The 144,179-nt window shown below is 35.8% G+C and overlaps 9 protein-coding genes and 2 long non-coding RNA genes across 33 annotated transcripts; 6 read left to right on the top strand and 5 right to left on the bottom strand.

The window, feature by feature from the left end:
* Window positions 1-83,517: 83,517 nt before the first annotated feature.
* Window positions 83,518-84,744, bottom strand: LOC112279061 (large ribosomal subunit protein uL10c). The gene is made up of 2 exons (XM_024513134.3): window positions 84,341-84,744; window positions 83,518-84,222 (listed from the first exon to the last, which is right to left on the bottom strand). Exons 1-2 carry the CDS (start codon window positions 84,657-84,659, stop codon window positions 83,864-83,866), a joined length of 678 nt encoding a protein of 225 aa, XP_024368902.1. The 5' UTR covers window positions 84,660-84,744; the 3' UTR covers window positions 83,518-83,863.
* A 10,399-nt stretch (window positions 84,745-95,143) lies between these two features.
* Window positions 95,144-99,103, top strand: LOC112278780 (protein SUPPRESSOR OF K(+) TRANSPORT GROWTH DEFECT 1). The gene is made up of 8 exons (XM_024512532.3): window positions 95,144-96,362; window positions 96,729-96,834; window positions 96,988-97,186; window positions 97,433-97,501; window positions 97,655-97,729; window positions 97,924-98,022; window positions 98,310-98,474; window positions 98,706-99,103. The coding sequence occupies exons 1-8, from the start codon at window positions 95,873-95,875 to the stop codon at window positions 98,829-98,831; spliced, it is 1,329 nt and encodes a 442-aa protein (XP_024368300.1). The 5' UTR covers window positions 95,144-95,872; the 3' UTR covers window positions 98,832-99,103.
* An 859-nt stretch (window positions 99,104-99,962) lies between these two features.
* Window positions 99,963-101,324, bottom strand: LOC112278781 (chlorophyll a-b binding protein, chloroplastic). The gene is made up of 2 exons (XM_024512535.3): window positions 101,081-101,324; window positions 99,963-100,850 (listed from the first exon to the last, which is right to left on the bottom strand). Exons 1-2 carry the CDS (start codon window positions 101,227-101,229, stop codon window positions 100,199-100,201), a joined length of 801 nt encoding a protein of 266 aa, XP_024368303.1. The 5' UTR covers window positions 101,230-101,324; the 3' UTR covers window positions 99,963-100,198.
* Window positions 101,325-102,236: 912 nt separating this feature from the next.
* LOC112279146 (uncharacterized) lies at window positions 102,237-104,195 on the bottom strand. Its single transcript, XR_002968893.3, has 2 exons — window positions 103,318-104,195; window positions 102,237-103,068 (listed from the first exon to the last, which is right to left on the bottom strand). It is a non-coding gene; the product is annotated as an uncharacterized LOC112279146 (long non-coding RNA).
* A 179-nt stretch (window positions 104,196-104,374) lies between these two features.
* LOC112279145 (uncharacterized) lies at window positions 104,375-105,958 on the top strand. The gene is made up of 2 exons (XM_024513299.3): window positions 104,375-105,204; window positions 105,398-105,958. Exons 1-2 carry the CDS (start codon window positions 104,714-104,716, stop codon window positions 105,693-105,695), a joined length of 789 nt encoding a protein of 262 aa, XP_024369067.1. The 5' UTR covers window positions 104,375-104,713; the 3' UTR covers window positions 105,696-105,958.
* A 4,203-nt stretch (window positions 105,959-110,161) lies between these two features.
* LOC112278798 (SPX domain-containing membrane protein OsI_21475) lies at window positions 110,162-117,091 on the top strand. Of its 8 annotated transcripts, none has more exons than XM_090248374.1 (13): window positions 110,162-110,302; window positions 112,080-112,226; window positions 112,353-112,482; window positions 112,700-112,869; window positions 113,012-113,186; window positions 113,355-113,504; window positions 113,753-113,926; window positions 114,174-114,436; window positions 114,620-114,776; window positions 114,904-115,377; window positions 115,617-115,705; window positions 115,963-116,102; window positions 116,321-117,091. In XM_090248374.1, exons 2-13 carry the CDS (start codon window positions 112,174-112,176, stop codon window positions 116,557-116,559), a joined length of 2,214 nt encoding a protein of 737 aa, XP_090104500.1. In that variant the 5' UTR covers window positions 110,162-110,302; window positions 112,080-112,173; the 3' UTR covers window positions 116,560-117,091. The 8 variants fall into 8 exon arrangements, with proteins under 8 accessions (XP_090104500.1, XP_024368348.1, XP_024368343.1 ...); XM_024512580.3 differs by lacking the exon at window positions 110,162-110,302 and adding an exon at window positions 110,360-110,547; XM_024512575.3 differs by lacking the exon at window positions 110,162-110,302 and adding an exon at window positions 110,608-111,160.
* A 610-nt stretch (window positions 117,092-117,701) lies between these two features.
* Window positions 117,702-119,385, bottom strand: LOC112272769 (chloroplast envelope quinone oxidoreductase homolog; the record flags this gene model as incomplete). Its single annotated transcript, XM_090248373.1, is given in 5 exon segments — window positions 117,702-118,461; window positions 118,616-118,724; window positions 118,726-118,817; window positions 119,056-119,147; window positions 119,355-119,385. Coding segments are annotated over 5 exon segments (798 nt in total), but the record flags the coding sequence as incomplete, so codon positions are not given.
* Window positions 119,386-120,812: 1,427 nt separating this feature from the next.
* On the bottom strand, window positions 120,813-122,815 carry LOC112272783 (uncharacterized). Of its 4 annotated transcripts, XM_073531257.2 has the most exons (3): window positions 122,695-122,815; window positions 122,494-122,560; window positions 120,813-122,043 (listed from the first exon to the last, which is right to left on the bottom strand). In XM_073531257.2, exon 3 carries the CDS (start codon window positions 122,010-122,012, stop codon window positions 121,416-121,418), a length of 597 nt encoding a protein of 198 aa, XP_073387358.1. In that variant the 5' UTR covers window positions 122,013-122,043; window positions 122,494-122,560; window positions 122,695-122,815; the 3' UTR covers window positions 120,813-121,415. The 4 variants fall into 4 exon arrangements, with proteins under 4 accessions (XP_073387358.1, XP_073387352.1, XP_073387357.1 ...); XM_073531251.2 differs by having other exon boundaries at window positions 120,813-122,560; XM_073531256.2 differs by having other exon boundaries at window positions 122,494-122,744.
* An 86-nt stretch (window positions 122,816-122,901) lies between these two features.
* On the top strand, window positions 122,902-124,731 carry LOC149989805 (uncharacterized). The gene is made up of 2 exons (XR_016501855.1): window positions 122,902-122,990; window positions 124,088-124,731. It is a non-coding gene; the product is annotated as an uncharacterized LOC149989805 (long non-coding RNA).
* A 1,874-nt stretch (window positions 124,732-126,605) lies between these two features.
* Window positions 126,606-129,277, top strand: LOC112293866 (uncharacterized). Of its 5 annotated transcripts, none has more exons than XM_024543797.3 (6): window positions 126,606-126,805; window positions 127,091-127,294; window positions 127,564-127,629; window positions 127,810-128,340; window positions 128,489-128,563; window positions 128,700-129,277. In XM_024543797.3, exons 2-6 carry the CDS (start codon window positions 127,289-127,291, stop codon window positions 128,955-128,957), a joined length of 936 nt encoding a protein of 311 aa, XP_024399565.1. In that variant the 5' UTR covers window positions 126,606-126,805; window positions 127,091-127,288; the 3' UTR covers window positions 128,958-129,277. The 5 variants fall into 5 exon arrangements, with proteins under 5 accessions (XP_024399565.1, XP_024399582.1, XP_024399573.1 ...); XM_024543814.3 differs by having other exon boundaries at window positions 126,609-126,805; window positions 127,091-127,217; XM_024543805.3 differs by lacking the exon at window positions 126,606-126,805 and having other exon boundaries at window positions 126,819-127,217.
* Window positions 129,278-131,372: 2,095 nt separating this feature from the next.
* LOC112277788 (uncharacterized) lies at window positions 131,373-140,720 on the top strand. Of its 9 annotated transcripts, none has more exons than XM_073531239.2 (16): window positions 131,377-132,136; window positions 132,271-132,487; window positions 132,926-132,982; window positions 133,871-133,940; window positions 134,276-134,383; window positions 134,688-135,914; window positions 136,187-136,339; window positions 136,772-136,939; window positions 137,386-137,412; window positions 137,818-137,938; window positions 138,351-138,450; window positions 138,747-138,840; window positions 139,213-139,291; window positions 139,535-139,709; window positions 139,830-139,910; window positions 140,315-140,720. In XM_073531239.2, the coding sequence occupies exons 4-16, from the start codon at window positions 133,914-133,916 to the stop codon at window positions 140,496-140,498; spliced, it is 2,544 nt and encodes an 847-aa protein (XP_073387340.1). In that variant the 5' UTR covers window positions 131,377-132,136; window positions 132,271-132,487; window positions 132,926-132,982; window positions 133,871-133,913; the 3' UTR covers window positions 140,499-140,720. The 9 variants fall into 9 exon arrangements, with proteins under 9 accessions (XP_090104496.1, XP_090104495.1, XP_073387340.1 ...); XM_024510530.3 differs by having other exon boundaries at window positions 132,271-132,652; XM_090248370.1 differs by lacking the exon at window positions 133,871-133,940 and having other exon boundaries at window positions 131,373-132,098.
* Window positions 140,721-144,179: the final 3,459 nt, after the last annotated feature.

The raw sequence follows: 144,179 nt of genomic DNA, 5'->3' as shown, positions 1-144,179 counted from the left end.
GTTAAAGTGTCAATTTCATACCTATTGTCACTCTTTGGAGCATAACATACGTTTATGGAGAGCAACAAAGGATTGACAATTGGAGTTGGAAAGAGCACTTCTTTGACCACATTTTTTACATATTATTTAATGAATTTGGAGTTTGGATGAAGAAATTATAGAGAGTTGACATCAACAATTTCAAATCAAAGGTAGTAAGTAAGTGATTTTGTTCATAGTAATAGTTGGAGCCATATCTTATATTTTTGGAAGATTTTTTGGCTCAAAATTTTTGAAGAAGATAGATAATTGTGTTAAGAAACTATACATATAAACTTTGTGGTATTTGGATGTTTAATTTTTCAGATTTGAAGAAAATTATATATGGGTGTATAAAAACTAGGATTTGAAGCTACTGTTATGATTTTGGTGATATCTTAAGTTTCGCTTTTGAGGTAGAGAGAGTTTGCCTCAAAATGCGTTGGGCTTCTAGTTGCCACTAAATGCTTAATCAATTCTAAGATATAAAAGTACTAAGTTTATATTTATAATATTTTTATTTTTAGGGCATTTACATCAATACACAAGCCAAATATCAAAAAAAAATACCCAAATGTATGATAAAGTATCTTAAAACCTTATATATCCTTATGAGAAATGTTTCTTGAACTTCAATAGCTCATATCTCATGATTGGACCATCCAAACAATCCTAAATTTTACACAAAATAGTAATATACTTTTAAAAACTACCACAAAAAAATTCAATTGTAAATTCATTACAGATCTTGAGGTATCTTTAAATTCCTAACAATAGCTTTAAACCCTAGCTTACATATACCCACGTGCTAATTTCTTCATATCTCACAAAATTTAATACTCAAATACTATGAAACTTTAATTTATAGCTTTTCAACCTAATAACTCACACTTCTAGAAATTTTGAGCTAAAAATTCGTCTAAAAACTCAAGATATGGCTCCAACCATTACTATTAATAAAATGACTCACTTACTGCCTTTGAATTACATGTGCTGTATTCAATGCCGTATAACTCCTTTATCTAGACTTGGAATTTATCAAACAGTATATGTAATATGTAGCCACGGAAGTATTCTCTCCAATTCCAGTTGCCGATCTTTCATTGCTCTCTGTACGCATATGTTATGCTTCAAAGAGTGACAGTAGGTACAAATTTGACACCTTAACTTTGAATACCTTATCTCCTTTATAAAAACTCAAAATCACACAAACTCTTCATCCAAATTATACTTAAAATCTTGAACTTGCTGACTCTAGCCTCTAAAGTTCGAGTGACCTTCAAAGAGAAACCCTAATTTCTAATAAGTCCTTAGGCAACCTCCATGAAGCCTATTAGATATGACATTTGACCAATAGGGATGAAGATCTCTATTCCTTGCCTTCATCCAACTATTTCTTGCCTATATCCAACCATGGCTTGCTTTTATCCCTCCCAATAAGCCTCCTACTAGTTAAGAATTTCTTCTTTAGGCTCTAATCTTCTCTCAAGGCTTCATACTAATATTTAGGTTCTATAATTGTTTTTTGAAATACTATAATTAAAAAGATAAAACTCAAAATAAAGTTTTTTAAATCACCTTTCTTTAAATTAATCTATTAACCATTATAACATAAACTAAGACTTATGAACATATTATATGTTCTAATTAATTTTTACATACTATAAGTATTTATAGTATAACATTGCAATGAATTTGTAATTGAAATTTGTTGTAGAAGTTGATAAGAATACATCTATACTTCATGTAAAATTTGAATAAGTTTAGATAGTCAGATCATGAGGTATGAGATATTGAAGTTTGGAAAAATTTCCAAATAAAGATATACAAGTTTTTAGAAGATTTTATCATATTTTGGATATTGTTGGTTATTTGAGGCTTATGTATTTGGTGTAATTGCTCTAAAAAGAGAAATTTTATATATAAACTTAGGGCATGTCTTATTTTAAAGCTTGATTGAATAATTAGTGATAGCCAGGAGCCCAGTGCTTTCTTGAGGCAAACTCTCTCTATCTTGACATATTGGTGCTTCTATCGAGAAAGTCTTAAGGCACTAATTATCTCAATAAGTTAAAATGAAGAATCAAAATCATGGATTTACATTACAAAGTGAGATAGGTATCCATGATTTATTTTGGGTATTTGCTCAATTTATAGTAGAAAGATAACAAGTGTATGGAAATGATAGGAACACTATTAAGGCCTTACAAGTAGTAGTAGACAAAGTTGAGAGGTTAATGAACAGCAAGATGATCCTAGGAGAGGCGGTGGAATCATATTATAGCCGAGTGGCTGATATATTCTGTAAGTGGTCGAATCACCAAATGTCGAAGGCATTTATCTAATCCATATTAATCAATGGTTTGCAACCACTAGAATTAAAAATGTTTATGAAGGAAGTTCAACCCGTTACGATATTTGCATTCCTTAATAGAGCCAAGGTTTGGGAGGAATGCCATTATGATCAATTTTTAATTACGGGAGCTACAATGATTCCAGTTCAAGGCAGTTATCAAAATCCGACTTAGAACGGATCAATAGATAGTTATCCACGGAGGTTAGAAACAGTGGCCAATTCCAGTGCCAATATCAGGGGCCAGTTAATATCACTCCATTGCAAGCTATACCACTGAACGTGACAACAACATATGCTCTCTATTTTCTGTATCAACAACAAGCATTAAGTGCGGCAGAGTTATCAATAATTCCAACCCCAAAAGATTCCAATGAAGCCTTATTATTGAACTTGATGAAGAAAATAGAAGAAATGGCCATTAATATGGCCAAGGATAAGGAGAAGAGGCAAAAACCTACTAATATTAGGACCAATGTTTGGTGCAGTAATTGTAAGGACCACGGTCATTTGATAAGAGAATGCCTTTCACCCTCACAAATGATGGATCAATGTACATTTTACGGAGGAAAGCACTTAACAGCTAATTATTGGAATTTGTAAAGGTAACAATAATTCAGTAATCAGACCATGATCCCACCAACTCATTGGGATGTGAATCAAGTTCAATCAAGAAATATGTTTGGATGGAATGGAAAGCGATCTAATCTACAAAATCAAGCATTCAATAACTTTCAAAGTTTCAATTTTAATCACGGGTCTGCATCAAACCCCTAACACTACAGGAAGGAGCAAGAAAGATATTAGCAATATGCTCCTCCAACATCATCGAATCAAGTTCCCTCCGTTCCAACGCGACAACCAGGATCATTTTCTAATCCTACATGGAACAAGCCTAGTAGATATATACTGGTGGAGACATTCAATATGCTTGATGGGAGTACAAGAAGACCACTTTGTTGTTTCTGTTGCAGACAGATTGGTCATTATGTGAGTGAATGTTCCAATCCCAGAGCCAATGACAATTATGCGCCAGTTTGTAGGAATTGCAAGCACTCGGGGCATACTTATCAATAATGTAATGCTCCATTCAATTTCAATAATCAGGATTAACAGATCCAAAACCAAGGAAAAATAAAGGAGATAAATCAACGTCCTGAAGATTCTCCATTAAATTGGGTAGAATGTGTCCGAGCCGTTCTTACCAGGAGCGAGCAAAAAAGGAAAGGACCAATTCAGCATTTAGATGAGCCTGATGCGAAGGGCCAATTTGATCCAATTATAGGGACATTCAATTCAGGTTCTATTACGAGCCTCTTATCCAGTATAAGATCTAACTCGATTGGGTAATCCAATGAGGTCTTGATTACGGAGTCTTTTGTTCTATTTCAAGCACTTCTATTTTCTACACAATTTCGAGAAACGTCCTTTCCGTTGAAAGATCTTCTAGGAGGCATGAATTCCAAGGAAGCTCTCTCTGCTGTTCTAATTGTGGATCCAGGGCAGAAGAATATCTTACCTCACGGAGTTAAACTCCAACCAATGAAAAGAAAGAGAGCATTGGGCATTACCCTAAATATGGAATCCTATGATATATTGAAGGATTTGGATGCTATTCGGCCTTCTATTTCTATGAAGTAACTTGTAGCGGTCGCACCAGAGTGTCATTTTACATTGAATTCATCGCTAACATGGCATCGGTAATATAATAAGGAAGTATCTAAAGTTAGTTTGAACCCTGATCAATGTGCACCAACCATCGATGTTTCGATTGACAGTGTCATGATCTTTGGTGTTCAAGTGGATGGTGGTTCTAGCATCAATTTAATGAACGTTGATATAATGGATGCTTTAGATTTGAAACACTTAGTATCTATAATATTGGTATTACGGATGGCAAATCATAGCCGGATTAAATCAATGGATATTTTAGGGAGTGTTCAAACTATAATTATTGGTATTACATATGCAATTGATTATATCATCTTTTGGCTACAATGTTTGACTTTATCGTATCTAATTTTATCGAGACGATCCTGGCTTTATCAAGCAAAGGTCAAGAATGATTGGGATCGAGGTACTTTGAGAATTGGCAAGGACGACGACAAAATGGTATTACAAATGTACCCAGTACGCTATCATGGGGAGTCTCAATTGCCAGCATCTGAATTGACGTCGGACAATGAGCTTAGCTCCGATAATGATGCAACCACATCGATTACGAAGGCGTCTATAGAGGCAGCGCAATACCTTGGAGTGGTGTACCAATGTGGAGGTTCGGGGGAGTACTTGATATATCCAACGGATTTGGAAAGCTCAGATTATGTTAGTATTGATTAAATGACCAAGTATGATGTACACCATATGAGTGCCTTGGACACAAGATAGACCTAAGTATGGTATAAGTGCGTTAGGGTGTAGAGGCGGCTGAAAAGATAGTTAGTAATTATTAATGTGTCAAATAGGACGGAGGTGAGAAACGGATAGTATGGATAACATCTTATCATTATCACTAGGTAGTAAAAAAAAAAGGAGTGGGGCACTAGTTAGAGGTCATTCTGTGTTGTCATTCTTGGTTGTTTTTTTGAGATTGCTATTTCTTGTGTTCCTTGCATTTTTGAGTTCTAATTAAGAGTTTTACAGAGAGAGCGTCATGGCAATTGAAAGTGCAAAGCGAGCTGCAGACAAAAAGGACAGTGGATGAAATATGAAAGCTAGAGGTGCATCAAAACCTTCTTTTGTGATAATCGTTACGAATATGGAGCCGATGAAATTAGAGATTTGTTTGATGCCAAAAAGAATAAAAGACTTTTGGAATGCACATTTGTTCCACTTTTTATACCTGTCATATCACTTACCATCAATTAATATGTCATTAGTAGAGGAATATATTATAAACTACGACCCAAAGGATGGATCGAGTGTAGTACAAGGACGAATTATCGAGATTGATGGAACAATCTTGGAAAGAGTGTTGTTTCTTCCCATTGGAGAGATAGCGATAGGAGTTGATGATTCAAGCGACTTTAGTTCAGGAAGATATTTCAAAGGAGGTATGTTGGTCTTTAAGAGGAGCCAAGGTTGGCGGATTGCTAAGGTAATTTTACCAAAACTCGTGGAATAGTTCCATTTTATTGTGAGGTAGTTAGGATTATACCGACATTCCACATATATATCCAAACGGTTATTGTATGCAGCGGTAGGGGCATTGGAAGAGATGGTGTTCAAGTAAGCAGTGTACGTAGCCACTCGTATTCATGCGAAGATAGGAGCCAAGTAGAAATTGGAGAAATTTACTTATTTGCTTTGTTCCAATTATGTATATGTTGTGATTGCGCACACATTGCGTCAAACATCGCCAATAAAAGAATATCTTGTACCAGTGCCAATACCTCCACAGAGAGAATGAAATTCGTTGGCATAAAATATCAATATAGTGGATATAATACACGAAATTCGGAAGTCAAGTCGTATATTGGCATAAGGGGTCGTTCCAATTATTGAATCAAAATGGGTTCTAATTTGTTTAGCGGTGGAGGAGGAGAATGAAACCCCAATTTTGATGGATATTAATCAGTTAGCATTTTTACAGGGTCGATTTTCCAAAAGAATACCTCATAAGAATGCTTTATTGAAGTACATTTCACAAATACATTGTATGGTGCGAGCATTGGATGTAGAAGGCAGTAGCAAACGGGATTTAGAGGATAGTAAGAATGTGATATCAGAGCAAAACCGAAGAATTGAAGAGCAAGAATGGACGATAAAAGAAATTGGAGAATCCAAGTTCGTATTGGAGCAAAAATTGGTTCACCAATATGAATCTTGGACGAAAGAAAAAGAACACATCTTACGGATTGTGGAAGGACAATGGAACAAATTAATCTAGAATCGCAAGACATAGGATTTGGAATGGAAGAAACTCAAATACTAGTTGTAGGCAGAAAAAGACAAGGCAGAGTTATTAATGAAAGACAAAGAGGCATTGAGTGACTAATCCAAATGCTAAATGGAGAAGTTGAGGTCCGAAATTGAAGTTTTACAAGCTAAGGTGGCAAAATTGATGAAAGAATTAATAGTGAGGAGCCGGTCACAAGTGTCAATTGAAGATGTTCTAAAATAATTGAGTCAGCAGCAGCATCAATTGGAACTTTAGGATGCCCACATGTTGAAACTAAAGGCTCAAGTCCGTATATTGAATGAGTATAATGAAGATCTATCAAACCAGTTGAGGAAGGAGCAGATGGATGGATTGCAGGAGGAAGAAGATTTGAATTTAGAACTAGATTTGGTGGAACTTACATTCGATAATGCAGCAAATGATTAATTAGGTGGACCAGAGGAACTAGTAACTTTGTAGAATTTTGTTAAGTAGTTTTTAGATAAGAATCAATTGTGTATTTACGAGGACGCTGTACAGATAGGAGTAGAGCTATGTAGAATAGATATAAATTCATTTTTGTAAGATATTGGTAAAATAGATTAATAGTCTATAGAATAGTCAGTTCAGGAGGATGGATGGTTGTTTTAGTTATTAAAAGCGATTAATTATAAGATTACAGTTAGGATGTGGAAATCAGTAGCAATTAATTAGGAGTTGTAGAAGTTTGTTGAGGTGCCAGACTGTGATAGTCATGAGCCGGGATTAAGCTTGGTGCTACCTTTTTGTTTTCTTTGTTGTTGAAGAGTAATGGATAGTTTTTGAATACTGAGAAGTAAGTCTGTGGAATAAATCAGAGATTGATTTATAAGTTATCAATTATGTAATTAGAGTATTATGTGATTGAATTATATGAGAAGTTATTGGAAGATTGATTATGATTGGAAGATTATGATTGTTGTTTATTGAGAGTTGTGTATGTTTTAAACAGAGGAAGTTTGTGATTATAGAAATTGTGTAGATCCAGATTAGTTGGAGTGAAGTCTGTTATTCTTGGTGTTGGATGGAATTTATGAATTTTGAGCAGTCTTTTAAGAGAGCAAGGTTGTACACTGTTGTTATCAGTTGATGAAGGAGTATTGTTACTAGGAGGAAGCATTGTAGTGTTTCTTGGTATTTTAGTAGTTTGGAATACAGTTAATCGTGTGATCCTAACAAGTAAAGCTCATGCACTTAGTCTTTCCCTTTGTTTGAATTCTCATATACAAGTTTATTCTGAAAGGAATTTGTAGAATAAGTACGACAATTACAGGGGGTGTCACAAATATGTTGTTGATCATATAGAAGATTGTGAAAAGATTTTAATTCAACTTGAAGAGGTTCATCTTATACTTTCAAGAGAAAAATCTATATTTGGAATATAAGAAGTTCTTATTATTGGATATTTATGTGGATTTTATGGGAAAAAGCCAGATCCAAGCAAAGTTGATGCAATTGGAAGAATGAAAGATTCATGTCTCTTTAACGGAAGTACGTAGGTTTTTAGGGGCTTGTGTATTTTATCGTATATGGATTCCTCATTATGCTCATATAGCAGATCCATTGTATGAATTATTATATTGTCGTGTTGTAATACGACTATATGGTAAAAATATAAATAAAAAATATTTTATTAATATTTAGTCATCTTGGATGTTAGAAATAGTGGCCTAATCCACTACCAATATTCAGGGTCAATTAATGTCACATCACCGGTGTTATCAAACTAAGTACCCTCCATACCAACGAGACAACCAGGATCATTTTTCAATCCTACATGGAACAAGCCTAGTAGGTATGTACTGGTGGAGACACCCAATATGCATGATGGAGGTGCAAGAAGACCACTTCGTCGTTTCCGTTGTAGACAGGTTGGTCATTATACTAGTGAATGTTCCAATCTCAAAGTCAGTGATGATTATGCGCTAGTGTGAAGGAATTGCAAGCAGTCAAGGCATACTTAATAGTAATGTAATACATCGTCTAATTTCAATAAATGGGATCAACAGATCCAAAGCCAAGGAAAAATTAAGGACATAAATCAAGGTCCTCAAGATTCTCTGGTAAATCGAGTGGAATGAGTCCAAGCCATTCTTACCAAGAGTCGACAAAAGGAGAAAGGACCAATTCAATATTCGGATGAGTCTGATGTGAAGGACCAATTTGACCAAATTATGGGGACATCCAATCTAGGTCCTAGTATGGGCTTCTTACCTAGTATGAGACCTGACTTGGTTGGGCAACCCAATGAGGTCCTGAATACTGAGGCTTTGGTTCTATTTCAAGCTATTCTATTCTCTATGCGATTTTGGAGAAAACATCCTTTTCGTAGAAATATTCTCTTAGAGACAGGAATTCCAGAGAAACGTTGTTGACTATTTCAATTCAAAATCCAAGGTGGGAGAAAATGGGACCACACGGAGTTAAAAGAGAAGAGAGGATAAAGAAAAGGGCATTCAGAGATCGAGATTTTGAGGTAGGAGAGCTAGCTTCAAGTTCCTCCAAAAGGTGTAGAATTGGATTTTCATAGGGTTTGGAGAACTTTTGCAATCGTTGCTGAAAGTTAGTGTTTGTATTGGTGTTTTGGTTTTTTTTTTTTTTTTTTTTTTTTTGTAATAAAATTAAAGTTGATACTCTTGATTGTTTTATAAAATTGGAGAAACTTCTCCGGTTGAAATTTAGAGGTATCTAAAGGGTTAAGTATGCCGAGTGCATGCAAAAGTTTGTGTTAATCTGACGGAATAAATAGAGGCTAATTGACCATTAGCGTAAAGAAGTATCAGAAGTTAGCAAATTGGGGTTGTTTAAGGTTTCTGTAATATCTAGAGATCTACCAACTGGAATAAGGTGACTTTTGGCATGGTAAGTCTAGGACTTCTAGGCGGCGGTCAAGATACATCAATGTGGGTTTACGGTATTTTCTTGCAATCTGTAAGTTAGATTGGATTGAAACTTCTTGAACATTTAGAAGGCTTACAAAGACACTAGTAGTAGAAGTTTACAACAAACAAACAGTCAGATTGAGAATTACAGCTTGTCGAAGCTCGCTGATTAGGATTAGGATTTAAAAAAATAAAAATAAAAATAAAAATAAAATAAATAAAATAAAAAATAAAACTAACAAATAACAAAAGACTTGTACTTATAATATCTTGAAGTTATTAAAAATAGTATTTCTAAGCATTTTATATTAAAATTAAGCTTTTATATTGAAATCTGAAATAATTGTATTTAGATGGTTGAAATCCATTAGCCTATCTGGATACTTGCAAAATATTATTTTATCTTCCTCAGCCAAATGCCTGGTACATTCTCAAACAAGATAGCATGTAATACGATAATGGAGCAGCTTAAAATAGAACTGAAGCCTCCATGATTGGGACCTCATTGGGTTGCTCAACCAAGTCAGATCTCATACTGGGTAAGAGGCCTCTAACAGGACTTGGATTGGATGTCCCCATAATTGTGTCAAATTGATCCTTCACATCAGGCTCACCCAAATGTTGAATTGGTCCTTTCTCTTTTTGCTGGCTCTTGGTAAGAACGGCTTGGACACATTCCACCTGATTTACCGAAGAAACTTTAGGACCTCGATCTATCTCTTGAATTTTTCCTTGGCTTTGGATCTGCTAATCTCGATTATTGAAATTGAACGGAGTATTATATTGCTGATAAGTATGCCTCAACTGCTTGCTATTCCCATACACTCATGCGTAATTGTCACTGGCTCTGGGATTAGGACATTCACTAGTATAATGACCATCTGTTTGCAACGGAAATAATGAAGTGGTCTCCTTGTACCCTGTAGAATAAGCAAATAAACTTTGTGGTAAGTTACTAGTTGGTTATTGATAACCTTGAGAATTAGACTAATGGTTAGGCAATTTAGTTGGTAATAGTAGGTTGTTAGTGGAATAAATGGTTAAGAATTCAAAGGGTCATAACCTTTGAAATCTGTTGGTGGGTGGTCCATCTTTTGGTAGAATAAAGAGGTTGAAGAAAGGGAGATCGGGGCCAGACTGTGATAGTCGTAAGCTGGGGCAAGCTTGGTACTACCTCTTTTTGTTTCTTTGTTGTTGACGAGTAATGGATAGTTTCTGAATACTAAGAAGTTAGTCTGGAGTGCCAGACTATGAGAGTCATAAGCCAAGATATTGAATTATGTGTGATGAATTGAGAAATTGAATACAATAAGTAAGTTGGAAATCAATAATTGAATATATCTAAAGCACAAAGAGAGTAAGTGGGAGATGAACGGATAAGAATATAGAAGTATTGTTGAATTGATAGTCATAGAATGGATTATGGGTTGAATTAAGATGGAAGTAGTAAGCCTTGGTATTTTGTAGTTTCATAATTGATTTCAGATAGTCAGAGTACAGCCAATTGTGATACTAACAGATCCAATTCATATATCCAGTCTTTCCCCGTGTTCAAACCCACCTCTATTAGTTCAATTGCTTTGGTATATTGAAGCCTGAACACAATAAGAATAATATTTTTGGTGCGGCTGCCGGGGATATGATAACAATATGAAATGTTAGAAATTGATTTTATGGGGGATGGAATTATTTGTTGAATGAGAACGTGAAAAGAACCAGTTTTTGGATTACAAAAATATGAGTTATAATTCAAGGTTGTATTAATTTTATAAAGAAGAATGAATGATTATGAGTGATAATCATGAAAGGGAGGATTATCAAAGAATTAATCGACAAGGGAAAGAAAGACAGGAGCGATTACACATAAGAAATCTCCTACAGGAACGATAAAAAAGATTTGTAGGTCCAAGTAAAACCAAAAGAAGAAAAATTCAAATTCAAATAGCAAGGAGACCAATGATAACACCAATGGCTGCGAGAGTGCCAGAAGTATCAATTGTAGTACAAATGGGAGTAGTAGGAGACCGAACTACAAGTGTGGCACCATTATCTACTTTTAGTAGTTGGCCGGATTCTGATCCCGATCACCATATATCTCAATTCTTCATAATTTATATAGCTAATAATAGTAGAACTGAAGATATTTGGTTGAAATAGTTACTAACAACTTTAAAAGATACAACTTTTGAATGGTATATTTGGCAACTAGTGGATAGATTTCCTAATTGGAAGGCCTTAAGGAACGCCTTCTTAATCCATTTTAGACCAATTGGATTTGAAGATCGGCTTAGAAAAAGTTTTATGAATAGCAAGATGTTTGCGGAGGAATTAGTGAAATTGTATTATGGCCGAATCGTGGATATACTTCATAAATGGACAAACAATCAAATACTAGATGTATTTATATTGTTATTAATCAATGGTTTGCATCTACCAGAATTAAATTTTTTTGTAAAAGACGCTCGATCATCTACGATAGAAGCATTGTTGGTACGAGCAAAGGTGTGGAAAGAATGTCATTATGACCAATTGTTAACAGTGGGGGCCATGAAGATTCCAAGTTCAGGAAGCCAACAAATACAATCGAGAAATGTGTCAATGGATAATTATCCAGAAATGGCTCTATCCAACATGAAGAATGTTATGTTGCAAAAATCAATTAATGCTACACCACTCTAAGCAATAGCGCCATAAATAATGACACCTTATTTTACATTGCCAATCTATCAACAATTAGAGTTGCTCACAAATGCTACTATTAAAGATCCAAATAAAGCCTTCTTATTAAATCTAATCAAGAAGATGGAAGAATTGATCGTGAATTTGGCTAAAGACAAGGAAAAATGACATAAGCCTTCTAATACGAGATCTAATGTATGGTATAATAATTGTAAGGGACAAGGTCATTTTGATATGAAATATCCATCACTCAGACAAACGGGTATTCAATGTACATTTTGTGGAGGAAAGCACCCTACCAAAAATTGCTAGTATTTACAAAGGCAACAACAGTTCAATAACCAGATGATACAGCCAACTCAATGGGATGTTAATCAAGTACAGACTAGAAATATGGGTGGTTGAAATAGTAATCGTTCAAATCGACCTAATTATGGCTTTGGGAATTTTCAAAATACTAATTGTAATTCGGATTATGGAACAAAGATGCAGAACGGTGAAAATAATTAAGGGAATAATTCCCAAACTATACCAATTCAGCAGTCCAATTCTTGACCAATAGCAATTGGTCAACTAGGATCATTTACTATGGCTACCTGGAATTGGCCTAGTAGATATACTAGTAGAGACTTCAAGTGTACTTGATGGTATTGATCAAAAACCACTATGTTGCTACCGATGTCGACAAATTGATCATTATGCCAGTGAATGCCCTAATCTAAGGTTTATAGATGAATATGCTCGAGTATGTGGAAATTGCAAGCAATCGGGTCATTTTCATTATCAATGCATATTCTATTTAATCCTAATAATCAAGATCAGAAGATACAATTGACTATGCAAATTGTAGAGGAAAAAAATAACGGGACACAGAAATCATCAGTTCATCGGGTAGAAGTAGTGCAAGCTGTCTATACAAGAAGTCAACAAAAGGAGAAAGGATCAATTCAATATTTGGGTGATCTTGAAGCAAAGGGCCAATTGGACCTAATTACGAGGCCATCTAATCCAAGTCCTGACATGGGTCCCTTACTTAGTATAAGACCTGAATCGGTTGTGCACTCCAATGAGGTACCAATTACAAAGGCTTCAGTTCCATGTCGAGCGGTTCCGTTCTCTACACAGTTTCAAAAAGCGTCCTTTCTATTGAAAGATCCTTTAAGAGGCACGAATTCTAAGGAAGCTCCATCTACTGTTTCAATTCCGAGTCCAGGGCGGAAGAATATCTTACTTCACGGAGTTAAATTCAAACCAATAAAAAGGAAGAAGGCATTGGGTATTACCTTACATATGGAACCCTATGACATTTAGAAGGATCTGGACGCTATTTGGCCATCTATTTCTATGAAGCAACTTCTAGCAATCACACCAAAGTGTGGTTCTACATTGAATTCATCATTAGCACGGTATCGTACTGTAATTACTTACAGTATGTAAAAATTAGTGAAAACATGTAATATATTTATAAGTCTTAATGTGAGTTAGAATAGTTAGTATGTTAATTTAAAATGAATTGAAATAAGAAAAATCATTTGGAAGTTAATCTAGTTTGATCATAGAGTTTATATTATATAGGATTTAGATAGTTAGTATAAAGATTAAGGGAAGGGAGGAGTTAAAAGATGAAAATATAACTAGAAGGAGGCTTATTGGGAAGGATGAAAGTAAGGCATGGTTGGATGAAGGCAAGGGGTGAAGAACTTCATCCCTATTGGTCGAATACCATGCCCAATGGGCTTTGAGGAGGCTGCCCGAGGCCATATTAGGAATTAGGGTTCCTCTTTCGAAGCCATTCGAGCTTTTGAGGCTAGGGTCAGAAGGTTTAGGGTTTTGGGTATAATTTGGGTGAAGATTTTATATGATTTCGAGTTTTTATGGAAAAGATATGAATGTTCAAAGATAAGGTGTCAATTTCGTTCCTACTGTCACTTCTTTTGGGCATCACATACGAATACGGAGAGCAACGGAAGATCGGTGACTGGATTTGGAGGGAGCATTTTCTCGGCTACACATTCTATTTATTGTATAGTGAATTCTAAGACTGGGTGAAGGAGTTATGAGGCGTTGAAGACAGCACTTATAATTTTAAGGCAGTAAGTATATCATTTTGTTGCTAGTTATGGGTGAAGCCATATCTTGAGTTTCTGGACGAATTTTTGGCTAAAAATTTCCATAAGTGTGTGCAATTGGGTTAAGAAGCTTTAGATCAAAGTTTCATAGTATTTGACTAATTACTTTGTGAGATATGAAGGAAGCTGTATATGGGTGTAAAAAAGCTAGGGTTTGAAGCTATAGTTAGGGTTTTCAAGATATCACAAGATCCAAGACGAATTTACGGTTGAATTTTGGTGTGGTAGTTGCTAAAGATATATCAGTACTCCATGTAAAATTTGGAGTTGTTTAGACGGTTAGATCGTAAGTTATGAGCTGTTAAACTTCGGGAAAAATTCCTCATAAGGATATATAAGTTTTTTATAACACCTTATTAAGTATTTTGGTGTTCTTTGGATTTTAAGGCTTGTATATTGATGTAATTGCTCCAAAGGAGAGGAGTTTATATATATAAAATTGTTACCCTTATATTTCAAACTTGATTGAGTATTTAGTGACAACCAGAAGCCCAGCGCTTTCTTGAGGCAAACTCTCTCTACCCCGACAACGGCACAGGCAACGTAAGAAGGAAGTTTGTAAAGTCAGTTTGAACCCTGACCCAGCTGCACCAACCATCGATGTTTCGATTGACAGTGTTATGATCTCGGGTGTTCAAGTGGATCATGGTTCCAGCATTAATTTAATGAATGCTGATACAATGGATGCTTTAGATTTTGAACACTTGATACTCACAACATTGGTATTACGGATGGCAGATAATAGCTGAGTTAAACCAATGGATATTTTATGGAGTGTTCAAACTATAATTTCCAGTATTGCATATAAAATTAACTACATTATCTTTCGGTTACAACGTTCGAATTTATTATATCTAATTTTATTAAGACAACTCTAGCTTTATTAAGCGAAGGCCAAGAACGATTGGAGTCGAGGTACTTTGACAATTGGCAAGGACGGAGATAAAATGGTGTTACAAATGTACCTAGTACACTATCACGAGGAATCTCAATTGTCAGCATCTGAATTAACATCGGACGATGAGCTTAGCACCGATGATGATGCAGTAGCACCGATTACGGAGGCGTCCGTGGAAGCAAACCAATACCCTGGAGTGGTGTATCAATGTGGCGGTCCGAGGGAGTACTTGATAAACCTGATGGATTCAAAAATCTCTGCTAAAGTTAGTATTGATTGGATGACTAAGTATGATGTACACCATGTAAGTGCCCTGGATATAAGATTCAGTACTTCACACATGTCGGACTTACCAATTGATTTTAAACTAGTGAGGGAATTGAAACCGAATATTGCTGCTACACCTTTATATCAAACTATCAACTTGGCAACCACAGCAGAGCCTCGGACAATTAAGGTATACAAAGGTATTAAGGAACAGGAGTTAACTTATAGGACAGAATTTTTCTTGCATCATAAATCAACTTTTGCTTGGACTTATGTTGATCTAAAAGGTATCCCCACTGAAATCTATGAGCATAGTATCATTTTAGAGGAGAATGCTAAACCGATATAGCAGAGGCAACATTGCCTTAATCTTAAATATTTCCTCATAATGAAGGAAGAATTGGATAAGTTTCTTGTAGTTGGTTTTATTTACCTAGTACCAAATAGTGAGTGGATTTCTTCAATCATGATGGTGCCGAAAAAGAAAAAAAAAATCTGAATTTATTAGGATTTCTGAAAATTTAATGCGACCACCAAAAAAGATTACTTCCCATTACCTTTTTACGAACAGTATGGATAACATGTTGTCATTATCATCGGGTAGTAAAAAAATAGGAGTGGGGCACCAGTTAAAGACATTCTATGGTATTGTTTTGAATTGGCTGGAGTGCTATTTTCTTGTATTTCTTGTATTTTTGAGAGTAGTTGTTCCAGTTAAGAGTTAACAGTGAGGAGCCGATCATAAGTGTCGATTGAAGATGTTTCAGAATGGATGAGTCAGCAGCAGCAACAATTGGAACTTCAAGATGTCCAGATCTTGAAACTGGAAGCTCAAGTCCGTGAATTGGGAGAGTATAATGAAGATATCTCAAACCAGTTGAGGAGGGAATTAATAGACAGACTAGAGGAAGAGGAAGAAGATTTACAATTGGAATTAGATTCGGTGGAACGCACATTCGATAATACAGTAAATGATCAATTAGGTGGGCCAAAGGAAATAATATTTTTGTAGAGTTTTGTTAAGTAGTTATTAGATAAGTAACAATTGTGTGTTTGCGAGGACAGTGCATAGATAGGAGTGGGGCTATGTAGAATAGGTAAATAAACTTTGTGGTAAGTTACTAGTTGATTATTCATAATCTTGAGAATTAGACTAATGGTTAGGCACTTTAGTTGGTAACAGTAGGTTGTTAGTGGAATAAATGGTTAAGAATTCAAAGGATCATAACCTTTGGAATCTGCTGGTCAGTGGTCCATCTTTTGGTAGGATAAAGAGGTTGAGGAAAGAGAGATCGAGGCTAGACTAGGATAGTCGTAAGCCGGGGCAAGCTTGGTACTATTTCTTTTTATTTCTTTGTTGTTGACAAGTAATGGATAGTTTCTGAATACTGAGAAGTTAGTCTGGAGTGTCAGACTGTGAAAGTCGTAAGCCAAGATATTGAATTATGTATGATGAATTGAGAAACTAAATACAAAAGATAAATTGGAAATCAATAATTGAATATATATAAATTACAAAGAGAGTAAGTGGGAGATGAACGGATAAGAATATAGAAGTATTGTTGAATTGATAGTTGTAGAATGGATTATAGATTGAATTAAGACGGAAGTAGGAAGCCTTGATATTTTGTAGTTGATAATTGATTTCAGATAGGTAGAGTATAGTCAATTGTGATACTAACAGACCTAATTTATATAACTAATCTTTTCTTATATTCGAACCCACCTCTATTAGTTCAATTGCTTTGGTATATTGAAGCTTGAACACAACGAGAACAACACACCTCCATCAAGCATATTAGGTGTCTCCACCGGTATATATCTACTAGGCTTGTTCTATGTAGGCTTAGAAAATGATCCTGGTCGTCTTGTTGGTACGGACGGTGTCGGGGTAGAGAGGTTTTGCTTCAAGAAAGCGCTGGGCTTCTGGCTGTCACTAATTACTCAATCAAGCTTAAAATAAGGAAATCCTAATATTAAATATATAAGTTCTCATTTTGGGACAATTACACCAAATACTTAAGTCTTAAATAACCAACAACATCCAAAATATGGTAGAAGTACTCTAAAACCTTGTATATCCTTGTGTGGAAACTCTACCGAACCTCAAAACCTCATAACTCTTGATCCAACCGTCCAAACAAGATAAAAATTTACATGAAGTACTAATATGTTGTTATTAATTTATACAACAAATTTCAACCGCAAATTCGTCGCGGATCATGAGATATCTTCAAAACCCTAACAGTCGCTTCAAACCCTAATCTTTATATACCCGCGTGCAATTTTCTTCATATCTCACAAACCATAAGTCCAAATGCCACGAAACTTGTATAAATAGCTTTTTATCACAAATTTTTACATTCTCCCAAAGTTTGAGCCAAAATTTCGTTCGAAAACTCAAGTTATGGCTCCTAACACTACTTTGAACAAAACCGCTCACTTACTGCCTTTGATTTGAATGCGCTATTTTTAACTCCCTATAACTCCTTCACATAAACTCCAAATGCAAAATTTTCTTCGCAAAAGATGTATGTCTTGAAGTTGTTCTTCCAGCCGCACCTTCCGATCTCCAAAAGCTTCCGTAAGACTACTCTTAAACTCAAAAGAGTAACAGTAGGTCTCAAATTGACACCTTAACTTCAAACGGCTATAACTTATTCATCCTAACTCCAAACCCTATAAAATTTGCACAAAAATTGTAGCCAAAATCCTAAAATTTACAACTCTTGCCTCCGATTTCCTAATGGCCTCTTTGAAGTCGCCGAAACCCTTATCAAGGTCGCGGGCAGCCTCCTAAAAGCCCATTGGGCATGGATTTCGACCAATGGGGATGAAGATCCTTATTTCTACCTTCATCCAACCATGCTTTGGTTTCATCCCTCCCAATTAACCTACTATTAGTTTAAATCTTCATCTTTAGGCCCCTATCTTCTCTCAAGGCTTCATACTTAATATTAAGGTTCTATAACTTTTATATACTATAATCAAACTAAGTAAGGAAAACAAAATATATATATATTTTTTTACCAACTTTTTTTAATTTAATCTATTAATCACTTTAACACACATTTAGATTTATTAACATATAATATGTTTTAACTAATTTTTACATACTGTAAGCATTTATAGTACGATAACGATACTTGGTTCAATGATGCCAGTAAAGCAACGTTGTTGTCACGTTCGATGGTACAGCGTGCAATGGAGTGACATTAACTAGATCCTAAATATTGGCACTGGAATTGGCTACTGTTTCTAACATCCAAGATGACTAAATATTAATTAATCTTTTTCATTTATATTTTTACCATAGAGTCATGTTACAACAGGACATCGTTACAGGTTATTGGCTATTGTTACTAGTTATTAGCTACTACTATTGGTTATTAGTCATTGTTATTGATTATTGGTTGTTGCTACTGGTTACTGTTCTCAAAGCGATTACTATTATAAATTATTTGTTATTGCAATTTTTCCTTTATCTTCCATTACAAAGTACCTATTGTATTTTCAAGCTAATAACAAAGACATGAATCTCGAAGAAAGAGAATCCTCAATACACTCTTCTATCACTGAAGAGAACTAAAAAGTCATTCAAAAGGTGATGTAATATTAATTAGAATAGCTATTACCAAAAACAAGAAGACTAGAAAGTCTTGAAACAAGACTAAGACTAGAAAGGCATTGACAAGAATGAAGAAGGCTTCACTCTTCCTCCATATATACTATCTAACTAAAAACTATGTGGCGATGTCCTATAGGACCTCCAACATGTGTTGACTTTGCTAGCCACATGTCTTATCTTGTAAGGCAAGTTATCTATGTATGCACCACATAGTTACCTTGTTCTACAAGCTATTATATGGAGATAATTCATTCTAATAACCATGGTTAGCTTTTTGACCAAGTTTCTAACCTACAAACACATTTAAAGTCAAAATCGCATCTATGAAGCTTCTAAGAAGCTCTTCTAGAAGATTTTATGAAATTATTCTATATTTACCTACTTCTACTTAATCATATAAGTAACTATTGAGGTAAATGTATATGTCCGTGACATTACCCCCCTTGTAGGGACGAGTTCTACGAAGAGTAGTCTTCATATCTTGAGAAAATCTAAGATGCGGCAAATTATAATTGCTATATACTCCGATCTTTGCTCTCTTTGAAATGGTTGATAGGTCTTCTCAACCATCTATAGTGTCCCATACCAAGGCAAAAAGACCACCCTAGTTTTTGGTCATTGTTGAAGCCTTTGTAACTTCCTTCAAATAAAATATTTGAAATACCATCAGGAATTGTTCCTAATTCTAATAAAATCAGTAAACATCGAGATTCTCTTCCAAGGTCGTGATACCAAACACGTTGTATCTCGCCATCTATTTGAGGAAGGACATGTCATTCTTGAAGATCTTCATCTCGATTTTGTCATCTTGAAGGTTGTGACAATCACAAAGTCTTGTCTGATAAGTCTGCAAATGAAAGCTCTTGAGTTGAATCTATTGGTAGTTGGTACTCCATCTCATCACAAATACACAAAAGCTATAATGAAAGATAGAAGGTAGAATGTTATTTTTCTTTGATCTTATTTTTTTCATAGTAAAGATTTTCTATTCTTCATTTTGGTTTTGATGGATGTCGTTGATGAAAGACTTCAACTTTCCTTACTGCATTTGCAAGATTCTTTGATGGCTCCTATGTGCCTTCACTAATATCATATCCATACCAATGAACAAGATATTCTAACCTATTTCGGTACTACCTTGAGTCTAAGTCTTCTTCCACCTCAAACTCTTAGTTATTATCTATCTCTATAAGAAGAAGTGGCATTTTTCTTCTTCTCAAGATATTCACTGTCTTATATGGCTCTAGAAGAGACATATGAAATATAGGATAGATCTTCATAGTCTTCGATAGATGTAATCAATAGGTAAGAAAATTGATTTTTTTACAAATAAGAAAAGGTCTCAACCTATAATAATCTAATTTATTACAAAGACAATTAGTCTTGTTATTACGACAAAGTAACCATATTTTGTCACCCATATTATATTATAGTTACTCCTTGCAATAGGAATCCACTGTCGTATGGTATGATTTGCTATCTGAGAATACATTAGGTATCTAGATGTAGAGAATTTAGCTTAAATCTTTATATGAATCTTGTCTTAGCTTCCAAAACTCCTTTGATTTGCATAAAACTCAAAATATAACAAAATCCCTTCAAAACATATTTTTCCCACAAAGGGTTTTCTTGTCTTCAACTTAAGTAATTCATAACTTTTGATCTACATATTCAAATTGTTTCAAATTTATAAAATAGATAGAATTCATCTTTAAATTTTACCAAAAAAAAAATCAACTAAAAATTCACTCCCAATCTTTTGGCATCTAAGAAATCCTAGCAGATACTCTAAACCCTAATTTACGAGCACTTGAGCACTATTTTCTTAATATCTCAAGAATTCAACACTTAAATATTATCAAACTTATGTAAAAAGTTTATTAACATGAATTTATACATTCCTTGAAATTTTGAGCCAACACCTTGTCAAATTGCTCAAGCTATAGCTCAAGACACAACCACTAGTAAATCGGGTCACTTTCTACCCTTAGATTGCATGTGTTGACTTCAAAATCCAATAACTCCTTTATTTTAACCTGAAATCCAGCAAGCAATATGCAAAAAGTGTAGTTGCAAAAGTGCTCTCTCCATTTGCAGTTGCCGATTCTCAATTTCTTTTCGTACGCGTGCGTTATGTCAAAAAGAGTGACAATAGCTTCTAAATCAATACCTTAACTTTGAGCACCTATATCTCCTTCAAATAAACTCCAAATCATACAAGATTGGCACCAAAACCATAGCCAAAAACTTAAACTTGTTGACCTCAGCCTTCAAAGCTCGAAGGGCTCCAAAAAACTAACCCTGATTCCTAATATAGCCTCAGGTAGCCTCCTCAAAGACCATTGGTTATGATTTTTGACCAATAAGAATAGAGATTTTCATTATTCATCTCCATTCATCTATATTAGTGCCCTAATTACTCCCTTTGCTACCAAAACCCTTCTTCAATCTTTTTTCTTATAAGATTTATATAATTTATGCTCTAAACATCAAATAAAAGAACTAAAATAAGTTTTGAAATGTCACCAATGTCTAATAAAGGTGAGTCTAAATATTTAGAAGTTACTATCAACAAAAACCAATCTTAAAAGCCATTATCAAAAGAAATTAAAGTTATAAAAATTCTATAATAATCTTTTTAAATAACCTCTTGTCAAGATAATAATCAAATTTTAATCTCCAACCAACTAAAATCTACTAACATGGCTCTCACCATGTTACTTAATAAATTATATATTAAGTATATAATTACATTATTTTCATATAGTAGCCAAACCACAATACAACACCATGTTGAACTTTTGTCATTCTTGAGCTTTCTTTAATTATATCTTCATTGTTGTATGTAGCTATGATAAGTGATTTGTTAAATCTTCCATCGTAGGATTATCAACTTTTGAAAAGTTTAAAGTATCAAGATGTGGATGGTAATCATAATTAATAAAGAAAGGTGTTAGTTGAGTGGAAGAATGTACCAAATTATTATATACAAACTCTGCCAATGATAAAAGAGTTGTCCAATCATCTTGATGATAGTTGATGGTACATCTCAAATATTGCTCCAAAACTTGATTTACATGTTTTGTTTGTCCATTAAATTAAGGATGAAAAGCTGAAGAAAGCTTTATATCCACATTTAAAATCTTGAATACGATTCTCTAAAATCTTGATATAAATTGAATTTTCCTATCTGATATAATATTCTTTAGCAATCCAAGATAGGAATACATATTGTCAATGAAAAGTTTAGTTGTTTCTTCACTTGTGATAGATTTTGTATATAGTACAAAATATGCTATCTTAGTAAAATGATCTACTATCATGAATATAGAATCATAAGAGCCTGAGATTAGAAGATCTGTCATGAAATCTATAGAAACAGAAAACTATGGTTGTTTTGAAATGAGTAATAGCTGAAGAAGTCCGTAAGGTCGATGATGAGGAGTTTTTGATCTTGAGCAAACATCACAAGATTGTACAAAATCTTTGATTGCCTTCCACATTTGTCGCCACTGAAAATCCTCGGATATTAGTTTCAAAATTTTATTGTATCCAAAATGTCCTGCTACTAGAAAGTCATGATGAGTTTGAAAAATACGTAATCAAGCTTCATCTTTTGGAATATATAGGCATCTTTCAAAATATAATAGATTATTCTTGAATTCAAACTTGGAAGTATCGTGGGACTTAAAGGAAGTATCCTTCATATCCTAAAAAAGAGGATCAGTGGACATGCTTAATTGAATTTGCTTCACAAATGTTGAATCAACAGTGAATGTTGATTTTATAGCTTGAAGATGAAAATGCTTGGGATTCAAGAGAATTGATCTTTGTTGATCAAAAGCAGCATCTCCTTATTTTGGTGCAAGATAAGAATATCTAGAAAGAGCGTCTGGTAGACCTTATTATTTTTTGGATCAATAAGTGATCTTGAAATTGAATCTAGATATAGACATGCTCTAACGGGCTTGACGATGATTCAAGACACGTGTTGACATGAAATAACTAAGGTTCTTATGATCTATATATATGGTGTTGTACTGTAAATACTTACAGTATGTAAAAATTAGTTGAAACATATTATATGTTGATAAATCTAGATGTATGTTAGAGTGGCTAGTAGATTAAATTAAAAGGAGTTAATATAAGAAACTTTGCTTTGTTTCTTTACTTCTTTTGATTTTGACATTAAAATATATATATATATATATATATATAGGACCTAAATGTTTAGTATGAAGCCTTGGGAGAAGGTGGAAACCTAAGGATGAAAATCTAAACAAGTAGGAGGCTAATTGGGAGGAATGAAAGGAAAGCATGGTCGGATGAAGGCAAGGAATGGGAAACTTCATCCCTATTGGTCGAATACCATGCCCAATGGGCTTTGAGGAGGCTGCCCGCAACCTTAAGAAGGATTTTGGCGACTTCAAAGAGAGCATTCAGAGATTACAAGCTAGGGTTATAAAGTTTAGGGTTTGGGGTACAATTTATGTATAAAATTTAGGAGATTTAAAATTAGAATGAAAACGTTATAGCCGTTTGAAGTTAAGGTGGTAATTTAAGACATATTGTTACTCTTTTGAAGATCTGAGGAGTTTCACAGTAGATTTTGAAGATCGGAAAGTGCAACTAGAACGGCAATTTTAAGGCCTACATCTTTCATGAAAGAATTATTGTTTTTGAAGTTCATATGAAGGAGTTATAAGGAATTGTAGGCGGTGCTTCCAAATCAAAAGTAGTAAGTAAGTGGTTTTGTTTGTAATAATTGTTGGAGCCATAACTTGAGTGTTCGGATGAATTTTTGGCTCAAACTTTTTGGAGAATGTAAAATTTTGTCTTAAGAAGCTATATATACAAATTTCGTAGAATTTTAGTTTATATTTTGTGAGATATGAAGAAAATTTTACACAAGTATATAAAGACAAGGGTTTGAAGCGACTGTTAGGGTTTTCAAGATATCTCAAGATCTGCAACGAATTTGTAGTTGAAAATTATTATAGAAGTTAATAAGAGTACATCAGTAACTCAAGTAAAATTTGAGTTTGTTTGGACGGTCGGATTAGAAGATATGAGGTGATGAAGTTTGAGAAAATCTCTACATAAGAATAAATAAGGTTTTAGAAGATTTTATCATATTTTGGAAGTTGTGGGTTACTTGAGGATTGTGTATTTGGTGTAATTACTCAAAAAGGGAAAAATTATATATAAACTTAGGGCTTCTTTTATTTTCAAGCTTGATTGAATAATTAGTGATAGCCAAAAGCCCAGCGTTTTCTCGAGGCAAACTCTTTCTACCCCGACAATGGTGTCATGATGTAATATGACTAGTAGGTGAAAGGGTGAAGAAATATATCATGTTTTGAGGATCTCACTTCAAAAATATTTTAGAAAATTATCTTGGAAAAATAGATATTAGTAAAAAGATAGAAAAATTAAAGGTACTAATGCTGCCTTTTTACAAATTATGCTTCTATTTACTTTGTAAGGCCATAAATAAGGCAAAACAAGGTAAACTAGAAAAATGAAGGCTATAGACATATGTAGGGAAGAGTTAGGAGTGCAAATTAGTAAAAATTACCTCAAGAAAATGAAAGTTGATACCCGGAGAGGACCGGTTATGAACCAAGGTCGAAATCAGATCCTGAGGCACAAAACCGAGTCTCGATGACGACTCCAAGATTCTTTGGCAGATCGGAGAGTGGGGTTTGATAGAAGATTGGATAGGGTTTCTATAGGCATGGATTTTGGGTGATTTGGAGTTGATATGACTTTGTAAGAGCTTTGCAAAAAAGAGGTTTGTTTCAGATGACTTGGATTTTATGAAATAAAATAGGATTTATGTTTTGAGTGATTTCGAGAGTTTTGTTGCAGATCTACAAGTGAAAATTTTCGGGTTCATGATTATAGTTGTGTTAAATACATGTTGTGAATTTGAGCTCGATCTAACGGTTATAGTAAGAGATATTGAGGTTTAAGCGAGTCAAGGTCTCAAAAAGTAGAATTTTAGGTCTAGTGACGGTTTTTAAGATTTCATGCAATTTACTAGTTGGATTGGAGTAAAACTTGTGTGAGAGGGTATTAGACTTGTTTTTCTATGTCCGTGAGAAATTTGAAACCAATCGAACGGTGCAAAGAAGAGAAATTGGCTCTAGAAGGTTGACATCAAGATTGGAGAAGGAGGCCATCTAACACCCGGACACATTTTTGAGGTTTTCATCAATTTTGTAACTCCGATCCTTTTCAAATTTTTTTGTGCTTGTTTTAAACTTGATTTTTAAGAAGTATGCAAATTTTGAATTAAGATCAACGGTTTATTCATTAGATATTGAGGTTTAAATCTGTCATAGGAATTTCTAGGATTTGGATTAGGGTTTGGCTAGGGTTCGATTTAGGATTTGATTTAGAGTTTAGGATTTGGATTAGGATTTAGGGTTTGGTTAGGGTTTAGGTTTTGGATTAGGGTTTAAGATTTGATTAGGTTTTAGGATTGGATTAGGGTTTGGTTAGGATTTAGGATTAGATTAGGATTTGGTTAGGGTTTAGGATTTGGTTAGGATTTGGATTAGGGTTTGGATTAGGGTTTGGATTAGGGTTTAGGATTTAGTTAGGGTTTGATTTAGGGTTTGGATTAGGGTTTGATTTAAGGTTTAGTTTAGGGTTTAGGGTTTGAAATAGGGTTTGATTTAGGGTTTAATTTAAGGTTTGTTTAGGATTTGACTTAGGATTTAGGATTTATTAGGATTTAAGATTTAATTAGGTTTGGTCTAAAGTTTGAGTGAAATTCATTAGGATTTTAACTAGAATTAAATTAAGGTTGAATTGACATATATTTGAGTAATATTTGTCATCATTCTAATATTTCTTTAAGAATTTTATTGTTTGTTTGAAATTTCTTTGAGTTGTTTTGAATTTGATTACGTTTGTTTATCATTATTATAGTCTAATTAGAGCATTATTAGTATTCTATTAGAATTAGGATTTTGTTATCGCAATTTCTATTCTTCCTTCTACAGGCAGGTACCCGGAGCATTCTCAAGCAAGACTTCATACATTACGACAACGATAACTAGACTTGAGGTGCCTTTTAGATAATGATGCCATTCTTAAAATGAATCCACGATTGCAAGGAGCTCTTTGTCATGGATCTCATAAATAATCTCGGTTGCTGAAAATTTCTTTGAATGAAAAGCTATTGAGTGGAATTTGTCATCTGTTCCTATTTGTGACAACACGGCACCTATAGCAAAATCTGATGCATTTATTTCCATAAAAAATACCTTAGAAAAGTCAACACAATATAAGATTATTGTAGAAATAAACTCTTTCTTTAAAGCATCAAATGATACTTCTGTTTCTTTATTCTACTCAAGTTTGTCTTTACAAGTCAAATGTTTAAGTGGAGCTCCAACTTGAGAAAAATTCTTGATGAAGATTTGATAGTAATTAACAAATTCTAAAAAATATTACACATCTTGTACTGTTTTTGGAATTTTTCAATCTATGATAGTTTGAACCTTCTTAGGATCCATCATAAAGCCTCCGTTGGAAATGATGTACCCTAAAAACTCAACTTAAGTAGTGTTGAATACACACTTTTATAACTTGGCATATAATCCTGCATCTTTAAGTTTTTATAACATGCGATGTGTTCTTAAAGTAGATTAGAATGTCATCTAAATAGCAAACAACTAATCATCTAAATCATCTAAAAATTCACAAAAAATATCATTCATAAGATGTTGAAAAGCGGTCGGTCCATTCGTGAGTCCAAAAAGCATGACATTATATTCAAAATGTCCATACCTAATTCAAAAAGTAATCTTCCATTTATCTCTTTGTTTGATACGAACTAAGTTGTATGCTCCTCGTAGATCTATTTTGATATAGATCTTGGCTTGATTGAGTTAGTCAAGAAGTCGTGAAATCAAAGGCAAAAGATACTTATTTTTAATGGTGATCTTGTTGAGTCCTCGATAATCCACACACATTCGCAGAGATCAATCTTTCTTCTTCACAAATAAGATAAGAGCCCCGACTAGAGATTTAAAATGGCATATGAAGTTTTTTGTCAAATTTTCATCAATTTATTCCTTTAATGCAGACAATTCATTCTACGATAAGTTATAGATTGGTCTCAGTGGTGGTTGAGCACCTTCTTGTACACCAATTGAACAATCATAAGATCGGTGCTTAGGAAGAATATCTACATTTTTCTTTTCAAAAACATCTTAGAATTCTTGATATTGATTAGGAATATCACTTGACGTTGTTTCACCATTAGAAATGGGTGTAGCATATATAGCAAAAGTTGATTCTTTTTTTGTAACATGCATGAAATCTTTTGCAGCCACTAGTAAAGGTTTGGATGTACTGGACTTACGTACTTCTACTTTACTAACATGATCTTGAATTATACTATCAAGAAAGTTAAGGTTATGAGAAATCCAATCTATTTGAAGATTATATTTTTCTGGCCATGATAATCCTAAAATAATCGGATTAGAGAGAGATTTTATTACATTAAATACTAATACATTGTTATGATCTTTAATTGCTACATCTAAAGGAATAGTTTCATGGATAACATTTCTAGAAGACAACGAACGACCATGTATGACTTCTACATGTACGGATTTAACTTTCTTTACTAAAGGTATTTTTTGATTTTTGGTAAAATCTTCGTCTATAACACATGTTGAGGCTTCTGAATCTAACAAGGTAAAGACTTTGTGATTATTAGGTCCTAAATATACTTCTATCATAAAATAAGGTGAGGGGTTTGTGGAGAGGATAAGACCTTTACTAGATATTGTACATGATTCTAGTCACACGGTCTCTATTGTAGCTCAAAAAACTCATTTTTTGACACATTATCTTTTTTGGTAATTGTACTCCTCATTTTGTAATTGCATTGCTTCTTTAGATAATATTGAGTAATGTACTTAGCTTCTCCACAATATAAACATAACTCCTCTTTGCGACGTTGAGTCTTTTCCTACTTTGTGAGAGGTTTAAAACGTATCATATCAATTTGCATTGATTTTGGCTTTGACGAATACGTTTCAAAAAACTTGGGAGTTTTCACCATTACTTGACTTGTTCCTCTCCAAGCAAAAATTTGTTCTTGACACCTTTCAAATAAATAATTGTTGCATGCAATGGCTTGAGTAATAAATTGTTCCAAAGATTCTACTTTTGGTATTGTTAATAAAAAATCTTTGATGCTATCCTTCAACCCATATTGAAATTGGTTGATAAGTGCTTTGTTATTTTAGTCCACATTGCAAGCAAGATTTTGAAATTTGGCAGCATATAGTCGCTGTTCATGATCCTTGCCGTAAAGATAAAAGCTAGGTCTCTGCTACTTGTTCTTGATCACTTTCTCCAAACGTGGCCGTAAATATTTCTAGGAATGAATTCAAATCATAAAAGAGTCGTGAATCTTTTTCCATTAAAAGTACAAACCAAGAGAGAGCACTTCTTGATAATACTGCACCTATGAATTCAACTTGGATAAATCCATCAGGATATTGGAAAGGATGCAACCTTAGATAGAGCTTGACTTATTGCAAAAATCCTCAAAATTTTGATCTTATTCCATCAAACTTCTAAAGCATATTGATCCTTGTCCCTCTCATACTTGTAGAAGTAAAACTCCCTAATTTTGGTTGTGACATTGATCTACTTGCTTCTTTTAATTGCACAACTTCTTGTCGCATACTTTGAACTTCTTCCATACGCATAAGCATAGTACTTCCATGATTCACATTGGAAATATGTGAGATTCCCACTCTTAGAGTGTTGACAAGCTCATGAAGATCTGCCATAGTTGCAAATCTATTCTCACTTCCATTGATAGTAGCATCCATAATCTTTCCTTCCATAGACAACTCTAATAAATTCAAAAGTTAAATTAGATGAGGGTAATCTATAACTTCTAAAAATACATCCCACAAAGAGAGATAATCTACTTTCTTTAAAGAAAAGATTAGTGTTAGAAAATAAGATATTTTGTTTAAAGGTGGATAGTCCACAACCTTCAAAAGACAACAATAGAAGTGGGATAATCTACTCACTTCTAAAATAAGAGAAAAAAAATATGTTAATACTGTTATGAAACTGTCAAGGACATGAATCTCAAAAAAAGATAATCTTCAATATACTCTTCTATCACTGGAGAGAACTAAACAGTCACTCAAAAGGTGATGTAATATTAAATAGAATGGCTATTGCCAAAAACAAGAAAACTAGAAAATCTTGAAACAAGACTAAGATTAGAAAGGCGTTGACGAAAGTGAAGAAGGCTTCACTCTTGCCTCCATATATACTATCTAACTAAGAGCTACGTGGCGATATCCTATAGGACCTCCAACATGTATTGACTTTGCTAGCCACATGTCTTATCTTACAAGGCAAGTTATCTATGTATGCGCCATATAGTTGCCTTGTTCTACAAGCTACTACACGGAGATAACTTGTTCCACAAGCTACCAATATATGGTTAGTTTTTTGGCCAAGTTTCTAACCTACAAATACATTTGAAGTCAAAACCGCATCTATGAAGCTTTTAGTATATTGAAGATTTTCACCTTCTAAGATATAGAAACTCTTTTATTACCTTAGAAAGGCCATAAATTAATAAAATCAAATTAGAAGAGATAAATAATTAGTATAGTTGATACCAAGGTTAAGTTTAAGATAAGATTAGAATAAAAAATCCTTAAGATAGATTAGATTGATACTCAGGGGTTGACTATTTGTGAGACATAGTCAAAATCAAACCTCTAGCTACTAAAACAATCGCCTAGGGCAAAATAGAGTTTCATTCAAAGTTCAAAGATTAGGATTTGAGAGCTAGGTTAGAGCTTCTTCCAAAGACATAAGGTTGGTTTTAATAGGATTTGGAGAGACTTAGCAATTGTTGTTGTAAGTCAAGGTTTATATTGACAACTTTGGATTTATGCAATGAAATTAGGGCTAGCACTCTCAGCTAGTTTGTAAAATTGGTATCACATCTATAGTTTAAATTTTGATAATGCTTCGATAATTAAGTATTCTAAGTACATATAAAATTTTGTGGTAATCAAATAGTGCAATTGAGAGATATCTCGGTTTTAGTACAAGTACATATCAAAAGTTGGCAGTTTGGAATTGAATAGGATTTCTTTGATATCTAGAGATCTACTAGTCGGATCAAAGTGAAATTTAACATGGTATTAAAAGACTTAAAGATCAAGCTGCAAGCTAACTTTGAGTTAAAGTTAACAATTGGAAAAGGAAAAATCTCTATTGAAAATTTTGCTTCACCTTTCAAATTAACAGTCAAATGATATTAGTGCAATTTTTGGAGGTTTGTTTACAATCTACAAATTAAATTGGGCTGAAAATTCTTGAGCATATAAAAGACTTATATTGACAATTACATGCAAAATTCCACATCAAGTGAATAGTTAGATTAGAAGTTATAGCTTATCAAAGCTCATTGATTAGAGTTGGATGTTTGTAAATTATAACCTCACCTTCTACAACTAGGTGCCCAATGCATTCTCAAGCCAGGCAACATGTAATATGACACCATCAGGAAGGATTGTGCTTATATTATTGAGAACCTTAGCACATTGCTTAACATTGTTCAAAAGAGCGATGCAATTATAAAATAAAGAGTACAAATGATAAAGAAGACAATATATTAGAATATGAGTTTGTTTAGCTATAATAGGGATGCTATGGTTGGAACCTTATACAATACCTAACGGAGGTCTTATTTTCTCTTCAAAATTTTCTCTTTATTTTATACTAAATATTATTTTAGGACTTATACATTATAAAGCCTTTGTCTTATTAGATTCAGAAGCCTCAGCATATTTCTTAAATAAAAAATTAGTTAAAAGACTTAACATATCTTTAGTAAGGAAAACTAAACTTGTTCAAGTAGAAGTCATAGATAGACATTCATTGTCTTCTAGAGATGTTATTCATAAAATCCTTCCTATAGAAGTAATAATTAATGGTCATAATAGCTTTGTAGTATTTAAAATCATTAAATCTCTTTTTAATCTAATTATTTTAGGTTTATCATGGTTAAAAAAATACAATCCTTTAATAGATTGGATTTCTTATACTTTTGATGGTATAAAGACTTCAAGTGGTATTCCAAGCCAATATCAAGATTTTCAAGATGTATTTGAGAAAAAGAATGCAGATACTCTTTCAAAATATCGTCTCTATAATTATTGTTGTATTGTAACACGACTATATGATAAAAGATGATAATATGGATCTTATTATAGAAGAATCAAGTTAAAAGATAAAATAAAAAAATATGGATAAAAGATAGGAAGGTAATAAAACTTTTAGTAGTAATACTACTTTTTTTTTAAAATGACTTCTATTTATTTTATAGGGCCATAAATAAGATAAAATAAAGTAGATTAGAAAAATAAATTATATAGGCATCTTTAAGAAGAAGTTAAGAATAAATTCTAATAAAAATTACCTAAAAAAATTAGATATTGATATCAAAAGAGGGCTGATTAAGAACTAGAATTGAAATCAGATCCTGAGGCTTAAAATCAACCCTTGACGACAATTCTAAAGTTCTTTGGCAAATAAAAGAGTGGGATTAAAGAAAAAACTTAATAAAGTATCAATAGGTATTAATTTAGAGTGATTTCAATTTGTATTGACTTTGTAAGAGCTTTGCAAAGTTAGGATTTGTTTTGGGTGACTCTAGAATTGTAAAATAAAATGGAAGATACTTTTTGGAGAATTTCGTAAGTTTGGTAATATATCTTTAGATGAAATATTGAAGTTTTCTGGATTTATAAGTGTTGAATATATTCTATGAGTTTGAGCTTCATCAAAGAAATGGATCAAGGATTATTGAGGTTTAAATGGATCAGGGTCTAAAAAAGTAGAGTTTTAAGTCTAGTGAGGGTTTTTAAGATTTCTTGCAATCTATTACTTGGATTGGAGTAAAAATTATATGAATAAGTAGTAGACTTATTTTCCTACATATATAAAAAATTTGAAATCAATTGAATAATTGAATAAGGAGTTATTGGCATTGAAAATTTAACATTTAGATTGGAAAAGGAGGGTGGCCAACATCTGAGCAAATATTAGGATTGATCTTCTTTTTGGTGAATTCGATCTTCTTTAAGAATTTTTTGCTTATTTTTAACTTAAGTTTTAAGAGGTGTAAAAAATTTGAGTTAAAATCAATGATTCATTCATTAGTTATTGAGGTTTAAATTTATTGTAGGAATTATTTGGAATTACTTAGGATTTGGTTAGAATATGTTTAAGATTCAATTAAAATTTGATTAAGATTTATTTAGGTTTATTTAAGATTTGATTAGAATTTGATTAGGATTTTTTTAGTATTTAATTAGGATTTGATTAGGATTTATTTAGGATTTGGTTAGGATTTGTTTGGAATTTGTTTAAAATTTGATTAGGATTTATTTAGAATTCATTTAGGATTTATTTAGGATTTTTTTAGGATTTGATTAGGATTTGATTAGGATTTATTAGGGTTTGACTAAGATTTATTTAGAATTTGATTAAAATTTGACTATGATTTATTTAGAATTTGGTTAAGGTTTGTTTAAGATTTGATTAGGATTTGCTTAGGATTTGTTAGGATTTGACTAGGATGTCACTAGGATTTGACTAGGATTAGTCTAGGATTTGACTAGGATTAGTCTAGGATTTGACTAGGATTTGACTAGAATTTGATTAGGATTCGACTAAGATTTAATTAAAGTTTTTATTTTAATATTTTATTAAGATTTTTATTTTAGTATATTTTTGAATTGTTAAATTATTTATTTATGATTTCTTTAAAAGATCACTAAAAATACTTTGCATCTTTTAAATAATTTCTTTGAAATTTTGATTAAATTTTATCGATGTTTGATAATATTTGTTAATTTTTAATTATAATTTATTTAAGAATCTATTAGAATTATTAGAACTTGTTGTAATTTTTTTTTATCTTCCACAATCTAGAAGGTTCTAGGAGGTTCTAAGAGCCTCTTAGAACCTCCTAAAAGTCTCCTATGACCTTTTAGAACTTTCTTAGAATCTATTAGAATCTTTTGGAATATTCTTAGAATCCACTAATACCTTTTGGTACCTTTTAGAACCTTTTGGAGCCTTCTTAGATCTTACTAGAACTTTTTGGAACCTTCTTTAGTTGTATATCCATGATATCACCTCTTCTTTTAGCTTTGAGGTCTCCAAGAAGGAATGTTGTAGCAAGTTAATATATGCACAAGAAATTGAAGATCTATCGTATGATATCCACTACATATTCCAATTATTTTTTATGAAGTAAATGATTTATACGCCCTTATAGTCATTGATAGTATCCTAAGCCTTCTACTTATGATCAAGCATGAACTTTGATATCTTCATTATTGAATTGTCTTGCAAATACTTCTTCTGGATGTCCTTCATAGATAGCTTCTACTTCAAATACAATTATCAACAACCTATTACTAGGCATCCTTCAACGTCTTCGTGGTTCATGTGACTTTTCATCTCCCGATTCTCTTTAAAAACTATTTGGTTGAGATGGTATGATTGGCAGAGCATCTAAATTTTGACTATCTATATCATATGAAATAGATAAGACCAAAAGAATATAAACAAGCTATAGTCATGAACTCAAACTTCTAACTTATAATGATTTAAATATTTGAAAAAATTATCTCTCTAGAGATTGCCTCCTCTCCTTCTTTATGATGCCAAGAATTAAGAATCTTCAAGGTGAAGCCATCTTATCAAGCTACTATTCTTCATTTTGTAGCTTTTGATCTAGATGGATGTCATTGATGGAACCTTTAAACCTTCATTTCTGCATTTACAAGATTGCCAATTAGTTTCCACATACAATTGTTGATATCATATCCATATCAATGGACTAGATATTCAAGCCTTTTATGTCTTATCCTTGAATTTAATACCTCTTCTATCTCAAATTCAACATGATCATTGATTTCAACCATAAGAGGTAGTAGTTGTCTTTAACCTAGTATGTTTGATTCTTTATACCTTTTCAAAAATGAAACATGAAAGATTGGATGAAAGTAACTGTAAGCGATAAGTTACGTTATTGATATGTTTCTAAATCACAAATGGTCCCAACCTTTGGTAATCCAACTTATCACATGGCCTATTGGTTTTTATATTGTGTCAAAGAAGCGACACTTTGTCACTAACTTGAAATGAAAGATGTTCTTTCTTCAATTCATCTGCCACTAGCTTATAACATTGTTGAGTCCTTTCTAGGTGAGTTTTCATAGTTGTTTGAAGTTCAACCATCTTTATAGCAAACTCCTCTATTGTTAGATTTGTTGATTTTGAAGGCTCTATCATATCTAATTTTAAATAATGATCATAATTTGAGTAGAATGGTATTTGTTGTATAGATGCATAGATTGTATTATTATATGCAAACTCTGCCAATGATAAGTAAGAAGTATAATGGTTAAGTTGATAATTGATGGTACACCTCAAATATTACTCAAGAATTTGGTTGATTCATTCTATTTGGCCATCAATTTGAAGGTAGAAGGGAGAAGAAAGGATGATGATAACCTTAAGAATCTTGAAGAGTGCCTTTCAAAATCTTAATACAAATTGTGGTCCATGATCCAACACAATATAATTTAGTAATCCATGGTAATAATAGACATTATCAATAAAGAGTCTTGTCATCTCTCCATTAGTAATTGACTTCTTGCAAAGTATAAAATGTGCCATCTTGGTCAATTGATCAATAACTACAAAGATAGTATCAAATGAGCTTGATGGAAGAACATCTGTAATGAAATCCATAGAGATAGATGAGCATGGTTGTCTTCGAATAGAAATGAGTTGAAGAAGTTCATATGGCCAATGTCGAGGATTCTTTGACCTTGAACAAGTATTATATAGTAGTACAAATTTTTTAACATCCTTCCACATTTTACGCCACCAAAAGTCTTTGGACAAAAATTCCAAGATCTTGTTGAATCCAAAATATCCAGCTGAAAGGAAATTATGGCATGTTTGAAGAATGCGCACGCAAGTTGGTCCTTCAAGAATGAATAAACATTCTTCAAAGAACAAGAGGATGTCTTCAATCTTAAATTTAGAAGATTCTTCAGAAAGGTTGTTGACAAGACGCTGTCATATGGCATGATTTGCTATTGGTGAATATACTACGTATCTAGCTGTAGAGAGTGTAGCTTAAATCTTTATGTGAATCTTGTCTTAGCTTCCAAAAACTCCTTTATTTTGCATAAAACTCAAAATATAACAAAATCCCTTCAAAACATATTTTTCCCGCAAAGGATTTTCTTTTTCCAAACTTTAGAAATTCATAACTCTTGATCTAGCTATTTAATTTGTTTCCAATTTATAGAATAGGTAGAGTTTATCCTTAACTTTTATCACAAAAAAACTTAATTATAAATTCACTCTTGATCTTTTGATATCTAAGAAACCCTATCAACCACTTTAAATCCTAATTTATAAGTACCCAAGTACTATTTTCTTAATATCTCAAGAACCCAACACTCAAATATCATCAAACTTATGTAAAAAGTTTATTTACATGAATTTACACATTCCCTGAAATTTTGAGCTAAAATCTTATCAAATTACTCAAGATATAGCTCAAGACACAACTACTAGTAAATCAGGTCACTTACTACCCTTAGATTGCATGTGCTGACTTCAAAATCCAATAACTCCTTCACTTTAACTTGAAATCCAGCAAGCAGTAAAAAGTGTAGTCGTAAAATTGCTCTTTGTAGTCATGGTCATCGATCCTCAATTGTTATCCGTACGTGTACGTTATGCCAAAAAGAGTGACAGTAGCTTCTAAATCAACACCTTAACTTTGAGTGCTTGTAACTTCTTCATATAAACTCCAAACCATACAAAATTTGCACCAAAACCATAGCCAAAAATCTAAACTTGCTGACTTTAGCCTTCAAAGCTCGAATGGCTCCAAAAATCTAACTCTAATCTCTAATATGGCCTCGGGCAGCCTTCTTAAAGCCTATTGGTCATGATTTTTGACCAATAGGAATGGAGATTTTCATCATCTATCTCCATTCATCTATATTAGTACCCTAATTACTCTCTTTTTACTACCAATATTCCTCTCCAACTATTTTCTTTATAAGATTTATTCAATATATGCCTTAAACACCAAATTAAAGAACCAAAATAAGACTTCAAATATCACCAAGGTCTAACAAAGGTAACTCTAAATATTCAGAAGTTACTATCAACAAAAACCAATCTTAAAAGCTATTATCAAAAAAAAATTAAATTTATACTAGTTCTATAGTAATCTTTTTAAACAACCTCTTCTACAAATACTACAAAAAAATATTTCAAAATTATGTAATATATAAGAAGAAGTCTTTTCAAATAATGAGACAAATCAAGATAAAGCTTGACTCAAGAGGAAGATTCCAACCAAACCAACACGTTGTCGGAGTAGAGAGGTTTTGCTTCAAGAAAGCGCTGGGCTTCTGACTGTCACTAATTACTCAATCAAGCTTAAAATAAGGAAACCCTAATATTAAATATATAAGTTCTCCTTTTGGGACAATTACACCAAATACTTAAGTCTTAAATAACCAACAACATCCAAAATATGGTAGAAGTACTCTAAAACCTTGTATATCCTTGTGTGGAAACTCTACCGAACCTCAAAACCTCATAACTCTTGATCCAACCGTCCAAACAAGATAAAAATTTACATGAAGTACTAATATGTTGTTATTAATTTATACAACAAATTTCAACCGCAAATTCGTCGCGGATCATGAGATATCTTCAAAACCCTAACAGTCGCTTCAAACCCTAATCTTTATATACCCGCGTGCAATTTTCTTCATATCTCACAAACCATAAGTCCAAATGCCACGAAACTTGTATAAATAGCTTTTTATCACAAATTTTTACATTCTCCCAAAGTTTGAGCCAAAATTTCGTTCGAAAACTCAAGTTATGGCTCCTAACACTACTTTGAACAAAACCGCTCACTTACTGCCTTTGATTTGAATGCGCTATTTTTAACTCCCTATAACTCCTTCACATAAACTCCAAATGCAAAATTTTCTTCGCAAAAGATGTATGTCTTGAAGTTGTTCTTCCAGCCGCACCTTCCGATCTCCAAAAGCTTCCGTAAGACTACTCTTAAACTCAAAAGAGTAACAGTAGGTCTCAAATTGACACCTTAACTTCAAACGGCTATAACTTATTCATCCTAACTCCAAACCCTATAAAATTTGCACAAAAATTGTAGCCAAAATCCTAAAATTTACAACTCTTGCCTCCGATTTCCTAATGGCCTCTTTGAAGTCGCCGAAACCCTTATCAAGGTCGCGGGCAGCCTCCTAAAAGCCCATTGGGCATGGATTTCGACCAATGGGGATGAAGATCCTTATTTCTACCTTCATCCAACCATGCCTTGGTTTCATCCCTCCCAATTAACCTCCTATTAGTTTAAATCTTCATCTTTAGGCCCCTATCTTCTCTCAAGGCTTCATACTTAATATTAAGGTTCTATAACTTTTATATACTATAATCAAACTAAGTAAGGAAAACAAAATATATATATATTTTTTTACCAACTTTTTTTAATTTAATCTATTAATCACTTTAACACACATTTAGATTTATTAACATATAATATGTTTTAACTAATTTTTACATACTGTAAGTATTTACAGTACGACAACGTGATGCTTCAGTAGAATATTGTTGAGGTTGAAGCAAGGTGATTAGTTGTATTTGGTTTACAAAGCCACGAAATTTTGAGTGGATGCCATCGAACTTTTTTGGAAGGTTGATCCTAGATTCTTTTGTTGTTATTGTTGTCAGGTCATTGCCTTGAGTAGATGCACCTCCAATTTTTGAAGTAGACATAGTCATTTGAGAATTTCAAACCTCTACTGGAATTTGATGTGGTGGTTGAGGCGCTATGGCTCCTTAACTATTATATATGGTCATTTATAATTCTTCATTCTGCTTTGACAAAGTCTTTGTCCTAATCCACAATGCTTCAAAAGCATTAATAATAGAATCTAACTTGATCTCTTTTAACTCTGTCATGTTGACTTTTTCACCTTCTATCATAGAAAATCAGAAAAGTACATGCCTTCAAAAGAAAAAACCTGATCTATGATATAAAGAAAAGAAATTAAAAGAATATTAAGAAAAGAATAATATTAGACTAGGAGAGGATAAATCGTAACCTCTAGAATGCTATAATATTTTCAAGAAGAGAGGTAATCCACTCTCTGTTAAGAAAGACCAAGCTCCTAGTATTATTTTATGGGAGTCTTGACAAATTCTTAGAGACCATATATAAAATAAGGATTCAAGAGCAAGAAATGGATTTAGCTTGATATTAGAATAATAACTAGATACAAGGCAAAAAGATCTTGGCTAGACTATAAGAAGTGAGTTATCAAGATTGAGGATCTCATCAGCCTTGACTCTTATATATATTAGGTCCTAAGAAGCTTCTTGAGAAGTTTCTATGAAGTTTGTAAACAAAGCAAGCCTAAGATCTTTCTTCAGTAACTTCCAAAATCATCCAAAGCCTCTTAGAACCTTCTAAGATCTCCTATGACCTTCTAGAACTTTCTTAAAATCTATTAGAACCTTTTGAAATCTTCTTAGAATCTATTAGAATTTTCTAAAATCTTTTGGAGCCTTTTTAGATCCTATTGGAACTTTTTGGAACCTTCTAGAATCTTCTAGAATCTTCCTCAATTGTATATTTATGACACATACAATCTAGTATGCATCAAAAAAAGAGATGAATAGAAGACTGCATTTTGAAATAAATACGGAGATTTTAAATATAATGTCATGTCTTTTGGATTTATAAATACACTAGAAGCTTTTCAACATCTTATGAATGATGTTTTTTGAAAATTTTTAGATGATTTTATTGTCTGTTATCTAGATAATATCTTGATCTATTCTAAGAACATAAAAGAATATGAAATTCATGTTTGTTGAGTCTTACAAAAATTAGGAGATGCAAGTCTCTATACAAAGATAGAAAAGTATGTATTTTATACTATTCAAATTAACCTCTTAGGTTATGTCATTTCAAACGATCGACTTATGATGGATCCTAAGAAAGTTCAAACGACTATAGATTTGAAGATTCTAAAAACTGTCCAAGATGTCCAATATTTTTTGGATTTTGTCAATTACTATTGAATCTTCATCAAAGACTTTTCTCAAATTATAGCTCCACTTATATATTTGACTTGTAAAGATAAACTTCAATAGAATCAAGAAATGGAAGGAAAATTTGAAGCTTTAAAGATAACCTTTGTTTTTACACCAATCTTGTATCGCGTTGACTCTTTTAGGATATTTTTTATAGAAATAGACATATTGGACTTTGTTTTAGAGTCATTGTCGTATGGCATGATTTGCTATCTAAAAATATACTAGATATCTAGTTGTAGAGAATTTAGCTTAAAATTTTATATGAATCTTATCTTAGCATCCAAAAAATCCTTTATTTTACATAAAACTCAAAATATAACAAAATCCCTTTAAAACATATTTTTCCCGAGAAGGGTTTTCTTGTCTCAAACTTTAGAAATTCATAACTCTTGATCTAACCATTCAATTTGTTTCAAATTTATAAAATAAGTAGAATTTATTCTAAAATTTTACCACAAAAAAAATCAACTACAAATTCACTCTTAATCTTCTGGCATCTAAGAAATCCTAGCAGATGCTCTAAACCCTAATTTACAAGTACCTGAGTACTATTTTCTTAATATCTCAAAAATCCGATGTTCAAATGTCCTCAAACTTATGTAAAAAGTTTATTAATATGAATTTACACATTTCTTGAAATTTTGAGCTAAAACCTTGTCAAATTGCTTAAGCTATAACTCAAATCACAACCACTAGTAAATCAGGTTACTAAATATCCTTAGATTATATGCACTAACTTCAAAATTCAATAACTCCTTCACTTAAACTTAGAATCCAGTAAGCAATATGCAAAAAATGTAGTTGCAAAAGTGCTCTCTTTAGTTGTAATTACCGATTCTAAATTGCTCTTTGTACACATGCGTTATGTTAAAAAGAGTGACAGTAGCTCTCAAATCAACACCTTAACTTTGAGCTCCTATATCTCCTTCATATAAACTCCAAATTATATAAGATTGGCACCAAAACCATAGCCAAAAACCTAAACTTGTTGACCCTAGCCTTTAAAGTTCGAATGGCTCCAAAAAACTAATCCTAATCCCTAATATGGCTTAAAGCAGACCATTGGTCATGATTTTTGACCAATAGGAATGGAGATTTTCATCATCCATCTCCATTCATCTATATTGGTGCCTTGATTACTCCCTTTGCTACCAAAACCCTTCTTCAATCTTTTTTCTTATAAGATTTACATAATTTATATTCTAAATACCAAATAAAAGAACCAAAATAAGTTTTCAAATGTCACGAATGTCTAACAAAGGTGACTCTAAATATTTAGAAGTTACTATCAACCAAAACCAATCTTAAAAGCCACTATCAAAAAGAAAATTAAAGTTATATAAATTCTATAATAATCTTTTTAAACAACCTCTTTTCAAGATAATAATCAAATTATATTCTACAACCAACTAAAATCTATTAACATGGCTCTCACCATGTTACTTAATAAATTGTATATTAAGTACATAATTACATTATTTTCATATAGTAGCTGAACCACAACACGACATCATATTATCACAAATGGAAATAGATGATAAACTTCACCTAGTAACTTTTCATTGAAGGAAATTTTCAGCAATCAAGATTAATTATGAGATCCATGACTAAGAAATTTTTGTAATTGTGGATTATTTTTGGGAATAGCATCATTATCTAGAAGGCACTTCCAATCTAGTCATTATATATATAAATCACAAGAATCTCAAATATTTCTTATCAATTCATATTTTAAATCATCGCCAAGCTTGTTGGAGCATGTCTTTGTCAAGATTTGAGTTCAATATCACTTAATGGCCAAAAAAACAATAAGGTTTATCTGATGTCCTTTCTACATATTCTTATCTTGCACCTAAAGAAGGAGATCCAGCTTTTGATCAAGAAATGATAATTTTATTGAAGTCAAAAAAATTTCATCTTAGAGTAGTGAAATCAACATTGATTATTGATTCAATTTTTTTCAAAAAAATTCAATCAAGTATTTCTTCTGATCTTCTTGTTCATGATATTAAAAATACTTCTTCTAAATCTTGTGATACTTCTAAGTTTGAGTTCAACAACAACCTACTTTATTTTGAATGATACTTATATATGCCAAAAGAAGAAGTATGTTTACGTGTTTTTCAAGCACGTCACGACTTTCCAACAACAGGACATTTTAGATACAATAAGACTTTGGAGCTTATATCTAGAAATTATTGGTGGCTACAAATGTAAAAAGCTATAAAAGACTTTGTTCAATTGTATGACATTTGTTCAAGGTCAAAAACTCCTCGGCATCAATCTTATGGACTTCTTCAACCATTACCTATTCCAGAACAACCATGGTCTTTTATTTCCATAGATTTTATTGTAGATCTTTTAGTCTCAAGATTGTATAATTTTGTATTTATAATAGTGGATCATTTTACCAAAATGGCACATTTTATACCATGTACAAAATCTATCATAGGTGAAGAAATTACCAAGTTTTTCATTGACAATATCTATCAATGTCATAGATTGTCAAAATATATTATATCAAATAAAAAGACTCAATTTGTATCAAGATTTTGGAGAATTCTTTTTAAGATTTTAAAGATGGATATAAAGATTTCTTCAACCTTTCATCCTCAAACTGATGGACAAATAGACTGCGTAAACCAAGTTTTAGAGTAATACTTAAAATATACCATTAATTATCAACAAGATGATCAGAGAACCTTCTTGTAATTAGTAGAGTTTGCTTATAATAATATGATGTATTCTTCTATGTAACAAATACCTTTCTTTACCAATTATGGTTACTATCCATAATTTGATACTTTTGACTTTTCAAAAGTTAATAAACTTATGGTAGAAGGTTAGAAAAATCATTTATCAAAGCTATATACAGTAATGAAGGTGCAATTAAAAAAAGTTCAAGAATGATAAAAGATCAACATGGATGCCTATCAAAAGGAACAACCACAATTCAATGTAGGTGACAAGGTATAGTTGCTTTATTGTAATATCAAGATTACTTGTCTTTATAATAAATTAGACTATTGTAGGCTTAGACCTTTTCCTATTTGTAGACAAATCAATCTAGTTGCTTATCAATTATATCTACTAGAGGCAATGAAGATCCATCCTATCTTTTATGTATCTTTTCTAAAACCATACAAGACTATGAACATAGCAAGAAGAAAATAAGCTCCACTTTCTCCTATAGAAGTGGACAATAATAAAGACTTTGAAGTAGAAGAAGTTATAGATTCAAGGCAAGGCCAAAATAAATTAGAATATCTTGTCCATTGGCACGGATATGATATTAATGAATGTACATAGGAGCCAATAAAGAATCTTGCAAATGCAACAAAAGAGATGGAGGCTTTTCATTGACAACATCCATTTAAATCAAGATGAGGAATAATAAGTCTTTGCTATAAAAGAAACAAGATTCAAGAAAGATTGCATTCTATCTTCTATATTTTTTTGTAGCTTTTGAGTATTTGTGATGTTAAGGAGATAGAAAACCAACAACAAGTAGATTCAACTCAAGAGCTTTTATTTTCGGACTTATCACATAAAATATTGTAATTGTCACAACCTTCAAGATGATAAAAACTAGATGAAGATATTTAAAAATCACATGTCTTTCCTTGAATAGATGTGATTGCTCGTTTTACTTATTTCGAAAGAAACCTCCTAGAATAAATTCGTATAGGAAGATTCGAACACGGAAAATGACTAGTTGCTTAAGTGTTCACGTTAGGGTCACACAATCAATTACCTCCTGAATGTATCATCTCTATTTTCAATATCTGAACACACAAGGAAACTATAATCTCTTCCCTTCACCTTATCGATCTCTTCCTTACAGCAATTCAGTCATACCAATAACTGCTATTTCCACCAATATATTCACCCTCATAATCTCCAACTGTAATACTGCGCCCTCACAGCTTTCAGTACACAATTACCCTCATTCCAATCACTCGAATTCTTCACACAAAACTGCCATTCATATTACGGTATTTCACATAAACACAGACTCATTCTCTCTACTGAACTACAATCAGATTTCAGCATTCAATCTTTCTTCTTCTCAAATAATACTAATCACATTTCCATTCCATAATTCACTTCACAATATTTAAAAACTCTCAATCCTCTTATTCAAAGAAAATAACAAACAAAAGAAAAGAGGTAGCACCAAGCTTATCTCGGCTCACAACTCTCACAGTTTGGCATTTTTTTCCCCTCTCCCATCTTCCTTATACTACGCCAAGATACCAACTCCTATACTACAGATGATAACTACTTTTCCTGACAATTCATCCATTTTACCTGCTGAGCCACCTTTTCAGCAGTTATCTATTCCTGTTTATACTATACACTAGGTATCTACATTCTGAAAATAACTACTTATTCTACATAGCCCCACTCCTAACTGTGCAGCATCCTCGCAAACACTCAATTGATACCTATCTAAAAATTATCTAACAAAACTCTACAAAAATTGCGATCCCTCTGACCTATCTAATTAATTAATTACTGTAATATCTGTTATTGGTTCCACCGATTTCGGTTTCAACTGCAAATCTTTGTCCTCCTCCAATCCTTCCATTGGTTCCTGCCTCAACTAAGCTAAAAGGTCTTCATTGTACTCATCCAGTTTATGGACTTTAGCTTCCAATTTTAGGACCTGGGCATCTCTCAATTCCAACTAGCGCTGAAAGTGACTCCTCTCTTCTGGAACTTCGGAAATTGGCAACGTCAATACTTGTGCTTGACCAATATTGACTAAATCCTCTGCCAGTCTTGTCACCTCGGCTTTCAAGGCCTCAATTTCAGTCCTTAACCGCTCCGTTTCACATCTGTATAGGTCATTCAATACCAATTTCTCTTGCGCTAATAACTCGGTCTTTTCTCGTTCCATTACCAACTGACCCTTCGCTTTTTCTAGTTCCAAAATTGAATGACTACGAGCCTAGAATAGTTCTTGCTTGTGAATCTCTACCATGCGCTCTCTTTCTTTGTCCCAAGCTTCCTGTTGTTCCTCAATTTGTCGCTCCAATAGTAGCTTGGATTCCGCATTTGCCTAGATAATCCGTTCTTGCTCTTCAATTCTTCGTGTCTGCTCCAATATCACCTTTTTGCTTGCCTCTAATTCCAGTTTACCACTGCCCTCTACATCCAATACTCGTACCATGCAATGTATTTGCGAAATGCACTTCAATAAAGAATTTTTAAGATGTACGCCTTCTGACAGTCGGCCTGTGGAAATGCTAATTGATTGATATTTAACAACGTCGAGACTTCATTCTCTTCCTCCACCACCGAACGAATCGGATCCGTTTCCGCTGCCACTAGACGACTGGATTCTCTAATTTCATGTATTACCTCCGTTGTATTGATATTCTGTGCCAACGAATTTCATTCTTGCTGCGGAGGCACTGGCACTGGTTCAGAACTTCCCTCTATTGGTAAAGTTTGTCACAATGTGTATGCGATTATAGCATACATATAATTAGAATATAGCAATGCTGTAAACTTCCCTATTTTCCGCTTGGCTCCCATTTCCGCATAAATACAGGTCGCTACATAAGCTACCCAATCGAACACCATCCCTTCAAACGTTGTCGTATTACGTGCTTTCCTGCTCGAGAATGCGCCGGGCGTCTGGCTGTAGAAGGTAGTATGGAGATTCGCCAATAGTCAAGCAGTCTATCAGTTTTTGACTGCTAGAATATAAACGACTACAAGAATATATCGTAAATCTATATGGATGCCCTTCGACTACTTGTCGAAGTCCTTTTTGCCCCAGCCGGTAGGTCTCTAGATGCTACAGAGAACCCCGAACAACCCAATCTGCTAATCTCCGATACCGCTTTGTACTTACGATCTTGTATCCAGTGACTGTCTTATTAGATTAACCCAATAAATTTCATTCACTCGGCATACTCAATCCTATAGACATCCTTTTAATCCTTCAATCACAGACGTAACTCGATTTCATAAAACAGTCAAGAGTAATCAAACCCACTTCATTAAAAAATCCCGATTCACCATTACAACACTGACTTTAGCAATGATTGCCTCAGTCTTCCCAAAACTCTATGAAGAAGAAAAATCCAATTCTCTGTCTTTTCTTCTCCGATCCGAAGCATGAAGCTTCTCTCCAATCCCCTTGATCTTCAAAAACCTCCAATGAAACCGAACTAGTAACCTTGAAAAGAGCTTGAAGCTAGCTCCTTGATCCAAAAAAATCCCCCCCCCCTGATCTGAAAAAAAATCCCCCTCAAAACTTATTCTCCCCCTAACCTTATCCTCTGAATTTCTTCAATCTTCCGTCTTGGATCCAGAATTGGCTCCCATTTTCAGAGCTTAGATCCAAAATTGGCTCCCGCCATCAGAGCTTTCTCCTCCGTTTTTACTTTTAAGAGATCCATTTACCGAAAACAACCTTCCTTGAAACAGCACAGAGAATAGGACAGCCTGAAACAGAATTGAAACCCCGTACTCGGGTCCACATTGAGTCGCCCGACCAATTCAGGTCTCATATTGGATAAGAGTCCAGTACTAAGACCCGGATTTTCCCGTAATTAGACTGCATTGGGTTGCCCGACCAATTCAGGTCTCATATTGAGTAAGATGCCCGTAATAACCTGGATTTTCCCGTAACTAGACTGCATTGGGTTGCCCGACCAATGCAGGTCTCATATTGGGTACGATGCCCGTAGTAACCTGGATGTTCCCGTAATTAGACTGCATTGGGTTGCCCGACCAATGCAAGTCTCATATTGGGTAAGATGTCCGTAGTAACCTGGATGTTCCCATAACTAGACTGCATTGGGTTGCCCGACCAATGCAGGTCTCGTATTGGGTAAGAGGACCCGGATTGGATTCTCGAAATTGGATCCAATTGGCTCTTTGAACCAGGCTCACCCGTCACGTGAATTGGTCCTTTCCCTTCCTGCTGACTCCCGTTATTGGAATCAAACGAAGCATTTCAGTATGCCTCGGCTGACTGTAACGGGGTGACTGAACCTCGCCACTCAGTATTTGCACTGGAGTTGGTCGTTGCTCCCAATATTCGAGGTAACTGAACATTAATAAAATTCTCCTTCCTTTAAATTTTCACGGTATATTCGTGTTACAACACGACATCCACCCCCTCTGAACCTGTGCATCCTTCGGTATGCACCAATTTACCCAATTGCTGTTTGATTCAGAATATATCCTCTACGTCTTTGTTCAGTTCGTCTTCGTCACCTTCCTTATCCAAATCACTTTCATCTTCTTGCTGCGGAATCTCTATACTTTCATTAAGGTCTTCCATATTCATCTCCGCATGTCTTCGTTTAAATATTTTTACTCGCTTCCCTGCAATTGATATTTTCAATTTTCTATCATCTAACTCCCGTAACGAGTAAGTCGCATTATCATGAACTGTTGTTATCACATATGGTCCAAACCAACATTTTGAAAATTTCCGCAAAGTACTATGTTGATTATCCAAACTATTGTCATAAACAAGTACCCAGTCACCTTCCTCGATTGCTTTTGGTCTCAATCGATGTTGCTTATCGAATCGTGCCTTGTTTTGTAACCTTGCTCTTTTTAACCTTCCCAATGCTATCTGGACATCTTCCGTTCTTTGCTCCAATTGTCAAATCCTACTAGCCAGAAGTTCTTCTCTTGTCAATCCATCTTCCCATGGTAGCATACTCCAAGTAAGTACCTTTTCTTCAATCGGCATAATTGGTTTTTGACCTGTCATAAGTTCTACTGGCATATATCCTGTCACCGAACTATGTGTTGTTCGATCAGCCTATAATGCAAATGACAATAGCCGTGGCCACTCTTTAACTTTCCCATTACAAGCTTTAACCAATGCTTTCACAATCGGCGGGTGACCACGTTTGCTTTTTGCATTCCCTTCCGGATTATAAGCAGTAGTCAGTGATAGTTTAACTCCACATCTTTCAAAGAACTTACGAGCTTCTTGTGCATTTAATTCTCCACGATCTGCAGTGATTTTTCCTACGCACCCGTAACGGCAAATGACATCTTCGAGCAAAAACCTACAAATCCCTTTTGTAGATTTTGTCCTCAATGCTCTTCCTTCTACTTGATTTGATAAATCTTCACGAGCTAAAACCAAATATCTCATCTACTCTAACCCAACCGGCATAATAACCAAATCAACAACCCATTTAAAATGAATAGCCAGAGGATACGTAGGATGAAGACCATCTCGATGTCGGATATTAGAATATGATTGACAGATTTCACATGACTCTACAAATGAGAGCACATCTTGATACATATTTTTCCACCAACATCGTTCCTTGAGTTTAGCAAAAGTAGCCCAGATTCCTCTATGCCCTGCCCATAAACTATCATGAAACTCCTTTAATAATTTTAGTCTTTCTTCCTTTTTGCCTATCACTCGTTGTGGCATCCCAATTCCTTTCTTCGGTCTCTTCCATAAGAATCCATCTCGAAGTAAAAATCCATATGCTTTTTATCTTATTTGTTTGAATTTTTCTGTAGACCAATTCCCCTGCTTAGTCAAGGTATTCAAGTAATGACCAATATCCAATAATTCTCCTTCATAAGATTCTTCAAGAAATAGCTTGTCTTCTCTGTTGAGATTTGATATTGAATAGAATTTCAATCCGACGTCATCAATGTCTTCAACCATTTCGTCCTCCCTCTCGTATCTTGCTCGAGATAGCATGTCTGCTACTAAATTGTCCTTCCCAGTAATATGCTTAAATTCTGGATTTAGTGACTTAATATAAGCAATCCATCTCAACATTGTAATATCTGGCATTGAACAATTAATAATCATTCCAAGCAATGGCAAGCAATCTGTTTCAATTACTACTACTGCGCCAATCAAATAGTCCTTTTCAGCTTTCATAGCCGAAACCACTCTCCAAAGTTCTCTTTTGACTTGCGAATATGTACGCTGACGAATACTTAAAACTTTAGTCCCAAATCGAACTGCAAATCTACTCCCATTTGAATCATCTTGACCCATAGCCCATCCAATGGCAATTGGACTAGCGTCCACAGTAAGAATCACTGGTCTATTGTACTTATAATCAACCTTCCTCAATATTGGAGGTGACATCAATAATTTCTTCAATCTTTGCATTGCCTGAATATGCCTTTCTTCCCATTTAAATTGGTAACCCTTGCGTAACAGTTCATATAATGGATCTGCTATGTAAGCAAAATGAGGGATCCAGATTCGATAAAATACACATGCACCTAAAAACCTGCGAACCTCTGTTAAAGAATCACAATCCTCTTTCATCCTTCCAATTGCATCAATTTTAGTCGGATCTGGTTTTCTTTCGTAAGATCCACATAAATGTCCGATAATCACAACCTCTCGTACTCCAAATACGGACTTCATACCCGATAATATAAGATGAACTTCTCCAAGCCGAGTTAAAATCTTTTCACAATCTTGTATATGATCAACAACATATTTGCGACACCCCCTTGTATCTAAAGTTTCATCCTTGTCTCCTCCTCTACACCCTTTTATAGGAACATCATCTAGAAAAGGTATAGTCTTTTCCGGAATAAAATCTCTCAATACCTTATTCATCCCATTCATCATATGTGCAACTAAGTTGGTCGCGCCTTGAGGAAGAGTGCACATTCTAACCAATCCAAGTGGTGTCCTCATTGTTGTCATATCTCTACTTCCTTCGGCAAGTTGAAATTGATCATAACCTGAATACAAGTCACCCATTGAATAGATCGCCCTTCCAGCAAACGCCTCAGCAAATTCATCCACCATAGGTCCAATTCCTGCATTCCTGACAGTTATTGCATTTACCGGTTGCATATCTTGAATAAACCGTAGTGATCCATTCTTCTTAGGTACCGTAAACCATCGACTAGAATACGGCGCAAATGAAGGTTCCAATATTTTCATCTTTATCTTTTTTTTTAATAGTTCAATCAATTTAGGTAAATGTGCCTTCGGTATTGGAATCGGTCTTAGATTCCAAGGTACATGTGGTACAGTGAAGATAACCATAGGTATTACAATATTTGGATCCACACACCCAATTTCATGAGATTCGAAGGTAAACGATCTACCTTGTTTAGCCAACATCTTTTTGAAGCAAGTAATTTCCTCCGGTAATAAAGAACCATCAGAACCAATCTTCAATTCTTCAAAAGTCTCTCTAGTAAACTGGTGTCCAATACTCATTGGATCTCTTAAACTTGCTTCTTTTGATGCTTCTCTCATTTGTTCTTTAGAATCTTCTGGTAATGGTCCGGCAACAGGCTTTACCTTCTTATCTACCGTTTTATATCTCGTCTCTACAATGACTTCTGGTACTTGAAAAGATTCAAGTATGGTATAAACCTCTCTTGAATGAATCTCAACAATCTTATCATTATCCCCTAACCCAATAGATGTAATCGATTCCAATGAATCTTCCAATCCATTTTCTTCATGAACACCTAAAATCCTCTCATCATCTTGCAATGTATCTAACTTGCATAATTGTCCTTCAATATCATATAATCTTTTTCTTTCTTTTCTTTTAAAATCATCAACTTTCTTATACATAATATTTCCATTCTCCAATATACCAATAAAACTCACATCAAAGGCACCTTCATCTTGCGAGAGTACATCCTCTTTTGTACCTCCATAATCTCACTTTACAGTGGTACCTCCCCAAAATCCTTAAATCCTTCAACAATCTTTGGCAATGGTTTCTCCCTCAACCTATCTCGATTCCGTTCATGGTTAGGAGGTACTGTTAAAAATTGTACAACTTTCCTCCCATCTTCGCTCCGTACCCTTGCATAAGCAGAACCATCGTCAAGTACTTTTGTTTCCATCCGTGTTGCCGTGATATAAGGTTGTCCTAAAATCAACGGATAAGGCGTTGTATCTTGAACAAAGAAATGTTGCTCCGTCGCAACATCCGCAATCCGAATTTTGACATCTGAACAAGCTCCATATAATTCACCCCGTGTGTTATTAGTCGCTCAAATTGTCCATCCATGTTCCATATCAATTGGCCATTTTTGCTTCTTATAAAGATCTTTAGACATGAGATTTATTTCAGAACCATGGTCGACTAAAGCAACTATTGGTTCTTCTATATCTCCTACTTTCACCAATACCTCAGTAGTTGCCCTTGCCCAATGTTTCTGAGTATAATGGCTCAAAGTTTCCATTTCCTTGTCACTAGAATCTTCGAAACGTACTCGTTGATTATACCCATTCTTTTCATTTGTTGGTTGCTTGTAACCAATATCATCCTCTTCTTCATCTTTATATATTCTTGCATCAATAGCATGACTCATTCCAGTTTCGCCCATTAATTACCTCTTTCGCTTAATGCTGTCAATGATGACATCATGAAACTCCTTCTTTGCAATTTCTAAAACTTCTTTCAATGTGAATTCCACCTTAGCGTTTAATATACGTTCTTCCAGCACCCCTTTCAAATTTGTTGCCACTTCAATGTCAGAAAGTAGCTTATAAGCAATTGATTTGCCCTTATCTTTTGTCTCCTTTGTTTTTTCTCCCAATGATGCTGAGGTATCCTTTACAGGCAATTCTTGTGAAGCTGCCTCTCGAGCCTTGTCTCCTCGAGTTTGCCTCTTAGAAGAATTTCCTTCTCTAGTATCATCAAAATTTCCTCGTCTCTTTTCTTCCATCAAAGCTTCATGTTGGCTCTTAGCAATATATGCATGAACTGAAAGAGTCTCAACAGGATCCTCCCAACCTGTTCTACCTCGTATTGTAGCTGCAGTCTTCAATAATGCTTCTCGAGGTAATTTCCCTTCTTGCATTGTAGAAATGGCAGAAGCCCAAAACTCACTAGTTTTCGGACTTCCACCAATTTCATCATCTACTCTAGTACCATAACTTGCACTTTCTCGTACTATTGTTTCATGCTCTTTTAGGTAATCTTGAACCAATGCTCTCATTCCTCCCTTGCCAAAATTGGTTTGAAGAAGATCCTCTCTATTTTTCAATGCTATCTTCCCATCTTTCCAGCAAATAATTCCCTACCGTATCATATTATTAAATTCATTGCAATCTTTTCTAGTGTGTGAAGCATCATCACACCAAATGCATCTTTTTACATATCCTTGTTTTGAAACATTCTTCGAATTGTTTATAGAAGTATTCTCTTCAAGTCTTCCCAATTTGATTTGAAGATCTTGCATTCCTCATATAATTTCTTCCATTCCCATATCTGCTTTCTTTGACAAGGATGTCGAAGGTTGAACTGTAGGCATTGTTGGTGGTGTTGTACGTACTGGAACTTTGGGTGCTTGTACTGTTTTCGGAATATTGCTCCTATCCTTCCTCCTTTCTCTTTTTGTAAGCAACCCCACCGCATCTTCAACGTTCTTCCACTTTGTTGTCAATCCTTCATCTTCTTCTTTGTCTTCAAGAAGGGGTTCTAATTTCTCTTGCAATTTTCCATCAGCAGCTTGAAGAAATAGATCAACTTTGTTCGGCTCCAATGTCAATTTTTCTACCTTTGATAATTGAGAGTACTGCCTCTCAAATTTCTTTAGTAGCTCTGTTGCTTGCAAATTCTTATTGGGTCGTTCAATCCATTCCAGAAACAGCTTCTTAGTAACACGATCAGCATCTTCTAAGAAATATTCGTCTTTCAATGCATGTGAAAAAACCTCCCATGAATTCCCATAACGATCCGTAATCGATGTAATGTGGTCTCTTATCTTCGGTATCGTGGTGAGTCCAAATAGTGCAACCATTTTCTTCTCAGAAACCCGATTTAATTCCATTTCACGAACATAACATCTTAAATACCTTGAAATATTCCTCCCATCAAATTGATCAATTTTATTGACCACTGCTTGCAATGCTTTGGTTGCCAAAGCTTCCTTTCCATCATTGCTTTGTTGTTGCTGCATTGATAATGAGAAGGCTTGAAACATACTAGCAATAGACGGATCCATGTGCATACCTTGTCCTTTAGAAGACTCCACACCAAAAACTCCTCCCAAAAATCCTTCAAAATTTTTATTTTCGTTTTCCATAAAATAAAGATAAAATCAATCGCAATCCAATACCTTCCACCTCAAGCTTTCACGTCAGGTTCACCACTTTTGTCGTATTACGTGCTTTCCTGCTCGAAAACGCGTCGAGCGTCTGGCTGTAGAAGGTAGTATAGAGATTCGCCAATAGTCAAGCAGTCTATCAGTTTTTGACTGCTGGAATATAAACGACTGCAAGAATACACCGTAAATCTATACGGATGCCCTTTGATTGCTTGTCGAAGTCCTTTTTGCCCCTGCCGGTAGGTCTCTAGACGCTACAGAGAACCCCGAACAACTCAATCTGCTAATCTTCGATACCGCTGTCGTGTTGTGGTTCGGCTACTATATGAAAATAATGTAATTATGTTCTTAATATATAATTTATTAAGTAACATGGTAAGGGCCATGTTAGTAGATTTTAGTTGGTTGTAGGATATAATTTGATTATTACTTTGAGAAGAGGTTGTTTAAAAAGGTTACTATAGAATTTTTATAACTTTGATTTCTTTTTCATAGTGGCTTTTAAGATTGGTTTAGTTCATAGTGACTTCTAAATAATTAGAATCACCTTTGTTAGACATTGGTGACCTTTAAAAACTTCTTTTGGATTTTTTATTTGGTGTCAAAAAGACTCATTGTAAAAATCTTATAAGAAAAGGAATGAAGAAGGGGGTTTTGGTAGCAAAAGGATTAATTAGGGCACCAATATGGATGAATGGAGATGAAAAATAAAAATCTCCATTCCTATTGGTCAAAAATCATGACCAATGGGCTTTGAGGAGGCTGCCTGAGGCCATATTAGGGGTTAGGGTTAGTTTTTCGAGGCCATTCGAGTTTTTGAGGCTAGGGTCAGAAGTTTAAGGTTTTTGGATATGGTTTTGGTGCAAAATTTGTGTCATTTGGGGTTTATATGAAGAAGTTATAGGCGCTCAAAGTTAAGGTGTAAGTTTTCAACGTACTGTCACTCTTTTCAGCATAACGCACGCGTACCGTCAGCAAACGAGGATCGGCGACCGGATTTGAAGAGAACACTTTTTCGGCTACAGTTTGTGCATACTGTTTATCGAATTCCAAGCTTTTATGAAGGAGATATTGGCAGTTGAAGTCAGCGCTTGATATCTAAGGGTAGTAAGTAGCCCGAATTACTTGTGCTTGTGATTTGAGCTATATCTTAGACAATTTGATGAGGTTTTAGCTCAAAATTTTCAAGATTGAGTGTAATCTTGTTATAAAGCTTTTTATACAAGTTTTGTGTGATTTGGAGCTTGGGTTTAAGAGATATAAGGAAAATAGTTTTCGGGTGCTTGTAAGTTAGGGTTTTGTGCACCTGCTAGGGTTTCTTAGATGCTGAACGATCGGTGATAGATGTACGGTTCAATTTTTTTTTGGTAAAAGTTAAGTATAGCATCTAGCTTATGTAGAAATTTAAAACAATGTGAACGGTTCGATTAGCTTTTATGATATTTCAAAATCTGATGTAAAAAGGTCCTTGGCGGGAAGAAATATATTTTGAAGAATTTTAAGATATTTTGAATTTTTAAACAAAGCAAGGAGTTTGTTTTTGGGAGCTAAGGCATTATATAAAAAAGAAACCTAAACTCTCTACAGCTAGATACCCGGTGTATTCTTAGATAGAAAATCACGCCATATGACACCGCTTTGTACTTACGATCTTGTATCCACTGACTGTCTTATTAGATTAACCCAATAAATTTCATTCACTCGGCATACTCAATCCTATAGACATCCTTTTAATCCTTCAATCACAGACGTAACTCGATTTTACAAAACAGTCAAGAGTAATCAAATCCACTTCATTAAAAAATCCCGATTCACCATTACAACACTGACTTCAGCAACAATTGCCTCAGTCTTCCCAAAACTCTATGAAGAAGAAAAATCCAATTCTCCGTCTTTTCTTCCTCGACCCGAAGCATGAATCTCCTCTCCAATCCCCTTGATCTTCAAAAACCTCCAATGAAACCGAACTAGTAACCTTGAAAAGAGCTTGAAGCTAGCTCCTTGATCCAAACCCCCCCCTCCTGATCTGAAAAAAAAAACCCCCCTCAAAACTTATTCTCCCCCTAACCTTATCCTCTGAATTTCTTCAATCTTCCGTCTTGGATCCGGAATTGGCTACCATCATCAGAGCTTAGATCCAAAATTGACTCCCGCCGTTAGAGCTTTCTCCTCCGTTTTTACCTTTAAGAGATCTAATTACCGAAAACAACCTTCCTTGGAACGGCACAGAGAATAGGACAGCCTGAAACAGAATCGAAACCCCGTACTCGGGTCCACATTGAGTCACCCGACCAATTCAGGTCTCATATTGGATAAGAGTCCAGTACTAAGACCCGGATTTTCTCGTAATTAGACTGCATTGGGTTGCCCGACCAATTCAGGTCTCATATTGGGTAAGATGCCCGTAGTAACCTGGATTTTCCCGTAACTAGACTGCATTGGGTTGCCCGACCAATGCAGGTCTCATATTGGGTACGATGCCCGTAGTAACCTGGATGTTCCCGTAATTAGACTGCATTGGGTTGCCCGACCAATGCAAGTCTCATATTGGGTAAGATGTCCGTAGTAACCTGGATGTTCCCATAACTAGACTGCATTGGGTTGCCCAACCAATGCAGGTCTCGTATTGGGTAAGAGGACCCGGATTGGATTCTCGAAATTGGATCCAATTGGCTCTTTGAACCAGGCTCACCCGTCACGTGAATTGGTCCTTTCCCTTCCTGCTGACTCCCGTTATTGGAATCAAACGAAGCATTTCAGTATGCCTCGGCTGACTGTAACGGGGTGACTGAACCTGGCCACTCAGTATTTGCACTGGAGTTGGTCGTTGCTCCCAATATTCGAGGTAATTGAACATTAATAAAAGTCCCCTTTCTTTATATTTTCACGGTATACTCGTGTTACAACACGACAACGTCCCTACCGCTGCAAACATTAACCGTTTTGACATGTATGTGTTGTGTCGATACAACCCTAGACGCCTCAGCATGAAGCGCAATCATTCTATGAGCTCTGGTATAATTGCCTCAGCCGTCCACCAACCTTGGTTCTTCTCAAATGATGATATGCTACTTTTGAAATAACTTCCCGGTCAGAAGTCACTGGACTTCTTAGCACCCACCGCAATCTCTCCAACTAGAAGAAACAGTACTTTTTCAAGGATCTTCTCATCAATACCGATAACGCGTCCTTGTACTACGCTCGATCCATCCTATAGATCATAGTTCGCAATGTATTCTTCCACTAATGCCACATTAATTGAAGGTAAACTATCTGACTTTCGCAAAAACTGAAACATTTGCGCATTTCAAAAATCTCATATTCTCTTTGGCGTCCAACAAATCTCCAACTTCATGGGCTCCATATTGGTAATGATTACTACGGATGGTGGTCCTAAATTGCATTTAGCTTTCACATTTCGGCCACTTTCTTCTCTGTCCATAGCTCTCTTTGCACTCTCTATTGCCATGACGCACTCTTTCAAGTTCTAACCGTCAATACTATGCTCCAGTACTCCGAAACACCCGAAATTGTAACACTGAAAAGAAACAATAACAGAATGTGATACCTGAGAATGACCGTAAATGGGTGCCCCACTTCTATTCTTTTACCTAGTGGTGATAATGACAACATGTTACCCCTACTATCCGTTTCTCACCCCCGTCTCATTTGACACATTAGTAATTACTAACTATCCTATCAGCCACCTCTACACCCTAACGCACTTAATTAGGTCTATCCAACGTACATTCGACGTGACCTCCTCCAGAAATTGAAAACCCGTCCCGAGTTTTACATATGATATAACCGTAATCGGTTTTCGTTAATGCGGGTACTGAATCGCTGACCCATGAAATCCTCCAATTGAACAGATCCATTGGAAAACCCTTCAATCACACGATATGGCCCATGCCAGCGAACTTAAAATTTGCCCGGAAAATGTTTAAACCTGCTATCAAACAACAATACCAAATCATTGGACATAAAACTCTTCGGACGCAATTTACTGTCATAGTAACTCTTCCGCCGTTTTTGAGTTGCTTCCATGTTGAAGAGAGCTATAGCCCGTATTTCATCTAATTTGTCTAACTCTGCCAACCGATATTGAAGTGATTCTTTATCTTGAAGACATTCATTCAATGCAATGCGTAAACTCTGAACTTCCAATTCAATAGGTAATATTGCTTCTTGCTCGTACACCAATTGAAATGGTATAGAATTGGTAGTCACTTTATATGCAATACGATACGCCTACAATGCCGCAAATAATTTAGTATCCCAATCCGTTCTCGCACTCGAAATTGTTTTGGTTAAAATCTTACATAGAATACCATTGGTCTTTTCCGTTTGTCCATTGGCTCGAGGATGATATGGTGTTGTTTTCCTGTGCTTGATTTTATATGTGTTTATTAAGGCTGTTATGGTCGCATTTATGAAATGGGTATCGCGATCGCTAACCAATTCCTTCGAACACCCAAATCGAGTAATAATATTCTTGTATAGAAATGTGGCCACCGTACTAGCATTATCATTGCGGGTAGCAATAGCCTCCGTCCATTTTGTTACATAGTCCATGGTGACTAAAATATACCGCTTTTGTCCATGTCTCGATGATGGTGCAATGGATCCAACAAAATCAATTTCCCATTTCTCAAATGATGCTTGTGCCAAGATTGGTACTAACGGCATCGCTGAAGTACCCGTGGGTGGACCAATTCGTTGACAGGGATCACAACAACGAACAATATTGGTGCAGAGACCAATTTTGACTTCAATGCTTCAAAGGCCATGGTACACTCTATAATCCAGATGAGACTAGTCCCATCTAATGGAGGTTTCTTCAGTAAGTTTATTAAAGGTTGACAAATAACTGCAAACAACTGAATAAATCGTCGATAATAACCGACATGGCCGACGAATCCTCGAACACCGGAGATCGTCTCTAGTTTGGGCAAGTTCATTATATGTGTCACTTTGTCCGGATCCGTAGCGATACCATGGCTAGAGATGATATGTCCCAATAATTTTCTTGACGAAACACTGAATTGATACTTATCCGAGTTCAACGATATCCCAAACTTAGCGCACTGAGCCAAGCATTTGCCGAGACAATTAAGATGATCTTGTTTTGTACTGAATACACAGAAGTCATCTAAAAAGATCTCCATAAACAACCAGAGATATTCTTGGAAGGCCTGAGTCATCACTCTCTGAAACGTGGCTGGGGCGTTACATAATCCAAAAGGCATCACGCGATAAGCGAATGTGCCCCAATCCATAGTAAAGGTCGTCTTGAGCTGGTCTTCCGTTGCAATTTGAACCTGATTATACCCAAAAAATCCATCTATGAACGAATAACATTCATGACCTGCTACAGCGTCCAATATATTATCCGTGAAGAGCAATGGGAAGTAATCTTTCTTGGTGGCCGCTTTAAGTTTCCGAAAATCCTGACAAATTTAGATTTTCCCATTCTTTTTCGACACCATCACGATTGAAGAAACCCACTCACTATTTGGTACTAGGTAAATAAAACCAACCGCAAGAAGCTTGTCCAATTCTTCCTTCACCATGAGGGAATATTTAAAATTAAGGCGATGTTGCCTCTGCCGTACCAGTTTAGCGTTCTCCTCTAAAATGATACGATGCTCACAGACTTCAACGGGGATACCTTTTAAATCATCATAAGTCCAAGCAAAAGCGGATGTATGATGTGAGAAAAATTCGATCCAGCAGGTCAACTCTTGTTCCTTAATACCTTCATAGACTTTAATTATCCAAGGTTCTGCTGTGGTCGCCAAGTTCATAGTTTGACATAAAGGTGCAACGGTGACATTCTGTTTCAACTCCCGCACTAGTTTAAAGTCAATCGATAAGTTCAACATGTAAGAAGTACTGAATCCAGTATCTAAGGTACTAATATGGTGCACATCATACTTGGTCATCCAATCAGTACTAACATAATCCGAGTTTTTCGAGTCCGTTGGGTATATCAAGTACTTCCTCGGACCTCCACATTGGTACACCACTCCAGGGTGTAGTGCTGCCTCCATGGGCGCCTCCGTAATTGGTGCTACTACGACGTTATCGGGGCTAAGTTCATCGTTCGATGTTATTTCAGATGCTGGCAATTGAGACTCCCCATGATAGTGTACTAGATACATTTGTAATACTATTTTGTCTCTGTCCTTGCTAATTGTCAAAGTACCCCGACCCCAATGATTCTTGACCTTTGCTTGATAAAGCCAGGGTCGTCCCAGTAAAATTAGATACGATAAAGTTGAATGTTGTAATCGAAAGATGATATAGTCAATTTCATATGCAATACCTGTAATTATAGTTTGAACACTCCGTAAGATACCCATTGGTTTAATCCGGCTATGATCTGCCATTCGTAATACCAATGTCGTAGGTAGCAATTGCTTTAGATCCAAGTCCTCCATTGTATCCGCGTTCATTAAATTCACATTGGAGCCACCATCGACTTGTATCCCTGAAATTAAAATGCCATCGATTGATACATCGATTGTTGGTACTCCCAGATCTAGATTTAAGCTAATTTCATAAATTTCTTTAGTGCGAGATCTTCGTCGTATTAACGCTGAATTCAATGTAAATCGACATTCCGGTGTTACAGCCAAAAGTTACTTCATTATAATTGAAGGCTGAATAACATCCAAATCCCTCAGAATGTCGTAGGATTCCATATTGAGAGTAATTTCTAATGCTCTTTTGCGTTTCATTGGTTTCAATTTTACTCCGTTCGGCAGCAATTTCTTCCTAGCGATTGGGATTGCCGTTGGTAACTTTGCCAACTTGTCTACCACTAAAGGTTCTTTTAATGCATAAGATCTTTTATTGGACTGTACAAGTATAGGTACTTGGTCAATTGGGATCGATCTTGATGGTTCCGATAAATTGGCACGTGGGACTAAATTGAATTCCTCAGTCTGTTGAGGTCTCAATATTGGGATATGTCCCAATACTGATATTGGTTCGTTTAGCCCCGTAGATAGCTGTCACGGACATACATATAATTACCTATATGAATAGATAAAAGTATGTAAAAGTAGATAAAAGTAGGTTAATTGTGTAATATCTTCTAGAGAAGCTTCTTAGAAGCTTCATAGACGCTGCTTTGACTTTATAGGAGTCTATAGTTGACTTTTAGGTTAGAAACTTGGTCAACAAGTTAGCCATGTGCCACACATGTTGGAAGCTTAAAGAACAAGCTAACTACGTGGTCCATCCATAGAAAACTTGCCTTGCAAGCAAAGGCATGTGGCCTAGAAAGTCAACATATATTGGAGGTCTTATAGAACATCGCCACGTGGCTTCTAGTTAGATAGTATATATAGAGGCAAGAGTGAAGCCCTCTTCACTCTTGTCAACTCCTTTCTTGCTTCTAGTCTAAGTTTCAAGGGTCTCTAGTTTTCTTGTATTTTGGCAATAGCCATTCCAGTTTCTTTCTTAATATACATATTTCTATTTTGTCCTATTTCTTTTTGAGAAAAGTCTCACTTACTCTTTAGCTTTCATCGAGTTCTTGTCCTTGACAGATTGACAAGAGTACACTTACAATATCAGAGCTTTGTCTTTTCTTGATTAAGAGTGGATTACCCCTTTTTCTTGATAAGACATAAGCGCATTAGAAGTTGCGGATTACCCTCTTTTAAACTGATATTGTTCTTAGTATTTTCTTTGTTATCAATTCCTCTCTTCTATTTGTTTTGAGCGTTATTAGACATCTTCTCTTTTCTAAGTGCTACTATGGCAGAGCTTGTTGAAATGAAGAGTGCAATGGCACAGATGCAAGAGCAATTGAGGGAGTTAATGCTTGCGATGCATCAACTCAATTTACCACCACAAGGAGCAACAAGAATGGTAGGAAGTGAAGATATAGAGATGATTGGGGCTGCTTCAACATCTACACCAAACCATGTCCCTTCTCCCAGAATGGAACACCCTTCGAGTGTTAGAGAACCGAGAGTTGCCTTGCCCGAGAAGTTTGATGGTACCAGATCCAAGTTTCGAGGATTCATCAATCAGGTCCAACTAGTAATTGAACTTCAACCCCAGAGCTATCCAACTCCAGGGTCACAAGTTAGATTCATTGGTACACTCCTTTCAGGTTCAGCATTGTCATGGTTTTCATCTTTTCTTGAACGACGAGATCCAATATTGGATAATCTGGAGGCTTTTTTGGCGGAGTTTCGATCCATGTTTGGAGAACATGATGCAATTCGTGTTGCAACCAACAAGATCCGTATTTTGCGACAAGGCAATCGATCAGTAACATTATATGCTTCGCAATTTCGACAACTTGCAACTGATATCAAGTGGGATGATGCCGCACTTGTGAGTCAATTTCTCTACGGATTACAATATGAGGTAAAGAAATTGATGCTTAATTTACCTGATCCTCAAACATTGAGTCAAGCAATTGACTTTGCTGTGAAGTGCGACAATCGACTTTTTGAATTTCGATCCGAGAGTCGTACAAGTGGGCCTCAACGTTACTACAATTCAATGGCAACACCGACGTCTCCTCAACACATACCTTCGGAAGTAGAGGATATGCAAATTGATGCGGTACGTTTCAAACCTCTTACTGAGCAAGAAAAGTCTCGTCGTCGACAAGGAGGATTGTGCTTATATTGTGGAGAACCTAAGCACACTGCTCAACATTGTCCAAAGAAGCGACGTAACTACAAAATGAGGAGTACGACTGTGAAAGAAGACAGTATGTCGGAAAACGAGTACGTCCAGCTACAATAGGGACCGTGCGGCTGGAATCTTGTACAACTTCTAATGAAGGTCCTATCCTCTCCTCAGAACCATCTCCTTGTTTTATAATAGATGTGCGTTTAGGACCTAATAATTACAAAGCCTCTGCCTTGATAGATTCAGGAGCCTCAGCTTGTTTTTTAGATGAAGAATTTGCTAGATGTCATAGAATATCATTAATACAAAAAACTAAACCTGTACACGTAGAAGTTATAGATGGTCGTCCGTTGTCTTCTGGAGATGTAACTCACGAAACACTTCCTGTAGATGTAGTAATAAATGGTCATAGTAGTTGCGTAATTTTTAATATAATTAGATCTCCCTCTAATCCAGTAATTTTAGGCTTATCATGGTTAGAAAAGTATAATCCTCGAATAGATTGGATTTCTCGTAAACTTGATTTTCCTCGGAGCATTAGTAACAGTTCTATTAATCAAGTAAAAAACCATGAGTCTAGTATAGAAAAACCCGCACTTATAGGTGCAAAAGCATTTATACACGCAGCAAAAGAAGGATCAACTTTTGCTATTTATGCTGCACCTATTTCTGAAAGCGTAAAGACTTCAAGTGGCATTCCAAGTCAATATCAGGATTATCAAGACGTTTTTGAGAAAAAGAATGCAGATATTCTTCCTGAGCATCGCCCATACGATTGTTCAATCGATCTCAAGGAAGGAACTCAGCCACCATTTGGACCAATTTACAGTTTATCGCAAGATGAGTTGGCTGAACTCAAGACATATATTGACGAGAATTTAGCGAAGAATTTCATACGTCATTCAAAATCTCCAGCAGGAGCTCCAATTTTATTCGTAAAGAAAAAAGATGGATCTTTACGAATGTGTGTTGACTATCGAGGACTCAACAAGATCACAATCAAGAACAGGTATCCATTACCTTTGATATCAGGACTCCTTGACCAGTTAAATCAAGCTAAGATCTATACAAAAATAGATCTAAGAGGAGCATATAATCTAGTACGGATCAAAGAAGGAGATGAATGGAAGACTGCGTTTCGAACCAGGTACGGACACTTTGAATACAATGTCATGCCTTTTGGACTCACGAATGCACCAGCTGCTTTTCAACATCTCATGAATGATGTATTTCGTGAATTCTTAGACAATTTTGTCGTCTGCTATCTAGACGATATCCTGATCTATTCCAAGAACGTTGAAGAACATGAAATACATGTTCGTCAAGTATTACAAAAACTTAGAGATGCAGGATTGTACGCCAAGATGGAAAAGTGTGTATTTCACACTACTCAAGTTGACTTTTTAGGATACATCATTTCAAATGATGGTCTCATGATGGATTCTAAGAAAGTCCAAACAATCATGGATTGGAAGATTCCAAAGACTGTAAGAGATGTCCAATGTTTCTTGGGATTTGCCAATTACTATCGGATCTTCATCAAAGACTTCTCACGAGTTGCAGCTCCACTTACACGCTTGACTAGTAAAGATAAATTTCAATGGAATCAAGAAGCGGAAGCAGCATTTGAAGCCTTGAAGACATCGTTTGTCTCTGCACCAGTCTTATATCGTGTTGACTTTTCCAAGGTATTTTTTATGGAAACAGACGCATCGGATTTTGCCTTGGGTGCAGTTTTATCACAAATGGGAACAGATGACAAACTTCATCCGATAGCTTTTCATTCAAGAAAATTCTCAGCAGCCGAGATCAATTATGAGATCCACGATAAAGAACTTCTTGCGATCGTGGATTCCTTTCAAGAATGGCGTCATTATCTAGAAGGCGCTTCTAGTCCAGTCACTGTGTATACAGATCACAAGAACCTCGAGTATTTCATGTCAGCACGCGTGTTGAATCGTCGTCAAGCTCGTTGGAGTATGTCTTTGTCAAGATTCGACTTCATTATCACTTATCGGCCAGGAAAACAACAAGGTTTGTCCGATGCCCTGTCTAGACGTTCTTATTTTGCACCAAAAGAAGGAGATGCAGCTTTTGAGCAACAAAGAACGGTCCTCTTGAAACCGGAGCAATTTCATCTCCGAGCAGTGAAATCAACATTGACTGTTGATTCAACTTTTCTCAAGCAAATCCAGTCCAGTATGTCCTCAGACCCTCTTGTTCATGATATCGAGAATAATTCTTCCAAGTCTCATGATTCTTCTAAGTTCGAGTTCAAGAATAATCTATTATATTTTGAAGGACGCCTATATGTTCCAGAAGGAAAAGCACGTTTGCGTGTTCTTCAAGCACGTCATGACTTTCCAGCAGCAGGGCACTTTGGATATAATAAGACTCTGGAACTCATATCAAGAGATTTTTGGTGGCCACAAATGTGGAAGTCAGTCAAAGACTTTGTACAATCATGTGATATTTGTTCAAGATCAAAAATTCCTCGACATCGACCTTACGGACTTCTTCAGCCATTACCTATACCAGAACAACCATGGTCTTCTGTTTCTATGGATTTCATCACAGATCTTCCAAACTCAAGATCTTATGATTCTATATTTGTGATAGTAGATCGTTTCACCAAGATGGCACATTTTATGCCATGTACAAAATCTATCACAGGTGAAGAAACAGCTAAGCTTTTCATTGATAATATCTATCGCTATCATGGATTACCTAAAGATATCATATCGGATAGGGGAACTCAATTTGTGTCGAGATTCTGGAGGACTCTTTTCAAGATTTTAAAAGTGGACATAAAGCTATCTTCAGCTTTCCATCCTCAAACTGATGGACAAACAGAGCGCGTAAACCAAGTCTTGGAACAGTATTTAAGGTGTACCATCAACTACCAACAAGATGATTGGACAAACCTTCTGCCATTGGCAGAGTTTGCTTATAATAATACGGTACATTCCTCCACGCAACAAACACCTTTCTTTGCCAATTATGGCTATCATCCACGACTTGATACTTTTGATTTTTCAAAAGTTGATAATCCTGCAGCAGAAGATATGGCAAATCGGTTGTCAGAGTTACATGCAATAATGAAGGCGCAGTTGAAGAAAGCTCAAGAACGACAAAAGATAAATGCAGATGTATATCGTAAAGAGCAACCACAACTCAACGTGGGTGATAAGGTATGGCTACTTCGTCGCAATATCAAGACCACTCGACCTTGTGACAAATTGGACTATCGTAGGCTTGGCCCCTTTTCTGTTTCTGAACAGATCAACCCAGTTGCATATCGGTTACATCTACCGGAGTCAATGAAGATCCATCCTGTATTCCACGTGTCTCTTCTTGAACCATATAAGACAGTGGATATACAAGGAAGAAGACAAATGCCACCGCCTCCTATAGAAGTAGATAATAATGAAGAATTTGAGGTGGAAGAGATATTAGACTCAAGGCGGTGCCGAAATAAGCTAGAATATCTTGTTCATTGGCGCGGATATGATATTAGTGAGCGCACATGGGAGCCATCCAGGAATCTAGCAAATGCATCAGCTAAAGTCAAAGTTTTTCATCAACGACATCCATCAAAACCAAGATGAAAACCTCTCTTATAAAAGAGACAAGATTGAGGCAAGATAACATTCAAATTCCTATCCTTGTTTGTAACTTCTTTGCATTTGTGACGCTAATTAGATGGAGAGCCAACAACCAGCGGATTCAACTCAAGAACCTTCGTTTGTTGACTTACCGGATGAGACATTACGATTGTCACAACCTTCAAGACGACGCAACCGAGATGAAGATCCTCAAGAACGACATGTTCTTCCTCGAATAGATGGTGAGATACAACGCGTTTGGTATCACGACCTTGGAAGAGATTCTCGATGTTTGGTGATATTATTGGAGATAGAAACGACTCCTGATGGTGTTTCAAATGTATTATTTGAAGGAAGTTATGAAGGCCTCAACAGTGATCAAATAACAGGGTGGTCTTCTCGCCCTGGAATGGGACACTATCGATGGCTAAGAGGACCCATCAACTATCTTCGAAGAGAACAAAGATCAGAGTATGTAGCAAATACAATTCGCCGCATATTAGATTTTCTCAATATATAATCACCGCTCCTCGTGGAACTCGTCCCTAGAAGGGGGGGTAATGTCACGGACATACATATAATTACCTATATGAATAGATAAAAGTATGTAAAAGTAGATAAAAGTAGGTTAATTGTGTAATATCTTCTAGAGAAGCTTCTTAGAAGCTTCATAGACGCTGCTTTGACTTTATAGGAGTCTATAGTTGACTTTTAGGTTAGAAACTTGGTCAACAAGTTAGCCATGTGCCACACATGTTGGAAGCTTAAAGAACAAGCTAACTACGTGGTCCATCCATAGAAAACTTGCCTTGCAAGCAAAGGCATGTGGCCTAGAAAGTCAACATATATTGGAGGTCTTATAGAACATCGCCACGTGGCTTCTAGTTAGATAGTATATATAGAGGCAAGAGTGAAGCCCTCTTCACTCTTGTCAACTCCTTTCTTGCTTCTAGTCTAAGTTTCAAGGGTCTCTAGTTTTCTTGTATTTTGGCAATAGCCATTCCAGTTTCTTTCTTAATATACATATTTCTATTTTGTCCTATTTCTTTTTGAGAAAAGTCTCACTTACTCTTTAGCTTTCATCGAGTTCTTGTCCTTGACAATAGCGCTACTTGCTCTTCTGCGATTGGTTCATACATGTCTTGAATTGGATTCTTGTCTTTTTGTTGGCCTCTGGTAAGCACTATGTTCACCACCTTAACACGATGTACTGGTGAGTCTCATTGAACAAGGCCTTTTTCCTCCGCCGGTTGGCTTGTTTGCATTTGCTGGTCCCGGTTATTATAATTAAAGGACGCATTGCACTACTGATAAGTGTGATCAGACTGCTTACAATTTCCACATATTGGAGCATAGTCATCACTGGCCCTTGGATTAGGACATTCATTGGCATAATGACCAATTTGTCTGCAACGTTAGCAACAAAGTGGTCTCCTACCACTTCCTTCAGGGATAATGGGTGTCTCTATTGGTATATAACGGCTAGGTCTGTTCCATGTCGGATGAGTAAAGGATCTTGGCTGACCCATTGTTACTGTAGAATCTGGCATTGGCTTTGTCATGGTTGGATATTGATGGTATCCTGGTTGGTTTATTGCCAATCCATGGGTATTGGATACACCTTCTTGGTGAAATTCAGAGTTGAAGAAATTAGAATAATTCCTATTTAGCTTATTCAATTTCCATTCCAGCCAAACCTATTATTCGTCTGTACTTGATTGACATCCCACGAAGTTGGTTGAGTCATTATCTGGTTACTGAGTTGTTGTTGCTTTCGTAAATTCTAACAATTGGTGGTAATATGCTTGCTCCCGCAAAAGGTACATTGTACAGTTATTCGAGGTGGTAAAGGATATTCTGTTATTAAATCACCTTGTCCCTTAAAATTGTTGTACCAGACATTGGGACGCATATTGGTTGGTTTATGCCTTTTTTCTTTATTCTTGGCCAGATTCACAGCCAATTCATCCATTTTTTTTGTCAATGTTAACAACAATGACTCATTAGGATCCCTTGATACCAATGTATTTGGCAATTTCTTTGTAGGTATTGGTTTCTGATACGTGGAATAAGGTGCATACGGATGTGATGATGATGGTGGTACAGCTTGCAATGGAAGGGCATCCACTATTCCCTGTGGAATTGTACCATAATCATTTCTTCCCAGATAACTTCCCGATGCGTCATTCCAATTTGTCATTTGATAACCTCCTTGAGATGGAATCATCGTGGGTCCAACTGTTAAGTTCTGGTCATAGTGACATTCCTCCCATACTTTTGCTCGCTCAAGAAATGATGTAATGGTGGCTGATTGGGCCTCCTTTACAAACATTTTCAATTTTGCTGGGTGTAGTCCATTAACCAATATGGACAACACAAATGATTCCGGCATTTGGTTATTTGGCCATTTTCAAAGTATATCTACTACATGACCATAATATGACTGTACTAGCTTCCCTTAATACCATTCTGCTGTTCATTAGTTTTTCTCTAAGACGTTCTTCAAAACCAATTGGTCAAAAATGGGCTAAAAATATATTTTTCAATGCCTCCCAATTGATAAATTGTTCCACAAGTTGGCCGTTATACCACTCAAACGCTGTGTCTTTCAATGTCGCTGATAGCCATCTCAGCCAAATGTCTTCTGTTCTTCCATTATTTGCTACACCTGCCGTCAAGAATTGAGACAAATGTTGATCTGGATCTGCACCTGGCAAACTCCAAAAAGTAGGTAATGGCGCGATGCTAGTCGTTTGATCGCCCATTGCACCCATTTGAACTGCAATTGGAACTGCTGGTCTTCTGGACGTCATTAAAGATGCCAGTGTTTCGCTAAATTTCTTATTAAAATAAGAATTGTCTCCCGCAAAAGTCTTTTTCGGACTTCCAAGCCTTCCTGATTGACTATTATTATCTCCAAATAATTTTACTGGTTGAATATGAGATGAAAACGACAGGTTTTGATATATTGTGAATTGGTCTTTATTGACAAGTGATTTATGCCGATCTTTAGTATCAGTCTTGTTAGAATTGGACGTATTTCCAATTGAGAAGATACCCAGTGGGGTACCTAATTCCTCTGTGTCTTCCTCGTTTTCCGTTAATGGCTTCGAGAGGTTTGCTGGCCTATTAGCAGCGCTCTCCACGAGTGTTCTTAGCAATTTCTTTAACGGTATGTACTTCTGAAATATTAGAGGTCGATTGTCTTCTGGGTACAATCGAATATGCCGACATGCATGCAACCACGGCTTAATCCAACTTTGTCGATGCTTCTTTTTCAATTTGTGATCTTGCTCATTACGCAAAAAATTTCTTGCTTGCGATCGCTCTGTTCTTTCTTTTGATTGCTTTATTCTCTTTGCTATTAAATTTTCATTCTTAATAACCATACTCTTTCTTCAAACACTACTGAAATCGTCTTCCATTGTCAATTTTCTCACACGTTTGGTAATTAATTCCTAACACTCAAAGCTATTATCACTCCCCAGCAGCGACACCAAAATGTGATTACTTGTTTTACTTATTCTGAAAGAAACCTCCTAGAATAAACCCGTATAGGAAGATTCGAACACGGGGAATGACTAGTTGCTTAAGTGTTCACGTTAGGGTCACACAATCAATTACCTCCTGAATGTATCGTCTCTATTTTCAATATCTGAACACACAAGGAAACTATAATCTCTTCCCTTCACCTTATCGATCTCTTCCTTACAGCAATTCAGTCATATCAATAACTGTTATTTCCACTAATATATTCACCCTCATAATCTCCAACTGTAATACTGCGCCCTCACAGCTTTCAGCACACAATTATCCTCATTCCAATCACTGGAATTCTTCACACAGAACTGCCATTCATATTACGGTGTTTCACACAAATACAGACTCATTCTCTCTGCTGAACTACAATCAGATTTCAACATTCAATCTTTCTTCTTCTCAAATAATACTAATCACATTTCCATTCCATAATTCACTTCACAATATTTAAAAACTCTCAATCCTCTTATTCAAAGAAAATAACAAACAAAAGAAAAGAGCTAGCACCAAGCTTATTTCGACTCACAACTCTCACAGTCTGGCCTTCGACTTATGACTCTCACAGTTTGGTATTTTCTTCCCCTCTCCCATCCTCCTTATACTACCCCGAGATACCAACTCCTATACTACAGATGATAACTACTTTTCTTGACTATTCATCCATTCTACCTGCTAAACCACCTTTTCAGCAGTTATCTATCCATGTTTACACTATACACTAGGTATCTACATTCTGAAAATAACTACTTATTCTACAATAGACAATAAGATACAATGTGTTTGGTATCACAACCTAAGAAGAGACTCTCAATGTTTGGTAATTTTATTAGAAGTAGAAACAACTCCTGACAGTGTTCTAAATATTTTATTTCAAGGAAGTTATGAAGGCTTCAATAACAACCAAATAATAGGGTGGTCTTCCTATCCTAATATAGGACACTATTGATGGTTGAAAGGATCTATCAAATATCTTCAAAGAGAAAAAATATTGAAATATATGGCAAATATAATTCATCCCATCTTGGATTTTTTCAACATATGAAGATTGCTCTTCATAGAACTTGTTCTTAGAAAGGAGGTTAATGTCATGGACATATTCATGAAAACCAATAATTACTTATATGATATAGATAATAATAAATAAAAGTATGTCAATTCTATAATATCTTCTATAGAAGCTTCATAGACGTTGCTTTGATTTTATAGGTGTCTTTAATTGATTTTTCAGATTGAAAATATGGTCAATAAGTTAGCCATGTACCACACATGTTGATAGCTTGAAGAACAAGCTAATTATGTGGTCCACACATAGAAAACTTGCCTTGTAAGCTAAAGCATGTGCCTTGCAAAGTCAATATATATTAGAGGTCCTACAAAATATTGTCATGTAGCTCCTAGTTAGATAGTATATATGAAGACAAGAGTGAAGCCCTCTTCACTCTTGTCAATTCCTTTCTTACTTCTACTCTAGATTTAAGAGTCTTTAGTTTCCTTGTCATTTAGTAATAGCCATTCCAGTTTCTTTTAAATATATATACTACTTTATTGTTATTTTGTTATTTCTCTTTTAACATAGGTTTTTTCAGATTTATGCATCTTTTTCTAATTCATATCCTTGATAGTAATTAATGATTGTTTATGTCACAATGGTATGGTGACACTACTTATTAAAGAAGCCAGTGGTTATTTGGACTGACCATTGATCCTTACTACATGATTTACATTTAAAAAATATGAAATCAAGAAATCATTATTGGAAAGAATAGTTTTAGTTTTTTAATATCTAGCTTGAGTACAAGTAAGGGCAATAATATATTAAATCAAAAAACTTATTGTGGAGACCAAATTTGAAGGCCAAATCAGAAGATAAGGCAAAAGTTACTACCATTAGTAGTGTCATTTCAAACCTAACTTAAGAAATAGAATGGAAGGAAGTTACATATTGGGATAATTATTTCAAGTTGATTAGTGATCAACTAAAAATAGGCAATATATAATATCAAAATTATAGTCTTAGTGATGGTTTGCTCTATTTTAAGAAGTAGATTTATATACCTAATAATACTATACTCTGATGTAATGATGTAATACAACTACATGGTAAAAATAAAATCAAAAATAAATTTTTAATTAATATTTAATTATCTTGATTCAATAATAATTTAAGATATTTAAACATGGATTTTATAAAAGCCTCTTAGTTTATTTTTTTGTCTTAATAGTTAGTAAATTAAAGATTGATTAATAATTTTATCTTCTAAGCTATAAAGACTCTTTTATTGCCTTAGAAAGACCATAAATTAATAAAATTAAGTTAGAAGAGATAAATAATTAGCATGGTTAATACTAAAATTAAATTAGAAGAGTTAAATAATTAGCATGGTTAATACTAAAGTTAAGTTGGCAGTAGGATTGGACTAAAAAATCTCCTAAGATAGGTTATATTCATACCTAGGATTTGACTGTTAGTGAAAGAAGGCTGAAATTAGACCTCTAGCCATTAAAACAATGACCTTGGACAAAATAGGATTTCATTCAAAGATCAGCAATTAAAATTCAAGATCTAGCTTAAAGCTTGTTCTAAAGACATGAGGCTTATTTTTGTAGAATTTGTTGGAATTTAGCAATTGTTATTCAAAGTCAAGGATTATATTGGAAATTTGAAATTTATGCAATATAATTAAGGCTAGCACTCTCAGCTAGTTCGTGAAATTGGTATCTCATCTATAATTCAAAATTTATTAATGCCTAGTTAATTGGATGTGCTAAGTGTATATAAAAAAATATAAAAATCTAATAGTGCAGTTGAAAGATATCTAAGTTTTGGTACAAAAAGATATCAAAAGTTCATAGTTTGAAGTTGGATAGGATTTCTATGATATTTAAAGATCTACTATTTAAATCAAGGTAAAATTTGGCATGGTATTAGAAGACTTGAAGATTAAGCTATGTACCAATTTTGAGTTAAAGTTAATTGTTGGCAAAAGAAAAATCACTACTAGAACATTTGCATCAACTTTCAACTAGGTGGCTAAGTAACAATAGTGTGGTTTTTGGACATTTTTTCACAATCTATAAGCTGGATTGGAGTGAATTCTTTTTGAGCATATAAAAGACTTATAATGGCATTTTTGTAAAAAAAATTCTCTTGGTGGATAGTTACATTAGGAGCTACATCTTACTAAAACTTGCTGATTAGAGTTAAGATTTGTAAAGAAAAATTGAAATTACCTAATTATAAAAGTAACATGGCAATTGGAATTTATGTATGGTTGACATTATTAAAAAGAGTATTTTTGAATATTTTGTATTGGATTAAGTACTTTTGAATTAAAATTCAAAGTGCATTCTTCTTATAAAGGTAAAACATATTAGGATTCTTAGATACTTGTAAAATACAATCTCACCTTTTACAATCAGATATCCGATGAATTTTTAAATAGAAAAACATGTAATATGAAATTGGACACATATATTTCAAGTAAGACATGATATTTCAAAATTTAGACATTTAGGGCGAGAAAAGACTTTAAAACAAATCTCAAAGATATGATTTTGGATAGATTTGAATTATGATATTTAAGCTTTTTTGCACTCTTATGAGTCATGCTAACATAACAAGACATGCAATGTAATATTTTTTAGACTATTATAGCCAATTCTAGTACTAATGGCATGTTGGAAGTAAGAGACTATAGATCTCATTATATGTTTGCTGCAGTTGCCTTACAATTACATTGCAGTTATTATCTTTATGGATTGACTCTTGAAGCAACTTCACTTAGTCAAGGTACACTCAGATATTGATGCCCTAGCATTTATACAAGTCTTCTTTGATATTGTCTTTTGTCACTATGGATTACTTCATATCATTGTTTTAGATTGGAATGCATGTTTCACGAGAAGTTTTTGGCAAAACTTGTTGAAGCTACTAAGCTCATGACTTATCAAGTCTATAGCCTTCTATTTCCCAAACGATGTACATATAGAGCGTGCAAATCAGACCTTAAAAGATACGTTGTGGGCATTTGTGATAGTTCATCATAATGACTAAAATGAATATTTGATACCTTTGGAATTTACTTATAATGATAGTATTCAAGTAGATACCAATCATTCACTATTTTTTTTTAATATCAGTCAACATTTGATTATGCTAGTAACTCTCTATCATCTCATCGACATCAATAACCCAACAATAGAAGAATTTATACAACAACTTACAACATCCTTATAAGAATTACGACACTCTCTTCTTATTGCACAAAATCAACAAAAGTAGTATGCGGATAACCATCAACAACAAAAGACCTTCCAAGATGATAATCAAGTCTTACTCTCTAATACCAACTTACTACTTATTACATCAATTCAAATCTATAAATTGGCACCTCGATGGCTTAGATCTTTTTACATTTCTGTAGTGATTTCTAATGTCACATACCATCTTGAGCTTCTACCATATATTCAAGTCCATTCAATCTTCCATGTTTCTCAAGTAAAGGAATTTTATACCTAGTCAAAGAACTTTTTGGATTGATATCAATCACTACCACCACCACTTGTAATTGATGATCAATAAGAATATAAAATAGACACTATTTTCGAACATTGCTACTTTTGCCGTGGCAATGGATGTCCATAACTTCAGAAAAGTTTTTTAAAAAGGTTATCCTATCTACAATGCAATATAAGAATCTACACATAACCTCATCTATTGTTAAGAGACAATTAGGAAATACCATCAAAAGTATAAAAAAAGATGTTTTGCATTAGTGGAGGGAGATTAACTAAAATAAAATATAGATAAGATATTTGTATCATTGATATATAGAGATAGATAGTTCAAATTATATTTGAAAAGTTATGAAAGTTTCTAGAATTGGAGCTAGGTTAGTACATTATGTAGGATCTCCATAGAACATTCTAGAAAGAGCTTAGGAGGATCATCTAGGTGAAGCCGACCATGGAACCTTTTAAAAAGAACTTAAGGTGATTATCTAGGTGCGGCCTATCATAGAACTTTATAAAAATTCTAGGATAATAGAATAAAATATAAAGAGGACTAACCATGGCATTTAGGAGTATCAGATCAAATATAGCTTCAAACCTTTACTATTAGTAAAATTTGATTTTGCAACTTCTTGTTTAGTTCTGTTCTATTCCGTTTTCATTTGCTCAATTTTGTCTTTTATATCATATTCTATTTGATTTTGTTTATTTTTCTTCTAATCCATTTTGTTTGTTATGGACATGAATCTTGAAGAAAGAAAATCCTTGATACATTCATGTATCACTGAAAAGAATTAGAAAGTCACTCAAAGATAATATAATATTGAACTAGAATGGCTATTGCTAAAAACAAGAAGATTAGAGAGTCTTGAAACAAGACTAAAGACTACAAAGACATTAACAAGAGTAAAAAAGGCTTCACTCTTACCTCCATATATAATCTTAACTGGGAGTTATGTGGTGATATCTCATAGAACCTCCAAAACATGTTGATTTTATAAGACATGTATTTTAACTTATAAGATAAGTTTTCTATATGTATGCCACATAATTAGTATGTTTTGTAAGCTATCAATATGTAATTAATTTATTTACCAAGTTTCTAACCTATCAATCAACTATAAACACATGTAAAGTCAAAGAGCATCTATGAAGCTTCTAAGAAGCTTTTCTAAAAAGTCCTATGAAATTAACTTATTTTTATTTATTTTTACATACTCCTATCTAATCATATAGATATTTATTAAAATACCTATGTATCTCCATGACATTATGTCCTCTTCTAGGAATGAGTTCCACGAGGAGCGATCTTCATATATTGAAAAAATCTAAGATGAGACAAATTATATTTGTCACATATTCCAATCTTTATTTTCTTCAAAGATGGTTGATAGACCCTCTCAGCCATTAATAGTGTCCCATACGAAGGCACGAAGACCACCTTATTATTTGGTCATTGTTGAGGCCTTCGTAACTTATTTCAAATAAAATATTTGAAATACTATTAAGAATTTTTTCTACCTTTAATAAAATCTCCAAAAATCTGGATTCTCTTCTAAACTCATCAGATTAAATATGTTGTATCTCACCATCTATTCTAAGAAGGACATGTCATTCTTGAGGATCTTCATCTCGTTTTGTTGTCTTGAAGGTTGTGACAATCACAATGTCTCATTTGGCAAGTCCATAAATGAAAGCTCTTGAGTTAAATCTTTGGGTTGTTAGTTCTCTATCTTTTTAGCGTTACAAATACACAAAAGCTACAAAAAAAAGATAGAAGGTATAATATTATCTTTTTTTGATCTTGTTTCTTTTATAGCAAAGATTTGCTATTTTTTATCTTGATTTTGATGGATGTCGTTGATGAAAAGCTTTAATTTTCTTTGTTACATTAGCAAGATTCTTTGTTGGCTTCTATGTGCATTCACTAATTTCATATCCACACCAATGAATAAGATATTTTAACTTATTTCAGTGCCGCCTTAAATCTAAGACTTCTTCTACCTTAACTTCTTAATTATTATCTACTTCTATAGGATGAAGTGGCATTTAACTTCTTTCCAAGATATTCACTATCTTATATGACTTAAGAAAAGAGACATAAAATATAGGATAGATCTTTATAGATTCTAGTACATATAATTGATAAGCAATAAGATTGATTTTTTTACAAATAGGAAAAATTTTCAACCTACAATAGCCCAACTTATCACAAAAACAAGTAGTTTTGATATTACAATGAAGTAATCATATCTTGTTACTTACATTGAATTGTGGTTGCTCCTTACAATAGCTATCTGTATTGGTCTTTTATCATTCTTGAGCTTCTTTTAATTATGTCTTTATTGTTGCATATAATTTTAACAAATAATTTTCTAAATTTTTTGTAATATAATTATCAGCTTTTGAAAAGTCAAAAGTATCAAGTCATGCATGATAACCATAATTGGTATAGAAAGGTGTTTGTTGAATAGAAGAATATACTCAATTATTGTATGCAAACTTTGCCAATGACAAAAGAGTTGTTTAATCATCTTAATGATAATTGATGGTACATTTCAAATACTACTCCTAAACTTGATTCATCCATTCTATTTATCCATAAGTTTGATGATGAAAATCCAAAGAGAGCTTAATATCCACTTTTAAAATCTTCAATAGGATTGTCTAGAATCTTGATATAAATTGAGTCTCCCTATTTTATATAATATCCTTTGGCAATCTAAGATAGTGATAGATATTATCAATGAAAAGCTTAGTTATTACTTCACCTAAAATAGATTTTATATATAGTATAAAATGTGCCAATTTGGTGAAGCAATCTAGGATTACAAATATAGAGTCATATGAACTTGAACTTGGAAGATGTATAGTAAAATCCATAGAAATGAAAGACCATAGTTGTTTGAGTATAGGCAATAGTTAGAGAAGTCTATAGAGCCAATGACAAGGAGTTTTTGATCTTAAAAAAATATCACATGACTGGACAAAGTCTTTTATTGCCTTCTACATTTGCACCTACCAAAAATCTCAGGATATAAGTTCTCAAGTCTTATTGTATCTAAAATATCATGCTACTAGAAAGTCATGACGTTGTTGTATTGTAAAAGCTTACAATATGTAAAAATTAGTTAAAATATATTATATGTTAATAAATCTAGATATATGTTAGAATGGTTAATAAATTAATTTAAAGAGAGTGGATTTAAGAAACTTTATTTTGAGTTTTATCTTTTTAGATTATAGCAGTTAAAAAAATCGTAAGACCTAAATATTTAGTATAAAGCCTTGAGAAAAGATTAGAGCCTAAAAAAGAAAATCTTAACTAGTATGAGGCTTATTGGAAGGGATGAAAGCAAAGCATGGTTGGATGAAGGGAAGGAATAGAGATCTTCATTCCTATTGATCGAAGGCCATGTCCAATGGGCTTCAAGGAGGCTGCCCGAGGCCTTATTAGAGATTAGGGTTTTTCCTTCAAAGTCATTTGAGCTTTAGAGGCTAGGATCAGCAAGTTCAGGATTTTGGATATAATTTGGGTGAAGAATTTGTGTGATTTCGAGTTTTTATGAAGGAAATATAAGTGTTCAAAGTTAAGGTGTCAAATTTGTATCTATTGTCACTCTTTGAAGCATAACAGATGCTTACAAAGAACAATGAAAGATTGGCAACAAGAGTTGGAGAGCACACTTTCTTTGCTATATTTTACATATATTATTTGATGAATTTCAAGTCTAGATGAAGGAGTTATAGGACATTAAATATAGCTTATGTAATTCAAAGGGAGTAAGTGAGTCATTATATTGACAATAATGGTTGGAGCCATATCTTGAGTTTTTAGATGAATTTTTAGCTCAAAATTTCCATAAGTGTGAGTTATTAGATTGAAAAGCTACAAATCAAAGTTTCATAGTATTTGAGTACTTATTATGTGAGATATGAGGAAATTAGCATGTGGGTGTATGTAAGCTAAGGTTTAAAGCTATTGTTAGAGTATTGGTGATATCTCAAGATCTGTAACAAATTTGCAGTTGAATTTTTTTTGGTAGTTTTTGAAAGTATATCAGTACTTCATGTAAAATTTAGGATTTTTTGGATGGTCCGATCGTGAGATATGAACTGTTGAAGTTCAAAAAATATTTTTCATAAGGATATATAAGGTTTTAAGATACTTTATCATACATTTGGATGTTTTCTTAGTACTTAGGCTTATATTTTGATATAATTGCCCTAAAAGGAAATATATTATATATATAAACTTGGTACTTTTATATCTTAGACTTGATTGAGCATTTAGTGGCAGTAAGAAGCGCAGCGCTTTCTTGAGGCAAACTCTCTTTACCTCAACAACGTGCTTGAAGAACATATGAACGTGCTTCTCCTTCTAGAATATACAAGCGTTCTTTGAAGTAGAGTAGGTTGTTCTTGAACTTGAACTTTGAAACATCATAAAACTTAAAAGAAAGATTCTTGATATCACGAATAAGAAGATCAGAGGACATACTTGATTGAATTTATTTGACAAAGGTCAAATCAACAATCAATGTTGATTTCATTGCTCGAAGATGAAAATGCTCTGGCTTCAAGAAGTTTATTCTTTATTGATCAAAAAATACGTCTCTTTCTTTTGATGCAAGATAAAAGTGTCTAAAAAGAGCATCTGATAAATCTTGTTTTCCAAGTCAATATGTGATCTTGAAATCAAAACTTTATAAAGACATGCTCCAACGAGCTTTACAATAATTTAAAATACATATCAACATGAAATATTTGAGGTTCTTGTGATATGTATATACTATGACCAAACTTAAAACGCCCTTAAGATAATGATGCCATTCTTGAAATGAATCCATAATTGCAAGAAGTTTTTTGTCATGGATCTCATAGTTAACATCAATTGCTGAAAATTTCTTGGAATAAAAAGCTACTAGATAGAGTTTGTCATTTGTTACCATTTGTGACAATAGTGCACTCAAAGCAAAGTTTGATGCATTATTTCTATAAAGAATGTCTTAAAAAAATTGACACAATACAAAATTGGTGCAAAAATCAATTCCTTCTTCAAAGCAACAAATAATGCTTCAGCTTCTTTATTCTTGTCAAATTTTTCTTTACAAGTCAAACGTGTAAGTGAAGCTAAAATTTGAAAAAAAATCTTGATAAAGATTTGATAATAATTGACAAAGCCTAAAAAGCATTGCACATCTTTTATCGTTTTTGAAATCTTCCAATCTATGATAGTTTGGACTTTCTTTGGATCCATCATAAGGCCTTCATTGGAAATAATATACCTCAAAAAGTTAACTTGAGTAGTGTAGAATACACACTTTTCTATTTTCACATGTAATCTTATATCTCTTAGTTTTGTAATATACGATGAATATAAATTTCATGTTCTTTGGTGTTCTTAGAATAGATTAAAATATTGTTCTAATAAAAAATTAAAAAAATCATCAAGAAACTTACAAAAGAGATCATTCATTAGATGTTGAAAAGCAACTATTACATTCAAGAGTCTAAAAAGCATGAAATTATATTCAAAATGTCGATACTTGGTTTGAAAAGTAGTCTTCCATTCATCTCTATTTTTGATGTAGACCAAGTTATATGCTCCTTATAGATCTATTTTTTTATATATTTTTGCTTGATTTAATTGATCAAAAATTCCTAAAACCAAAGGTAGAGGATACCTATTCTTGATGGTGATCTTGTTAAGTCCTAAATAATCCACACACATCTGCAGAGATCCATCTTTTTTCTTCATAAATAAGATAAGAGCCCCAATTAGAGATTTAGAATGGCATATAAAGTTCTTAGCCTAGTTTTCATCAATATATTTTTTAAGTGCAGCCAACTCATTTTGTAATAGGCTATAGATTGATCCAAATAGTGGTTGAGTTTCTGCTTGAAAATTAATAGAACAATCATTACAACAATGCTCTAAAAGAATATCTGCATTCTTCTTTTCAAAAACATCATGAAAATCTTAATATTGGTTAAAAATACCACTTGATATCTTCTCACTATTAGCAATAGGTGTAGTATATATAGCAAAGATGGGCTTTCATTTATTGCATGTATGAAAGCTCTCCCACCTATGAATAATAGTTTGAATGTATTAGACTTATAGGTTTCTACTTGCCTAGCAAGACCTTGTACTAAACTATGGAAAAAATCAAGATTGCAAGAAATCTAGTCTACTTGAGGATTATATCTTTTTAGCCACAATAATCCTAAAAAAAATTGGATTAGAAGGAGATTTAATTACATTAAATATTACTAAATTATTATAAATATTAGTTGCTACTTTTACAAGAGTAATTTTATGTATAACATCTCCAAAAGATAATGAACATCTATCTATTACTTCTATATACATATGTTTGATTTTCTTAACTAGAGATATATCTTGTTTTTTGACAAAGTCTTCATTTTTAAAACAAGCTCAGGCTCTTGAAACTGACAAGACTAAGACTTTGTGATTTTTTGATCCTAAATAGACTTCTATTGTGAAAAAAATGAGGAATTTGAGGAGAGAATAAGACCCTCACTAGATGTTATACATGATTCTAACTACATGATCCCTATTGTAATTGTAGCAATTTGTTTTCTGACACATTGTCTTCTTTAGGAATCGTGATTCTCATTTTATAATTTCATTGTTTCTTTGGATAATATTGAACAATATGTTTAGCTTCTCTACAATATAAGCATAAGCCCTCTTGATGTCATTGACTCTTTTCGTGCTCTATGATAGATTTAAAACGTATCGTATTAATTTGCATTGAGTTTGGCCTTGATGAATAAATTTCTAAAAATTTAAGGATTATCATCATTATTTGATTTCTTCCTCTCTAGCCAAATCTTTTTTCTTAAAGTCTTTTAAATAATTAATTATCACATATAATGGCTTGAGCAATGAATTGTTCTAAAGATTCTACCTTTGGTATTGTCAATAATAAGTCTTTGATACTATCCTTCAACCCATATCAAAATTGATTGATAAAGGCTTTGTCATTCCAATCCACGTCACAAGTGAGGTTTTGGAATTCAGTAGTATATATGATAGCTGACCATGATCTTTGTTGTAAACATAAGAGCTTAGTCTCTGCTACTCTTTCTTGATCACTTTCTCCAAATGAGGCCATAAAAACTTCTAAGAATGAATTCAAATCATAAAAGAGTCACAAATCTTTTTCTATTAAAGGTATAAACCAAAAGAGAGCACTTCCTAATAGAAGTGTGCCTATGAATCCAACTTGAGTAAATCCATTCGAGTATTAGAAAGGATGCAACCTTAGATAGAGCTTGACTTGTTGAAAAAATCCTTGAAATTTTGATCTTATTCCATCAAACTTCTTAGACATACTAATCCTTGTCCTTATCATACTTGTAAAAACAAAACTCCTTGAATTTGGTTGTGAGGTTGATCTACTTACTTCTTTTAATTATACAACTTCTTCTAATAGACTTTGAAGAAGTTCACTTCATTTCAACAAGTTCTACCATGATAACATTTAAAAAAGAGAAGATATCTAATATCACTCAAGACAAATAGAAGAGAGGACTTGAGAACAAAGAAAATACTAAGGACAATATCAATTTAGAAGAGGATAATCCGTAACTTCTAATATGCTTATGTCTTATGAAGAAAAAGGGGTAATCCACTCTTAATCAAGATTGAATAAACCTCTGATATTGTAAATGCACTCTTATCAATCTGTCAAGGATAAGAACTCGATAAAAATAAATAAATAAGTAAGATTTTTCTCAAAAAAAGATGAAAAAATAGAAATAAATAAATATGTATATTAAGAAAGAAATAGAATGGCTATTGCCAAAAGAGAAGAAAACTAGAGACCTTTCAAACTAGACTATAAGCAAGAAAGGAGTTGATAAGAGTGAAGAAGGCTTCACTCTTGCCTCTATATATAATCTCTACTTAGGAGCTACATAGCAACGTTCTATAGGACGTCCAAAAACATGTTGACTTTGCACAATATGTATCTTAACTTGCAAGACAAGTTTTCTACATGTGCACCACATACTTAGCTTGTTCCGCAAGCTATCAAGATGTGGTTAACTTGTTGACCAATTTTCTAACCTATTAATCAACTACAAATACATGTACAGTCAAGCAACATCTATAAAGCTTCTAAGAAGCTATCCTAAAAGATCAAATAAAATTAACCTACTTTTAGCTACTTGTACCTATTCCTACTTAATCATATAGGTATTTATTAGAATACTTATATATGTCCATGACATTGTCTTACTTTGTGATGAGATTTTATGTTCCTATGGATTAGAAGGATCTTAGACTCTCGAGATAGACCCGTCTTGTTTCAACTATGTAATAACCTTAACCCAACAATAATAGACAACAAAACAACACTCACATTTACAATCTAGGCCTCTATAGAAACTCCATAGTTTTTGCTAAAGACCTTAATCCTATGGAATCTATAATGCGCAAAGTACAATTTTGAGAAGAATTGAGAACCATTTCACATTGGATACTTTTTATACAAAGCTTGGACGACTACAATTCAAATCAAATATGAAGCATGGAGAGAACTCCATTACCACACTTGATCCTCTACATTATAATATAAGAAAACAACAATGTTCACAAAGATATGGATTGAAGGTAATCTTTTTGCAACTAAAGATCTACTTACTTAGAAAATGATACCCCCACCTCAATTCATTTCACTCAACGGAGGTCCCACCAAGGGTGAAACGCCTGCCAACAAACACAAAAAGCGCAGAATTGTAACCTTTTACCTTTTAACTACTGTGCAGGTTTAGGCTTAGATGGTAGAGTGCTGCATAAGTATGCAAAAGGTATGGAGATGGAAACCCCACATCCTGGCAACTTCATTGACACAGTGAGGTAGAAAATCCGGTAAGGGTGAGGTTCTCAGTTCAACTCTCAGTGGAAGCATCGTTCACTTTTTATATTGTACCACCCACACTCCATCACCTTCACGCACCGCATTTCTACTTCTTGCATGCTTTCCGCTGCACGTCGAGGTGTTGATTGGAAAACCCACTTGGGTTCGATCATTCTAAGGAAATTTTCTAGTGTTGATTTTCGTCGTGCACAAAAATTCTCTACGAAAACAAGCGTCTTTATCGTTTTGGTTCGGGTGTGTCCAGTTGGCGCTTCCTTGCAGTTTAGGTCTGGAACTTCGGACCCAGGTTTCAGAGAGAGAGAGAGAGAGAGAGAGCGACAGCCTGGTTTGGAAAGAGTTGGTTTGTGTTTCTGGAGGTTGTGTGGCTGTGAAGCTCTTGGGCGAAGGATGATTGGATGTCTGAGGGACGAGACCCCACATATCTGTGAATCATGCCCTGGAGGAATGGCCTGGAAGGGGTCGATGCTTGGCTTGGAGGCTTGCTGCAGATGTGACCGGTTGTTGGAAGATTCTTTACGTTTACGGTGATGCAGACTGGAATCGGTTCGACGCAGTGAAGTCAGTGCCGCGAGGAAAAGCTGACCTAGACGGTAGGATTTCGTAATCAAGGATCACCACCCAGCCAGATTTCTAGATTCGGCTGAGTGCGAAGACGTCGATCTCGACTTGGATGGCGTAGAGATCCCACGATCGATTTGCGGCCGTCGAGAACAGGACGCCGAATGCAACAGTTTCGGGAGTGGCTTGTAGCAGAGCTCTACCTCTCCCATTACTACCCAACGCTGCTTGTGTAAGAGTCTCATAAATCCTCGTCACTACCTGCTGCTATCTCAGGCTCAACTTCTGATTTCACTGAGAGGTTCATTGTTTCAAGGACTTGTTATTTGGGAAGAATTACTCTTAAGGAATGTGCGGGAGTGAACCTTTACTACGTGATAAATAAATTTGAAACCTACTGTTTGTGGAAGTCAAGATAAAAATAGCTCACATCAATTAGGGCTAATGTTTGTGTAATGTTTACAGTAATTTTTATTATCATTGGTGTAGAATAATTACAGAATCATGAAAAATGGAAAAATAAACAATAACATGGATTGATGATTGATGCATTTTTTTATTATTATTATTATTAATTCTTTCTTTTTTCTTCTTTCTTTCTCGTAATCACCCACCCACCAACTTGGTAGACAGATTTGGAGTGAAAATTGATGGTGACAATAGATGGTATTCAACACATAACAATCGACAATTTTCGACTTCTTTCCATTTATTTAGAAGAACAACTGGGAGAGTTTCATGTCAGGGATTCCATTCTAGCCAAATCACCTGGTTTGTGCAACAGTCTATCTTTGAAATATGCGAAAGCTGGAAGTTAACAGTGTAGAGATGCCCAAACACTTCGTGTTGCATGAGAGCGATTCAAGCATGTAGACACCAAAACGGTGCAGCACCAACAAATCAAACTGTGACCATCTGTGAATTTTCACATGAGGACATGGTGGTGCGTTAGTTCGATGGTCATCTTTCGAGAACCTGTCTCGCGCTACCAAGCTCGCTATTGAAGAAAAAATCATCAATTTTGCTTCCACGTAATCAGCAAGAGAGTGATCATGGTCGTTGCTTTAAGAGACGGCGGACCCCGTTCACTCTTTGTCTCAAAACGTTGCAATTCAGGGGATTGATAAGGGAGTAGCTTGAAACAGAGCAACATTCGCTCACAATGTATGGTTAGGAAGTCACCAAGTTGTGGTAAACACGCAAGGGACTTTCTGCACCACTCCCCATGCCTTGGCTGTAATGATGCCTCTAATCAGTCGCTGATGAAGTGGGTGGAATCTGACAATCCAAATGAGCGTGACATTGTCATAGATAGTACAGAATCGTACCGCCGGGGGCATTTCTTCGAAAATCTACAAGGTTGCGTGCTGATCACCTTCGTTGCTATGGTTGGTACGATAAAGGAGTTAGGGAGAAAGTTGAGGACTATGATGTCAAATTTGAACCCTATTTTCCAATCAGGTGATCCCAACTACAAGCCTCTGCCGAGGTATCACTGATATGTGACGTCTTTCAATACAGACAATATAGGTCAACAATACCATGGAACAAAGGTGGCTTGACATTGACATAGCATGTGGTTGTACACAGATTCTTGCGAACACTCGGATTCACAGAACATGATGAGAATATGTGCAACACTCGATTTATCAAAATGTGCTCTCAGCTCTCGACATACTCTACCGAAGTAAAGCTCGACAAATTTTGGTAAGAATTATGCAAAAGCAAGCTGAGTAGCCTCAGCAGTTCTCATGCCCGTAAAAATGGTACACTACAAAACCTAAACTGAGACTACAGTTTCAATTCAACTCAAAGTAATCCTATAATCACACCTCCCTCACTCCCATTCATAAGAAACATGCACCTCAAAAATAGGAGCACTACTCGTGAAGATGATATGAAGAGGGGGCGAAAGATGGAACCAGGACTACAGTACGAGAACTAAATTTGTTAATAAACGTCAAGCCTACGCTTCGTCTTCCAATTTCTTGACATATGCCTTGAGTGTAAACACAAGATCCCTAGCGGGAGCTTGCAATGTGCTAACAAGCCCGGCTGCAGGACCTTGAATGGAACCCAGCAACTTGGCGTAGAGCTCAGCTCTGGTGGGCATAGATTCCAGAGCCTTAAATTCCTCAGGAGAATAAAACTTGCCTTCGAAAACTGCACCTGTAAAGTCGTTGCTATCCAGCTTCAGCTCCTTTTGCAGGTCGCGGTAGGGCTTCAGTGCCCCAGGAATCTCCTCGGTGTGCACGAACAACCACGCATTCATGCCCTTAAGGGCGGGTTTCAAAGCCTCCCATTCCGTACCCTCAATTGCCTTGCCTGCTAAGTCACAACTCTACCATGTCATTCATCTCCCCAATTTCGTGCTTACTCCACAACATGTGACATTGCAAATGCGAAAACCTAATTCGAAAAAGCAAAAGAAGATCAATATTACCAATCAGCTTGTTCTTGGCCACCATGAGAGTGGTTTCCTGCGGCAACGCCTTTCGCAGCTGCTGCATCTGCTTCACAGTCAACCCGGTGTACTTGATTCCAGCAATCAACTGGCACCCCTCGAGCTGCTGCCTCGCCTTCTCCACAGTCTCCTCCTTCTTTTTCCTGCTGATAGCCATTCTCACCACTCCAGCCTGCTGCCCCGAGGAGGGCGCCTGCTGCCTGGACAGCTCTCCGACCTCATTGCTCTTCAACCTCCCCTGCGAGCCCCAGAACTCCGATCCCACTCCACAAGCAGCGATAGCTTGCTGGGCAGCCATAGCTGAGGCGATTTGCGACACACCCTCAAGACTCAGATTGGAATTCGACGATGAGAAATGCACGGACAGAGCACCTCGGGAAGGGGGAAGAAGGTGGGGGAAAATGAAGAAGTGGCATTCAAGCCCTCGACCCTTCCTCCCTGCAATGTGGATAATGCTCCATGGATGATAATACCCTTCTCGATCCGGATATTACAACAGACTCACAATCTCGTGGCCAAAAACAACCTGAGGGCATCCATCGCTCGCTTCGATGAACACGGTCGGTAAACTTCGGAACAGAACCAGCACATTCTCTACCCTTTTGTGCGCCGATGGAAGTATAAAACTCACACTTTTGCTAGTTTTCCAATTGGGTGCAAAGCCTGTGAAGAAGTCATGGCTTTGGTTTCATTCTCCTTATCATTCATTCTTTGAGGATACCACCATAGTTTTCTTCTTCCTATTTCATGAGTTCCAGTGGCTTGGATGTGATTCAAGCAACACATATGTCAGTAATTCCAACTTGCTAACTGGTTTGTAAGCCTAAGTTGCTAAGTTGATAAGAAATATCCAAAGGTTTCATTCATGTTTCTACGTGGATGCAACTCCAGCTAGTCAGTGTTGTTGTGAAAGGATATCTATGAAAGGATTATCTTTTTGAAGAAAGATAATTCTATGTTCATAGTTCACAAACCCACTTGTTGAAATTTTGAACAACATTATTTGTTTTGAGTTGTGCAAAACAACCCTTGAATTGATACCTTGGTTACATCCAACAAAATGGTATCCATTTAAGAAAGGTGTGGCAATTTAGGATGGATTGTCTTCTTCAAGTTGTTACATTAAGTGGGTTTCTTAGTTGCTTCTTTTGTCTAATACATTTTGTTGGCATGTACAAAGATTGTTTTTGTTTGTTTGTTTGTTTGTTTTTTTTTTTTTCTTATATAATATGTGCAAATCATGTATGTTAGCTTATGATATTTTTAGAGGGAAGGAGATGGGTGTGTTTTTTAATTGTCTTGTTGCAATATAATTATTTTTTAAATTATTAGATTTATTAAAAGTTGAATAAAATTTTAGGTAATTAGTTATAATTAATCAACTAATATTAATTCCAAAACTCCAACTTTAAAGCTTTATAGTTATTTTGATTTTAGTTTTTTTAAAAGGAATTATTCTTTGTTATTTCACATATACAACATGAAAGTAACATAAGATTAGTTAACTTTGTAATTGTACTTAATTTAACTATTTTTACAAAAAATATTATATTTAGGTCTCTACACAATTATAATACATGTAAATTGGAATAAGTTTAAAGTTGTTATTTTTATGAATAATTAAAAAAATAAAATATTATTTACATATTATTAAAATTTTAATTAGAATTTTAATTATAAATATGTTTTTATACATAGATAACACATTGAAATTTTATTGAAATTTTATCTTACTTATGATACTAAATAAATTATTTTTTGGATTTTGAATATGTTATAGAATCTCATATTCTTACAAAGTAATTCTAATATTAATTTTTTATTCATTAAAACTTAATTTATTTCTCAAAAAATATGTTAGTGCTTACAAAATCATCTTTGATATAAGCATCAAATAAAAATAGTAATTTTTATTTTAAAAAATAATATTATTTAGTTTTTTATTATTATTCTATAGTCTATTAGTATTACTATTCTTTGAACTTAAACTATAGTGAGGCTATAACTTATATATCTTATTAATACAAATATCTAAATTTACATCAATAATTACATAGATAATATGGATAAGTAGAAATATATAAAAATAATTAAATTCAATAATATCTTGTAGAGAAGCTTTATAGATATTACTTTGCTTGTATACATGTCTATAGGTAATTGATTGGTTGAAAACTTTGCTAACAAGTTAGCTACATGTTGCACATATTGGTGATTTATGCTACAAATTGGATATATGGCGCACATACATGAAACTTGTTGTGCAAGTTAGATATATATCCTATAAGTTGTACACATATTAAAGGTCATATATAACGTCATCATATAGTTCCTAATTAGATAGTATATATAGAAACATGAATGATGTCTTCTTTACTTTTGTTATTTTTTTTTTACTTTTAGTTTAGTTTTAAGAGTCTTTATTTTTTCTAGACTTTAGTAATATTCATTCTATTTTCTTCTTAAATATACATACTTCTTTATTTTGATTTTATCATCTCTCTTCTATACACATCTTACTTGTTTACGTATCTCTTTTAAATTCTTGTCTTCGACAAATTAACAAGAGTATATTTACAATATGAAAGCTTTGTGTTTATTTAATTAAGAGTAGATTATCTTTTTTTCTTAATAAGACATAAGCATATTAGAAGTTGTGGATTACCCACTTCTAAATTGGTCTGGTTTTTAATTTTTTTTGTTTTCAAGTCATCTCTTTTACTTTTTTTTGAATAATATTAGATTTTTTTTCATTGTGTTATATTTAAGCTCATTGAAATAAAGAATATAATTGCATAAATGCAAGAAAAAATAATGGAGTTAATACTTGCAATGCATCAATTTAATTTATCACCACAAGAAAAAATAAGATTAAAAGAAAGTAAAGTTATAAAGATGATTGGAATTGCTTCAACATCTATACCAAATCATATTACTTCTTCAATGGTAGAATACCATTCAAGCATTAGAGTGTCAAGGTCATACATATTTACTCCAATAATTGCCTATATAATTAGGTAAAAGTAGGTAAAAGTAGATTAATTTCATAATTTCTTTTAGAAAAGCTTCCTAAAAGCTTTATAGATGGAGTTCTGACTTTATATATGTTTGTAGTTGATTAATAGGTTGGAAACTTAATCAACAAGTTAACCATATGTCATACATATTGATAGCTTGTAGAATAATCTAATTATATGGCTCACATATAGAAAACTTGCCTTGTAAGTTAAGATATGTGTCTTACTAAGTCAACACATGTTTGAGGTCCTATAGAACATTGCTACATAGCTCTTAGTCAAATAGTATATATAAAAGTAAAAGAGAAGCCTTTTTAACTCTTGTCAATACTTTTTTAATCTTTATTCCTATTTCAAGACTTTCTAGTCTTTTTGTCTTTAACAATAGTCATTCTATTTCAATATATTACCATCTTCGAATGATTTTCTAGTCTTTTTAAGTGACACAAGAATGTATTGAGTTTTTTTTCTTTGACATTCATGTCTTTGATAGTTTGATAAAAGTGCTAACTCATTTTTCTTATCTTTTTTTAGAAGTGAGTGAATTACCTTATTTCTATTGTTGTATTTTGAGAATTATGGACTACCTATCTTTAAATAAATAACTTAATTTTCTAACATTGATTTTTTCTTAAAGAAAGCGGATCACTTCTCTTTGTAAAAAATTTCACTTCATATTAGAAGTTGTATATTATCTTTATCTAATTTGACTTGTAAATTTATTAAGCTATTTGAAATGGAAGAAAAAATCATGGATGCTATACTTAATAGAAGTGAGAATAGATTTACAACTATTGTAAATCTTCATAAGCTTATCAATACTCTTAGAATAGAAATTTCATACATCACCAATGCTAACCATAGAAATATTATTTTTACACCTATAGAAGAAGTTCAATGTCTACACTAAGAAGTTATATAATTGAGGGAAAAAAATAGATCAACCTTACAACCAAATTCAAAAAAAATTCCTCTTATAAGTATAAGGGAGGCAAAGATTAGAATTCTTTAGAAGTTTGGTGGACCAAGATCAAAATTTTGAGGATTTTTGCAAAAAATTAAGCTTTATTTAGAATTATATCTTTTCTAATATTCTGATGGATTTACCCAAGTTGGGTTCATCAACACATTTTTTTTTTAAAAAAGTACTCTCAATTAGTTTGCACCTTTGATAGAAAAGAATTTACAATTGCTTCATGATTTGAATTCATTCTTAGAAGTATTTACGGCTACATTTAGAAAAAATAATAAAAAAAGAGTAGTACAATCTAAGTTCTTATCTTTACAATAAGAATCACAATCAGCCACTATATATATTTTTGAATACCAAAACCTTGCTTATAATGTAGATTAGAATGACAAAGTCCTTATCAATCAATTTCAATATAGATTTAAGGATAACATCAAAGATTTATTATTATTAATGCATAAAATAGATTCTTTGAAATAATTTATAATTCAAGCAATTTCATGCAATAATTGAATATTTCTAAGGCATTAAGAATAAAAATTTGGCTAAAAAAGAATAATTCAAGTAATAATAACAATTTCTAAGCTTTTAGAAACTTATTCTTTAAAGCTGAAATCAATGCAAATTGGTATAATACATTTTAAATCTCTCATTGAGCAAAAATAGACTCGATGTTGTCAAGAAGGTTTATGCTTATATTATGGAGAAGCTAAGCAAATTGCTCAACATTGTTCAAAGAAGCAATACAATTACAAAATAAAGAGTATGGTTGCAAAAGAAGACAATGTGTTGGAAAACAAATTTTTCTAATTACAACAAAGACCATGCGACTTGAATCATGTGCAATACCTAGTAAAGGTCTTATTATCTTCTAAGATTCCTTGCCTTGTTTTTCAATAGATGTGTATTTACGACCTAAAAATCATAATTTTTCCCTTATTAGATTCAAGAGCCTCAATTTGTTTTATAAACAAAGACTTTGTCAAAAAACAAGAAATACCATTAGTCAAGAAAACTAAACCCATACATGTAGAAGTCATAGATGGTCATTTATTAACTTCTAGAGATATTATTTATGACTTTATTTTTTTAATATAGCAATTAAAAATAATAATAATATAGTAATATTTAATATGATAAGATCTCCCTTTAACCTAATTATTTTAGAATTATCATGGTTAGAAAAGTATAATCCTCAAATAGATTGGATTTCTTATAACTTTAATTTATCTTGTAGTTCGATCCAAAATTCTATTAATTAAGTAAAAATATCTAAGTTGAGTACATTCAAATCTTTATTAGTAGGTACAAAATCTTTTATGCATATGGCAAAAAAAATATCATATTTTGCTATATATGCCACACCCATTTTTAATGGTGGAAAGATGTTAAGTGATACTCCTAATGAATATCAAGATTTTTAAGATGTTTTTGATTATATATATATATATATATATATATATATATATATATATATATATATATTCTTTTATAGCACCAACTCTATGATTGATCAATTGATTTGCAAGAAAAAATTCAACTACCATTTGGATTCATCTACAACTTATTGTAAAATGAACTAGCTATACTAAAGAAATATATTGATGAGAATTTAGTTAAAAATTTCATATGCCATTTAAAATCTCCAACAAGAGCTCCTATCTTATTTGTGAAGAAAAAAAATGGATCTTTTGAGATGTATATAGACTATTAATGACTTAATAAGATCACTATTAAGAACAAATATCTTCTATTTTTGATTTTAAGAATTTTTGACCAAATCAAGAAAGCAAAAGTCTATATAAAAATAGATCTATGAAAAAGCATTCAACTTGATCTGTATCAAAGAACGAGATGAATGGAAGACTAATTTTAAACTAGATATAGATATTTTGAATGTAATGGTATGCTTTTTGGACTCACAAACTCACCAACTACTTTTTAATTCTTATAAATGATATTTTTTGTGAGTTTCTTGATGATTTTATTTTCTACTATTTATATGACATTCTAATATATTCTAAGAACATAAAAAAAATATAAACTTTATGTTTGTTGTCTGTTACAAAAACTTAAAGATCTAGGATTGTATGTGAAGATAGAAAAGTATTTATTCCACACTAATCAAATTGACTTCTTAGGATACATCATTTCCAACATAGGCCTAATGATGGATTTAAAAAAGGTCTAGACTATCATAGATTGATAGATTTTTAGAATAATTAAAAATGTACAATATTTTTTGGACTTTTTTAATTACTACCAAATCTTTATTAATAACATTTTTAAAGTTGTAGCCTTACTTATACATTTGACTTGTAAAAAAAAACTTGAGTGGAATAAAAAAGCAAAAGTATTATTTGATATTTTAAAAAAATAATTTATTTTTGCACCAATCTTATATTGCATCAACTTTTCTAAAGAATTTTTTATAACAAGAAATATATCAAACTTTACATTAGATGCAATATTATTTCAAATAGAAATAGATTACAAATTCCATCATGTAGCTTTTCATTTCAAGAAATTTTTAGCAGTAGAGATCAACTATAAAATCTACAATGAAGAATTTTTTGCAATTATTGTTTCTTTTTATAAATAATGCCATTATATAGAAGGAACTTCTAATGTAGTCATTGTGTATATAAATTAGAAGAACCTTAAATACTTCATGTAAGCATAGATGTTGAATCATTGGAAGGCTCTTTGAAGTATGTTATTATAAAGATTTTTTTTTAAGATTACATATTAACCTCAAAAATAACAAGATTTTTTAGATGTACTTTCTAGACGTGATTATCTTATAACAAAAGAAAGAGATGCAGTTTTTGATCAATAAAGAATGATCAATTTGGAGCTTGAGCAATTTCATCTTTGAGTAATAAAATCAACATTAATTTTTAATTTAAGCTTTGTCAAGTAAGTTCAATCAAATATGTTATTTGATTATTTTATTAATAATATTAAAAATACTTCTTCTAAATCTTATGATACTTCTAAGTTTAAATTCAAGGACAATATACTTTATTTGGAAGGTTGCCTATATGTTCCAAAAAAAAATACGTTTAGATATTCTTTAAAATCATCGTAATTTTTTAGCAATAAGATATTATGGATATAAAAAGACTTTGGAGCATATTTCTATAGATTTTTAGTGGCTGCAAATATGAAAGGCTATGAAAAGCCTTTATATAATTATGTGACATTTGTTTAAGATTAAAAATTCCTTGTCATTGATCCTATAGACTTTTCTAATGATTGTCTATATCAAATTAATCATGGTCTTTTATTTCTATGGATTTTATTATGGATCTTTTAAGTTTAAGTTTATATAATTTTATATTTGTGATTCTAGATAGCTTCACTAAAAAGGTACATTTTTTACCATTTATAAATTTTATTTCAAGAAAATAAATAACTAAGTTTTTTCTTTGATAATATCTATTACTATTATAGATTTCTAAAGAATATTATATCGAATAGAGAAACAAAATTTATATTAAGATTTTGAAGAATTCTTTTTAATATATTGAAGGTAGATATAAACTATCTTTGGCCTTTCATTGTCAAACTGATGGACAAATGGAATAGATGAATGAAGTTTTCGAGTAGTATTTGAGGTGTATCATCAATTATCATCAAAATGATTTGATAATTCTTTTGCCATTGGTAGAGTTTGCATACAACGATTCAATACATTCTTCTATTTAACAGACATCTTTCTTTGTTAATTATGATTATCATCTATGACTTAATATTTTTGACTTTTTAAAAATTAATAATCTTGCAAGAAAAGATTAAGAAAATTATTCATCAGAGCTACATACAATAATAAAGTCATAATTAAAAAAAAAAAAAAAAAAAAAAAAAAACTCAAAAACTCAAAAACTCAAAAACAACAAAAGATCAATATAGATATCTATCACAAAAAATAACCATAATTTAACATAGGTGATATAATATGGACTATTTGTTCTTATGACAAGTTAAACTATTGTAGACTTGGACCTTTTTCTATTTGTGAATAAATCAATTATATTGCTTATTAATTACATCTATCAAGATTTATGAAGATCCATCTCATATTCCATGTATCTCTTCTTGAGCCATATAAGATAATGAATATCTTAAAAAGAAGACAAATACCACCTCTTCCTATAAAAGTGAATAATAATTAAAAGTTTGAAGTAGAAGTAGACTTAGATTCAAAGGTGACACTAAATTAGATTAGAATATCTTGTTCATTAGCACGGATATGATATTATTGAATGCACATGGAAGCTAGCAAAGAATCTTGTAAATACATTAAAGAAGATTGAGGCTTTTTATTATTAACATTCATCAAAATAAAGATGAAGAAAAATAAGATCCATGAAAGATGATGGCAGCTCTTCATAGAATTCATTTCTAGAAGTATCACAGACATACATATTTATTCTAATATTTATCTATATAATTAAGTAGAAGTAGATAAAAGTAGATTTATTTCATAATATTTTTTAGAATAGCTTTCTAGAAGCTTCATATACATAGCTTTGACTTTATATTTGTTTGTAATTGATTGGTAGATTAGAAATTTGATCAACAAGTTAACCACATATTGATAACTTGCAAAATAAGCTAATTATGTGACATACATGTAGAAAACTGCTTTGCAAGTTAAGATATATGTCTTATAAATTCAATACATTTTGGAGATCTTATAGGATATTTCTATGTAGCTCCTAATTAAGAATATATATGGAGGCAAGAGCGAAGCTTTTTTCATTCTTGTCAACCCCATTTTAGTCTTTAATCTTGTTTTAAGACTTTTCAGTCTTCTTGTCTTTGGCAATAGTCATTCTAATTTAATACCATATCATCTTTGAGTGATTTTCTAGTTCTATTGAGTGACAAAAGAGAATATTAAGATTTTTTTTTCAAGATTCAAGTCTTTGACAAGAAGAAGGAGTAATGTCATGGATATATATATTTATTCCAATAATTACATATATAATTAGGTAAAAATAGGTAAAAGTAGATAAAAGTAGATTAATTTTGTAATGTCTTTTAGAAAGGCTTTCTAAAAGCTTTATAGATGTGATTTTGACTTTACATATGTTTATAGGTGATTGGTAGGTTAGAAACTTGGCCAGCAAGTTAATTATGTATCATACATGTTGATAACTTATACAATAAGCTAATTATATAGTACACATATAAAAAACTTGCCTTGTAAGTTAAGATATATGTCTTACAAAGTCAACTTGTATTTGAGGTCCTATAGAATATTATCACATAGCTCCTAGTTAGATAGTATACATAGAAGCAAGAGTGAAGCTTTCTTTACTCTTATCAACATCTTTCTAGTCATTAGACTTATTCAAGACTTTCTACTCTTTTTGTCTTTAGCAATAGCCATTCTAATTTAATGTATTGCCATCTTTAAATGACTTTCTAGTCTTTTCAAATGATACAAGAGTATATTGAATTTTCTTTCTTTGAAATTCATATCCTTAATATAAATAATATGTATTTTATTTTTTTACTATAACTATATTAAGGTTGTAAAAATTCAAAAAAATTAAAATTAAAATCAAGTGCTCAAATTTAATGTATAGTTTTATAATTTAAAAATCTAAAAAGTATTTATATAATTTATTTTTAATCTTTTTTATATGCTAGTATAAATTTTGATATTTTATTATTATTTATTAATTATATATATATATATATATATATATATATATAAGTATGATAATTTTAAAGAGAGTTTTGAGACAAGTATTATAAATTTTAAAATGACTAAAAACTTTCATTTATATTTTTTATTAACTAACCTAGATCTAATTTATTATATATATATATATATATATATATATATATATTTGTTTTGTTATCTATCAACATGCAATGTGTTTATATTGCATTAATCCATTATGTAGATGTTTAATTAAACATCTATATTTTTCATAAATATCAAAAAAATATGTTTGATTGTTATTAAGTTTTTGGATTAAAAAAGTAAGTTTTGTAGACATGTTAAAATATGTTCAAGCAAAATATCAAGATTTTCATTTTTTTTTAAATTATCATAAAATAGAGAAAAAAATACTCATTATTCAAGCTTTATACACTTTGACATCTTTCAACACTATAATATAAACATATATCATTTTAAAATATTAAAAACTAATTTATTTTGTAAAAGTTGTGATGTAATAATTTTTATTATATAGTGTAAAGCATGTCTACCTATCCATTGCCATCATGTATATAAATAATTTTAAGATGATAGGAACATGAAGATGTTTTTTTTTTGCCCCAAGATACTTACTCACCAGTATTGTTCTATATATATATATATATATACATATACATATTTATTTGGATTTTTTTTATAATTTTTTTTCAATAAGATGGAATTAATTAATACCAGGCATCAGGTCACAAAATTAATTAAATATTTCAAAAATAATTTAATGAAATGCAGTAACATTGATGAAAATTATCAAAATTTGCAGAGAACGATATCCAAATCCAATCTACCAATTTCAATCTACCAAATCATCAAGATTAACAAAATTTCTGGCAAACAGGAACTCCGGTCAAAAGCGGTGCCTAATCCCGTGCAAGCTACAGAGTACTACACTTTATCATCCACCATACGTTCATCACGTTGACCGAGTCGAATCCTCCTGAACACACCCAGATTTTTCACATTGATACTAGGTTACGCCACCGGGTGTATACAGATTGACACCCAGAGGAATCATCATATACCTGGAGCGATCTGGAACGGAAGGCCAGGTCGGGGCAATCAACGCTGGCGGTAGAATCGCAGTGCCGCTGCTGCTGCTTCTCCGTGGTTCCGCCCGCCTTAGCCGCGTCTCTCTGCAACTCAGCTCACTGAATCACTGCACTGCACTGCACTGCTCTTGACTCCGATCACTCTCCTCGCCCTTCCCTCCCTCCCTCCCTGATGTCTTCCTTCCCCGTCCCTCTCGTCTCCGTTATTCTGCCGTAATCGCCCCGTCTACATCCCTTCTTCGGAAATTAATGCTTTGCCTCTTGTCCCCTCGATTCTCCAATCTTCCGCTACGGTTTGACCGAACCCTTAGCGTGCTTTGTATTCTTGGAGAGTATCCTCAGCTCTTCCGGGATTTCATTGGATCACTCGCACGGTAGCATTCGTTCGGAGGCGGTTTGGAGAGGTTTGTGAGTTTTGGGTTGCGTTGGGATTTTGGGATTGTGCATCGGAGGGGACAGGGGTGCTTTTTGGACAAGCTAGGGTTTCGGGGTGCGCTGTCGGTGTGGGAAGACAGGGTTGGCTTGTTGCGAGGGTGGTGAAGTGGCGGTGGAGGTGTAATTGTGGACGTGCAGTGGGATTCTTGTGTGGGAGGTTGTGATCAGGGGTGAGGAGATTTTGATCCCTAGATTGGTTGGTTTCTGCGTGATAGCGGGAGTTGGTGATCTTCAGCATGCTCGTAGTTGACAAGGGAGGTAGGATTGTTTGACCCAAGGTGTGTAGAGAAGGGGATAGCCATGTACAGCAACTTCAAAGAGCAGGCCATAGAATATGTGCGTCAAGCCGTAGCGGAAGACAACGCAGGGAACTATGCCAAAGCGTTTCCGCTGTACATGAACGCGCTTGAGTACTTCAAGACGCATCTAAAGTATGAGAAGAATCCCAAAATCAAGGAGGCCATCACTCAGAAGTTCACGGAGTATTTGAGGAGGGCGGAGGAGATTCGAGCCGTTTTGGACGATGGCCCCACTGGACCCTCTGCAAATGGAGACGCGGCAGTTCAAGCTAAACCGAAGTCGAAATCAGGGAAGAAGGATGGTGGCGGGGGTGATGGTGATGGTGACAGCGAGGATCCCGAGCAGCAGAAGCTGAGATCAGGGCTGAACTCGGCAATCATACGGGAAAAGCCAAATGTTCGGTGGGCTGATGTTGCTGGACTTGAAAGTGCCAAGCAGGCGTTGCAGGAGGCAGTGATCTTGCCCGTGAAGTTTCCCCAATTTTTCACAGGTTTGGAAGAAGAGCTCTCTGCGGTTTGACCGTTATGATACTGGGAGTGGTTCTGGAGAGGTTAATGGACTTGTTCCTTCTGCTCATCTATGATTGTTGGAAGGAACTCATATGTGTCAATTCGAATTGCCTCGTCACTTTTTCTTCGCAGTATTTAGAGAAACAGATGAATGTTTAATTGGGAGTGGTCAGGTGTTGTCAGATTTTGGGTTCATTTTGGCTTTTTGGTGCATTTCGGTTCGAACGGGTGTATGTGCACACGCTGGAAAACCTAGAAGTCTGAACAGGTCAATTTCGAAATCGAACCAGCGAGTTGTGAACGTTAATGTATGTCTTAACAAGATGACTTCTAATATTGAAATGCAGGGAAGCGAAGACCATGGCGAGCATTTTTGTTGTATGGGCCCCCCGGGACTGGAAAATCGTATCTTGCAAAAGCTGTTGCTACGGAAGCTGATTCTACATTCTTTAGGTAACTGTCGAAGCATAATTTGGACACGATCATCTTGTATTACCAACTTTGGCTAAATGAAGAATTCTCCGGGACGAGCGAGAAATGAGGTTGTTAAACCTTTAGTATACTTGGACTGGTGGTTCTGGGACTGATTATTACTTTCCTCTGCAGTATTTCCTCTTCAGACTTGGTGTCAAAGTGGATGGGAGAGAGTGAGAAGCTTGTTGCAAATCTGTTTCAAATGGCCCGTGAAGCTGCTCCATCCATCATCTTCATAGACGAGATTGATTCTTTATGCGGTACTCGAGGTGAAGGAAATGAGAGCGAGGCTTCACGTCGTATCAAGACTGAGTTGCTAGTTCAAATGCAGGTCAGATTGTTCCTTTCAGTCTAAATGCAACTGTCATGAACAATTTATGTGGTTTAAATTTTTTCGTCTTTTTTTGAAATGGACCATCAGCACCGTGGATACAACGTTATTGTTCAGCTTAGTTATGGATTACAACGTTATTGAAGAATCAATATCGATGTGTTGATTTGAGTGATTTGGCTGTGATGTGTGAGTTTACAGTCTTGAGATGGAGGTATGTAACGCTTGTCTTGGTGTCTGTTTCAGGGTGTCGGCAATCAAGACACTAAGGTTCTTGTGTTAGCTGCTACAAATACGCCCTACTCTTTGGATCAGGTGAGGTTGCTTCATTGATATGGCAGTGAAGTGCGTGTTTATCTTATTTAAGTGATTCTATTTTATTTTATTTTGTTTTATTTTAAAGTTCAAACTACTTTTTCAAACTTTATTTTAAATGATGCTTTTCAAGAGGTTTGCTTTGAATTGCAGGCGGTGAGGCGACGTTTCGACAAGCGTATCTACATCCCACTACCGGAGTCTAAGGCTCGGCAGCACATGTTTAAGGTATGTGTATCGCTCAATTCTTGACTCAGGTTCAGGAGCGAACGATTGTGCTTTTCCATGAAAATGCCGTATTAGTTATTGTGTTTGATTTATGTCTTGAAGCAGGTTGTTGTACAAGGATGTTAGCCTCCTCGCATTTCATTACTTAATCTCTTCCTGCTATTGTAGAAATATCTCTCGTTATTGTTTTGTAGGTGCATTTGGGAGATACGCCAAACAACCTGACTGAACGTGATTATGAGGATCTGGCTAGGAAGACTGATGGGTTTTCAGGCTCGGATATTGCAGTTTGTGTAAGTTGTTACCTGTCTCTTTAATCACATCACTATCATCATCGGCTCTCAGAAACATGAAGTGTTTTACACGAAGATAACACAGTAGAAACTGTTCGGTATGAGTATCAGTCAGAGGGAGATTAAGATATTACAGTTTCATACCATTAGATTAGGTGCTGTTGATCAACTCGGTACTTCGTCGCGATAGATGTTTAGAGTGCTGATAATGAGTTTTTTCCGAGTTTCTTATTGAAACGTTTTCTTTTTTACCAACTTTCAATATGATTGTTTCTTTTTGTGAACAGGTGAAAGATGTACTATTTGAGCCTGTTCGTAAGACCCAAGATGCTATGCATTTCAAAAGAATTAATACCAAAGAAGGAGAGATGTGGATGCCTTGTGGGCCCCGAGAACCAGGTGCTAGGCAAACCACTATGACGGAGCTTGCCGCTGAAGGGCAGGCATCGAAGGTACGAATTCTCGCTAGACGTGATTTATTCTATTCATTTCTTGTGTTCCCTTTCCTTCAGGAAGTCGAGAAAAACGATATGGCCAATTTATTGTTGCTTGGATCTGGTCATGGCATAATCAAGAAGAGGATGTCACTCGAGCAGTTTCTGTCCTGTTGTATGTGAAATGGCTTTTCCTGCTACTTTGAATGAAGTTTACATACTAAAGTCGAACTTCTGAATCGAGAACAGATTTTACCACCTCCAATCACAAAATCAGATTTCGACAAAGTCCTCGCAAAGCAGAGGCCCACTGTCAGCAAAGGCGACCTTATTATTCAAGAGAAATTCACCAAAGAATTTGGTGAAGAAGGTTGAATGGTGCTTCGAGTTAAGAATTTGGAAGGTTCTGGGTTACGGAAGACAGACGAAATAGAACGTCGTAGGTACGGTAGCCTAAGAGTAAATTACGGAAGTTTTCCGACTTGCCAGTTGTGCACTCTTTCAACATGAAGGGAAGGAAGCTACTTGTCGGTTGCCTTTTCATGGGTGAGTTGCATCAGTCGCAACAAGGTGGCATTGTTTATGTAAAAGCAGAATCAATAGGTTAAAGTTTTTGTTAATACATTGAAAAAATAATTTGGATTGTACATCTACCTTTTAGATTGGTTATGTTTCTCTTTCCGATTCTGCAGCAACCATGTGTGCTGGTTTTTTTTCTTCTGTGTCCATGTTCTCGTAAAATGCATGGAGTGCTCTAGTGTTGGTTACATCATCACATGACTATTCTCAACTATTTTCCACTCCTATATTCTATCATAGGCTTTACATAGTAGTTATTTGATTTTACATGGCTAAAATCTCATGGAGAGGAAGTAAACGATTTGTTTTATTGATTACATTTTGGCAAGGTTTAAGGCCGACAGACAAATAGATGGAAGCAGAAGAAAATTGATTATAGATTATTACAAAATATTTTATGTTAGTAATCTGAACTGCAATGCTTTTTTGTATCAATTATGGTTTGTGTTGGCCAATTAGACAACAATATATCTACAAGATGAAGTCTGGACAATGTTCTTTTCCAATGTCTTTGATAATAATCGGTGAAGAATTTTTCCCGTCATTGTAATCGTTGGTATTGACTCACAGTTGAAATACACTTTCATTATACACATGGTATGGTCGCAGATGTTGTACACCCATCGTGCAATTGCGTTGGTATAGGCGTCGCTCAGGTCGACAAACAGTATGACAGTTTATGCACTATGTTTTTTATTTGTTGTTCACAGATTTTATTAACATTCCATTTCGATGTTATATCTAATTAAATAAAGCTGTTACATCTTGTGATATTGATGGGTGTTCTGTCCCGGTTTCTCAGGCTTCTTGTTTCTAGTCATTACAGGAGGTGAAAGTGAGTTCTGGTTGAAAGGATATTTCTAGATGGGAATTGACAATCCAATTTGGTTTTCCACATGAGATGAGTTGCTAGTTGCAAAGCAGAAATATCAAAAGTTTTTGTTCATATATATTTACACTGCGGACACGCACATCAATTGGGTAATCGTGCATCCCACAGAAGACATAAGGGCAAAGAGTAACTGACAAGCAGATTCCTAGGTGTCTACATTCTCCTCACTTGCAGCTATGATAGAGGAGTGTGTCGAGCACCGACCCTTCACTAGTCCCTCTGCAACAGCGTCAACATAGAAGCCGCTGCCAGTCGTTTCGTCAGATTCACTCTAGTTTCCGGGGGTGAAGTTGGTAGCATAGGCCCAAGCGTTGTTAGCAACGGGGTCCGCAAGGTGGTCATTCAAGTTCTCAAGGGGTCCCTTTCCAGTAACAATGGCTTGGACGAAGAATCCGAACATGGAGAACATAGCCAGACGTCCGTTCTTGATTTCCTTCACCTTCAACTCAGCGAAGGTGTCGGGGTCGTCAGCCAAACCCAAGGGGTCGAACGAGCCTCCGGGGTAGATGGGGTCAGTCACATCACCCAAGGGTCCACCGGCAACACGGTATCCCTCGACGGCTCCCATAAGGATAACCTGGCTTGCCCAGATAGCTAGAATGCTCTGAGCGTGCACCAAGCTGGGGTTGCCCAAGTAGTCCAAACCTCCCTCGCTGAAGATCTGAGCACCGGCCTTGAACCACACGGCTTCGCCAAACTTCACACCGCTCTTGGCCAAAAGCTCAGGGGTGAGGCATCCCAAAGCTCCAAGCATAGCCCACCGGGCGTGGATGACCTCTAGCTCCCTGTTCCTGGCGAAGGTCTCGGGGTCGGAGGAGAGTCCGGCGGTGTCCCAGCCGTAGTCACCAGCGAACTCACCGTTGAGGTATGATGGGGTCTCACCAGAGAATGGGCCCAACCACTTAGGTCGGTCAGCGCCATACCTGCAATGCCAAGATAGTGGAACAGCCTCAGGGCAATGCTCACATTTTCAAGGATTATACATCTACACAGAATGACTACGATGCCGACACAATCATCCCGTGTTACGACATTAAGGACACAAGGCCGAAAAATGATAAGAACCAGCACTGCGTTTCTAAGTCATACAATGAGGGCCCACGAGACAGAACCCAATAAGGCAGAATTGAGCACCGGGATCTAAGAAACCTACCAGATGCTGTCGCTGCCAGAGGACTTGCTCACAGTCTTCCTCATGGAGACGCGGGCCTGGCTGGAACCCACCTTGCTGGAGAGCTCATTGAACCTGAACAGGCTCTGTCCAGCCAAGGTGGTGGAGTGCATGGCGGTAGCGGCGGCCATGGTGACTGGTTGAACGACCTAGCGTTCTCTAGATCAGAAAACCAAAAAATTTAATAGTAAAGCAATGTGAGAGATTTCAAAAGCCTGCAGATGAAAGCAACGAGTTTGTGGAGGAAGCAGAGGCCAGAGCGTGGGTTTATAGTATCAGGGGCAATATCAGAAGTGAGAGAGCGGCCGCGTGGGCGATAGCCATTGGGGAGGGCGGTGCGCGGCCGGATTGCGCACAGATCAGGTCCCTGCTCCACGGTTCACACTGGCCCTCAGGGATTCCCCGTTTGCATGGTCTATCTATCCCCAAATCGGTCGCGTTCCTCTCGCCACGACGCTGCATCAGTGAGCTCCGTGCTCTTGGAGTTGTTGTTGCCGAATTGGAGTAGTAACAAACCACTCCCTCCACTAGTTACTACATGTTATGGCAGCTTCTTACACTTGGCTTGGTGGTAATGCTCATGTTGTTGTCACGGTGTTGATGATAATAATAATAATAATAGAATTAGTATTTTTACTTTTATGTGGTAATGGGTACAAAATGTACTCTTTGATGTGAATAATTTGATAGGTTTTTTTTTTTTTTTTTTTTTTTTTTTTGATGGTGTAGTAATTCAGTGTGTTGAACTTTATCAAGTGTGCTTTGAAGCAGTTTCGTTGCTTGAGAATTATATATTTTGTGTGAGAAAACTAAGTTTGTTTTTCACTGCACTTTCTTGTAGATCATGTCATCTCAATTTTTTACACAATTTGTTTTCGAAAGTAGTATTGGATATGCTAAAAGATTCCGAAAGAATGTGGAAAAAATGTATGGTTCTAAATTAATCCCAATTTTGGTGTTTGTGACATCATCTCTAACTCTGATAATGAACTCTGTAACATTATAATGGAGTATATAAATTATAAACAAAAAATACATAAATCTGATTACATACATTTGTTTAAATCAACTATTAGCCATCAATGAGATACATTTAATAATACATTACAACGAATTGATACAATGAATGATTGCAATCTTCTCTACAACTTGGTTTTTTTGTTTATTATTGTTTACAAAACTTCCAAGGTATGATCATATCATAATAAAGAATCATTTATCAAATGTTTTACTATACCAAGTACATTAGTTTGCAATTTGTACTTATTTTTAATAATATAACTATTAAACTCTAAAGTTTACAACTCGCACAAACCGATGGTTAAAATGTTTATACGTTTTATCTCTAGTCTCCTAGTCTCCACGTTTTATTTCCTAGTTTTAATTCTAGTCTCCTTTTCAACAAATGGGTAAGAACGCCTCCTTTGATACATACATTAAGGGAAGTTTTTGAATAGCAAGTTTAATCCAAACATTCTTTCATGTTTTATTAAAGAGCTGTGAGAAATTTTCCTTCATAAAAAAAACAGTTGTCATGGTAAACATCTAGGTTAGATTAATGTATGAAGTTCGCATATGAATTTTTGTAGAAGAAAGGTTCAAACACGGCAATTAACATTTTAAAAAAATACATCTTAAAAAAATACATCTTAAAAAAATCTTCGGTAAAATATTTGTTGACCAGAGATTCCTTTTTATGGTAATCTTGACAAAAGAGCTTGTAAATGAATATAGTTAACGGGTTGTTCATCCAATCTAGGTTAACAATAACAAATGTGGTTAAGAAAAGAACAAGATGATTGTTGTAATATGATAATTGTTGCTGAAAATAGTTGTTTTAAGGCATTAAAACAGACGCAGGATTGTAGTTCTACCTGAGCAAATCTGAGCTCTCCTTGCAGTCGGCTTCAGTGTGTTCAGTAATAAGTCAAGCTCAGAGTGAGTTGTTTACAATGAATTAATTTGTCTGTCTGCAGTAACTCACCAGTTTTCAAGAGAAATACAATAAAAATGAGATCAGCATACTGGTAGGGACCCACAATTGCCATGAGTGGATATGCTGGGAACTCGATAGCAATGTGCACATTCTCCACAACTTGCTCTTGGTCTACTACGCCTTCCAAGCCATAATTTCATATAGAAAAGAAAAGAACAGAAAATAAAGATAGTATTGAAGTCATTGAATCGGCTCATAAGATATTTATACTAAATAGACCCACCTGATGTGCATGCTTAACTGTGATCTCTGGCATTCTGCGTCCATTCTGTTCTTGTTTAAGGAATTCTCGACAAACCTGGATACCTGTGGATAAGTTTTTTGAGCAGAAATTCGCTTCGATGAGTCAGATTTCTAGCTTGGTAAGAAACAGTAGTATTGGAAAGACTGATGCTCTTGTTGTCTGTAACTGTAAGAACTTCCCGCAACTCCGCATCCATATCTTCTTCCAATCCCTAAAGAAGGGAAACCAGATGCCTAGCCCTATCCGTGAAACTGGCAGAGGTCCCACTTTAACCTGGAATACTCGGATTCATGGGATGGAAACTAGCAACCTCAGAGGGAGAGATGGAAGGTTCAACCACCGGTACCACGGCACAACCGAACCTCAGATGTATTGCAATTCTCGAAGTGAATACGTAGTAAGAATTTACTAAGGGTACAGTCGAGACTCTGATATGACTATGGGTGCACAATTGCTTCGCCGGCCTGCTCTAAGCTCTGTACACCTACACTGATAACCTTTCGGTTTCTTGCTGAGAACTGGAAAATTCCGTGTGCCATAGCCTGCAACACTGGGTAGAGCATAGTCCTGAGATATAAAGTAAAAGAGGCAGACAAGTTAGATCGTTCCACTTTCTTGGCAATGCTTAGGGATCAAGGAAGAGAGAGAGGGGACAAAACAGGCAACGAAGAGGACAAGGCCCCCCATCACACATAGTCCGCACAGGACAGTGGGCTGCATCACTACCGCTATAGCCATGGCCATGAACCACCCAATCACTGAACACCTCCCACACGCAGTTCCTCTAAGTCCAAATTTTCTTCAACAAACACACACACACACACACATACAAGATCCGAAATAGTCTACACACAGGAGAAATTCTGTATCGCATCCCATCACTACTCCAGTGTACATGAGAGGGCAATAAGGCGCCTGAGCATTCTGATGATGCCACTCATCACCGTCCAATCCACTTCGCAAAGCAACAGTTCATCCGTGATGACGTATAAAGCAAAAGTCCCATCGCCACTAATGCCTCATCCACGGGAACAGAGGACAGCATCGGCGGTCCAGAAAAAACAGGGTTGCTCATATGGGTTCCCGTAGTGACTGAGCGGGCACCCAAGCAGCTGCACAAATTTGCTCTCGAATGAAGTTCTAGGTTGAGCTCTGTAAGCACTGGGGGACAAGCACTTGCATGGATTGTAGGAGAGCTCAGAGGGCATTGAAATTTAATTGCACATGTGCTGCATTTTGCAATTGTATGGGAGCCGGATTTAGGGGCTTGAATTCTTGGTAGTCATGATAGATTGTAGATGAACTCAGAAGCTGTGTTTCCATAGCTACAAGCTGTATCTCTTTAGCAGATAGTGGGAGGAGGTGGGTTATAGCCATGTCGTTAGTTAGTCGAAGCTTGAGCTTCAACCCTTGCAGAATTCTACCCTTTTCTTCAGGGTTTAGGCGTGATTGTGGAGGCTCTTGTTTTTCAAATGTGTTAAGGAATCATCGCCTGGCACGCACCCAGCATGCGTTGTCAACAAATGTGGTGAGCGCTGAATTAGTTGGTGACCAGTGGGAACCTTATCCTTCACCAGGGGTAGTAGAGGTTTCCACCACGGGTTTTCAAATGACAGCACCGCAGCTCAAGGATACTCAAACGAATGTGGCGCTCAATGAAGCAGCACCGGCAGTGGGGAGTGTCTTCGCGGAGGGCTCGACGAAAGAGGTGACTCTCTTGGAGGACCCGGTGGGTTTTGTTCGGTACAGGTGGGACAAGAAATTGCAGTATGCGAGAAAAGCGTTAGCCCCTTTAGAAGAGTCCGTTGCGCCGTCACCATATTCCCCCACGCAGGGCGACGACGTTGTGGTCTTCTTTCTCGTCAGGTTAGATGTTTTTCTCAGCTTGTTTTCCTGGAAATGAATCGTACAATTTCAGTTACGCAGTTTTCGTACAGCCATCAAGTCAATGAAATTTCGCTAGCTGTTCAACCAGTTGAGCTTTCCAGCATGTATTTAAAGTCTCAAATTGCTAAAATTCATGACCAGCAATTGATGTGGGTACTTTTTTTGTGAGCAGCATGGCTTTGATCTTTCTGTTCTGGGTGGGGAATTATTTGGCTCCCACGTGGATCTTCAAGGAGACAGTCTTCAGAAACGCCAGCCAAAATAGTGACGATAACTTCGAAGAATATGGGCAAGATGATAAACCAAGCACGGCAAAGGAAGACGAAGTCGACCCTGCTGATCTTATTCAACTGCCGCCCAATCTTAGGGCATTTACTCCAGCTGCTGTGGCGGGATTTAAAGCTGGTCGGCAAAAAGCTCGAGAAGAGGAGGAAGAACGGAGAAGGAAAAAATCCGGTAAGAGAAAATGAAGAATCGTGTATCTTTCACATTTTGAGACCCTTGAATCTCTCCTTCCTGCCATGAGAAGATACCCTAACAAGGACATCAACCCCGTGCAAGGAAGCATGAGGAAGTGAATCACTTCACAACAATGGATCTACTGTCTACTAGGGTTGGTAGGAATTTGTATATGCTCACCTTTAAAAACACTTAGAAATATTCTGGGTCAGTCTTAGTCTGATGCAAACTTACCTATGATATGTACCAACTAATCAATTTTGCGTTCAGACAATCCTCAAGCTGTAACAATTGTGAGTTGCTTTCTATGTCGGTGTCAACATGATAAGAAATTTCTATCTCTAACCGATAACTGGTCCCTGGTAACATTTATTCAGCTATTTTGACGTAACATGAGGTAGCTAAGACGTGTAGGTCTGCTAGCCAGGATTTAGATTTGAATCTCAAGCACCTGCTCTTTTGTATGCAGCCATGCAAATTACGTATCCTTTCTGTTGACTGCACAGTCTGATAAGCATGTAGTTATGAACAAAGTGGAGGAAATGTGAAATCTGTTTAGACAATCAAGAAGATGCAAATTTGTGAATCTGAAACTTGAGAAACGTGGAGTGGAAATTGAATAGTTTGAACGTGTTCTAATTCACAAGTACAAAAAGAGACAACCACGACAAAACTCTGGCCAATTAATTGCTGTTTTTGAAAAGCAAATGGATAGCTTTCTGTGAAACGTCCAGAGTAACGACTCGCTTCATCTGTTCCTTACCTTCATTTTGATTGTCCAGAAGTTCTCTCTGACGGCTGACATCTCCTCCTCCATACTACTCTAGCACAATTTTTCCCATGTGAGGTAGCCCGCTCACCAAAGCAAACAAACCTTTGTAAAACAACTTACCAATGCACTCAAAGGTAAAGAGGAAGCAGCAAAAAACCTGTAGTCGGCTTTGAAAACCAAGCAACATGCTGAAGGAAAGTTCGCAGCTTCTCTCAAGGCACAAATAGAAAAAGAGAGAGTGGCTGTTGCTGAAAGAGCGCAAGAAGACTCCAACAATCTGTGCAATGTGGTCCATTCAGGGAATCTAAGACTGGAACACGATTTCGCTTTTCTCAAGGCTGTCCTCGAGGACACGCAAAATGTATATGAACGCCATATGCAGATTAGGCTTCAATATTATTATGCACTTCGAAAAACTGCAAGCACTTGAGCGTACGCAACAATCCGTCTATCATTTGACGTGAAGTATACTTTGTTTGATCTGCACGAGTTGCAGTCAACTAGGGAGGTTCTTGCCACCGAAAGGACAAGATCTTTCAACCCCCAGGTGACCATACTCCACACAATAAATCCTTTTCTGCTCCATGGGCTTTTGAGTTTGGACTTGATCAACTAGATGTGGCATGATTTCAGATGGAGGTGTTTGACTTGAAGAAGAAACTGCTGCCGACAATACCGACACCAAACTCTACACTGGACACCCAGTTGTTGCCGGTGTCTGAAGACGTATCTAACAATGACTGACTGAGCCTAAGATTTCTCACTGTGCTTTTTGACCAGTTGTAGCAAACACCAACTGTTTTTTCCATGTGTATCACACGTTACTTAACACCCTCACCTCTACTCTATTCTATAGACACAGTCATCCACACGTCAGAGAGTAACATGTACGCTTGAAAAGCTTTGTCAATCTGAATAATGTGCTCAAATTGGGCACTCCTACATTCACTGAAGTTTCGAAATATTCACTGATTTAGTGTAGTTTATACTGCTCTCTCTCACTCTCTCGCGCTCTTGCTCGCGTACTCTCACAAAAAACTCACTTATTTATTTATTTATTTATTTATTTATTTATTTATTCACATACTTTTAAAGAGCACTCTGAACAACAAACTATGATAGTTCACATATTCACTCAAAATAAATAAATAAGAAAGAGGAAGAGGGGAATTTGGTGAGTAAGAGGTATAAAGTGGCCAGCAAACCCCAAAGCCAACAATAATTTAATTACGGGCAGCAGAAAGAAAATAATAATAATTGGCTATGACAGGTGGCGCCTCCAAGTAGACCTCCCTCCCTCTATTGCCTTGGAAGGGGCTCTTTTAACGGGTTGGGACGTGGATCGAGGCACACGTGGATCGAGGTGCTGACGTGGATGGAGGACCTCCGAGGTACCAGGAGTTCGTTCGTCACCCCGTCCAGAAATCCATCCACGTGTGATCAACGTCTTTGTACCTCGCTAGGAACTCCATCTTGTCTCAATTATGAGCACCTGAAACGTTCTGTCATCCCGTTGGTTGGGTAGTTCTCCACAATGGCTTCGAAATTCCTTGTTGTTCTAGAAATCATTATTCAATCATTTATTAATCTGAAGTGAAGAGGAAAAGAAAAAAAGAAACAAACAAACAAACAAACAAACACAAAAAAACAAACGCACAAACAAATAAAACACTATAAACTGGATTGTATTACGTGTTCTATAACTCTCTTGGTGAATGTGTGAAAATATACATACACAAACACAAACACACACACACACACACACATATATATATATATATATATTGTAAGACAACTTGGGCACAACACAAATAGACAAAGAAGTCTTTTGATTGGCAGTGTAGAAATGGAGCATGGGGAACATGGGAACAAAGTAACATGAATGAATGAGAAAATGGACAGATGTGCGAGAGATCGTAGTGCCCAATGGCACTGGTTTCTGCTAGAATGATTAGTATCACGTAATACTTCTTTCTTGCTTTGTTTCAAGTTTAGGTGGTCAGTTGTTGCAATCAATAAGTGTCACACATTGTATTCAACTTAGAGAATCCAACAATGTGCACCAAAATCACAAGAATTCTACATTGAGTATTAACAAGATACTTTGTCTACTGTATAGATAACATTTGAAATTTAAATCAATACATCGCCTTAGCTAGCGATACAAGTTTTGGTTTTAATAAAACGTTTTACATTTTTTTCCGATTATTTTAAGCATCTATCCAAAAAAAATCAATGTATACTAATTTTTTGAAATGTTTTTTTAATGGTGAATACTGACATTGAGACCTCTACTAATGATAACTTAAACACAAAAGCATTAAAAAAACACAAAACTAAAACTCACTACCATCTCCCAGATTTGTTATTAGTCCAGTACATGGAATATTAGTCTCGAGGTACTTTATACATAAATTCAAGAAGCCATGTCAAATCTCTCAAAATAATCAATAAAAATAAAATAAAAAAAATCCTATGTTTAACAAAGTAAAGAAGGAAATACATGACATGGAGACATACACTGAATCTAGACCTAGAACTATGATAGACTGTTGGGTATCTTTGATCTTCTGGCCATTTTTAAAAGATTCATACACAAATATAATTTGTAATAGTTTTCATGGCCCTAAATGATCGCTAGTTAACGAATTAGGGGACGAAGCAGAGCCACAGCTTTCCATAACCAATGGCTAAATTTGGCCCTCACAATGGCGTTGTTCCAATGTCACTCATGTCGTCATATTTACACGTGCATTCGAATGTTCTTCATCCATTAATCTTTATGTGTCCACGTGGATTCAAAAAGGATGAAGTTTGTGGGTGTTTCATTTTTCTGGACTCATCCTCTGCAAACTTGCAATAAAAGTGGGGTTGTGGAATCTCACATCCAATGGCATTTGCAGGGTATTCATGGCTTGGAATCAACTGTCACCGATGAATATTTTTGTTTTTGTTTTTGTTTTATTTTGTTTTTTAAATAAATCTGTGAGATCTTGGGGTTTTTCCAGTCCCAGCAAGAAAAGTGTGATGAAGATTGCCTTGATCTGGAAGAGCAGGAATCTTCCAAAGGCATCTGAGTATTCAAACTTATAAGGAAGTAGCGGATCACTCCACACACCAGTGTCATAAAAGCCAAGTTCAATATACACATATTTATATATTACATACAAATACATTCATACATATACACACACACACACACACACACATATATATATATATATATACTTAGATTCCATGAAAGATTGTGTACACACCACAATGATTGCCAACCAAAGCCCCAGTTCAAAGTAATGAAAGCACACTCAAAAGCCAATTTACCCAAGTTGGAGCAGCCACAGCCCAACTGTTGAGAAAATATAAAGAAAGTATTATTGTTATTAATATTACTACTATTATTATTGTTATTAAACCAATTAAACGCTAGGATGTGTATTGCCCGTGAAACACATGATGCACTAAGATTGAATCTGAATCCGATGAACCAGCTAAACAGAATCCTGGAGATTCTATTAAAGCGCGTTGAAAATAGAACACTGGGGGATAGTGTAGCCTGATGCGGATTAGCGGATACCCATGCCCGCCGCAATTAGAAACCACCCCCATGGCCACAACGGCGCACCCAAGAGCGTGGCGCGTCGCCCTTCCCTTCCCAAGAATGGGGCCGCTTTGCTTTTCGCGGCGTCGGTTCTTGCAGCGGTTTTTTGCTTCATGGAGCCAAATTCATCTCTCTCGGATCTTATCGGTGTTGTTGTTGTCAATCGAAGAATACAATCCACGTGCCCGTATTCACGCGTCTTGGTTGTTGCCCCCTTGCGTGGACAAGTTTCAGGAGCTTTTACCGAGGTGGTTGAAAGCTTTTACGATGGGTTACATGCAGAAACAGCAATGTTGCGACGACGGCGAGGTCTATTAATAGTTTAGATTATCGGATGGTCGCACATACTTCCTGGCTCTGTTCGAGGGATGGGGCCCCACGCTTTGAAAAAAATTTCCGTGTTACATGCGGTATTGTCGGATTGGAGAGAAAGATTGGTAGTGGTGGTGGTGATTCTGGCTGGATGAGTTTTTTTGTTTCTGGCTGCAGGAAGGTGGGTGGATGGGGATTAGTCAAATGCGATTGGAATTGGAGTAAAATCCATGCAAGAGTTCTTTGAACGATCATATGACAATATTTAAAGCTCCGGTTTAAGATGGATGCTAGGGGCTGTTACAGCGAATGAAGTTCTTAGAGAGTGGATTGCTGTGGGGGGTGATTTTGTCTGAAAGTGTGGGAGATCAGAGCATTGACATCATTCGTTGGCTTGGTTTTCGTCTCATGGTTTAAGTTGGCAGTGCTCGTGGATGTGGATGCAGCAATTTTGCGGAGTGTTTATAGGGTCGCGTTAGCAGCCGCCTCTTATTGTTTTGCGGGTAATAGTGCCGGTGGAGTTGTTTGTATGGAGGCTCAGGTCATATTGGGGGTGCGTCTACTGGTACACCTTGAGTTTGAGTAGCTCCAAAGGGCATTCATGCACACCGGGAAATGTAAGAGGCGCTGCGAAGCATCAGGGGTGAGGAGTTTGGGAGGGTTTGAGGACAGATCGCTTTGAGGATGTGGTTGAATGTGCGGCTTGATAGTAAGAGAACAGGGCTTTTAGCAGTTGATCTTAGGAGAGGGTTCAAGCATGAATCTCGAGCTTTAAATTACCCTACATGTGTGAGGTTATGACTCCAAGCTTCGCTTCCGCTGTGTTGTCATCGCTTCCCCCAACCTTCAACAGCGAGTTTATTCCTATCAGTGGTTAGATTTACATTGATTGTAGAATTCAGTGTGAGATCTCACAACCTCGAAGTTGCCTGCTCTCTGTAGAAGTCATCACCCCTCATATTGGGAGAATACTCTACTTCTGTAAGTACATTTGAGAGTTCCCGTGTCGCGTTTTTGGGCAGCGTCATGCTTTGATGCTGTTGACTCAAGAGGATTTTGATGAACGAGTTCTTTTACTTGTGGTGATAGGTGCGATCTTTGTATAGACGTAGCCTCAGTAACTCAATTTCAGTCGAAAAATGCTGAATTTCCTTCATACTAGGTGGATTGTCGGTGGAATCTTAGCCCAAACAGGCTTGCAAAGGGTGTTTTACTCGTGCTCGTAGAAGCTGGAAGAATGAGTGCACGCCTTAATCTCAGAAGCTAGCACGGATTTTAAGGAATTCGTCGAAATTTAAATGTATACATTGTTGGACTAAGGTTTTATGCAATTGAAGCGAAGAGTCTGAAAGAGAGGGTTGTGTGTAGTGGGGCGTTCGTCAGCCGTACTTGATTAACACGACGACGATTTTCAAGTCATACATGAACGTCTACTAGGTGCATGAGTTAGGTGAATCACGGTATATACGGTGCACACTAGAGATTCCGCATCAACTGGTTGCTAGCTTTAAGATCTGTTGTCAGAAAATGATTTGTTTACGAATTTGTCATGCAGATGTGGGTGCTATTTTGAAATTTATCTTCTGCTGAAGGTCTCTGTCATTGACCTGAATAGGTTTTTATCGTCTCAGGCATCGTCTAACCTCTGTAAAGCGAGAAACTGCGTCGCTTGATGCCAATATGCTGATGTTCAATTTTGCGGATTTGTAACAGGTCTGTGATCTGAGTTAAAAACCGACAGTATCTTTTCGCTCGAGATTGCACCACCCGTCGAGGAACTTCAGCGGAGTAAAATTACGCGGCCAAGATGGTGCACTTTGGGCATTACATTCTGGATAACCAAATTCCTGGCTGGGGAGAGTATGTCTCGATTAGCCATTCCAAATTAAAATTTATGACGTAAATGAGATGGTACACACTGTGTGGAATAGAACATGTGTTGAGGCAGGGTGTTTGCCATCGCATTAATCAGTGATCGGTGTGCAGATACTACATCGGTTACAAGGCACTGAAGAAAAGGATAAAGCATTACTCTCAGCGTGCACACGCTTCTGGTATATCAGATGAGGAACGCCACGAAATTGTCAGATCTTTTTCGGAGCTCCTTGACTCCCAGGTTTGCCTAGTTTTTCTTCCTATGACATGATCTCCAGTATGTGGCTTTTTAACGTTCAAATTTAACCATTTCCTAAGAAACAATATCTTTGGTTGGCTTTATAGTCCCAGGTTCAAGTATAGACGTGAAAGTCTTTACTGATTTTGTACGAATTCTTTGAGTTGTTTGGTTTTAGGAGAATAGTTCTCTTAAGGGAATTGGAACGATGCTGCTGCAGGTAGAGAAAATCGTCTTGTTTCTAATTGAGAGGCAGGGACTTCTAGCGGAGCGATTGCAACGACTGCGCAAACAGAGAGAGATGGCTAACCAAGACTATTATGATGATGAAACCGGTGAGCCTCCATGTAGCCCGGCTGTAGTGCCTTGGGTTATGATGGATGAATATAGGTAATTTACTTCAAGTCTTACCCTCTTGTCAAAGTTTGAACCTTCATCCGTAATTATTGTGATTCTAAGACCCCCGCGGAGGTTTCCTTGTCTGAGTTATACACCGTCGGAATTGTCTTATCCTCGATGAAATCTGTTTCAGGCATATTGGTTACGATCTTCTACAGTTGTTGGAGTTTGTGGAGCTCAATGCTACAGGGATACGTAAAATTTTGAAGAAGTTCGACAAACGAGTTGGTTTTCGTCTTGGTCACCAATACATATCTTCAAGATCCAATCACCCCTACTCACAGCTTCAACAAGTGTTTCGCCAAGTGGTATGTCCTCCATTTTTCTACCCTCTGTCTAGCCTGCGAAACTTGTTGAGAACAAGCTCTCTGGTCCACTGCATTTTGTATTCCAAATTTGGCAAATATTTTAAGTTCAACTTTTTTATTCCTTCACCATATATCTGTCTTAATGTCATGGTTGGTTGCGGCTTCCAGGGATTAGGGGCTATGGTGGCTACCATATCCCGCAATCTCGCTGAATTGAGACAGGAGAACTTGGAAACAAGCTCCACGAGTAGCGTTATTTCTCTTTTCCGTAATTCTTCTCTCCCTAGACGGGTAGTCGAGAAGGAGCCCGTTATTCAGGTATTTTCTCGTATTTATTTTTTCACCTTTTCTCATGAAGTGATGTATAGTGTAGCATGAATGTCTCTTGAAATCTTGCCTCTGGGTTGGTTACCAGGTCAATATGAGATCAACAAAATTTTATTCCTAGAACAGTTGATATTGTCAACCACTTCGAGGTGGTATATATATATATATACATATATATATGAAATATACGTTTGCATATTCGTCTATTCACTGTGTAAATGTGAATCTCTAATTTGCAGTCGATTGTGGAAACCATGCATCGTTTGACCCGAGAGATCAGTATTCAGTCTTTCGTCGCCAATGAGCTTCTTCTACCTGCACCGAAGGAAGAAATTGCTGGAATACCCGGCAAACAAGAGGATTATCATTTTATGTCTATACAACTTAACCTCTTGAACACTTTCCTCTACATGGTACTTAATTCATCCTTGCAGTTTTCTACACGTATACTTGGGTTTGGTTTGAAGTTGTGTCAGCTGATTAGATTGAAGAAGATAGTGTTTAATTCAAGTGGTAAAATAACCATTAGGAATCACGCCAGAATAGAAGTTTATGCCCAGACTCACAACTTTTCTTTTATACAATTTATCTGCAAGAATTTTATTTATTTATTTATTTATTTCACATATGAACTGACAATTAGGTCATGAATCCTCGCAGGTGAACTACTACATTGTGGTTCCATCTTCAGATGATTATGCTGAGCTACTACATGCTCCAGCCACCCTATGTGGTATTATTATAGGGTCCATGCCCCTAGCAGCCCTTGTGTCTTCTCTTATATACAGCTGGTGGTCGAATTTCTCCTACACTGCGCCTCTGTTAATCAGTACTCTGATCTTGATGGCTGGCAACTTGATGTATGCATTGGCGCTTTACTTCAACTCCATTTGGCTCCTCCTCCTTGGCCGCTTTTTGTGCGGGTAAATTTCATCTTAATTGTTTTCAAATTCTAATATCGGTCTCATCTGATCATCTGAATGTGATTGTCTTTCATGTTGCCTGTATGTTTTCATAAACTCGTAGAATGTCCATATATTTCCCTAAAATTATATTGACAGTTTTGCAATGTGCATGCCCTCCGCCGTGATTGGATGACCGTGCAGCTTGGGTGGTGCGAGGGCGATCAACCGGAGATACATCTCTGACCATGTTCCAGTCAAGCAGCTGACAAGTGCCTCTGCAGCCTTTGTGAGCGCTAGTGCCCTGGGGATGGCAGTTGGCCCAGCTCTTGCAGGTGCTCTTAGTAAACTTAATTTCAAGGTATTTGAAGTCTTACTTCTTCGCAATTTTCTTTCATTATTGACTTTTACAACTCTCATGAAATAGCTCTCTCTAGTTGACTTTCTGGATTTAATTAAATCCTTCCACAATGGATTGTTCTTTGCAGATTTATGGAGCGCCTGTGAATTTTGTGACTTCCCCAGGATGGTTACTGTTTGCTGCTTGGGCTGGGTATTTTCTCTTGATTGTGCTGTTTTTCAAAGAACCTGAGAGGCCGCAACCAACTGGACCTATATCAAGGCACGTCTCTGAGAAGGACCTGGCCGGCGTGAATGACTCTTCGCGAATTCCTTCAACGTTGAATGAGCCTCTGTTGCCATCACTGTCAGGAGATCCTCCAAGACCAGTTATCCTCAACTTGCCAAAAGATCTGCAGTCAGATGAGGAAGATGGGAAGGGTGATGATTCAGATTATGGTGATGATAGGGCGGTTGAGACAGTTAGCGAACTCATGAAGGAGCTAACCGTGCCCATCAGGATTCTACTGTGGATCTATTTTATGCTTAAGTTCGCTTCTGAGCTTCTCATTTCTGAATCCAGCATATTGACCCAATATTATTTTAATTGGACTACTTATCAGGTAATATTACCGCACATGCACTTCTTCACTTCTAGGTTTGGAATTTGTGTTATATGCATATAGAAGCTTTTGGTTGTAATTTCTGGGTAAATGAGGTCATCGTGAGCTCTACTTGAAGATTAGTATCAGCACCTTGTTTAACCTTTGTTCAGCAGGGCAATCAGTGAGCATTAAAATTAGTCTTTATCACGAAGTTTTAAATTCACAGTGAGTCTTTAACGGGTTGATATGATTTGCAGGTTTCTATCTTTTTGTCGCTTCTAGGTTTGACTGTACTGCCGATTAGTGCCGTTGTTGGAAACTGCATCAGCAACATTTATGAAGACAGGTTAGTGCTGCTTCTGAGTTTAGTAATGTTATATAGTAGAATTTTAATAAACATGTCTAGGGGTTTTTCTGATGGATGAAAGTGGAGGCTAACATACTATTTGAGGTTAACGATTGTAGTATAGGTTATCAGTGACACACTGTATGTACTTGTGATTTACATCATAGGGGGCAATGAAGATATTCTCTCTGAACTGATTCAATATCAAAAATACATGGTTCGAATGTTTGTCTAAGTTTGGGATACACGATTTACAGGCTTGTAGTTTTGTGGACTCAAATCACCACTGGCGTTGGTGTTATTGCAATTCTCTGCTATAGCCCCTTTTTCCAGTACAGCACATACCAATATGTGGCAGCAGCAATTATCATATTTGTTTCTACAAATGTGCTCGAAGGTAATAAGGTTTCTGCCATGTTCGCCTGGAAAGTTACGTTAATTCTTTTTACATTTACGTTTCTCATGACATACGTGTTACTAGTCAAGAGCAGGATGAAAAATGCAGACCGAGGCAAGCTAATCCGCATTTTTAGCTTCTTTCATATACAAAATCAGTACATTTTTCTTGGGAACTTATCGCAAAGCTAACGCTTGTGAAATGAATTTGTCACGTAGGTGTGAACATGTCACTGTTAGCGAAGGTCATGTCCCCTCGCTTATCCAGGGGAGTATTCAATTGTGGTCTCCTCTCCACCGAAGCAGGTACACTTGCTCGTGCTTTGGCAGATGGGATGATCACTGTCGCAGGAAAAGCAGGCATGGAAAATCTCCTTAACTTTTCTATGTTCCCCACCCTCTTCATCGTCGTATTCACAACTGTGTACACGTGGATAGGTTACTACACTCTATATTGAGCATAGCTTTCTTTGGCAACGCTTTGTCAATTCATTTGAAGGGCATACATCGATTTTTTCCTGTTCCCTACTCACCATCAACTCATTTCCAAGCCTATATAGATGACATGAGAAGATGTGGCCCTAAATTTAAGCCACTTGTCTCATGGTTTGGAAAGTGGTTAAGCATTAGAAGGGAGCAGAAGCATCAAAAGCTGCGTGTGAAGTGTCCCTCTGCACTATTGGATCACATAACAGCTCCCATGGTTGAGCAGTGACATGGTTTCAGGGGTTGAGCAGTTGTAAGTCTTGCATTAAGATTAGCCATTTCATTTGTAGCTGTTAAGCAACTACTATCAGCAGATTGTTCGATTGCAGGGCTGCATGAGCAGTTTAGCACATTCTTCCTGGTGAATCTTGTGTGGATCAGGGTCATTTGAAGGTTAGAGCTTCAGATCCTCAATTTTGCTTTCGAGGTTCTGATTTATACTGTGAATATTACAATCGGTATCCGAGAACAAATGATTTTATGACGATAATTCTTTTTACCATTCTTCTGACAGTAAGAATATCTTTTGACACTGTTTTCATTAGATGCTGAATTTCACCATGTTTATGACCACAGATGGTTGAGAAGCACACAATCACTTGTTAGTTGAATGTGTTGTCCAACTTAAATTGTCGGTTTGACTGTGGCATGTATTTTTTTCAGCCAATAGTCATGTTTATTAATGTGCACACTATTTGTTATTGCCTTGGATTAAACATCAATTAAGTCTAATATTTTATAAAGTTAACACTTGCTACTTATTTGATTGTTTAATTTCAAGTTCTTTAACAATTACTGGTGTCCTTTCAATTGGTTTCTATTGTAACTAAACTTTGTTGTTTCCTTATAGAATATTGTCACCAATTGATATTTTACATTAAATCTTGAATTTCTTCTCATTCGAATAATATTATATAATATGTTCTGGTTCATCTAAAAACGTAAAGAATTAAATATTTAATTGTTTAGCTTATAACATAAATTTATCGCAATGTTACTACAAATCAAATTATTTGAAGGTTTGAAATATCTACTCATCTAAATCACAATATAAATAGCAGATTTTAAAATGAAAAAACACCTAATTACAAAATAATTAATACATCTACCAAAAAAATCATAAAAATGTATCAATTTTAATAATAATAAATTAATACGAGGGTGACAAGTGTGGATATTTTTATTGCTAATTATATGTAATTCAAATGGAAGGTTAAAATTTGACTAACACTGTTATACACGTGAGGTATACAACAATTTCTTGCAACACTACCTTATGAAATTACTCAAGCAAAGATGAAAACTGCAGCTAATCAGGCTCGACCAGTTCTCTCAGATAACCCCCACTTTATGAATCATCTTCTTCCTCTAAAATAACCCCAACTTGACGAATCAACGTTTTACTCAATCATGGTAACAAAAGCCTTTCCTGTTAAATGACCTTCAATCTGTTTCTCCCAAGCCTTCTCTGCTATAGACAGTGGAAAGGTGGAGTCCACTACCGTCTTCAGCTTACCCTCATTGATAAGATTTGTCAGCAATGCAAGGTCATCGCTGTTAGAGTTCACAAAAATTTGCAAAAATTTCTGGGCAGAAAACGTTGCCAGTTGGATTCCTGTGGTAATCAAACCTTTGGCAAACGGAGTGAGGTCAATCACTTTACCTTTCTTTGAGAGCTGTGGTTTGAAGTGGGAGAAGGGATGGTACTTGGCGCAATGAAGGACGAAGACGTATTTTCTTCCAGACGGACTTTGCAGTTTTGCTCCCTCAGGTGTCTGGTAATCCAACACTTCGTCTGCCCCAAGGCTCGAGATTAAGGCAATATTACGAGCTCCGCATGTAGCTGTTACGTGCACATCTCCCAGTTTTGCTATCTGAAACCAAAACGCAGCCAGTCGAGGGTGAATAAAGGTAGACGATTCATGACGGTAGCCCCCAAGGATACTTGCTTTGTAAATCAAATGATGTTCACCAAGTATACATATCGTCTTTGGGTTAAAATGCCACACACGGTGCGTTAATTCACACCTGTACTGCATAGGTTCCCACGCCATCAGAAGCTGCTGTGATGAGCAAGTTAATATCCTTGCTGGTCCCATCCAATTTAATTCCTGCGCTGTCACGCACAGCTTGCACCCAAGGATGCCCCATCTAGTGACGACACACGTTCTGGTCTCTTGGTTGTGGTCTTGATGGATGCAATCGCATATTCTGCTAATGACCCTCCATTCTGAAAAGAAGACCCAAGATTCAAACATATCATGAGTACTAGGCTATGTTCACAATGCCAACACAGATGTAACAAGTGGGAGCAATTTCTACATGTAAGGAATAAACGTTCATGTTCAGCAACAGTCCTAACCACAAACAAATGCATCTGGCCAATTCTGATGATTCACCAATATTGTTGAATACTGGTTTTATCTCTGCTTTCATTGATCCTGTGGTATGCTTTTATAGTTGCATACCTTGAGACCTGTCCAACATGATACTTTGTCCTCAACGGCGTTGGATGTCACGGCAGGACCAAGACCAACAACTTCACCCGCAATGTCGGTGCCTGCCATACAGTTGTTCACAGTGGTAACACATTAAACCAGTCATCTTGCCCAGTTACACGGAAAATTACAAATCGTTGCCGTAACTGTATGTTTTGGACGAATCCTTCATGTCAAGGAAAGTTCAATTGCACAATTGTGAAACATGGATAATTGATGAAGTAGTGCATTGCTATACGGGGAAGCTCTTTTGGAAGAAGAGGTCTGACTTTCCCGGATTGAATGAATTTCCAGTCTACAGGATTCACACTAGCAGCTTCAACATTAACCAATATCTGGTCCTTCGCTTGTAGAGGAACTGGGACTTCTACATGCTGCAATTAGAAAAGCAACAATCCTGTGAGAAATTGAGTCTTTTTTAGCTCAGAACGTAAAACTCGACCAAAAGTTCCCAGAACGTTACCCAACTCTTGCACAGGACAATTATTGCGAATACACAAAAAGAAAACTCCGAGTTCTTTTCAAAAATAGAGAATCTAAAAGGATCGATTAAAAAGTTTTGTTGAGCACTTAACAAAAGCCGTGTGTTCTATAGACTCGGTTGAACCTGGTCGCTACCACTGCAGTAGCCATTTATCTTTAGCCCTTCCTCAACCTTTGCGAAACCCAATTGTCAGTCGTCACACGCAGACACAAACTTGACGGTTACGACAGTGGAAACTTTATCCCACTTCAATCATTTACAACATTTCACGAGCTTACATAAAAATACGTGCCACATGCCACAAGAAACGATGACCAGAGAAGAGAGGATAAGTCCGCATAGAAAGTCCGGACTACCCCTTCCTCGTCGAAGATCTTTGTCTCCTAGAGGAAACTTGCACCGAAAACCAAAACCAAAAAACACAACTCACTAAACCTCTGCTCTTGCATATTCTCTGCAGTTAACAATTGATTCTCTATACCACAGAATAAGCGAACAACCTCCGCAACAACGATCACAAAACTTTTAGCGCTCGCAGGCACTAGGGCCGCCATAGAGTATTCCACGTGCATTCCTCACAGTCAAATACCTGAAGCGCTGCAGCACCGCCTCCGAGGGCTGAGTACTGAACCGCACGCATCGTGTGAGCTGCCATATTTTTTTTCTTCCGACAAAGCCTCACCTTTAATTCTCTCACAAAACCAGGCTCTACACAGTTCCTGTAGGACGAAAATCAACCAAGACTGTCCTGTTCTGTTATCCGCATCACCAGTTTTGGGTCGGGCAACGTGGGTGGTGGCAGACGGGAATCGCATTTATCATGACGCTGTACCGAGTTCAATACGCACAAAGTAACCAGTGAATGATGCTGTTGATTACGCACGGTACTCGATTCCGTGGTGCGCGAGATTGCCTGACAAATATGCACATGCAGGTGAGCAAGGGCTTTTCGGAATGCGATCGAAGACCAAAGAGCACGGGGTCTACAATTTTGGACTGGATGGATCCAAGCTTTTGGGTTGGCGACAAAAGATAGGGTTCCCATGAAAGGATTTTTTGTATTATACTATGATTGAAGAGCAACGAAACTCTGTAGAGACATCGTCCTATTTGATTCGAAACAAGAAAATCCAGACAGTATTTGGAAACGAGAATTTTCAATGTAAAAAACTAGATGTAAATTTGCACTTTCTTGTTGCAGTGAGAGTAAACATAGATGCAAATGTACCCACAAAATCCACGATGACCTGAAAGTTGACGAATTTCGTGTTGATCGGTATTGGGTTTCATCTGCTAAGACACTAGTGTGTTCCAAACGCCTTGTTGATTTCGGGAGCTACTGCTCGCAACGCAATTCTTGTAAAGCTTGAACACTTGTGAATTCGGACGTCTGGCTACTGACGTGTTAGGCACGTCTCCCGAGGTACCGAATCTGTCGCTCCTAATTTGAATTTCCGCCAGCATAGCAAATGAGAGTATGCTACATTTGGAGTGCTCAGTGCCGTCTTTGACATGCCTCAATTCTCCATTCTTACAAAACTGAAGGCGCCTGGAGGTTGTCTAGACAGAGAGATTAATCGGCAATGCAAGTCAATTGGTTCTGTGTGGGAGAGAGTCTCTTTGATTATTGGCATTTTCTTCGTTTTAAGGCAAAGTTGAGTATGCTTTGCTGGTCCATTTCTCGTCTGCTTACTGCAAATTTGCAGTCAACCAAGTCCATGTGACCTCTTCTCTTTGACTCTCTGAAAGTTGGAACCTATGTGGTATCAGTTACAGCCGCTACTACTTTGTGCTCTCAACGTTAGTCTGCTGCGATCAAAACTTGTCCGAACTTGCAGCAGATTTGTCAGAAACTTGTGACGATAGCCGCATCTGGGAGGCCTTTCTCTCCCACCAGCTTGTGGCGCTTACCGTTGTGATCAATCTCAACGATGTGCTTGCGGAAGGAGATTTTAGGGTCTTTCGCGAATAGCCACTGCTGACCGAGGATCACGTCAATGTGTGCAAGATCCATGATTCCGAATGTGATCAGATCAAAGTAGGTTTGAATTCTAAGCGGAACGTTTTTCACTTGTCGGTTCCAGAGCACGTTGGAGCCGTTCGGCAAGTGCACAACGTAGGGATCCAAGGCAGTGGACTTTAGTTGCAACACCTTGACGACCGTGGAATTTATGAAATTGTGGGTGCATCCCGAATCGATCAACACCATCACTTCCTTAGTCATCGCCTTTCCTCTCAGCTTCATGTGCTCCCAGCTCTGAAAAGCATTTTCCTTGCCCTCGTCCTTGGAATGCAAATTGCTGAACTCAACAACCCACGTGGATGGCTGCTTGAAGCCGTCATGGCTTGCAAGCGTGGTTGGATGCGACTTCACGGGCAGCATCCGCGTTGCGAAGGGAGTGGACGTCTTGGGCCGGCTACTGGAGGCAGCTGCAGTCTCCATCTTTGCGGTGGTCTCTATATGCTTCCATAGCCTTTGCAAGCAACATTTGTGTGAGGGTCGGAATAGGATTTTACAAAGAGTGCATACAGCTATCTTGTTCTCACTTGACGTCTCCTGCGTGGAATTCTTCATGGTCTCGGATTGTATTCTTACTGTGTCTCGCTACTAAACCTGTAACATCTGTGTCGACAAAGCTCTTGTGCAGGACAAAGATTTTCAAGTTTGTTCACAGGTTTGTTCCAAACAGGAAATGCAAAGGGTTGTGTGTGTAGCATTCCGAAGACACGACACTTTATTTACTAATTTGAATCAAACACTTACCTGACAGGACGCACAGCTTCTGTTGATTGGAAGGGGCTGGACAATGTTACGAGTGCAAGTATATACTCCAGGCACCTGAGGGTTGCAGTTGATGGGATGCAACTGCGAGTGCAAGCTCTGAAAAAACAAAAAAAAGGTACATACGGTGTAGAAAACTTACCTGTAAGCTGCTTCACGAACTCTGCTCTCAGCCACTACTCTTCATGCCATGAACTCTTCCAACAAATCTGCAGATCAACTGGAGTTTGTTCAAGACTTACTCAAATTGTTGCTCATCATCTTGCTCATGAAAACGAAGTGGGTGGGTCCATTCAGATCCATGCGCAGATCATTTTTTGACATGCCAACAGCAATGAATTACATGTCTTGATGTGAGTTTTTTCTTTGTGGTTTTGGCACCAGTGGTGCAAGGGACGTCGGAGAGAGGCTCTCGCTTCAAGCTGCAAATGTGTTTGTGTGGGTGAAGAGGCGTGACCTTTGGTAAGCATTGCAGTAACGGTGTGAGTGGTTTTGACATGCATGGGGTGGATCATTCGAAACAACGGCGTCGATTGACTATCAAAGGAAACTTGTTGTTCTCACTTGTTCTTCATGTGTCCACCAATTGTTTCGATTCTTGCAGCCTGCACTGACAACAGAAGCTTGCACTAATTCAAGGTAATTTTGTGGAGAGTCCATTACATCTTCCTGACAAACTAGACACAATTTGCATCAACACCTTCTTTGTTTTAGTTTAAAAACATCCCATCTTGATTCCAAAATTGATGTTTTAGTCCCTAACACTTGCATGTATCAATACCCACATCCTCTGTAAAAACTGATTTAGTGTAATATCTTCATTTGGTATGTGATCCATTCTAGAAATGTCACCCTTGTTTTCTTTTACATCTTCTATTGAAATACCATTTTACATTGTTTGTGGAAATTATTGTATTCTCAAAATAGTGACTCAAATATTGAAACTATTTTGGAGTGCTACAATTAACTTTTTTTTTTGTTTTATTTATACTTAAATTTCATAAATGTTTGGAGTAGGAACCTTAATTAATGTACATGATATTATTTAATCATTTTTTTGCAATTACTTTTGAAGAATTTGGGTTGAAGTTGTTAGAAGCAATCATTAAGCTACAACCAATTTTTTTCATCCATTTTGTTTTTGGAAGTTAAAACCTATAAATAAGTTGATAAAACTAATTATCTTAAATAACTTTGCATTTTTTTTGTATCTTATTTGATAGTAATGATGTTTGTTTGTTGAAATAAAGCTTAGAAAGAAAATTGACCAAATTGTCTAAAATAAAATAAAATCCAACATGTTTCATTGATTTAAAGCACATAAGTATGTCTTTGGTTTTATTGAAATATATATATATTAACCAAATATATTAGATTTTTATCACTATTTTTACATACATCATTTTTTTTAAAGATTTCTTTTATATAAAAAATATTAATTAAGCTATATTAATTTCAACAAATTGATTTTAATTCTTGATTTTTAATTTTATTGGCCTACTCATTCTTATTATAGGCTTTGGTTGACATAAGTGATAGCTACTTTAAAGTGAATTCTAAGTCACAAAAACTTATAGATTTAAATTAGTGTGAGTTAATTAATATTCTATATACAATTTTAGCATGAATAAATAATATGATGTATTTCGAAATAATAGAGAGAATCTAATTTTGTTAGTTTTGTTTTTAATTGATCAAATAGTTTTCTATTTTTTAATTTATTGTGTCCTTTGCAGATCAAAAAATTGTGACTAAAACTATTTAAGATTGTATATGTATATAAATTTTTTTTTTCTAGGTTTTATAAAATTTTAGTAATCTAAAGTTTTAGTTGATAGTAGATACTCTTAAAACCTTGCCTCAATAAGCATACATTGAAGAAAAAGTAAAAATAAATAAACAACTAAAAAATATCATAAAAAATAATGAGAATATAATCAAACAATATAGAATAAAAAATAAATACAAAAAAATAAATTATAATGGTTACAAAAGGATAATATATTATTTAAATTTAATTACATATTACTTTAATATATAATTTAAACAACACAAATTATGACACATCTCTTCAATTGCATATATTGGAATACATCTTATTTGCATATATAAAACGAACATAAAAAAAATATAAATGAGAATATCTTATCAATCTCCAATAGAAGCAATTAGACCAAATTCTCTCTATAATTGCATGATACATTATATTATTATTTTCTCTTAATTTGCATCTAGAATATGAACTTTATGTACATTATTTCAAAACTATGGTTCCTTATCTTGGAATTCATGCCAAAGAGCTATTGCTAAGGTTGATGGAAACTTCTCAAGTCTAAAGATATCTCAAGATTAAAGAAAATCTTGCCTTAATAAGCATCTATTGAAAAGAAAGTAAAAACAATTGACTACCAAAAAATATCAAACAATGTAATAAAAATATAATTATACAAAATAGAATCCAAAAAAAATATCAAAACAAAAAACTACATGGTTTTTAAAGAATAATATATTATTTTATTTAATTAGACAATAATTTTATACATAATTCAAAGAACTCAAATTTAGACACATTTCTTCTATTACAAAAATTATGAAACATCTTATTTTGCATATACAAAATAAACATAAAATAAAAGAAAATAGAAATATCTTATCAATCTACAATAGAAGTATTTAGACAAAATTCTCTGTAATATTGCATAATATATCATATTATTATCTTCTCTTAATTTGTATCTAGAGTTTGAACTTTATGTATACTAATTCAAAACTTTGGTTCTTGGTTTTGGGATTCATACCAAAAAGCCACATCCAAGGTCGATAGAAGCTCTTCAAGTCAAAGGAAAACTTGAGTCTAATGATAACCTTGCCATAATAAGTATCTATTCAAGAGAAAGTAAAAATAAATAAATAAATAACAACCAAAAAATATGAAACAAAAAAATAAAAATATAATCAAAAAATATAGAACAATAAAAAAATTACAATGGTTTCTAAAGAATAATGCATTATTTTTTAAAATTATATATTATTTAATATATACATGAAAAAAACACAAATTTTGTCACATCTCTTCTACTATAAATATTGGAATACATCTTACTTGTATATACAAAACAAATATAAAAGTATGTAACTTGGAATATCATATCAATCTACAATAAAAGGATTAGACCAGATTCTCTCTATGATTGCATAATACATCATATTGTTATCTATTCTTAATTTGTATTTAAAATATAAACTTTACATATACTAATTCAAAGCTATAGTTCTTGGTCTTGAGATTCATGCTGAAGAGCCATTGCCAAGGTCAATGGAAGCTTCTTGAGATAAAGGATATTTCAAGTCCTAGGAAAAACCTTGCCTTAATAAGCATCTATTGAAGAAAAAGTTTATATATATATATATATATATATATAAAGACAAAAAATATCAAACAAAAGAATAAAAATATAGTCAAGTAACATTGAACCAAAAAATAATATCAAATCAAAAATTACAAAGGTTTCTAAAGAATAATGCCTTAATTTATTTAAATACACATTACTTTGATATATAATTTAAACAACATAAATTTGGACACATTTCTTCTACTACAAATATTGAGATGTATCTTATTTGCATATACAAAACAAACATAACAAATTGTAAATAGGAATATCTTATCTATCCTGAATAGAAGCAATTTGACCAAATTCTCACTAAAATTGCATGATACATCATATTATTATTTGCTCTTAAATTACATCTAGAATATGAACTTTATAGAACATTATCTCATAACTACGGTTTCTTGTCTTGATATTCACGCAAAAGAGTTGTTGCCAAGGTCAATGGAAGCTTCTTGAGTCCTATGAAAACCTTGCCTTAATAAGCATCTATTAAAGAGAAAGTAATAGAAAAAAAAAAAAAAAGAAAAAAAAAAAAGACAAAAAAGACAAAAAAATATCAAGCAAAAGAATAAAAATATAGTCAAACAAACAAGATAGAACTAAAAAATTAAAATTAAAATTAAAAATTCCAATGGTTAATAAAAATAATAATAATAATGTATTACTTATTTAATTATATACTACTTTAATATATAATTTGAACAACACAAACTTTGACACATCTCTCCTACTACAAATATTGGGGCACATCTTATTTGGATATACAAAACAAACATAAATAAAATGTAAATAGAAATATCATATTAATCCACAATAGAAGCAATCAGACCAGATTCTTTCTAATATCGCATAATACATCATGTTGTTTTCTGCTATTAATTTACATCTAGAGTATGAACTGTGAGTACACTATCTGAACTAAAGTTCCTTGTCTTGGTTTTCACGCCGAAGAGCCACTGTCGAGGTCGACGGAAGCTTCGGAGTCCAAGGAAATCTGGATGGATCGATTACGTTTGGAGGATAATCGCAAGTGCAGAATCAGAACTGCCACGACGCCAGGTGGGTTTGGATTCGAATTTTCTATGAAATTCGACCGCAATCTCTCACCCTAACTTGTCTCTGGGCTTTATCGATTCTTCGGAGTCGGTGATTGCAGCAAGTCGAGATCAGTAGGCCTGGCTGGAATGGAGGGCGTTTGGAGGAATTGAGGCGAACGAGGATGACCTTGTTCGCCTGTTAGAAAAGCTCATTCAGTTTCATGATCAGATGACAATTGGGTTCGTGTTGAACCTTTGGAGATGCTGCCGTCTAACTCCATGCTGTTGTGTGATTCGTTTGGTGCAGTGGGGGGAGTGTTTGTGTTTCTCGATCATCTGCGACTTGTCGACGATTTAGTGTCGATGAAATGAACCCGTGCTGTTGATTGCAACGATTGAGGAACCCTTGAGTGGAGTATCATAATTCTGTACATGTGAGTGTGATGGATATGGATTCTGCTATCTTGCTTGCAATAATGCAAAGCCTCGGCATCTTCGCCAGTTAATGGAGGTGGTGATTTATGCTACGAGACTCATGAATAGTGGTTTCAGCGTTGGATGTTGTGCTTTTAGAAAGTAGCGCGAGTGTGTCGTTCAGTGAGTGACAATTAGATTGTGCTTTGCCTTTAGAGGGGCAATCGAATCTTGCTTGTGCTGCACCGCTAAATTGCCATTGCAGTTTTTTACTCTCGCATCTCTATTGAGATCCTGAGAATTGAAAGATGGTAACAAGTGCGACGTAGAAATGACACTGTGGGTGCTCGTTGGCGAGAAAGCCAGGTCAATCAAATCTTATCACTGTCAACAATGGCTCTCGGTCAGGGGTCTGATTGGAAAAAAGACAAGGTAAGATGCACTATACCCATGGCATGATTGCGAAGACATTTCGGTAGCCACAGACATGACAACGAGTGTACCATATTCTCAGTCACTGCTCTTGACATAGGAGGAAATATTTCATATTCGTGCGGTTTATCGTGTACTTGGCTCAAGTAGTCATGCCTAAACTTGTTTTCCGAAATGTAGGAAAGAGGTCGACTTTCCAACAGACATTATGCGGGGTTGGACGACTTGCTGAATTGGCAAAGTGTTATACAAGATTTACAAACGAAGTACGATGACTTGATTCGAGGTATTAAAGATGGAGTCTACGATGACCATGAAGATGAGCCTTGTGCAGAGAACCAGAAATCCGAGGAGAAAGCAATAGCAACACTCGCCGAAGCGCAACATGAACGGTATGAGTTGGAGAATCCAAAAGTGGAGGAACTTGCAACACAGACACTCACCGGTATAAGTGAAAAACAGCCTGGTGTAGAGACCACAGACAGACTCTCCGACACACAAGAACAGCCTGCTGCCGAGAGTCCAACGTCAAAGGAGCTACAATCAATGAGAGACAGAGTGGAAGAGCTAGAAAATGAGTTGAAGTCTAGCAAGACAAGGGAGGAAACAACGTCGAAGGAGATCAAGGATGCAGCGAAGATGTGCATAGAAGAGTGTGTAACTGAGCTCGTGGCTCTCCAAGTTCAACTGGCAAAGAAGGAGAAAGAGAAGGTTTCGATTAATACTCTGAAAAAGTTTGCAATGTGGTCTTTTATTTTTATTTTTTGCAGCAGGGTGGTGCTCAAGAACAAGTTTAGAAATGCACTGTGCATCAAACGTTCATAAAAATAACTTGAAGCAATATCTTTTGGTTCTGCAGCAACAAGCCGTAAACTGTTTCGCAAAGGTGGAGACTGCCATAATGAAGTTCATCGATGCGATTGCCACAGGAAAGGTTGTGAAACACCAACCCTACATTTGCTTATGGTCTCTTTCTTTGCAACATGATTATTGCACAAAAACATCAGAATGTTCTCTGCTTAAAATGTTCATCTAGACTAACAGATTGTGATACCCTTTTGGTTACGCAGTATGAACCATGGTATCGGTGTGGACGGTTGGAGCAGTTCGCTGAAAAGCTTGTTGAGGTTGTTGAGGAGACAGGTGCAGAATTGAAGCAGAACAATGCAGATGCGGAAGAGATCACAACTGATTGGACCAGTCTTAAAGCAATACTCGAAACCTGGAAAATAGATCTTTACTACATACAAAGACGCTTGCGGCGCCGCAAAGATAGATTACTGGAGCGCCGCTGGTTTCCTGACAATTATCCCTCCTCTTTGGACTGAGAATATCAATTTGAAGGGAACTGCCTCAGAGACCTCACAGGACACACATTAAGATCTCATAACGGCAACACACAACTGCTATTGTGAAAAAATCAAAACTTGCACGTGTACTTCTTAGGACTTGTACAAATGCAATACTTGTGTCATGTTAAAATATGTGGCTTTGATTGAAATTTTCATGACTGACAAATATTACTCCTTGCCAATGATATCTTTCAGTGTACTGTTGACGAAACAAAGGCCATCTTTGTCTTCAACATTCTGGTTTGAAGAAATTGAACTAGTAGTGTTGCAATCTGTTTCATCCAACACTTACTTCACCTCGAGGTCTCTTCTTCAATGTATCTTGGCAAGATTTTCATGCTTGGGGTATGTTAGTAGCATGAGATGGGATCTAAAGTCCAAAATGGGGCCTTGATTCAAACATTGGCAGGTTGAGGTTCAGGCCTGAGAGTTTTGACTGTGTTCAAATATCTCTACAGCAAAGCAACCATGTTGCTCTGTGTTGTGGGTGAAGTAGGGTATAAATATTTAATTCCACATTTTTGAAGTCATGGAGATTGTTGTTTTGTTAGGGTATAATGCAAGGCAGGTGAATTCAGATAACTGTGATGCTGGAGCTGTATGTCTTAAGCAGCCGTCATCAGATTGTTCTCACATTCTAATTCTCATGTCTGGAAGTCTGCTCCTGAACAATAATGTTTTAGAAAGTATATATATATATATATATATATATATGTAACTGTTAATTCAGATTTTATTTTTTTACTTTTTTTTATTCCAAAGTAATGTTTCTCAAGTTGTTTGTGACGATGAAAATTTCAAATGGAAACAATAACTTGACACAAATAAGTTTAAATAAGTTTTTCTTATTTGCTAGATTACACATATTTATAGTCTTAATACATAGATTTATATTAGTTTTTTTAAATCTATTTTACTATATATGGACACAATTCTTGGTAAATTATTTATTTTTATTTGTCATATACAAAATTTTAGAGTTACTTTTTAAAAAAAAAATCAGGGTTATTAAAAATTGTAGTGAATATACAAATAAACATACAGCCAATTCAATTTAGTTTACAAGGAATGATTAAATATTATATATCTATATAATATTTACATGATTTATATATAGATAAAGATGAATTTTTTACTTTATGGAATTTTATTTCAATACATCAATGTTCTTTTAGTGAGTGTGCTGGAACACATTCAATGTGTGTGATTTTTACATTAATAAAATCTAAAAGACTCAAAAGAAACATTTAAATTACAGAACATTTGTGCTAAAATTACACAAGTTTTGATATGTTAATATTTTAATGTGATGGTTGTTTATACATTCCAATGGTTTTTTATTCGGGGAAAAAAATGAATATTATCTTCTAACAAATTGGCAAGGTTTCGCTATTTCAAAATGATGTTAAGTTTTCCATCACAATGTTTTGATATGACTATTGTATAAAAATGACACATAACACATCTTGGAATAAAAGTTGACATTAGTTCCAAAGATAAAGAAAAATATTATTAAACAATCAATTCTTTTCAACCCTTTTAACAATTTACAGTTTATTTCTTGCAAAGGAACATATATTAGCCTAAGGTGTGTAATATTTATGTTTAATTTAAATTACAAGCAACAATTTCTTTTTAATTTGAATATCAATAAAGCTAATTGTCACATGATAATCTTAACAATATACATGAATCGATCAATCGATTTTGGATGTGATAATTAGAATATTTATTATAGGAGATACATCTCAAAAACTTATTTAAAACATAACAATTTTATTACAAGCACAATTCATTGTCTATAGTAAATAATATTATAATCTAAAGTTTTATTCTTATTAAAACATATTCTTTTCCTAATAAAATCTTAAAAAAATGTTTGTACATGTTTTTATTTCTAATAATTCCAAGAAATATGAAAAACCATTCCTATTCCTGTTCATTGCTTTAAATAATGTAAAGTCATTGCAAACAATTTCTACTTACTTTTTCATTCAATAACTCAAAACAAAACTCCAAATAACACCTCCAAAATCCATTTCACCATATTTCTTCATTTCGTCACAAAAACAAACAAATAAGAAAAACTTATTATCTAATTCCTGTGCTCACAATTCTATCTAAAGTAACCACACCAATATAACAAAGCATCTAAACTCGAAATTCATACTTACTAAAACTCAACATACACTATTTTGGAAACCCACAATAAGGCAACGTAACATCAACCGCGAGAATCCCATACAATTAAAAATATCCATGAACCACATAATTTGAATATGTAGACGGTGATTGGAACACAAGCTCCCCGCCCAAATTTCTCTCGAAGCTTCGAAATGATATCCAAGCAATCCTGTTATTATTGCTGTTGTTGCTGTTGCAGCAGCAGAATGGTTTGCTGTGAGTATGAAGCTTGCATTCTGAACCGCGGAATCTGTTTTCGTAGAGCTTGCATCATCTTGTCAAAGAGGAGACAGACCAAGAAGAAGAAGCAGAAGTAGAGATGGATTTTTGTTGTGAAAGAGCGAAGCGAAGGTGGCTTGTCTCGAGGTTATGGAGGAGCAGCACTGAGAGCGCCTGTTGAAATTCGCAAGGCCAGAGTGTTGGAATAAGTTTCGGATGCCATGTGTTGTAATCGTTGTTATTAATATCCATCTTCTTCTTCTTCTTCTTCACCGGGAAACCTATCCAAGATAAACGATATAGAAAATGGTGCGTGTGGGTGTGCGTGTGCGGGCAATGGTCAGGGGAGGTTTGCAGCTGCGGATGATGAGATCAATCGCTCCTGAAGAGTTTGGACAAGACTCAGAAAGAGAGGCCCGGGTTTCGTGCACGCAAGAGGAAGGAGGAGGAGGAGGCCTGGAGTGGAATGATCCCATGCTGTAATTATTTTTTTCCTCGACGATGCCATGAATGCCCTGATTAGCAAATTCATCCAAAGACGTAACGGTCAAAGCAGAGCAGATTCGACGGAGATTGTTTCCATCAGGAAAATCGCCGTCCCATCCGTGTCGTTGGTTTGAAAACCGACGACTGGGATGAATTCGACGTTCCTTGTTGTGGTTTGTCGACTCTCGGCGGGAAGTCGAGTGTGGCACACATGTTTGATCAAACATGGTGAGCTCGGTCCCCTCCCCCCGATGGCGGAATCCTTGGTGATTGTCTCCCTTTTCTCGTTTTGATATGAAAGCTGCCGTGCTCTTTTTTTGTTACCGCCATTTTTAGCTTCTAACTTCGGGAATTGGTGCCATATTTTTTATGACTTGCGTCATTCGTTGTCTGTGGATAGGGGGATCTCTGCGAGGGTTTTGTTGCGATGATCCGGCGTCGGGGTTCATTGTCCAGCATTGCAGATTGGATTCATGGCCTGAAGGTTGAAGTGGATTGCAAGGGCATGGGTGGAAGCATGGATTTTCTAGAAGTAGGGAACCTTGATTTTTTCAATGATTTTCTCGCGTATTGTGGCGTCGCTTGAGGTCGTGGGAGCTGATTCGATGCTGATGCGGGTGGAGTTTTTTTTTTCCCTCCCATATTTGTGTAGACCGTGTTTTAGGTCTGTAGGCGTGGGTAGGAGGGGCTTGGGAAACATGGATGAAGGAGACTCGGAGTTTGCTGACTTCCCTGGTTACCAGTTGTCGCTTCAACGAATTTGCTGAAGCTCTGGATTTTAGGTTCAGTTCAATAGCTCTCGCCTCGATTTTTTTGATTTTTTAATGTCAATTTTTTTCCGAAAGAGAACTTTTAAGTGCACGTCAAGCGGAGGTGGCCGTTCATGGACATTGCATCTGTAATAACTAGTCGTTCAATTCCTTCGGTGGTTTACATTTGGAAGCATTGGTGGTGGAGAAGTCCCCTAGGTTCTAGACAGGGATTCTGTTTTTAATTTCTTGTTACGGAGCATACTGCGAAGGCGTATTTCAAAGATGGTGTATTCTGCTGCGTAGAGGGCTGGATTCAAAGAGACTACTGCTTCACACGAGGATCACTTGACGCTTGTGCAGGTGCGATTTGAATAGAGTTTCCATACAGAATTGTTGCATATTTGAGCAGTGGGGAAAAAAACACGCGACTAATACTCAGTAATTCCTTGTGTTCACTCCCTTGAGGTCCTACAGTATCCATACAGCGCCTCTTTGATCGGATGCGTTTTTATGATAGACTTCAGGGCATAGTGTTTTGCCTAGGGATTTGAGAATATTTTCTGGGAAGTGATGGTAGGGTCTTGTTTCCGTACAATCTCAGCAGAGAGGGAATAGCTGGACCAATAATTAGATTCAGATTTTTGAGATTCCAATCATCGAGCATTGGAAGTTTTACGGTCAGGGAGTTTGTTGACTTTCAGTTGAATCCAATTCACGTAACCGAATGGCGGAAGGCTTATGTTCCAATCGCGGGCCGTTGCCTTCCTTCTGTTCCTACCTTTTGTATCGGTGATTCAAGTCGCATTAGGTTTTTGAGAACAAGTTTGCTGTGAACAAGTTTTGAGAGTCGGTAGTGCAGGGTAGACGCCTTTCTTTTATTCTAATTTTCTTCCTCATTTGCGTCTTTTGAGGTCGCGTAGTCGCTGACGCAAGTAGAGTACTGCCTCGGGTTCTTCTCTTTCCTTTTAGGTTATTATTTTTTAAGTTCAACTTTCACTTAACCAACACATGTTTGTTGCCTGATTATTGATGTCCTCCTCGTACTTATTCCAAAAGCTGTAGCAGTGTCTACAGACACCAAGTGTATTACTCTTTGGACATTTATAGTATGACTTCTCTGAAATACTTCGTTGCGACTGGCACTCACCGATTCTATTGACGCGGGTTTTATGGTAAACTTCTTTCAATATCAGTCTTTATCATTATTAGTTAATGACTGCGAAGTGCTTGCTGGGCCTCTCGCTACAGGTCAGGGACTCGCACAAGGGAACCAGAGTGCTGCTCATTGTGAATGGGCGTTTCGTCCACTCTGATAATGGCAAGCCCTCTTCTTATTTTTCAGAATGCTTTTTTTTGTTGTTTTTTTTTTTTTTTTTTGGCTGTTTAGTATGGGACTGCAATTTGATAGCGGTTTTTCTGAATCTATATGACTGAACTATCTGAATGTGTTTCAGGGCTTTGGTGTCAGTTGTAACAATTGGATGTGGATTTTCTAAGCCCGTCACGTGATAGACTTTTAGATGCATTGCATTAGTGCTGCAAGGTGTGTTGCATTTTTAGTTTATAACCTGTAGTGGATTTCTTGTTCAATTCATTTAAATTGTTCTGTTGTTGATGCATTTATACTCTCCTGATTAATTGTTTTTTCAACAGGTCAATAATCCATTGAAACAATTCTTGGTCTATGAGAGTATACTGAAGAAGGTGGCAGGAAATCAGGGCATGAATGAGAAACGGTTCAAACATATGTCTTTCACCAAGGTGAATTTCCTCGTATTCTTTAATTCGCTTCTCCTGTATTTCTTCTATCGTAACGATGTTTAACAAAATGCTCTTATGTCAAAAGACGAGCGTTTTTTTTTTAGTAAAGCCAGTTTTTAAGTGAACAGCTGCCATTCATTTGTGAGCCTTGCTCCCGAGAGCTAGATTCGATGATTTGGTTGATCCCCGCATTGTAATCTTTTGTTTATTGTGTATCTAACAAGATGGATGCTCTTGAGTACTTAGCTGAGTTTTTTTCGATGTTAAGTAAGAATTGAAAGTTATTATGGTTTACACTTTGCAGTTGGACAAATCTTCCTTTCAAGGTTGTGGCGATCGCCAAGAGTCGTTTGTTCAGCATAGCAGTGTGGGCTCTGAAAATATTCTAACAACAATGTGCTCCGACGGAAGTACAAATAGCACCAATAATTCGTCCTCCTTTTTGAGTCCCACTCTCAGCTTTGGACTTTTAGAGAGAAGCGCCAGTCCTGTCGAGTCTGAGGAGCTACAGAAGCAAAGTCACAATCAAGCGCCTGTTGGAACTGCACCCGCAAACTGCTTGAGTACCACTGCAATCAACCTGGTGGATGCGAGAGAGATTTGCGTGACATCTCGAGAGTTGCATGATTATAGTTGTCATATTCTGGGACCCGATACATTGAGTAACAAAGTAGGAGAAGAAGTAGGTTCGCTGATTGGATCATCAATAGGAGAGAATTTATGTCCGGGGAAAAAGTTGGATACGAACGGAGTGGTTTGGAACTCAATTGAGGCTGGGGGAGGAAGTCCTATCCAATTTTCAAAAGCTCAGCGTATCTCTTTTCTAGAAGAATTACGAAGAGTGGCTGCTTCATTTGGACAAAAAGCGCGACTTCTCGAACAGGATTCTAGAGACCTTGCAAGTGCAGTAGTCAATGTACAGATTGAAGAGAGAATGGACCTGCACTTGATGCCCAATACTACTGCGTGTCATGTCGAACCAGATAAGCATGTGGTCCGTGTGTTCTATGAACAGGCGTCATCTGAAGATTCTGATCCCCTCGGATTCAATTCTGATAATTGTGCTCTGGCGAGTGCCGATGAAGAAACTGCTGGTAACTTGAGCACAAGTCAAAGTGAGGATGTAGGGTTAGACGAACTTCAAGCTAGCTCTACTAACGAATATTTAAAACCACTAGCAAGGGCATGCAAATCAAAACCTGCCATTGTGGATTATGAATCGCTTCCCCTGATTATCACGTCGCAAATCGCCGCACAGAAACAAACTTTAACGGTCTGGAAAGATCCCCTGTCAAGTGACGGGATTGTCCGTGTGAATTCGAAAAAGCTCTGTACGAGTATGGTGTCTGTAAAGGACGCAAAAGTGGCATGTAGTTCTCTGTACTCACAAGATTACAATGCACACAAGGAAATAGGAGGACAAAGAAAAGGGAAGAGGAAGTGGTGCGAGGAAAATACACTGATGAAAGTGAGATGGGGAACCAAGCCAGACGGTGGTCTTGCGTCTCCATTGTTCCCCTCTAACTACATGGTTCGTTCGTTTCAGCTCACTCTCTCTGCGTGATTTTGGAATATGTCTTCTGTGTTTTTGGATATTCATCTTAGAATTGATCGTTGACTATGTGAATTATCCTTTTCACTCTTGGTTCTTGCTTACTTAGTTAAGAAAATTTATCTTGGAGCTCTCAGCTTTTTGTGTATGATCAGTAAATTTAGTCATTGGTCCTGGTCTCAAACGTGATACGACTGTCTTTTGTATTCAAATTTTGTGAAAAGTGGAAAATTGTGCTATATTATGAACAGGAAGTGTGCTTCGAGTGCAAAGGCTCCCTTAATTCAGCGGAAAAGGTGGTTTGCTCACGTAATGATTGTGACCGTGTCTACCACTTCAGCTGCACAGTTGATCTTTCTGATGTCTCATGGAGCTGCGAAGGCAAACTAGTCTGTCCTCAACATGTAAGCGATTTTGAAGGGTTTTCGTTGGCTGCCATTGTCAGTATTTGATTTATTTAGTATGAATATTTTTACCTAGCAATCCAAGATTGGAACTTATCCAAGTTCATTCAAGTCATTGGAAAGTAGAAGTTCTTTCTTCCAAGATGTTCTCAGCAGACGTCGAGTGGACGATCCATTCAGCACAGGACTCTGGTGTACCAATTTGTGAGGCTGTGGAGGACACTCTTGCGGAGGGTCTCGTACAAGTTCTGCAGTTTGTATTTAAATATTAAGAAAAGATAGATGAGATTTTGTGTTCGCCTCTTCCACTTTTTCTGATAAACTCCGTGGAGCAGTTCATCATATTTACTTATCATTTGATGTATGCAAATGGAGTTTTGTAAATTTATCATTTGGTCTGACATGTCATGAACACTTGTGCTTGACGTACAGGTATGTTATGCATGTGGTAAAAGTCGTGGAGCTAAGTTATGGCGCTGCCAATATTGCTCACTTGCTACTCATGAAAGTTGTATCCCATGTCCGGAGGTCACAACTCTCTTCCACAACAAGCCAGGCTGGGCCATATGTTGGCGACATGGCTCGGATATAGATAATAAGGTTTGCTAGCTTGCGCTTTTTGTATCTACTTGTATCGATGATTGCACTATTAGAACGCTGGCTTCTTGGAGACTTATTTGCGAAGAATATTCTGAATCTTCCTAAGTCCAATGGGCTTTCCAGCAATGCTCGTGTATGCTAGCTATGGTTTCTCGGGAGAGATGCAATCCATCATGATCTCCGTATTTTCTCTCTAATAATGCATATGGGTTGAATATTTTAGACTTATGCTCCGTACATTCGATTCTATAGTCACAATTAGGCACTTTGCATTAAAGAATACAGTTAACCTGTAACTGGGTTTTGGAAGTAGAATGAGAGGCTATAAGTTCTACTATTCAAAAAAATTAATACCATTAGAGTGAGTTGAGTGGGACGGTTTTGACCCGCACATGGGCTGGGGTGCTGACACAGAGTGGTGGGTGCATCTCTCTCATATTCTGCAGCTGAAGACGCCTACATGGGATTGTCAGGTTAGCTTCCATTAGCACTCAACAGCTATCGACCTACTCTGCATCTCTTGTGGCGAAGTTGAAGTGAACAAGTTTGCGACCTTAGCATAATTGTTTGTAATCATTTAACTTATGAATTAGTTATAAAGCTTACGCGAGCGTCCTTTAGCTTATGCAGTATGTTATACTTTTTGTTGGATTTTGAAGGGCCCAGAGCCAGGAACTTCTATTAGCTAAAGCTTGAAGGAACTAGTAAGTCCTAACATATTCCGCAGTATGTAGGTGGTCACTGCTTTAACTAATGGCTCGGAGGGTAATTAGGATACTTGTTCCCAATTTTTCTCTTCTATGTTTGGTTTGCTGTGAATGTATGTTATTTAAAAAGATAAGGAGCCACCAGATAATTGACTCTATCGTCTTCCGCAGGATATTTTTCGTCACTTACCAGTACCAGAGGTTCAACAGGAATTCAGCCTGGCACCTGAGTTTATAAAAGAGGTGATGGAGAACGACAGAGAACCACCCCCTTACTTCTTCATCAGGCGCAGTATCCTTGTGTACTTGGTATTCCTGCTTAGAAGTCGATTAGCCGAGGCAGTGCTTATGTTAATGTGATGGGACTCCCTTATATCTTATCATTGTCAATCCGATGCGAAGTAATAATGCTCGGGATGAGGCCTGCTTGTATGCTTGTTTGCAACCTCCAGGTATTAGGTCTCTGAACTGTTGACGACCTTTTCTTAGACCTAATACCTGGAGATAGTCTGTGTAGTATTTGTGTATCACTTTAATTGCCACATTACTTATTTTTGTGTTCTGGGTTTTACCTACTCTTGTACTCTGTCGTGTTTATTTGTTTTCGGTGGTCTACGCATTGAAGACCTGGCTTTGTTTTTTGCACATTGCGTGGTTTACTTGTACTTCAGTTTTGTTGTTTTGGCTTCCTAACCACGTTGAAGATGTCTTTTTAATAAAGAAGAAGCGTGATGATGCGGATGATGGTGTTGGCTGCTCTTGTCAATCAGCACAGGATGTGTGTGGAGACGATTGTGAATGCAGGTTTGTTCTTCATTATTATTATGATTATGATTATTATTATTATTATTATTATTATTATTATTACTACTACTACTACTACTACTACTACTACTACTATTATTTCGTGTATTTTCAGTTGTCTGACGAATAGGTTGTTTCTTCGCATTCTACGTCATCTATGAAAACTTTTTCAACCTTAGAAATGTGGGAAATGTGAATTTGTTTTTATAGATGATGTAGAATGTTGGCAATTAAACTCTCAGCAATTGTGGGAAATGTAAGAGTCGCTAAGAATTTAGTGGCATTGTGGAGTGTAGGGTGCAGAGTATGAGTTGCTCTAAAGACTGTAAATGCTCAGATAAATGCTGCAACAAACCGTTTCGCAAAGACAAACGTCTCAAAGTTTCCAAGGTGCATTTTTCGGAATATGTTCATCTTTTCCGCCTCTGCTAGATAGGAAGTGATTATTACAATGAGTCCTAGAACATCATAAATAGTCTCATGAATATCTGGGGACGAATATTGTAGACTGAAGTTCTCCTAGGAACGTGGCTCTGACAATGTAATGCGTTCTTTTTTCCACGTTTGGTCCGGAGAGGTCGCAAAATCCTTTTGACCCTGAATGTATGTACGTGATTCCTAAGGATTTGATGAACGCAGGGAAAGTGCCGCGTAGGATCTGTCATGTTTTTAGTGATAGTAAATAACACTCTGTGTTGGTCATCTTTATCCTACAGTTCACATCATGTCCTCTCATTGTGGGTCTTCTGAATTTTTCTCCAGACAGCGCACTGTGGTTGGGGTGCTTTTACGAGCGTGGCTATCAAAAAAGATGAATTTGTCATCGAGTACACTGGAGAAGGTAACACCAAATTCTTATTATGTGAGATTTAACGTAGAAGCTCTGCAGCGATTGGCTCATGTCTGATTAAACACCTCCGCGGCATACCATGATGTTCCACTCACCTAATTATGCTGGTGTTGAGTGTAAAAGTTGCGGGCTTGTTTTTATCAACGCCATGATTGCCGAAGTCTTTTTGTTTGCCTTGAGCAGTGGTTATATTTACTTTTGACATTACATGTGGAGATCATGTGTATGTGGCAGTTATTGACGATGCAATGTGTGAAAAGCGACTGTGGGAGATGAAGGGGCGACGAAGCATTTGCAATTTCTATATGTGTGAGATTGCTAAAGATTTCATCATTGATGCTACTAGGAAGGGCAATGCTTCTCGCTACCTCAACCACAGCTGTCAACCCAACTGCAGGCTTGAGAAATGGTCTGAGCTCATTGTCCTTGGTTCGGTTGTTTCATGTGTTGGCTTGAGTTTGATCAGTTCGGATGCCTCTTAGCCATTAGCATGAATATGAATAACTAACATTTAACTCGCTATGCGCAGGCGTGTGGACGGTGAAACGAGAGTGGGTGTTTTTGCTGGGAGAAACATTATCGCTGGCGAAGAGCTCACTTATGATTACAAGTAGTTTCTTCTGATCCTCCCTTAACAGTTTTTGTTACAAAAGTAGGCTGTGTTGATACAGAGACGGTTGACAAAATATGAAAGATCGTATATATGTTAAGACTTATTTTTGGTTCTGTCGTTTGGTTATTTGGGTTTTTCTGTAGCAGTTTGGTGAATGAATGGCAGGAGATTCTATTTTAGCCTTATTGCATGTCGCATTTTGTGCCGTTTTTGTGAAATGATCTGTGACGCCGGCTCCTATTTTGCATTCTTTCGACTTTTAGCTTTTAATGAAAATGAGAAATAGCAGCCAGCGAAGTGTTGATTCAAATAGAGGATGCCAACAAAATCTCTCACAAGTCATTTTTAGAGTTTTGGAGTTTTCTTGTTTCTTACAAGCGCTCTGTTGGGGGATCGTGTAGATATGTGGAGTTTGGGCCTAACGTCAAGTGCCGCTGCGGAGCTCCCAACTGTCGTGGTGTTATTGGGGAAAGACTTATCAGTAACCGAAAATCCAACAACAATTTTCCAATTAAATGGGGTGCTCAACACAAGCGATCTCGACACAAGCGATCATTTTCAGTTGATGAAGACACAATGTTCTAATTTTGATTTGTGAGCATACGAAACTGGTTTTATTAGTGAGATAAATTCATAAGCATTTTTAGACTCGAAAGGTTTTCAAATTGTTCATTACATTGTTAACTAGTGGTTTTCACTTGCTCTCCGGCCAAGTGGGTCGAAAGTTGACTACAATCTATTTTCTTATGAAGCTGTACAGTGCTCAAGAAATGGAAATTCGACTGAAATTTTAATCCTGAAGTTCAATCCCTTGGGTTTCAAAATGTTACGCGTCTCAACACTGTGTAGGTTGTTATGTCAAAGGTAATGAATGGCCCAAATCACCCTTATTTTGCCATGCTTTTTAGAGTGGCATTTAGATCCAGCATTTCCGATTCCGCGCCAATTATACTCAATGACATACAATCAGCTATGCTTTGCATCGATGTACCTGTACTATCATTTATCCACGTGAATCAGATGTGGTATCTTCGTAATATTCTACGAATTCGCATACACGGTTTCCTCAAATTTCTGAGTCAAAATGGTTTGAGGAATTGCTCGTAGTGAACCCCAAGAGATCAGAACGTTGAGACAATGATACAATGGGGGTTGTTAGAGAAGCAATGTTGCAGTAGTGGACGCACAATGCAGTATGAAATCCAGTAATTATTATAAGCAGTTGTCTAAGTACATAATCTGTAATTACAAGAGAAATATGTGCATGTAATAAAAGAGTGATCTGTGCTAGACTTGTATACGGCCATTACTGCTTAAAGAGGCTGCGACTAGTTGGACACGTCTCTGACGATACACTTTACGTATGTCGTGACTCTTTCTGTGAGTGAAGCCCAGTACTTAAGTCACTCCAGATCATGGACCACAAGCTTGTTTACGACAGAGCTGAAAAATGGTTAGCTGCATCTTTCAATGTCACTTCAGCTGGAATAAATGCCACCTCATCTATGTTTTTTTTTTGTCTTCTGCCTGCTGTTCCTCAGGATCACCACAATCCACTGAAGTAGGTCAGAATGGTTCTATTCTGATCTTCCGAGTGAACAAATATCTGGCGTTTCTTTTCGAATGGCTCACCTGAAATCCGCCCTGGGATTGCAGCTCGACCTCTTGACAGAGGCGATGGGTAGGAGATCTCCTAAATCGATTGAAGTGACTAATCTGCTGTAGTCAATTTTCTAAGCTCTTGAACAGATCAGCATCCAGTGTTGTCAATTCTGACACAAGCAGTTTGTAACTGAGATGGACAGTTTCCTGTTCGTTACCGAACAGTTCGAAGCTGCACCTGATGCGACAAGTTTCTTGCTGCTGCTGCTGGTCCTACTTTTCCTCTGCCATATTGAACATCACGCTTTGAGCCTTAGCAGAAATAAGATCTACCTATGGTAACGTAATTCCGACCAATTTGTGAACTCTCGCCGCCTCGGGTCAAGTACATTAGGCACGAGGTCAAGGAAATCTGAACGAGTTCATCACGCCGAAACTGCAGTAGTCGACCTTGCAGAGATAGTAGCCATAGCTGCCTTTCTGCAACCTTTTTCTCCCATAATTGTATCCAGGCAAGCTTCTCAGCTCTCTCAATTGCCTAAGCCAAGCCTTGAAGAAAACCAAATGCCATAAGCTCAACTCACTTCTATTTTGCGACGTCACTAATGGGTCGGCAGAACTCACGACCAGGTTCGCCATTTTGTGACCAATACATTTCGGCATCCTTCAGGTCAATTACAGACATCCGCCATGCTACACGGGCTTGTAGTTCGGGTGGAAGGGAGGCCATACTCCCCCACATTCATACACGTTCAACTGCAGCGACGACCGCAACGCTCCCCCACTCCAGCTTTTCCTACTGAAACCGGGACGTGACAAAATTTATGCACATCAGGTTCGACGCACAATATTTACAGAATTTTGGTGACATTCTCCCACGACCCCTAATAATAGCTCTTAGCTTTTATTTGTGGACAAACGGATCTCCCATCACGCAACCACATTTGCCCTCCAGATTTGCACCCTCATGTCGGTGACGAGGCATTCGTCGGCAGTTCTTTCTAGCCATCAATAGAGTTTGAAATTGGTGGTTTTCTTAGATGGGGCCTGCGTCTATTTCCTCCTCGGCCTCTGCGACTCATGCAGCGCCTCGTGACTCTGTCAAACCTCACCGATCACACTGGTGTCGGCGGTGGACTACAAGCCACTGATCCATGCATGCAGTGTTACAGATACCCTGATTGTGTAACCCCTTGACAGGGTATCAACTCATGTATCCGGGTCTCATCTCCGGGTACCAAACCAGCCTTCAGGCTGGTATATGTATCGCCCTTTGGGGCTTGAAAGCATTGTATTGGATTTCTGTATTTGTGTCCTTCCACATTATGTGTATGTCTGTATTCTGTTAATATCTACATTCTGACATGGTATCAAAGTTGGCGTAGGTTCTTCATAGAAACTCGCTATTTCTCTGAATTACCATCCTCATTATGCCAAAAGACAGTTTAGTTCCCAAAGAAGTCAAGCAGGATCATCAAACTTCCATCTATAGTAGTACATGATCACAAGGATTGCTAAGCAAGACGAACTCTGGGACGTTTTGTCACTCTCTACTGTGAGCACTTCGAAGAAAGGCAAGAGATCAAACTCAAAAGATTTGGATGTTGAGGAGTCCAGTGATGATAGGCTAGAACGCCTAATGTACACACTGAAAATATCTATCAAACCCAACCTTCTTGTTGTACTCACTGACTATTAGGAACTAAAGGGGTTGTAGGATTTTCTACATTGGTCATTTGAGAATGCCAATGATAGTAGGAAGTTTGACCTCAAGAACATGTTAGATTTGATACCAATTTCAGACTGATTGGGGATAAAAAATTACTTCTCCCAATTCAAACAAATACTAGCCTAACTATCCACCATTGGAATATCCTTTGATAATTCAGATCTTATGCAAGTAGTTGTAAAAGCTCTTCCTGACTCATATGATTATTTTTTGAGCCACTATATTAGCAACAGAGGGTATCTAACATTAAATCAGCTTCAGTCACAATTAATGCTTGAAAAAAGCCAATGCCAAACACAGTTAGGGATCAAGACCACCACTACCAAAGCCTTCTAATTTCACAACAATTGGATCTACTTACATCACAACTGCTATATTAGAGGTTTTACAAACTCACCATCCAACTTTTTGATATTTTATACATCTTATAGATCTAGAAGAAGTACATCTCAAAACTAACTCACGTAATGTTATTACTTTAGAAAGTTTAGATATGTTGTACACATGTACCTAAAGAGATTGGTGGACATCAAAAAGGTGGAGTTTGATCATATGGCTAAGCTTGGCATTGAATTCCAATTTTTCAACCTTGTGCAAGAGAAACAAATGCAACTAAAGTCTCAAAATTATATAGCTGATGCCACCTATGCAACATATGAAAGAAATGACCAAGTATTCAAAGTTGCAATCTCCATACTAGACATTCATGGCTCTAATTTAGATTAGTATTTACATAGCGGAACAACTCAACATATGAGTAATGACCTTTAGCATTTTGATAGCCTAAAGAATTTAAGCAGCAATGTTAAAACAATAGTTGGCCAAAATCGTCCTATTACTAGTAGAGGTACTATTTATTTTAAACTTCTATTTGGTAAAATGAAAAGAATCCTCAATGTTTACTACATTTTTAGTTTGAAAAAAAAAAAAAAAAA

Source organism: Physcomitrium patens, chromosome 2, assembly GCF_059467195.1.
Source record: "Physcomitrium patens ecotype Gransden chromosome 2, ASM5946719v1, whole genome shotgun sequence".
In the NCBI taxonomy this organism is placed as follows: domain Eukaryota; kingdom Viridiplantae; phylum Streptophyta; class Bryopsida; order Funariales; family Funariaceae; genus Physcomitrium; species Physcomitrium patens.
This window is presented reverse-complemented; position numbering and strand designations above follow the sequence as displayed.

What these genes read in the sequence shown, in the direction of transcription:
- LOC112279061 (XM_024513134.3), bottom strand. Translation starts at nt 84,659, where the DNA reads ATGGCTGCCCAGCAAGCTATCGCTGCTTGTGGAGTGGGATCGGAGTTC. An exon ending in GGCCAAGAACAAGCTGATTG is followed by an intron (nt 84,223 to 84,340) that starts GTAATATTGATC and finishes GTGACTTAGCAG; the next exon opens with GCAAGGCAATTGAGGGTACG.
- LOC112278780 (XM_024512532.3), top strand. Translation starts at nt 95,873, where the DNA reads ATGTACAGCAACTTCAAAGAGCAGGCCATAGAATATGTGCGTCAAGCC. An exon ending in AGTTGCTAGTTCAAATGCAG is followed by an intron (nt 97,187 to 97,432) that starts GTCAGATTGTTC and finishes TGTCTGTTTCAG; the next exon opens with GGTGTCGGCAATCAAGACAC. An exon ending in CGCCCTACTCTTTGGATCAG is followed by an intron (nt 97,502 to 97,654) that starts GTGAGGTTGCTT and finishes TTTGAATTGCAG; the next exon opens with GCGGTGAGGCGACGTTTCGA.
- LOC112278781 (XM_024512535.3), bottom strand. Translation starts at nt 101,229, where the DNA reads ATGGCCGCCGCTACCGCCATGCACTCCACCACCTTGGCTGGACAGAGC. An exon ending in TCTGGCAGCGACAGCATCTG is followed by an intron (nt 100,851 to 101,080) that starts GTAGGTTTCTTA and finishes TTGGCATTGCAG; the next exon opens with GTATGGCGCTGACCGACCTA.
- LOC112279145 (XM_024513299.3), top strand. Translation starts at nt 104,714, where the DNA reads ATGTCGTTAGTTAGTCGAAGCTTGAGCTTCAACCCTTGCAGAATTCTA. An exon ending in GTGGTCTTCTTTCTCGTCAG is followed by an intron (nt 105,205 to 105,397) that starts GTTAGATGTTTT and finishes TTTTGTGAGCAG; the next exon opens with CATGGCTTTGATCTTTCTGT.
- LOC112278798 (XM_090248374.1), top strand. Translation starts at nt 112,174, where the DNA reads ATGGTGCACTTTGGGCATTACATTCTGGATAACCAAATTCCTGGCTGG. An exon ending in GTTATGATGGATGAATATAG is followed by an intron (nt 112,870 to 113,011) that starts GTAATTTACTTC and finishes AATCTGTTTCAG; the next exon opens with GCATATTGGTTACGATCTTC. An exon ending in TGAACACTTTCCTCTACATG is followed by an intron (nt 113,927 to 114,173) that starts GTACTTAATTCA and finishes GAATCCTCGCAG; the next exon opens with GTGAACTACTACATTGTGGT.
- LOC112272783 (XM_073531251.2), bottom strand. Translation starts at nt 122,144, where the DNA reads ATGAAGAATTCCACGCAGGAGACGTCAAGTGAGAACAAGATAGCTGTA.
- LOC112293866 (XM_024543797.3), top strand. An exon ending in CAAAGAAGGAGAAAGAGAAG is followed by an intron (nt 128,341 to 128,488) that starts GTTTCGATTAAT and finishes TTGGTTCTGCAG; the next exon opens with CAACAAGCCGTAAACTGTTT. An exon ending in ATGCGATTGCCACAGGAAAG is followed by an intron (nt 128,564 to 128,699) that starts GTTGTGAAACAC and finishes TTGGTTACGCAG; the next exon opens with TATGAACCATGGTATCGGTG.
- LOC112277788 (XM_090248370.1), top strand. Translation starts at nt 132,425, where the DNA reads ATGATTTTCTCGCGTATTGTGGCGTCGCTTGAGGTCGTGGGAGCTGAT. An exon ending in TGTTCCCCTCTAACTACATG is followed by an intron (nt 135,915 to 136,186) that starts GTTCGTTCGTTT and finishes TATTATGAACAG; the next exon opens with GAAGTGTGCTTCGAGTGCAA. An exon ending in GCTCGGATATAGATAATAAG is followed by an intron (nt 136,940 to 137,385) that starts GTTTGCTAGCTT and finishes CATATTCTGCAG; the next exon opens with CTGAAGACGCCTACATGGGA.